This window comes from Hibiscus syriacus, unplaced genomic scaffold (genome assembly GCF_006381635.1).
Source record: "Hibiscus syriacus cultivar Baekdansim isolate YM2019G1 unplaced genomic scaffold, ASM638163v2 tig00110578_pilon, whole genome shotgun sequence".
Classification (NCBI taxonomy): Eukaryota; Viridiplantae; Streptophyta; class Magnoliopsida; order Malvales; family Malvaceae; genus Hibiscus; species Hibiscus syriacus.
In genome coordinates, this window is record NW_024062789.1 from 692,466 (window position 1) to 811,232 (window position 118,767).

General features: G+C 34.1%; 6 protein-coding genes, 1 long non-coding RNA gene and 1 other non-coding gene across 9 annotated transcripts; 3 read left to right on the forward strand and 5 right to left on the reverse strand.

Annotated features, from left to right (window-relative positions):
- The first annotated feature begins 11,653 nt into the window (after positions 1-11,653).
- Positions 11,654-15,519, forward strand: LOC120133330 (hexokinase-1-like). Its single transcript, XM_039149934.1, has 9 exons — positions 11,654-11,925; positions 12,446-12,596; positions 12,682-12,864; positions 13,090-13,164; positions 13,311-13,466; positions 13,636-13,734; positions 13,833-13,963; positions 14,589-14,670; positions 14,858-15,519. The coding sequence occupies exons 1-9, from the start codon at positions 11,654-11,656 to the stop codon at positions 15,203-15,205; spliced, it is 1,497 nt and encodes a 498-aa protein (XP_039005865.1). The 3' UTR covers positions 15,206-15,519.
- A 137-nt stretch (positions 15,520-15,656) lies between these two features.
- Positions 15,657-16,349, reverse strand: LOC120133332 (transcription repressor OFP17-like). Its single transcript, XM_039149937.1, has one exon. It carries the CDS (start codon positions 16,283-16,285, stop codon positions 15,749-15,751), a length of 537 nt encoding a protein of 178 aa, XP_039005868.1. The 5' UTR covers positions 16,286-16,349; the 3' UTR covers positions 15,657-15,748.
- A 2,287-nt stretch (positions 16,350-18,636) lies between these two features.
- On the reverse strand, positions 18,637-20,798 carry LOC120133331 (auxin-responsive protein IAA18-like). Of its 2 annotated transcripts, none has more exons than XM_039149935.1 (5): positions 20,278-20,798; positions 19,531-19,790; positions 19,304-19,451; positions 19,119-19,183; positions 18,637-18,746 (listed from the first exon to the last, which is right to left on the reverse strand). In XM_039149935.1, the coding sequence occupies exons 1-5, from the start codon at positions 20,781-20,783 to the stop codon at positions 18,652-18,654; spliced, it is 1,074 nt and encodes a 357-aa protein (XP_039005866.1). In that variant the 5' UTR covers positions 20,784-20,798; the 3' UTR covers positions 18,637-18,651. The 2 variants fall into 2 exon arrangements, with proteins under 2 accessions (XP_039005866.1, XP_039005867.1); XM_039149936.1 differs by lacking the exon at positions 18,637-18,746 and adding an exon at positions 18,973-19,044.
- An 18,179-nt stretch (positions 20,799-38,977) lies between these two features.
- LOC120133328 (transcription factor MYBS3-like) lies at positions 38,978-43,226 on the reverse strand. Its single transcript, XM_039149933.1, has 3 exons — positions 42,820-43,226; positions 40,410-40,621; positions 38,978-39,822 (listed from the first exon to the last, which is right to left on the reverse strand). Exons 1-3 carry the CDS (start codon positions 43,142-43,144, stop codon positions 39,295-39,297), a joined length of 1,065 nt encoding a protein of 354 aa, XP_039005864.1. The 5' UTR covers positions 43,145-43,226; the 3' UTR covers positions 38,978-39,294.
- Positions 40,542-56,638, forward strand: LOC120133329. Its single transcript, XR_005517086.1, has 3 exons — positions 40,542-40,719; positions 47,617-47,621; positions 56,626-56,638. It is a non-coding gene; the product is annotated as an uncharacterized LOC120133329 (long non-coding RNA).
- A 7,298-nt stretch (positions 56,639-63,936) lies between these two features.
- Positions 63,937-71,584, reverse strand: LOC120133283 (ABC transporter G family member 35-like). The gene is made up of 22 exons (XM_039149889.1): positions 71,487-71,584; positions 70,798-71,194; positions 70,341-70,550; positions 70,172-70,256; positions 69,888-70,047; positions 69,726-69,802; positions 69,555-69,608; positions 69,054-69,144; positions 68,392-68,693; positions 67,668-68,266; positions 67,415-67,575; positions 67,217-67,326; positions 66,940-67,093; positions 66,681-66,836; positions 66,415-66,587; positions 65,976-66,308; positions 65,507-65,881; positions 65,271-65,404; positions 64,959-65,186; positions 64,682-64,853; positions 64,325-64,579; positions 63,937-64,231 (listed from the first exon to the last, which is right to left on the reverse strand). Exons 2-22 carry the CDS (start codon positions 71,178-71,180, stop codon positions 63,959-63,961), a joined length of 4,485 nt encoding a protein of 1,494 aa, XP_039005820.1. The 5' UTR covers positions 71,181-71,194; positions 71,487-71,584; the 3' UTR covers positions 63,937-63,958.
- A 24,233-nt stretch (positions 71,585-95,817) lies between these two features.
- Positions 95,818-95,890, forward strand: TRNAK-UUU. Its single transcript has one exon. It is a non-coding gene; the product is annotated as a tRNA-Lys (tRNA).
- Positions 95,891-101,780: 5,890 nt separating this feature from the next.
- Positions 101,781-102,404, reverse strand: LOC120133269. The gene has a single exon (XM_039149884.1). The coding sequence runs from the start codon at positions 102,402-102,404 to the stop codon at positions 101,781-101,783; it is 624 nt and encodes a 207-aa protein (XP_039005815.1).
- Positions 102,405-118,767: the final 16,363 nt, after the last annotated feature.

A 118,767-nucleotide genomic window follows, 5' to 3' on the forward strand; every position in this document is an offset into this window, starting at 1 on the left:
ACCATTTTACTGAAGACGGTGCATGCAGAAAAATCCTATACGGGATTAATACGGGATTTTGTAAATATTACGAATTTTCAATATTTTTATTGATTATTTGTAATATAACTTAATATATGATGATGCGTTATCTTTTAGGATTAGATTTATTATTTTATTAGGAATTAAGGTTGGGTTAAAATATTATCTTTAGTTATTATTATTTTATTAGGAATTAGAGTTAAGACATGTTTAGTTTATTATTATTTTATTCATTAGTTATTTAGGACCTTTAGAACTCAGCCCCTATATAAAGGAGGCTTCATTCTACTTTGTAAATCAGATTTCTTTGATCAATAATACAACGAGAGTTTGTTTTTGCAAGTGCTGATTGCCTTGTGCCTTCGAAGCTTCTTCTCATGGAGTTCTTTCAAGTTCTTGTGAGGGAGATTAATCTTCACACTCCAATTTGCCTTTTCATCGCGACTAGGAGGGTTGGTTAGAGCCATATTATCGTGTTTGCCTTTTCATTGCGACTAGGAGGGCTCGATAGGACATTATCCATCGATTTTACACATCCATCCATCCACGCCATCAATCATCTTTACCGTTCACTTTCATAAGGGAGATCTTTGATTTCTTGGTTATTTTTCTCTAATTTTAATTCCTTTATCTTTTGTTTATCTTATTTTAATCTTGTTTCTTTTCTTGTTTCTTTTCTTGTTTTCAGCACCAAAAGAAACCCTAAAGAACCCTAGCTATTGCTGCCACCTGCCTCATTCATTCCTTATTGTTCTTCATCGAGTCTAGAGCTTTTCTAGGTTTGATTCTTCAACAAGAGCAATATTCATCAATCCGCCACCGCTTCCCTATTAATTGGTATCATATTTGGGCCGATTCTTGGAAAGAAACAAGCAATCTTGCTTGTTCTTGCACACAAAACCGTCAAGGTACCCCAACGGAGCTAGTTCACAAAAGATTCAGCGTTTCAGGTTCTTTTTATTTAATTTTAATTTAGATTTAAATCCTTCTTGTTAGTTTGCTATTTTTTTTTTTCAAAAAAACAAAACAAAAAACAAAAAAAAGGCAAAAAAACAAAAACAAAATCCAAAATTTCAAAAAATTGAAAACGAAGGTATTTAGGGATGATTTTATCCATATATCATATTCATTCTAAGATTAATCCCCAATCCAAATTTCACCCCAATCGGAGTTCACTGGAGCCTTCAAATACATCATTCAAGTTTTATTAGCAGATTCGGTCTAGAATATTGTCGAATTTCTTGAAAATTATACAGTAGGAATTTTGTGGTGAAAATTTCCAGATTGAAACTTCATATAATGGACATCATTCACACAAAATATCAGAATTTGTGGAGATCAAGAACAACTTCGAAAAAAGTGATCAAGATCGGGCTTACTTGCCTCTCGTTGTGTTACTTTCTTGGAGTGACTTGTGAGGTTTCTTGCTTTGTTGAATTTTTTTTCTTTTATTTTTATTTTACTTTAAAATTTTCTTTCGAGTGTTATGATTTCAGGATGTGTGACAATAACAACAAGACACTTACGGCTATCTTAGCCGCACTTGCACGACTCACGACTCAAGTTGAAAGATTTGATGAACTTACCAATACCGTGAGAGAACGACAAGAACCACAACTGGATCTACCAAACCAGAATCCAAGACTAAACAATGCTGAACTTTTGGTACCCAGGCGAGAACAACCACGTTTCCAAGCACTCAAACTCTTTGCAAAACCAAAGTTCATGATCCCGTCTTTCAAAGGAGACAACGATCCGGACATGTACATCGATTGGGAAGGAAAAGTTGATCTCATATTCGCATACCATGACTACCCCCAAGCTAAACAAGTTCCCCTCATCACCATGCAATTCGAAGGATATGCTTGAACTTGGTGGATGCAAACAAGGAAAAAGATCCAGAATTTCCAAATTCCAACAATCACTTCTTGGACCGACCTCAAACAAACCATGAGGAAGCGATTCCTACCAACACATTATACACGAGAAGTTAAACTACGACTACACCGACTTCGACAAGGTAGAAGTTCAGTTGAAGACTACTACAAAGAGATGCAGTCCTTACTCAATAGGGCTAACATAACCGAAAAAGAAGAGGTCACCGTGTCAAGATTCATCGTCGGCTTGAACTCAAACATCACTGATCTTCTTGACCTCCATGGGTACGAAAACCTTGAAGATACACTAAAGAAAGCAATGACAATCGAAGTACAAATCCAAAGGAGATTCCGAGAACATTACCAAGGTACTTCATCCTCTTACCAAGGTAATCCTTCAAATCATTCCTCGTCTTCTGCTCCATCTTCTCTTAAAAAGCTAAGAGATGACAAACCTAACAAGAAGAAAGAACGACCAGCAAAGAATGACACACTTCCAGCCCCTAAAGATCAAATGATAATTTGTGATGAGGTAGGGAAAGCAAAAAAAGAAAAAGCTGAGAAAGAGGCAAAAGAAAAAGAGGTCACTAGTTACAAAAGCCAAAAGAATAATGACCCATGGGAGGTGAGTGAACCTAATTGTGAGAAGAAAAGAGTGACTCAAAATCTACGTGTGAGCACAAAAGAATTAAGAGAGAACCTTCTTTACAAACAACCTTTCATCCTTGTTCTCTTTAGAGAATCAATTGTTTCGATTTCTAACATTAACAAGGATTTGCCTAGTGTGTTTTCATCTTTGTTACAAGATTTTCGAGAAGTGTTAGGTGATCCACCTGACGGATTACCACTGGAAAAAGGAAAACAACACCAAACCAATCTAATTCAAGGTTCCATCATACCTCGTCAAACATACAATCTCGAAGAAACCAAAGAGTTAGATTTGTTACAAAAAGGATACATCCATGAAAGCCTTAGTCGTAACGTCATCTTAATGACGAAACATGACTTGAACAACTCCACATGCTTTATAGTTCGTGCACAGGGAATCCATGTAAATGATGAGAAAGTAAAAGCAACACGAGACTGGCCCACACCATCTTCCATCGCCAAGAGTTTTCGAATAGTGCTAGGTGACCCTCCTGACTGGTTACCAACTGAAAGCCCTAATCACTATGTCATATTAATGAAGAGTCACGATTTACGAGAGTCCAAAGGTAAGTATTTTATTACTCATTTTAATGACATTGTAACGTACTTCTTCTCCTTCTTACAAGGTAAGGCTCGTGAAGTTGTCATCCATACTAAACACAACTCCTTTAAGTGCGTAACATACCGAGGTAAGCAAAACATAGTAGACGATACACTACCACGAAGGTATACTCTTACCTATCAAACTCATATTACTATTCCGAGAATTAAACATATCAAAGATGTATATCACGATAACTCGGATATTTCTGATATTTCTACCTATACTTTTAAAAGTGCTTTTAATACGCTTTATCTTGTATATGAGTTTCCTTGCCAACTAAATAGGTTCTACAGTCCACAAATATCCTCATGGGAATAATTAATTCATGAACCACACTTAGAAGACTTAAGGGATTACTTTAACAAACCAGTTGACATGGTTTTTAAACACTCATTCTCACCACACACGAATAAAACCATGGAGAAATTATCTGAAATAATCATACAGAAAGCCAACAGTGGCCGGCGCCATGTTGAATTTCAACCAAAACATCATATTGCAAGACTTGTATGGAAAAGAGGATTTCAAGACTACAAGAAATCAGTTCCTACAAAGAAGAAACCTCGACTAAAACACATAAAGACACATCACATTGATCCTGGTAAATGTTTCACAAGTTTTTCTTTCAACACATCTAAATCTCTTTCTTTTGGATTTTCATATTCGAGGACGAATCCTTTTGAGGAGTGGGGGAATGATACATGCACCAGAGTCTATAATACATGCTTCTTTGGACTAATTTTTCTACTCGAACCTATTAGAAGAACAAAGTCTCGAAGATTCAAAGCATATCTATTCGGTAAGCATAATGTGAATGAATTATTAAACTATTCTAATTTTGCTCCCTTTAATGTTTCAGATTCGAGGTCAAATCTTTTTGAAGAAAGGGAGGATGATACATGCATCTCAAGGCTCACATCAAAGGAAGAAGTAATAACACTTCCAAATGATCCACTCGTCCAAGCTTTGGAAAAGAAGATCAGAACAGTAGCATACTTGAGACGACTTTTTGAATGGGATCCTGATCTTATTTGGTCAACATATCTTCTTGAGATACAACCTTCTGTCTCTTATCTTTCCAACGGTTCTTGAATCGTATCAATCCGATATCGGGAAATCAAGATATGGCCATTTTACTGAAGACAGTGCATGCAGAAAAATCCTATACGGGATTAATACGGGATTTTGTAAATATTACGAATTTTCAATATTTTTATTGATTATTTGTAATATAACTTAATATATGATGATGCATTATCTTTTAGGATTAGATTTATTATTTTATTAGGAATTAAGGTTGGGTTAAAATATTATCTTTAGTTATTATTATTTTATTAGGAATTAGAGTTAAGACATGTTTAGTTTATTATTATTTTATTCATTAGTTATTTAGGACCTTTAGAACTCAACCCCTATATAAAGGAGGCTTCATTCTACTTTGTAAATCAGATTTCTTTGATCAATAATACAACGAGAGTTTGTTTTTGCAAGTGCTGATTGCCTTGTGCCTTCGAAGCTTCTTCTCCTGGAGTTCTTTCAAGTTCTTGTGAGGGAGATTAATCTTCACACTCCAATTTGCCTTTTCATCGCGACTAGGAGGGTTGGTTAGAGCCATATTATCGTGTTTGCCTTTTCATTGCGACTAGGAGGGCTCGATAGGACATTATCCATCGATTTTCCACATCCATCCATCCACGCCATCAATCATCTTTACCGTTCAAATTCATAAGGGAGATCTTTGATTTCTTGGTTATTTTTCTCTAATTTTAATTCCTTTATCTTTTGTTTATCTTATTTTAATCTTGTTTCTTTTCTTGTTTCCAGCACCAAAAGAAACCTTAAAGAACCATAGCTATTGCCGCCACCTTCCTCATTCATTCCTTATTGTTCTTCATCGAGTCTAGAGCTTTTCTAGGTTTGATTCTTCAACAAGAGCAACGTTCATCAATCCGCCACCGCTTCCCTATCATTGAGAGAAAGTATCGACATATTGTCGAGCTTGCATTGGTTCTTCTAGCACAGGTTGTTATGCCTTTACAATATTTGTAACATCCCAATCTATGGGTTAGTGACTAAATTGTAAAATTTCAGAACTTGGTAACTAAAGTAGAAGAATGGAATAGTTTAATGATTTATTTGGAAATATTACCTGAAAGAGGTAAGTAATTATTAGATGAAGTGAAGGGCAAAAAGGGTCTTTTGTAAGAGATAATTAAATTAAAGAAAGGTTATATATTAACCACATGGAAGGGAAGAGAAATCTACAAGCTTCTAGAGTTCTCTTTCTCTTCTTCTTCCTTTATGCGTGAGAACCCAAAACAAATGTGAGTTTCTGGTTAGTTAGTTTCTTGTTAAATTTATTATGGGTTTATGATTATTAGATGATAACTAAGTTTAAGAAAGCTTAAGTTTTCTTAAAATCAAAAGATGAAGAAATTAGAAGAGATTAAAGATTGTGAGTTTTTGAATGAAATTTTGTTATAGAGTTAATAATTAGAATTGGAAGTTGGATTTGACTTGTCATCAATCTAAATAAGGAATAGGAAGTGTTAGGATGAGATTTAGAACATGTTGATATTTGCGTATGATTCTTGAATGTCATATAAAGGATATGATTTGGAGGTTAGAGAAGTGATTATTGAGTAAGAATGAGTGTAAATATGTGTGTGTATGAAAGTTAGGAATATTAAACGAGGGGAAAGATAAAGAGTTGAGATGAAAAGAGAGTGAATTTCGTGCTTGAAATAGAATTTCTGGGTTGTGTGCATCGATGCATCTCCAATGTGTATCGACGCACTCTCAAATAAATGAACATCGAATGCAATTAGTGCATCGATGCATAAGGAGTGCATCGATGCACCTGCTTAAAATACAAACATCGAATGGGATTTATGCACCGATGCATAGATAGTACATCGATGCACCCGTCAAGGGATGCATCGATACATATCTTCATTAAGAGATGAAATTAGCCCTTCTTTTAGCCTAAGAAGTTATAGTTTAGAATATATCAATTAGTATACTGATAAGTATCAATGTATTACTATATATATATAGAAGGAAAGCTTGTTCCGAAATAATCGAAGGATTATGATTGATTCAAAGCAAACAAGGCTAAGGTGAGTGCATATGATTATAGTATAATGATTATATGGAAATTAGACTTACGATGAGTCTATTTCTATGTTCTGATTTTATGAATGCATGAAAATAAGTATAGTTGGTAGCTGTTATTATGTGAATATGTATTGTTATGTTCTTTTCTATGTGATATGATTTATGTGATGATGTGACTCTGTGATATAAGTTATATGATCATAAACTTGGTAAATAATAATGACTTATGTAATAACAAGAGAAAGTGTTATAAGTTATGTGGTATAGATATAAATGATTATATAAACATGTAATATAAGTTATGTGATGAGGATCTATGTTTTTATATGTCTATGAGAAGTATGTGCTATGTGACGTATATATGAGCTATGTGATCCTATGAGAATATGAAAAGAGATATGTGAACATATGAATTATATGAAAAGTGATATAAATTACCTGAAAAGAAGCTATATATCTACATGTATATGTGAAAGAAGCTATGAGCTTATATGAACATGTGATATGAAAGTGTATATATGGAATGATATAAGTGAAAATGCCATGTTATGTGTATTGAGAGCTAGAGGTATAGTTGGCATGCCAAGATTCGAGGGTCTACGCGGTCCTTCGGGACATAGTGGTCCTTCAGGACATATGTGTTATATGTAGTCCTTTGAGACATCTACGTGGTCCTTCGGGAAAAATTCTACGCGCCCCTAGTGGGAATTATACGAGCTGTGGTGACAGCATAGTGCACAACCTCAATAGACTCACATATCTATAGTTCTCACATGTGTATATGGGCTAATAAGAGATGATATTGAATACAATGTATGGGATATGTATGTTTTGGGATATGAACTATATGACAGGATATCTGTGTGTTAGTGATTATTGTATATGTTATAAGATGTATGATATGAACATAATAAATCATATGAACAAGAGAATATAAATATAAATGATAATAAAATTATAATGATAGGAATGAATATAATTATATGCATGTATGGATTTGATGGATGAATAGATATATGTTTGGGTATGCTACGGTAGCAGTAATTGTTCATGCATGATTACAAGTTATAGTTTACATTATATGTTTATTTGTCTCACTAAGTCATAGACTTAGCGTGTAAGTGATTTACACGTAGGTTTCGAGAAGAGTAAAGAGCAATGTGAAGCAAGACAGGTCAGTTCTCCTTACCGAATGTCATATCAGAAAAGAGGTGAATAATATGTCTTTTTGTATATAAAGTTCTAGTTGACATGTATTCAAAAGAATATATTGTATAAGCTCTTAATAGTTTTGTAAACGTTTTGAATAAGTTATATGTAGATGAATAAGTGAATTATGCATGCTCTGATTGGTTTTTACAATAATGTAAATGTATTTGATGTAAGATAGTCATTTATATGTTATAAAAGTTTTAAATCACTCCTTATTTTATACAAGTAAATGTTTTGAAAAGTCAATGTGACACCTCAGACTCGTATTCTGGTCTGATACGGGTTGGGGGTGTTACAATATTGGTACTATGCTGCTGTTAGTGCAGTGTATCTAATTAATCGGCTTCCAAAACATGTTCTGAATGGGGTGTCTCCACTCGAGAAGTTGTGGGGAAGGAAACCAGATTATAGATTCATGAGAATCTTTGGTTGCAAGTGTTTTCCACACCTGCGAGCTTTTCAACAACATAAGATGGAGTTTAGGTCTAAGCCATGCAAGTTTATCGGTTACAGTCCCCAACACAAGGGCTACATGTGCCTAGCCGAGAATGGAAAAATTTATATATCTCGGCATATTGTATTTGATGAATCAGTGTTTCCTTTTGCAGGTGGTACAACATCTCGCATAACACCAAAAGTTATTGCTTCAAAATCTGGTGCCATTGAGATCATTACTGATGTTGGGAAATTAAGTGCTACAAGTAATATTGAGCCACGTGACGTTGAAACTGAAGTAACAGGAGGTGTTCCTCTCAATATAGAAGAATGCTCGGACGTCGTTGAGTGTGGGAAGTCATGTTGCTACTACCAGTGATGCTGCTGTGGAAAGTTACGAGGCAGCAAACATGAGTGAGCACGGTGGGCAATCTAGCAGTGAAGATAATGATGAGCTTAGTAGACACAGTCATGACCAACTTGGGGGACAAAGTGGTGGTGAACCCAGTGCACAAAGTCCCGAGGAACTTAGTGGGCAAGGTGCTGAAGGGACAGTAGTAAGTTATCATACCATGATGACCAGAAGTAAGCATGGAATTTACAAACCTAAAGTATACTCGGCTGCTTATGCTACTATGGAGCCTGCTAATGTTCATGAAGCTCTTCAATCACCCCATTGGAAGAACGTTGTGTATGTTGAGCTTGAAGCTTTGCAAAAGAATGGCACTTGGTCTCTCGTGCCCCTGCCTGAAGGATGATCAGCAGTAGGGTGTAAGTGGCTCTTTAAACTGAAGAAGAACCCTGATAGCTCTATCGATCTGTATAAGGCTCGTATTGTAGCCAAAGGGTATTCTCAATTTCCATGTCACGATTTTACTAAGACATTCAGTCCAGTGGTTAAATTTACCACGGTGAATGTCGTTTTGGCTCTAGCAGTGACCAAGGGGTGGCAACTACGGCAAATTGATGTAAACAATGCCTTCCTACATGAAGAATTAAGTGAGGATGTATATATGCAGCAGCAGCCTGTGTTTGAACAAAGAACTGCTGATGGTATTTCACTAGTATGCAAGCTCCAAAAAGCGTTGTATGGCCTGAGACAGGTACCTCGGAGTTGGCACAATAAGTTAAAGCAGTGCTTAGTCAGTATTGGATTCAAGGAATCCAAAGCAGACACTTCTTTGTTTGTTAAATGTGTTCATGGTAGTTATGTATACATGTTTGTTTACGTAGATGATATAATAATTACAGGAGAATCAAACGAGCATATTGAAGAGATTGTAAAGCTTTTGGGAGCAGATTTTGCACTAAAAGATCTTGGAGAACTAAACTACTTTCTTGGGATTGAGGTTCATCGTGTTGGTGAAACTTTGATCCTTAGTCAGCGTAAGTTCATCATGGAGCTGCTAATGAAGACCAACATGCATAATACAGGAGCTGCCTCTACGCCTATACTAGTTACATCGAGGCTTACACAAGATGATGCTGGGGATTTGATGGCTGATGCATATGAGTATCGCAGCATAGTGGGAGCACTTTTGTATGCCTTTCACACACGCCCTGATATCTCGTTTAGTGTTAACAAGGTGGCACAATATATGCATACACCTAGGCATGGCCATTTAGTAGCAATCAAGTGTATTTTATGATATTTGGTTGGCACACTTAATCATGGCTTAGTTATAACACCGTCTGTGGTAGGGCTGCATGTTGTGGCCTTTGCAGATGCAAATTGGGCTGGCAATACAAATGATCGAAAGTCTGTTTGAGGTAATTGTGTTTTTGTTGGCGAAAACTTGGTCATGTGGAGCTCTAAGAAACATAAGGTTGTCTCTAGGTTAACCATGGAGGCTGAGTATAGGAGTGTAGCCGATGTTACTGTTGAAACAACTTGGATAAGTGCCCTGCTCACATATATGGGGATTGTTCAGTCCAAAACATCGGTCATATGGTATGATAATAATAGTTCAGTGGCTGTTACTGCGAATCCAGTCTATCATGCTAAGACTAAGCATGTTGAGCTAGATGTTCATTTTGTTAGAGATAAGGTTGCTGCTCAACAAATTGTGGTCAATTATGTTCCAGCCAGTCATCAAGTAGAAGATGTTCTGACTAAGCCATTGTCTACAACACAGTTTGAAGTGTTTCAAGCAAAGGTTTGTGTTCAATCGTTTCTTGGCGGAGAAGATAAAAGTAGGGAGAATATTGAGTGTAGTTGAGCTGCTGGAGTATATGTGCAGCTGTAGTATGATGATGTGTAAGCAGTTATAGTTTGTTATAACTGATGATTGTTAGTTGTTAACTAAGTAGTTAGATGGTTGTAAGTGAGTATTATATAAGTGTTGTAAGAGCTATGAATAGAAGAGCAGAGCAATAATATTTTCTTGATATTCATGTTATTGATTACTTAACAGACAGTACCTTTGGCATCCACTCGTTCTCACTACCACCTACGGAGATAATTCCCTTACTGCAGGAGGATAACTGTAATGCTCCAAGACTTGAGCAATAGGTTCTAGTTTATGTTTTACTCTTACACAAATCAACACATTATAAGAAAACATTTTAATATATAATCCATTTTAGCACCAAACATTTCGTAACAAAAAGAGTATTCATTTTAGAATATAGTGAAGTTGTTGTTTGCAGAGTGAGTGATGAGAAGTTAGAAAAGAATCGGGACTAGTGAGATGAGAGGCAGAGCTTTAAGAAAGAAACAAGCTTAGTTTTTTAAGTCTTTAATTTCTATTTTTATTTTTATTATTATTTTAAATAATCTTAATTCTAAAATGATCATAATATAACACATGTTCAAATTTTTATATTAATTTTATGAAGAAAATAAGAGAAAAAATTGAAAAGCCAATAAAAAATACATAAGATAAATTGATTGAATATTTTTCTGAAGGACCAAATTAAAAGTTATTTATAGTTCATGAAATAAAATATGTATTAAACCAAAAATGTATGATGTCATATTGATTCAATGAGAAACCAAAATGCATAGTGATATATAGTTTTGGTAATTATCGTAGAATTATAATTCTTAAAATAATTAGTTATAGTACGAATTAAGTGGTCTTAAGCGATTTATTATTATCGCTTAAGTTTTTGAGTTCGAGTACTATGTATGTAGGAGTATGAGTATTCATTATCAAATGGTTAACTTTAAACAGATTTTACCTCGTATTTATCTATATTTATATAAAAAAAGACATTATAAAATATATTTAAATTTAAAATCAAAATAAATTTAAAAACAAAACAAATAAACTCGAGAAGGATATATACATTTTTTTGTAATCACGTCAAATAAACAAAGTACTAAAAGCAAAGTCATAGGAAGATAGTTTAGTGTGTGATTGGCAGTTAAGCTCACATGAACCGATTGTTGTTCAAGCTACTTAATATAAATTAAATGTTATTAACCAAAACAAACCCCAAGGATTTACATCAGTTTCCCAAATTTTTTGGCACCTGAAACTCAAAGAGTCCCTCTCTCCAACCCAAACCAAAAACCTTTGCTTTTTGTTTACTCTTAATCTGGTTTTATTTTATGCACAGAATTACAATCTAGATTCAACCACCATTCACTGATTTGAATCACACAACCCCAAATTCCCATTTGTTTTTAAATCTCCAAATAAAGGCTTCTTTTTATTTTTGCTTCATCTTTTCTTCTTTTTCCTTTTTAAATTATATATATATATAAAAAGACCTTTATTTTTGCGGTGGGAAAATGGGGAAGGTGGCAGTTAGGGTGGCAGTGGTGTGTGGGATAGCGGTGGTAGCGGCTGCGGCGGTAGTCATTCATCGGAAAGTGAAGAAGTCAGGGATGTGGGTGAAAGCAATGGAGATATTGAAAGAGTTTGAAGAAAAGTGTGGGACTCCGATTCCGAGGCTGAGACAAGTGGCTGATGCCATGATTGTGGAGATGCATGCTGGCCTTGCCTCTGAAGGTGGCAGCAAACTCAAGATGCTCATCAGCTATGTTGACAATTTGCCTACTGGGTATTTCGTTTGCTTTTGCTTATGCATTTACTTGATCTGTTTGGTAACTTTTGTTTGGATTTTATTACTAGAGATCAATGCTTAGCCTTATATTGTTAATATATGCATCTATGTTTATATGCCAAACCAAACTTGTCTATTTTCTGAGATTGTTTATGTTATTGGATCAAGGTCATAGTTTCTACATACGTGCTCATCAAAAAATCTATGTTCCATCTGATCCACTCGTAGATTTTTCTCTTTATGGTTTGGGGTGGATAAGTGACATGTTGATATGCTTTTTTGCATGCTTTTCTTTATTGATTCTCGTATGTTTGGATGGTTCATTGGGGGTTTGCCTTGAATAGATTGTAATATTAGGGACGAGAAGGGGTTATTTTATGCATTGGACCTTAATGGAATTACATGGCTGGGGCCAATGAGTGACTTGTTCATAAACTTTTGCATACCTTTTTTTATTGATTCTGATATGTTTTGAGTCATTCATTAGAGATTTTAGCTTATACAATTGTAATATTAGAGATGAGAAGGGATTATTCTATGCATTGGACCTTGGTGGAACTAACTTCCGTGTGATACGAGTTCAATTGGGAGGGAAACGTAAAGGCATTGTTAATCAACAGTTTGAGGAGGTGTCAATTCCTCCGAGTTTAATGACAGGGACTTCAGATGTAAGAGCTTCTGCTTTTCAAGGAACAACTGGAAACTGGTTGAGGAATAAGGTCTGCATTTTCTGACTGTTGATGTTGATTTCAGGCATTATTTGACTATATTGCAGCAGCACTTGCAAAATTCATAGCTCAAGAAGGCCCCGAGTTTAAACTAAATCCTGGTAGGCAGAGGGAGCTTGGTTTTACCTTCTCCTTCCCTGTGATGCAGTCATCCATTGCTTCTGGAACCCTTCTTAAGTGGACAAAAGGCTTCTCTATAGATGACGCAGTAAGTACTCATTTCTCAGCTTTTTTTTCATGCTTGCAGTAATCGTTCTTATATTTTGAGGGATGTAGACATTTCCCCAATAAATTTGCCCCATATATACCACTTGAATGAACATTACTGCCTTTTGGTTTCCTTAATATAATTGATTAATGCAACTTCTCATTACATTTGCTTTCTATACTCATCTTATGCCTTTTTACTGTTTTTGGCTGCTTAATTTAACAGGTTCACCAAGATGTTGTAGCAGAATTGTCCAAAGCCTTGGAAAGACAGGGCCTTGACATGCGTATTGCGGCATTGGTAGGTTTATGTTGTAGGATTTCTTTTTCAATGGCTGTGTGACCTTTATGTACTTTAATTTGAGATATGAACTTGATATAGAATACATTTCTTGCTTTTCCTATTCTTTTCCGTAGTGTCTTACAGCAAAACCATTTTAACACCAGGTTAATGACACTGTTGGAACACTGGCCGGGGGAAGGCATCACAACAATAATGTTGTTGCTGCTGTGATCCTTGGTACGGGATCAAATGCGGCATATGTGGAACGAGTACATGCCATACCAAAGTGGCATGGTCTACTACCCAAATCGGGAGAGATGGTTAGCTGTTTTCTTATTGCCATTAGTAACATTCCTATCGCTTTGAAATTGTTTTTTCTTTCTTTTTGTCACAATTAATGTCAAAGAGGATATCCATGTAAGTTTGAAATAAAACTGTTTAATTAGGTGTAGGATGAATACTAAAGTTGCTGATGATATTTGGCTGAAGGTTATAAATATGGAGTGGGGTAACTTTAGGTCGTCGCATCTTCCATTAACAGAGTATGACCATGAACTAGATGCAGAAAGTTTAAATCCTGGCGAACAGGTAATTACTCAATTTTTTTGCTTTTTAGGTCCTTTAGATTTTTCCTTATTTTTTAATCTAATATTTTTTTTATCTTATATTATTTTAATTTATCCCAGATTTATGAGAAGGTAATATCTGGTATGTATTTGGGAGAGATTGTTCGCAGAGTTTTGTGTAGGATGGCTGAGGAAGCTGCATTTTTTGGTGACACTGTTCCACCAAAACTTAAAAAGCCATTTGTATTGGGGTATAATTTCCTTAGGCTGTTTACTGGTGTGTCTACCTTTTTTTCTTTTTAATTTTTCTTTGCTTGGGATTTTTGTTGTCTTATTTCAGGTCATTTTTCATCTGTACTTTCACCTTTTTTGAAATTTGGTTAAACAATTTTCCCTACGATGCTGTAAAGATACTCGTGATTTTCATTCCACTATGTTTGCAATGAGAAAACCGGTATCAAACATTCCATTTGTCCTGCCAATAACTAGAAAAGGTCATTCTAATAGGAACTTAATTTGAATGAATAATTTGTATTCTGAAGTGACTGAAGAACCATTAAGTTTTAATTCAGTATATTTGAGGTTTTGAGCACATCATCAAATGAAGGTGTATTCCTTTGTTAGAGACGACAAATTTTTTGCTGATTCTGTGCTTTATTTCTTTGAGTTCATGTATTACCCAAATTACATTTCCTTTGTAAGGAATTTTTTTTCAATTCAGCAGCTTCGGATTACATTGCATGGAATGAAGCACATTCACTTGTTCCTATTATATTTTAGAAACTCATCAGATATTTATGCCTTTTTATATGCTTAAAGGTGTGCCTTTTGCATCATATTAAAGAGTGCCGATGTTTGAGCTTTGTTGACATGCAGGACACCTGTCATGTCAGCAATGCATCGGGACACTTCCCCTGACCTCAAAATGGTGGCCAGTAATTTGAAAGATGTTCTTGAGGTATACTTTAACCTTGTGAAAATTCTGTAGATGTTATTGTTTACCAGCAAAACTGTCATTTTGCTTCTTCCTTTTTATCCTTTGTCCATGTCCTTCGTATCTCGATAGAACTTCTCTGGTAATCTGATTCTCTTCATGGACTTGTGGTCTTTTGCAAACCTTGTTTACATCATTCTTTGTATTTCAGATATCAAATACTTCCCTGAAGATGAGAAAGGTAATTGTTGAACTTTGCAACATTGTTGCCACACGTGGTGCACGTCTTTCGGCTGCTGGGGTACTAGGGATTCTGAAGAAAATGGGGAGAGACACAATCAAGGATAGAGAGAAACAGAAAACAGTGATAGCTATGGATGGTGGACTATACGAGCACTATTCGGAATACCGCAACTGCTTGGAGAACACTCTAAATGAATTGCTCGGAGAAGAGGTGGCTCAAACCATTACGATTGAGCATTCAAACGATGGTTCTGGCATCGGAGCTGCTCTTCTTGCTGCTTCCCATTCACAGTATCTTGAAATATATGAGTCCTGAGAGCAGTAAGGAGCTGGTTCTGCCATTCTTCTAAAGTTACTTGTGGAAATCAAGGCGGTTCTATCCACAATTTCTCTGGTAGTCGAGGGCATTAAATAATTCCTTGCAGTTGCAGATTACTCAATGAGGCGGATTAAATGTATAAATGCAGGACTTGGAAGCGCGAAATCGTCAGTTTGGCTTGTGAATTGATTCTATTTACCATTTTTGTTTTATTCTGGTACTCGACACTGCTTGCTGTTACTGTTAGGCCTGAAAATAATTGTTCTCGAAACTGAATTCAAACAAGTATATTCAGCTGCAACCATTTCTGCTACATTTTGTTTAGTGATAATAAAATACGGTTCGGTGCCTGCAAACATCTTCCTACACATTGCCTACTATAAAATCCGCTCAAAATAAACTTGACAAATGTGTTTTGCACTCTATATGTTCTCTTGCTCAAGTTTATTACATAAAGAATAGCAATTTGTTGAGAGGAAGGTGGTCAGTTACGTAAACATGTATAGGAGAAATTAAAAGTAAAGGAAGAGTTGCTAATGATTAGGGAGTATCAGCAATGTCATCACCGTCATCTTCGTTTCCGGAGAACAAATCGGTGCAAAGCTCCCCATAGAATCGAGAAACCAAATCTATGAACACAGGGCTGGTCAAGTTCTTCCAACAATATAGCAGCTCCTCCACATCCATCAAATCACTTACTTTCCCTTCCTCAACAATCATCTCAACTAAATAATTCTCGAAACTCCTACATGCATCTTCCACGTCAGATGATGCCCTCTTCCTGGAACCTCCTCCGACTTTGGTATAGCTAGCAGGTGTAAGCGGCGACGAGAAGAGCAACCTATCCCTGTCGCATCCGGCTGCCTCCGAAATGCTTCGAAGCTCTGCAAGTTTATCCATCTTCCTCCGCGGCCTTAGAAACCGGAAGATGGATCGTAAACCTGTTTTAGGGGCTTTTCTAAGCCTAAACCTAAGAGGTCGTATAAATACTGGCCTTTTGAGCTTGAACTTGAAGTTTGGGACAAGTTTTTTGCATGGGTTTAAAAACTTGGATTTGAAGGGAATTAATGCTTTCATTTTCGGTTATACACAATGATTGCTATAAACCAAAAGCAAAGAGAGTGCTTACTTTTGAAGGAACGCTGCAGGAATGGAATATGGAAGGTTTGATAAGACATCCTCATGCTGCTCTTCTTCTTCCTTCCCCTGCTTTTATTGTGTTCTATGTATGGTGTGGTGGTTGTCACGTTTTGCTGTTATTTTTAATTCTCAAAGTGGAACTCCATCAACTATTTGATTTTTGGGTAAAGTACACTTGGGGTCATTGAACTATGATCAAATGATTATTTTGAGTATTGAACTTTCAAAAAGTACAAAATAATCATTGAACTTATCAAACCGTTACAAAATGGTTATAAATTTCAATGAATTGTTATAACACGATCATTAAATTTATCAAACTTTTACAGTTTTTATAACATCGTAGAGACCAATTTGCAACTATTTAATGAAATTAATGACTATTTTATAATTTTTAAAAGTTCAATGACTAAAATGTTCATTTAAGCATTATCCAATAACTTTTTTTGTATAATTTACCCTTATATATATTCTGCGGAAATTAAAAATTAGCACAATGATTATTGTACCTTAGAAAACAGCAAAATATTCATTTTCGTAATAGTTGGAAATTTATTAATTTTATAAGTAAGGCACTTAAATAAATGATGTGGTATTTAATTAAATATATGATATGATATATTTATTTAATTCGTTGCTTATTAAAAAATAGTTGGAAATGTCAAATCACGTGTTATCAACTCCATAGATGATGGTTGGGTTAGAGCTTATGCCATTAAAGAGGTTGCTTTTAAAATCCTTTGGAACAAAAGGTTCGTTGAGTTAGAGTCCAAAAAGGATCTTGTTGTTGAGGTATGGATACTATTTACTATCTCGAAGATTGCAAGTATTAGGGACGTGTAATCTCAACTTAAAAGAAAGAGTGATAAGATGTCGTGGTATAAATTGATTTGATTTTTTATGCGGTTTCCAGCCAATCCTTAATAGAAGCAAAACTCACATCAAAAGGTCGGTGATCAAGTTGAGAGAGATGAAGAATTTCTCTAGCCTTGGGGCAGTCCTTCAGTGCGAGAAAAATCGTCTCTTGCTCTGTGTTACACATGGGACGCGTTCCATCACCAATCCCCACTCTAGCAAGCTTTGCACCAACCGGGAGAGCAGCGTGGCAAACCTTCCAACCGAAAATTTTAACCTTAGGGAGGGTTCTGGCTTTAGCAATCAAATTCCAGTTTGTGGAGGTGTCTCTGTCCTCCTGAAGCTCCTTAAGAAGCCAAATAGACTCTCTACTGAGGATCGACTACTTAGAAATGGTTCGTGTGTTGTGCGGAGTTGCAGCGGAATTAGGGAATCATTTATTCTTTGAGTGCACATTTCCGACTGGAATTTGAAAACACATTTTGAACCTTTGTAGATTAAACCTCGCGGTACTTTCATGAGAAGGAGAATTGGAGTAGGCTATCGCCTATCTAAAGGGTAAATTTCTCCTTGTTCTCTTGCTCAAATTAGCATATAATGTTTTTATCTATTATATTTAGGAAGAAAACTAATGGGAAGTTTGATGTTTTGAGCTCTATAAAGGAGATTGTTACATGTATAAAAGAAAGTTTGACATGATAAATAGTATAAATTTTATGCTTTGCGTAGGATTTACTTGATTGATTATCATTTTCTTTGAGATACTCTAGTTCTTTTCTAGCAGTTTACTTCAATTAATCTTTAAATATAATATCTACGTTTTATATATAAAAAAAAACCCCTCCAATTAATAGCAATCTCGAGTATGATTATTGACACTTAATTTCCCTTTCTTTTTGGTATTAAATAAACTGAGTTGATACTTAATTTCCTTTGTTAGGTATTAACCTTACGTGACATGCTAAAACACAACACAAAATTTCACTAAAAATATACGATTATAACATTCACATTTCTATTTGCTATCAACGGAAGTTCATAGTTGTTGAAAATATTTTAAATATAAAACTTTGGACGTACTAAAATAGATATAAAAATACATCAATTTACTATAATGACAAATTTATATCACCTATACTTTTGACATTTTGCAAGAGAGGAAAGATATTTCTTTTACAACGCAAACTGGTCGGGGTTAGTTGAATGTTTTGCTACACAGCAAGGAAAATTATATTAAAAATTAGTATTTAAAAGACATGTCCGTCCATTGTCTTGGTCAAAGAAGCACACGTGTTAATGACCGACCAAACCAAGTATTAAGGGCAAAGCGCCGCGACATGTGGCTGCGACCCCGCACGTGCATTTGACCCATTCTTACGATCCTACAGGTGACGACTCTCTTCTAATGGAATTATATTAGGTTACAAGTCCTAATTTTGGGCCCAAAGTTAGGCAGCTCCTAATGATAATGACCCTTCAACCTTGTTTTTGTTTTGAAAAATATATTTTGTCCTCGATGTTTGATTAAGCTCGACTTTGATAACTAAAAACAAGCAAACAATGCATGAACCAAGGTGTCAATTATAAGTGTTGGACAGGTTTGGCTGTTGATGAAACAATGGTGACAGAATCATGGGACCAAACCAAAAGTGACGTAATGAGCTTTGGGGTGGGTCCTTTTGAACAGAAAAAGAGCTAAAGGATAGTGGCATTGATGTAGCAATAAGAGAAAATTACATAGAAAACTAGTGATATATACAGTGCGTGCAAGGCCTTACAGGGAAACAAAATGTCAAAACATTAGAACATAATTCAAAGCCTCATCTTCAAGCTGCTTCCCACTGTGAAGAACAAGCACCACCGTCAATGAGAGCAGCGGCAAAGAAAATAAACAAAAAAGAAAATCAACACTCACGGCTAAGGGCAGAAAGCTCCGAGCTCTTCAGCACGCGCAGCCTCTGCACCGTTGACACAAACATGCTGCAAAAGCAAAAGCAAAACCAATTCAGCTTCAGCACAACATCTATAACATACACACATACATCAACTGTTAAGACATTAAAAGATTCTATCATTCTAATGCTTTGACAAGATGCTTACTGCCACGGGACATCCCCAACAAGCATCCTGTCTCCTTCGTTATCCTCGTAAACAAGTGTATATTCCCCACTTCCATCCAATAAACCCGTGATTGCTTTCTCCTCCTCCACCTTCTTCACTTTTCCACCACCACAGGAATCTCTTTGAGCTACACACAAACACATGGCATTAACTATATTACAATAAGCTATAGAGTTCTATATATTATTCATTGAGAATTTATCTACCCGCAAGGAGGCCTCTGAATAGTTCATCAACAGCTGCAGACAGTTTGTCGTAGCTGTCATAAGCTTTGAGATCGACTTTCCTTCCTATGGGAACTCCATCCATGTTGATTTTCACAAATTTGGCATTCGGTTCAGCAGCTTTTTTCTCATTAGCAGCCTTGTGTGGTGGTTCAGCAACTGGTTTTGAAGAGATGCTGCTTGCAAGATTTTTCCTAAAGGAGCGAATTGGAGGCCAACCCACTACTGGACCAGGAGCAGTTCTGTTTTTCCATTACCATAATAGCCATAGAATTAGAACCCCCCCCCCCCAAAAAAAAAAAGTTATCACTTCCGAGGCTAAAATAGATCAATATAAATAGATAAGATGGGAAACTTGTACATCTAAAATGACAGTAATGCATTTACTACCAAAATATGTTAAGAGGCATCCTGAATGGCCAGATCAATAACAGTAAATGATGTTTTGAAAAATCTGAAAACAGCTGAAGAAAAGTAAAATTATGCACTAAAACAACAAAAATAAACATGTACATGTATGAAAAGATTAAGAAAAAAAAAATAACAAAGCATGCATGGACTACAAAACATCAATAAGCTAATCTCGTGACTTGTCAGTGAATATCCTCTGTCAAGAGTTTTTTTTTAAATATAAGTAAGCACATATATTAAAGATATATATATATATATATATATATAGAGAGAGAGAGAGAGAGAGAGAGAGAGAGATGTAATAAAAGGCTGGAGAACCTTTTCTGAGAAGTGTTGGGAGAACCAGCTGCATTTTCAGTAGGTGAAAATGGTTTTTTCTCTGCATTCTGAATGTTTACCACTTTAGTGCAGGGTTGTGATGATTCCTTTGCCATAACAGGCGAGCTCTGTCGGGGTGTTGATGGTAACGGGAGAAATAGAGGGTTTGTCAGCTGTTGATGGTGGTTTTTGGTCCATGATGGGGACAAAACTGACCCAACCGGGTGGTGGTGGTGGTTGTGGTCCTCTGGAGATGGAAACTTATGTGCTTGTTTTCTGTTCATTGAAGACAAGTACCCGAGTGAGATCACATGCTCATCTCTTTCCCTGTTTTTTTTGGTGGACCAGTTATTTTCGTCACCTGGGGGACCAAGCCTCAGTTCCAGCTTCTTCTCTTCTGATGAAAGACGAGTTTCATCATCTTTTCTCTTCAAATGCCACTCTCTTTCTTGAGGTATCAAGTGGAGAAGTTGAGGACATGTTTCCCCATTCTTTGAGCTCTCCATCACAACAAACAAAGATATCACCTTTCTCTTAAGAGCAATAACTAGCAAACTGGAAAAAAACAGATGTGTTAAAGATTTAGAAGCTAAAGAGAAAGAAAAAAATACTGGAACAAATGTAAAGAACATAACTACTAATGAAAATCCAGACAGAAACTAACCTTCAAACTTAAACCGAGTCACTCGACCAAATTTCAGAACAATAAAGACAATCAATCTAGAAAACTTCGGATTAGCAACGTACGGAAAGAAGCAACTCTGAAGATCTTAGCTAACAACGCAAGAACTGTCCCGCTTCTTAAAACAAACACCTTTAAAAAATGAAGGAAAAAGAAAACCTTTGGAAATGGAAAACCCTTCAACAGAAAGGAACCCCGAAAGAAGAGTGTTTTAAGCAATACAGACAGCAAGAGGGGTGGGTTCTTATCTTTAGTTTTTCCCTTGTTTTGTTTTTGGCACGCTTAAGTGGGTTCGTGTTGCTGTCTTTTTCTCTGTTCTTTATAGGAGTCGATAATAGTAAGGTGACTTGTATAGGTAAGGTAGATAAGGGAGGGGAGCATAAAAAGAGATGAATAAAACCAGCAAGAGATTCCCTTTTTTTACTGAAGAACCCCATGTTGGAAATAAAACGCTCACACAAACAACTTTTATTGAAACTCAAACAAATATTACAAGAGTACTCTCACTCGAAAACAAGAACTACAACTCACTCTTATAAGACTTTGCTTCTTCACTCACTTAGAAGCTCTTAATTTTTCTTTATGCTTAAAACTAAAATGGGAAGGGGTATTTATACTACTCAAGAACAATCCTACACCACACAAATAAACTAATTTAAACCATTACAAATTCAACAAATATCTAACTCTCACCTAACTAAATTGATGTAAGCAATGACATCATTAATTAAATGATGTAAGCAATGACATCTTTAATTAAATGATGTAAGTAATGACATCAATTTAGTTTGGGTTTGGGTTTAGGCTCCCATAATGGATCAAGTTTATGATCCAACACCCTCCCTTAAACTTGATCTCGTGACCCCTAGTAGGTTCCTTAATCTTAAGAAGTCTTCGCTGGTCAGTGGCTTGGTAAAAATATCAGCAACTTGATCTTGTGACTTCACATATTCAACTTCCACATCTTTTCTTGCAACACACTCCCTTATATAGTGGTAGCGAATATCAATGTGCTTGCTTCGATCATGGAATACTGGATTCTTCGCTAAGGCAATGGCTGACTTGTTGTCGACACAAACCTTGGTAGGCTCTTCTTGTATCAAACCAATCTCCTTCAATAGATTTCTAAGCCAAATTGCATGACAAACACATGAGGTAGCAGCAACATATTCCGCTTCACAAGTGGATAATGTGACAATCGGTTGTTTCTTTGACATCCATGTGAATGCAATATCTCCCATGAAAAATACGAATCCAGTAGTGCTCCTTCGATTATCTATGTCTCCACCCCAATCACTGTCGCTATATCCAACAAGCTTGTAATCATTAGAAACTGAATAGAACAAGCCAAAGTCAATTGTACCTTTCAGATAGCGAAGAATTCTCTTTGCGGCTTTAAAATGGGTGGTTGTTGGGGATTCCATATAGCGACTAACCAATCCAACTGCGTGAAGAATATCGGGTCTCGTGCAAGTTAGATAGCGTAGACTTCCTACCAAACTTTTGAAGAATGTTGGATCTACACTTTCGCCTTCTTCATGTTTGGTCATCTTGATCCCGTATTCTGCCGGTGTGCTTATTGGCTTACAGTTCTCCATCTTGAACTTCTTCAGTATCTCCTTTGCATAGCTTTCCTGTGAAATGAAAATTCCATCATTTTGTTGCTTAACTTCAATGCCAAGGTAGTACGCCATGAGCCCCATGTCTGTCATCTCGAATTCTTTCATCATCACATCCTTGAATTCATTAAACATGCTTGGGTTGCTTCCAGTGAAGATCAAATCGTCCACGTAGAGGCACACGATCAAAATATCTTCATCTTTGATCTTGATATATAGAGCATGCTCGTAGGGACATTTGTTGAAGCCATTCTCTTGGAAGTACTTGTCGATTCGGCTATTCCATGCCCTTGGTGCTTGTTTTAGCCCGTAAAGAGCCTTCTTCAACTTCAACACCTTGTCTTCATGCCCTTTGACTTCATAGCCTGATGGTTGCTGAATGTAAAGTTCCTCTTCAAGAACTCCATTTAGGAAGGCAGACTTTACATCCATCTGTTGTATCTTCCACTTGTTTTGAGCTGCCAAAGAAATGATTAGTCTGATAGTCTCCAATCGAGCAACAGGAGCAAATACCTCATCATAGTCAATTCCAGCCTTTTGACTATAGCCTTTAGCAACTAGCCTCGCCTTGTGCCTTTCAATCTCTCCTTTGGCGTTTTGCTTTGTTTTGTACACCCATTTGACACCTATCGCCTTATGTCCCTTGGGAAGTGAGGTAAGTTCCCATGTGTCATTCTTCTCGATGGCCTTGATTTCTTCGTCCATCGCATCTCTCCATTTCTTTTCTTGTACCGCTTCTTGAAAGCTCACTGGTTCACAATCGGCAAACAGACAAAATAATGTAAGATTATCTTGTCGTTCAGTTACCTCATAGAGATCTCTAAGGCTTCTTGTTCGTTGCACAACTCTTTCACTTTGACTCCCACTTGACGATGATGAAGGTGATGAGTCTCCTTGAGTGGTTGATGTTGGTGAAGTGGGTGGAGTTGCAAGCTCTTGTTGAGATTCATCTAGTTGCTCCCTCATTGTCTGCTCATCTTCTTCAAACTGAGGAAAGAAATTGAAGTCATCTGTATGGGAGTTAAAATCCCATTCTCCTTCTTCGTTGAAGACCACATCTCGACTAATCACAAACTTCTTATTGTCTGGATTGTACAACTTGTAGCCCTTCGAATTAGCATCATATCCGATGAAGATAAAACTCTCGCTTTTATCATCAAGCTTCGTTCTTCTCTCGTCTGGTACGTGAACATGGGCTATACTTCCAAAGGTTCTCAAGTGGGAAATGCCAGGCTTTCTTCCACTCCATGCCTCTTGCGGTGTCTTTCCCCATACACTTCTTGTTGGAGATCGATTTGACAAGTAGACTGCACACGATACTGCTTCCGCCCAAAATTCTTTGGGTAGTTTCTTGCTTTTGAGCATGCTTCGTGCCATGTCTAGGATTGTTCTATTCTTTCTTTCTGCCACACCATTTTGCTGGGGGGATCTAGGAACTGTCATTGGTCGACGAATTCCATTTGCTTCACAGAACTCTTGAAACTCCCTGGAAGTAAATTCTCCACCTCGATCGGATCTCATGGCTTTGATCTTTCTACCGCTTTCTCTCTCCACTGCTGCTTTGAACTTCTTGAATACTTCAAAAACTTCTGACTTCTGTTTCAAGAAATATACCCAGGTTTTTCTTGAAAAATCATCAATGAAGAGAAGAAAATAGTTATTGTTACCGAGAGAACTTGGCTTGATCGGTCCACACACATCGGTATGGATGAGCTCAAGTGGCTTCTTAGCTCTTGTCTCTGACTCCTTTGGAAAGCTTTTCCTGAATTGTTTCCCGACTAGACACCCTTCACAGAGTTGGTCAGGTTGGTTGATGTGAGGTAGTCCTTTCACCATCTCCTTCTTAGATAATAGCTCTAGACCTCCAAAATTGAGATGCCCAAATCGAAGATGCCAAAGCCATGATGCATCTTTGTAGCAAGCTTTCAGGCACTTTGCAACATCATTTGTATATTGATCAAGAACATTCTATTCTTTGACATCGGCACTTTAGCAATGAAGTTATTCTTATCATCTTTTATAGAAAGATTATAATTATTCATATGAATATCATAACCTTTCTCTACCAGTTGCCCTAAACTTAAAATGTTACTTTTCATATTGGGCACATAGTAGACATTTGAAATAAATTGATGTCTCCCATCTTTCAAACGGATAAGAATGTTACCTCTCCCTTTCACTGCTATTGTGGAATCATCTCCAAATGAAACATTTCCACTTACTGACTCGTCTAGCTCCACAAACATGTCTTTCCTTCCACACATGTGATTGCTTGCACCACTGTCAAGATACCAGGATTTTGCTTGGCCACCATCAGTTTCCTTTCGTGCTAGAAGAAGAGTTTCTTTGCCATCTGTCTTTTCCTCCACGTAATTGGCCTTCTCCTCAATTTTGTTGTTGGGAGCTCTACATTCTGAAGCATAATGCCCAAATTTTTGACAATTATAACATCGAATTTGAGATTTGTCATACTTTGAGTTTGGATTAATTCTTCCACGGCCTCGTGTTGAGCTTTCTCCTTTCTCATAGTTGTTGTTGGAATTGTTATTGTTGTAATTCCAGCCTCGTCCACGACCTCGACTTCCACCTCGTCCATGGCCTCTACCTCTGCCTTGGCCACGTTGGTTTCTATCATTGCGTTGGCTCTCATGCATATCCTTGAGTTGCAGCTTGAGGAGTTGTTCAGTAAACTCATGCTTCTTTTTATGCTTCTCTTCGTATGCTTGCAATGATCCTTGGAGCTGTTCGATCTTCATTTCTTCCAAGTCTTTAGTTTCTTCAATCGTCACGACGATGTGCTCAAATTTGGGATCCAACGAACGGAGTATCTTCTCTATTATCCTCACATCGTCTAACTTTTCACCATTTCTTTTTAATTGATTAGAAACAGCTACTACTCTTGAGAAATAATCTGAAATAGACTCAGATGCTTTCATGTTTAAGGATTCGAATTCACCTCTTAATGTTTGGAGACGAACCTTCTTCACTTGCTCGGATCCTTTGTAAGAGGTTTGCAGCTTCTCCCACGCTTCCTTGCTAGAGCTTGCACTTGAAATCTTTTCAAAACCATCATCATCTAATGCTTGATAGATGAGGTAGAGAGCCTTCTTGTCTCTCTTTCTTGAATCCTTCAAAGTTGTCTTTTGATCTGGTGTAAGAGTAGCAAAAACATCATCATCCGCAGGCTCATTATAGCCTTTCTCTATGATATCCCACACATCTTGTGATCCAAGAAGTGCCTTCATTTTGATACTCCAATTGTCGTAGTTGTTGTTGTTGAGTGTCGGAACTTGGAATGGTGCCATACCATTTGCCATATCTCTCAATATAATGAGATTTTGTAAAATCCGATTGCACGGATGAATCCGGAACGATGAAAAAAAAAAAAAACTTTGGAGGGACTTGGACACCTCGGTCAAGGGCTCCAACTCGGCTGAATCGGCTCAACTCGGTGAGTCAACTCGATTTTCTGGCAGCAGTCTTCCGGCGGTGCGTGGCGGTGCGTCAGAACTCAGATTGAGAAAATTCTGGCGGCGGCGTATTCCTCTCGTCGAGACCTTCGATCTTTCCAACTCTCTCTGATGCCACTTTGTTGGAAATAAAACGCTCACACAAACAACTTTTATTGAAACTCAAACAAATATTACAAGAGTACTCTCACTCGAAAACAAGAACTACAACTCACTCTTATAAGACTTTGCTTCTTCACTCACTTAGAAGCTCTTAATTTTTCTTTATGCTTAAAACTAAAATGGGAAGGGGTATTTATACTACTCAAGAACAATCCTACACCACACAAATAAACTAATTTAAACCATTACAAATTCAACAAATATCTAACTCTCACCTAACTAAATTGATGTAAGCAATGACATCATTAATTAAATGATGTAAGCAATGACATCTTTAATTAAATGATGTAAGTAATGACATCAATTTAGTTTGGGTTTGGGTTTAGGCTCCCATAATGGATCAAGTTTATGATCCAACACCCCAAACATGAAACAGGGAAACAGGAATAAGAACAACTCACGCAACGAAACCCACATCCCTCCACGAGCCTGCTACTTCAACATCACTTTTCAAAATTTGTGCCGAAATCAAAACCCACTCTATAAAACGTTAGGTTGCTCTGCTCAGGAAGCAAAAGCAGTGACTAGAGACCAAAATAAAAACAAAGCGTGCTGTTGCTGACCTGCTCAAAGACACTCCTTTTAACTCTTCCTTTCCTCTTCTGTCTCTCTACGTTTAACCAACATCTTTTCTATAAGGATAAATTACCTATTTGGTCACTCAACTATTAAATCCTAAAAATTTACCCAAAATTTTAGATATGCTAATTTGGTGTTTATTTATATTAAACTTCATTTTCCTTGATTTAGTTGCAAAACACTTCTTTGATGCTTTGTTTGGAGGAGTAGAGGGCCTTATATCAAAGTTTTAGTAATAGATATGCAAAAGAAAATAGCCTTAATTATGCTGAATTGATTAAAAAGAGAGGTTTTTTCTTTTGTCGATCGAAATAAACACAATGAGTTGCTTTTTAGAAGGCCAAGAAAATGATATTGATGGATGGGATGGGATTTTCTGATGCGGTTTTATTAACTTTTTGTATCTATTTTCTTAGGAAAACAAAATTAAGAAAGAAAGAAAGAGGTGTAGTATATTAAGTTAAAGAAAGTTATGTAAATAATTTAAGTTGAAAATACATTAAACATGTAACATACAAACTATTATCTTCTGGAAACTATAATCAGCATGCAGATACATAGGATGATCCTGCCCAGTTCTAACATGAAAACGTGTTCCATTATTACATCAATGGATGAATTGAAGATCATATATTTATTGGTTAAATTTTGTTGCTGTTTACGTTGAGATTTGTGTTGGACACTAACAGACACAATTCTTTGATTTAAATCTTTCTTGAAGGGAGCACTCTTTTGTTTGTTGCTTGCAATGTTCCATTTTTCGTTCTTCCCAATAAAAACATATATTATATTGATTGAATGATGTCATGGTTCCTAAGGTTAATGAATTATACTGTCAATTTATTAAAACAATATTTTTATTAAAATATTATCCAAATAACATCCTTTTTACTAAATATAATTATTTTTAGTAAAAACGCATTTTCTAGAAACGTTTTTTTTGAAAGGCACGTTTTGAAGTGTGTATTTTTTTTGTACACGGCATGTTATAAGGGATGAATGTACATTCTTACGCTAGAATATGAATTTTTAAAATTTTAAAAGGTAATATTTTTTAAAATTTTAAAAGGTAATATTTTTTAAAATTTTAAAGGGATAAGAATATATTTTTAATAAAAAATATATAAAAAAATTTAAAATATATAATAATTATGATTATTCTCACCCACTCTCCTTTCAACCCATCCCTGTAAGTCATCTCAATGGTTTTTTTTATGCCAACATCATCTATAATCGAGATGGAAAAAATGAAAAATATTTGGTTAAAATTGTACGAATTTTATTAAAAAAAACGTGTGATATGTGTCTTATAGAATTTGACAAGACCACAATGACGACAACGATGACATGTGTGTATAGGTTTTTTCTTCAATCACTCAATAAGTCTATATTTAAAAAAAATTGTATTTAAACACTTTAAAAAACTCATATATAAACGATATGATATTCTAAAATATAATGGGGGAAGAAGGGCTTATACAGTAGAGAAATACACTGGAATTGGATTAAAATTTTGTTTTTATCTGAATCTTGATTTTCTGTAATGTTTTTCTTTTTTTAACATCTACTGGAGATGGCGACCTCTCTTGTAAAATATCTCATTAATTTAACGTTGGTAGACATTTAGTATTAACCTTGGCATACAACCCTTAGTTTATCACTAAAAAAATTAGCAGGTGAAATCTTGTTGAGTTAATCGATTGACGGAATTGGCCAAGAGGGGGTGAATTGGCAATTAAAAATTTGGTGGAAACTTTTGCAGAAAATTGAAAGTAATTGCACAGCGATTTAGAGTGGTTCGACTTTCTCAATCAAAGTCTACGTCCACTACCTTAGCTATCCACACTAAGGATTTTCCTTCACTAATTTGTTCTTTCTTTTGAGGCCAAAGAGATAACCTTACAACACCCTCAAGAATATACCCCAATTCTTGAGAACACTCTTTCCCAAAGAGAAGATTACAAATTTGCAAACTTACAAGGAAAACCTCTCAAGGTAAGATGTTTGCACAATTCTAGAACAAGAAAAGAACACTCACAAATAATTACAAATGAGCACAAATGGTGTTCTTTGAAAGCAAAATGAATATTGAAAGGAAAATTGGCTTGATTTGCACAAACTTGGTGTTTGATGCTTTCTCTCTTGTTTCTCTATAATTTCTTGTTGATCAAGGGCTTCAGAACTTGTTTAAATACACCTTGAATCACTTCTGAACGTTGGGGATGATTAGTGAAGATCATATAGCCGTTTTAGTGTGAAAACAATTAATAAAACAGCTTGGAGCGTGGGGGGAATCGGTTCCGTAAGTGTAAAATTTAAATATTTCGACCGTTATACAAGGGGGAATCGGTACCCCTGGGGGGGAATCGGTTCCCTCCGAGCATACTGGAATTCTCGGAGCCAAACCATTCAGGGGGAATCGGTACCCCCTATGGGGGGAATCGGTTCCCTCTTAGCAATCTGGAATTTTTGGCTTTGAAATGTTTCGAAATACTTTGTAAAATTATTTTGAAATTGTTTTAAGATTAAAACTTAATTTTACACTTTGAGTAAGGATTAAAAATGATCTTTGAAAGATTTGGAGTAATGTTCTGATATTCGAATAATTCTATCGAATATACTTAGAAAATCATTTGGAAAATCTTAAAATTCATTTAACTTAATTTGTTATATCGAAATATCAAAATGTTTTCACCAATCTCCCCCTTTTTGATATAACAAAATATTTTAGTAATTTTAAGATTTTGAAATCAAGTTTTGAAATTACTCCCCCTTACTTTAACACTTCTCCCATTTAAAAACACTTTAACACTTCTCCCCCTTTTTGTTAAATCAAAAAGACATTTTAAAGAATTTAAACAAGGTTTTGAAATCATTTAGCCAATTGATTATATATAATATAAGCTGCTAAGATCACAAGCAAGAGAAACGTTAGCCATTAGTTTCATAATCAATATTCATAATTAATGTGAAATGGCAAAATTGGTCATATATCTAATCATGAAGTAAATGATGCAATAATGAATAAATTTAATCACACCAAATAGATAATTTCTAACCATTCATGAATCCAAACAAATTCAAAGTCAATCAATCCACAAATTCAAACATTCCAAAATATTCAAAATGTTAAAACAACAAGTTTGGAGTTCAAAGCAAAACATTGAATCACATATCCGGATCAGGAGGAGGAAAACGAGCTCGCATAGCGGCCATTTCGTTAGTGAGGTCATTAATACGTGCGTTGGTTGCTTCATTATTTGCACGCATTTCCCGAAGAATTTCTAATTGTTGAGCTCCCATTGTGGATAAATGGGACTCTATAGAAGTAAAGCGCGAATCCATAGTAGCGTATCGAAAATCGAATGTCTCCATAAAGGATTGGAAATATGGAGGCATTGGATGCGTTTGTTGTGCTTGCTCTTCGGGCTGCTCCTCGGGCTGCTCAGGCTCATCTTCGGCTTCATCGATATCTCGCATTAATTGCTCAAGCTCGAGATCTTTGTCAGCTTCGGGTGAAGCTTGTGAAGAACTAGCTCCCGGAGTATTTGCAGAATATCGAACCCATTCACCGGTTTCCTTATCTTTAATCCATCCCGCTCTCGTTAAGGAAAGAATGTTAATTTGTTTCTTAAGGGGAAAAACGACATCTAGACCGACTCTAAGCCCAGCTTTGAAAAACAGATTACTTAAAATGCAACCGTAAACAAGAGATGAACAGAGTTTTTTGTTAGGAACAAGATTTACGGTTTTAACAATTTCAGCAAAAATAAACTGAGGTAGGTTGATTTTAATATTATTTTCGAAACAATGTAACCACCAAAGATCTAAGGCTCTAAGAGTAGAATAACGACCTCCGGATGGTCGAAACCACCAAGAAATCATTAGATGAAGAAAACGTTCATGAAGGTCTAGGACACTTCCACTATCCCTTCTTTTATAACGAGATCCTAAAACCTATTTTTCATTTGAAATCCCATCATTATCTAATCCGAATGTATTGGCTATGTAAGCCGAGTCAATATATAAGAATTGTCCTAGAAGGTAGGAACGAATTCCTATGGTTTCGGTTTCAGTTTGGTTTTTAACACAAACGGCATTAGAATAGAAAATACGAACAAGTTGATGGTAAACGATGGGTTCAAGGTCAAAGAGTTTATCAAATTTCCACTCTTGTAAAATATGAAGATATTTAAAATTGATAGCTAACATAGCTTGACGAGAAGGAATACGTTCTTCCCGGATTTTGTAAGAGACGAAATATTGATAATACCAAAAACGATGATTTCTAGGACAGGATGATTGAAACACAAATTTTGGATAGTCAAATTAGGATCAATAGGATTAGGATTAGAAATTGGAATAGGTGGAGGATTTGGAGGTGGATTTGGTTGACGGTGTGAACGACCAGATGAAGACCTAACACGTTTAGGATTGGACATGGTTTAGGAAATCGGAATAGAATTGATAACCTGCAATTTAGAAAACACATGTATGCAATTCAATCAATCCCACAACTCAATTGAGTCCTCAATATTTCAAGGTTCTCTAAATCAATCCTAATGGGCAAAGTTTTTGAAAAACTTTTGAAAAATATGGTTTTGAGAAATAATATATGTATAGTTTTCATAATAACAACATAATTTAATCAAAACACAATAATTTGAAAATTAATTTTTTTTTATTTCGAAAATTTAGAAAATTTTGAAAAAATCTTGTGCTTTTGATGAAATTAGTTGTAATATCTAGTTTCTAATTACTAACTAATCAATGCCCGATCAAAAATTCAACCTAGAACTAATTAAAACTAGTTATATGTTCATAAATTGATAAAAAGAAGTTTTTGGAAAAATACCTTGAATGATTTCGGATTTGAGTGAGATTAGATGAAGTTTGCACGTTTTTTATGATTCCAACAGGTTTAGAGGATGATATTTGAAGTGAATTCCGATTAAAAACGTTGATTTGAGGCAAAGTGGAGATATGGAGAGCGTAGAGAGGAGAAACGGCGTAAGAGAAGAGAAGAGAGTTTTAGGCCAAAACCAAGGGTTCTGCCCGATAAAACCAGAACCCCAGGGGGGGTATCGATTCCCCTTCAAAGGGGGAATCGGTTCCTTCAAGGGGGGATCGATTCCCTCTGCACCAAAATGCTAAAATCCGATTTTAAACACCCAAAATGCTAAATTAATTTCCTCTAGTGGTATTGGCAACTCATATATTGAAAATTAATCATGTTCAAACAATTCAATTAATCTTTAAACGATATTTGAACATAAAATTAATTTTTTATCAAGAATCATAAACTCCCCCTAACTAATAGCAATGAATGCAATCAAAAATTACTATTATAAGCATTTTTCATTTATTATTAAAAGTGCTAAAATTATTTTAAACACTCAGTGAAGATAGATTGGTCAAACCTAATTCTCTCATAAGTGTCCAAAATAGTTCATTGTCTAAAGGTTTTGTAAAGATATCCGCTAATTGGTGCAAAGTATCAACAAATTCTAGAACTACATCTTCCTTAGTGACATGGTCTCTAATGAAGTGATGTCTTATTTCAATGTGCTTAGTTCTAGAGTGTTGGATGGGATTTTTAGTGAGACAAATAGCACTAGTATTGTCACACTTGATAGGAATGGTACTTACTTCAATTCCATAATCAAAAAGTTGTTGTTTCATCCATAAAACTTGTGCACAGCAACTACCAGCTGAAATGTATTCGGCTTCAGTGGTAGATAATGCAACACAATTTTGTTTCTTTGAAAACCAAGAAATTAGCATATTTCCAAGGAATTGGCAAGTACCGGAGGTGCTTTTCCTATCTAATTTGCATCCTCCATAATCCGCATCAGAAAAAGCATGCAAGCTAAAGCTAGAGTCTCTAGGATACCAAAGTCCTAGACTAGGAGTGTCTTTAAGGTATCTAAAGATTCTCTTAACAGCTAGTAAATGTGATTCCTTAGGACATGATTGAAATCTAGCACATAAGCAAACACTAAACATAATATCCGGTCTACTTGCAGTTAGATAAAGTAGAGATCCAATCATTGACCTATATAATTTGACATCTACACATTTACCTCATTCATCTAAGTCAAGCTTTGTTGAAGAGCTCATTGGAGTGTCATGAGGTTTCCCATTTTCCAGTCCAAACTTCTTGAGCATATCTTTTCATTGCTTGATTTGGAGTCCCAAGAAAAATGAGAGCTCCCCCATCATGCTCATCTCAAACTCACTTTGAATTAGCTTAGAAAATTCTTGGCAAAGAACATCATTAGTAGAACCAAATATTATATCATCAACAGAAATTTGAACTACTAATAAATCTTTACCTTTATGCTTCAAAAACAATGTAGTGTCAACATTCCCTTTTGAAAAACCTTTTTCAACTAAAAAATTTGACAATCTTTCATACCAAGCTCTAGGAGCTTGCTTTAAACAATAAAGAGCTTTTGTCAATTTTAAAACATGATCCGGAAAATTTGAATTTTCAAAACCTGGAGGTTGTTCCACATACACTTCTTCTTTTATAAAACCATTTAAAAATGCACTTTTAACATCCATTTGATATAATTTAAATTCATTGAAACATGTAAATGCTAATAACATTCTAATTGCTTTCATCCTAGCTACGAGAGCGTATGTTTCATCATAGTCTATGCCCTCTTCTTGAGTATACCCTTGAGCAACAAGTCTAGCCTTGTTTCTCACTATATTACCACTCTCATCAAGCTTATTCCTAAATACCCATCTAGTACCTACAGTAGATTTATTACTAGGCCTTTCAACTAATGTCCATACTTTACTTCTCTCAAATTGATTTAACTCTTCTTGCATAGTCATAATCCAATGTTCATCATTTAATGCTTCTTTAATATTCTTAGGCTCTATGCATGAGATAAATGCAACATAATTACAAATATTTCTAAGAGAAGATCGAGTTATTACCCCTTTTGATGGATCACCTATAATCTCATCATCCTTGAAATAGTTGTACTCTCTTGGATAAGATACTTCCCTTTCTTTAATGGTTGGATTCTCAAGAGGATCATGAGTTTCCTCATTTTTCGTTTCTTCCTTTGATGATGGTTCTCCAACGTCATGTCTAACGTCATTTGTATTTATAACACCTACATCATCATTCACACAAGAATCCATCCTCGGAAGGGGATTATCATCGAAAACAACATGTATAGACTCTTCTACAACTAAAGTTCTTTTATTAAATACACGATAGGCTTTAGAATTTAAGAAATAACCCAGAAAAATTCCTTCATCACTTTTAGCATCAAATTTGCCAAGGTTTTCTTTACCGTTGTTTAAAACAAAATATTTACATCCAAAAGGATGAAAATAACTAATGTTAGGCTTTTTATTTTTGAAAATTTCATATGGAGTTTTCTTTAAAATTGGCCTAATCATTACTCGATTTACAACATAACAAGTGGTATTTGTGGCTTCCGCCCAAAAATATTTTGGCAAATTATTTTCACAAAGCATGGTTCTAGCCATTTCTTCTAAAGTTCGATTTTTCCTCTCAACAACTCCATTTTGTTGAGGGGTTCTAGGTGCTGAAAAATTATGGCTAATACCATTAGAGTTATAAAATTCAGTAAATCCAAGATTTTCAAATTCAGTTCCATGATCACTCCTAACACTAGTTATAGAGTAACCTTTTTCATTTTGGATTACTTTTGAAAACGTGATGAATTGTTCTAATGCTTCATCTTTAGTACTTAAAAATAGAACCCAAGTATATCTAGAATAGTCATCTACCAAGACAAATGCATATTGTTTTCCACCCAAGCTAGTAGTTCTAGTTGGCCCAAAAAGATCTAAATGGATCAATTGTAAAACTCTACTAGTTGATACATCATTAATGGATTTAAAAGAAACTCACTTTTGTTTTCCTTTAGCACAAGCATCACAGATTTTATCATTATCAAATTTAAGCTTAGGCAACCCTCTTACTAGGTCTCCTTGAATTAACCGTTGCAAAACACTCATACTAGCATGTCCTAGTCTCCTATGCCATAACCAACTATCATGTTCATCCTTAGCAACTAGGCATAAATTAGTCATATCAAAAGAATTTAAATGCACCATGTATATGTTTCCTATTCTATGACCAACAAGCATAATCTGATTAGATGCAATGTCAATGACTTTACAACCATTAATTTCAAATAAGACATTGAATCCTTTATCGCATAGTTGAATAATACTCAATAGATTATGATTTAATTTATTCACATTTTAATTTGTATGGAAGATGTATACCTATTGTACCAATACCTTCAATGTGACCCTTTGAATTGTCTCCAAAAGTCACTTCTCCTCCATTTTTGGCGTTAAGCTCAATGAATCGGCTTTTGTCTCCGGTCATGTGTCTTGAGCATCCACTACCAAGGTACCATGAATTTGAATTTGTTTCCCGTGCCTTGTAGCAATGCTCCTTTCCCTACAAACATAGATTAATTTTTGATTTTTGGTACCCAAATTCTTTTGGGTCCATATTCATTAGTTTCCAAAATCCTAGTCCCCTTAGGTATCCATTTGTGTAGGATATTTTTATCTTTAGTAGTAATGAGTTCTTTAGGAACCCACATACTTCTAACGAGTTTTCCATTAGAGGTTCTTTGGGGACCTCTATGATTGTAGTTTCTAAAACTTTTTCTAACAAAGTTGGATTTTGAATTTCCACCTTTTTCAAAATGTTTTGTTCCAACTTTATCAAAAGAAGTTTTAAGATCATCAATTTTCTTTTGAAGATCATCATTGATCTTTGAAAATAAATTTTGCAAATCTAAATTTTTCTTTTCAAACTCTTCTAGTTTGATTTGCAAATCTTTGATTTTACTTTCAAGATCGTTGTTGGTTTTGGATATGAGTTTGTTTTCATTTTTCAATTTTGAAACATCATTTTTATATTTTAAAAATAATTTCTCATAATCCAAAGCCAACCCATTATATTCCTCTAATAACTCATCATAGGATAAATCATCAAAATCGGATGAGTTAGAGGTTACCTTATAATCTTCCCCAAATGCCATCAAGCACAAGTTAGCTACTTCTTGTTCCTCTTCATCAGAACTTTCTTCATCGCTCCATGTAGCCACATGAGCATTGTGCTTATTCTTTGAGTGGCCCTTTTTCTTCAATTGTGGGCAATCATATTTGACATGCCCTGGCTTTTTGCATTCGTAGCAAATGATTGGGTCCTTCTCTTTCGGTTTATTTTTTAGGCCTTCATTTCGTTTGAATTTTCTTCCTCGATAAGGTCTCATCATTTTTCTGAACCGTTTGGCAAACAATGCCATTTCCTCGTCATCGTCATCGTTATTCGAATCACTCTCATCTTTTGTGGATTTGAGAGCAACTCCAATGTTTTTCTTCTTCTCCTTTGGTGTCTCGTCAATTTTGTCGAGGTCCACCTCATCTTCGAGCATCATTTCATGAGTGAGGAGTAACCCAATTAGCTCTTCAAGAGTTAAGGATGTTAAGTCCTTAGACTCGATGATTGCCGTCTTCTTTGATTGCCACGATTTTGGGAGGGAGTAGACTAACTTCCTCACAAGCTTTTCATTTGAAATGATCTCTCCATATGATTTGAGACCATTGACAATCGTTGAAAATCTATCCTTCATAGCTTTGATATCTTCAATTGGTTTCATCCTAAAATTTTCATAGCTATGCGTTACAATACTAATTTTAGATTTCTTTATCTCATCGGTACCTTCATGAGTGACTTGAAGTTTGTCCCATATTTCTTTGGCGGTTGTACACGATGAAACTCTTCCGTATTCATCTGGTCCAAGAGCACAAAAAATGATATGGATGGCTTTGGAGTTGAGCTGGAACATTCTTGTCTCTCCTTCACTCCACAACCTTGGATGAGTGAGAGGTTTGATGTATCATTCTTCTACAGCATTCCATGCTCCCATGTCACTTGCTTGAATGAAGTACATCATTATATTCTTCCAATAAGCATAGTTAGCTCCATTAAAGAAAGGAGGCTTGTTGACGGGCATCGAGTCGAGACCATAGTCGAAGTTTGAAGCGGAGGCCATTGATGACTTTGATTATCGATATAACTCTTCCCGAATCGACTCAAGATGAGATAAAACCTTCAAATGAGTTAGGCTCTGATGCCAATTGTTGAGTTAATCGATTGACGGAATTGGCCAAGAGGGTATGAATTGGCAATTAAAAATTTGGTGGAAGCTTTTGCAGAAAATTGAAAGTAATTGCACAACGATTTAGAGTGGTTCGACTTTCTCAATCAAAGTCTACGTCTACTACCTTAGCTATCCACACTAAGGATTTTCCAACAAATTCACTAATTTGCTCTTTCTTTTGAGGCCAAAGAGATAACCTTACAACACCCTCAAGAATATACCCCAATTCTTGAGAACACTCTTTCCCAAAGAGAATATTACAAATTTGCAAACTTACAAGGAAAACCTCTCAAGGTAAGATGTTTGCACAATTCTAGAACAAGAAAAGAACACTCACAAATAATTACAAATGAGCACAAATGGTGTTCTTTGAAAGCAAAATGAATATTGAAAGGAAAATTGGCTTGATTTGCACAAACTTGGTGTTTGATGCTTTCTCTCTTGTTTCTCTATAATTTCTTGTTGATCAAGGGCTTCAGAACTTGTTTAAATACACCTTGAATCACTTCTGAACGTTGGGATGATTAGTGAAGATTATATAGCCGTTTTAGTGTGAAAACAATTAATAAAACAGCTTGGAGCGTGGGGGGAATCGGTACCCCCTATGGGGAATCGGTTTCCTAAGTGTAAAATTTAAATATTTCGACCGTTACACAAGGGGGGAATCGGTACCCCCTGGGGGGAATCGGTTCCCTCCGAGCATACTGGAATTCTCGGAGCCAAACCATTCAGGGGGGAATCGGTTCTCTCTGAGCAATATGGAATTTTTGGCTTTGAAATGGTTCGAAATACTTTGTAAAATTATTTTGAAATTGTTTTAAGATTAAAACTTAATTTTACACTTTGAGTAAGGATTAAAAATTATCTTTGAAAGATTTGGAGTAATGTTCTGATATTCGAATAATTCTATCGAATATACTTAGAAAATCATTTGGAAAATCTTAAAATTCATTTAACTTAATTTGTTATATCGAAATATCAAAATGTTTTCAACAAATCTGAAATAATTTGGTATTAGAATTAAATTAAAACTAATATTCAAATTTGGATGAAGAAGTAAATGAAATTATAAGATGACAAAAAGTAATGAAAATATAAATAATATTATAAATGATTGGTGGGCATTTATAAAATTCCAATAATGATTGAAGGAAGAACAGTGGTCATTAACATTTTCGAATGTGCCTCCACTTTCAATGTTTAAATATAATCTATTTCTTTCACGCCTAATGTTTGTATTAATTTTAATATAATTTTTATTTATACTATTTATTTTATTTATTATTAATTATTAATTGTAACATGTTTAGTTTACCATAATAATTATCCAACGTCTGTCACTAAATGTCATCTGAATCGCCTATTCAAGGACCAAGGTTGTATGTCTCACATGATTGAACTAAACTAGTGAATTCAGGTGAGAAGGATTATACTTTAGATTTTCAGAAAGGTTCCTACGTAGAGAAATGGATATCCTTACAAGCGCCCTCTATATATTGCAACACCAACCTTTGCTCCATTTTATTTTCATCATTTTTTAATTACTTCTTATAATATATTTAAATTATAAATTTTATCTCTACCCTCTTATTTTAGTATTTGTTAGTTTTTATTCTTTTAAATTAAAAAAAAAAAACACATTCCTTATTCAAACTATAACAATTGAATTTGTAGTCTAATTCTATCTTTAGTCCACCTATTGCATAGGTAAATTGTAGGTTTAATTCTTCATTTTTTAATTTAATCATTTTAAACCCTTATAACTTAATTATATTGATTCTATGTCAATTGAGTTAAAATTGACAAAATTATAACATCAAACTAAATATTCAACTTAAATAGAGTACGAGATTAAGGACATAATTTAACTTTACCTTCAGTTTTGGGGCGTTTAGGCAATTATGAGGAAAAAGATTGAAAATATACAAATTCAAACCCTTCCTCGATTAATAAAAAAAATGAAATCTAATGAAGAAAAGGTTAGCAATTGTTTGAGATGTTTAAAAATGTTAAACAGAAGCAAAAATTTCAAAGGAAAGAAGGGAGAAATAGGCCAGAACAATAGTGTGTAAAAGTAAAACCTAAGTACCTAATATACAAGGGACTTGATGATATAAGACCGAAAGCATTCACTACCATTACCCTTTTGATTATTAGCACTATTGCTTGTATACGGTTAGTATGAATAAACATTTCCCATAAATAATCTTAACCCATAATGTAAACACCCAGAAATTTCTTACTACCCTCAAAAATAATAATCATATGGTAATGCAAATTTAAGATTTTTAAGCAAAACAAGATAGAATCATTGGCTTGCATTTTCAGACAGCTTGAATAGCACCGGTTTTGTCCTTACTCAAGTCTGTGGCCACAACTGCTGCATTTGCATGAAACGCAGATTGTCTTGATGGTTCTCCTAGCAGTTGCAAGGATAACGGTGAAGGCTCTATATGCCCATTCGCAATCTCTCCTATACTAAGATGAGACATTCCGACTAGTTCGTCTACATTGACAGGTTCCTTTGGAAACAATGGGATTGGCTTCAGTACTTGATGTTTAGATGTCTCTATGCCGTTCCCTTCATCCGGAGGGGCTGGATTCGGTGGCCAAAATGCGTAAGGAACAGGTGTGTAAGGTGAGATGAAACCATTGACCATAGGTGCCAGTCCACTTGATACCATCATTGTTTCTTCGGTCACATTAACTGTTTCTTGTGCTGCAGTTTCTGTGTGTTCAAATTCAGAGCCGAGGGAGAGATGTAATGAAGGTGTTGAATTTGAATTATATGCTTCTTCTACATGAGATGGCAGTAAAACTTGTTCTTCCGGGACTGCAGGTGTATCTGTAGCCTGCAAAAGAATATGAAAGTTAATCAAACCAGAAGCGATGAGAGAAAATATTCTATTTAGTTTAGGAAATATAGAAGCCAGCTTATTAGCACAGATGGTACACCATGCAGCCAACCCGAATTTAATCTGAACAGAACAGCATGAACCCAGCTAACACAAAAACCAAAACAAAATGATACCAAATCTGACCTATGGCCAAATTAGGTTGCTCTCTGTTAGCAAAACAAATGCGGCTAATGTTAATCAGAAGCTACACAGCACCCAAACTCAAGTTTGAACAAAAGGCAACAACTCAATGCCCAAACCCACAACCAATTCTTCGCCTAGATTACATATGCTGTTGATCTCTTCTGTTGTAGAGATGATTTTATTTTCCCATGCACATTTGTTAAATTCCTTCAGTGATGGACAATGGACGAAGATATTCTCCTTAGCACTACAAAATTATTCTCTTGCATTAATCATGTGGTTGTGTGCAGAAAATACTATGTTACAAGCCAAATATCATGTGCATGATAGGCTGTGTTGCTATTTTTAGGAAATGAAACACACACACACACTTATACATATAAAGAAGCAAAACAAACCATATCACTTGGAACCATGTCGAAAAGGCTTGAACGTCTCTTTCTTCGAGTAACATTACTCTGACGGATGAAATACTTCTGGGCATGACTTGCTACCTGAGTTGGTGTTCTTGATACAACAAAGTTTCGAGCTATCCCCCGCCAGTCCCCTTTCCCTAGTTTTTGGAGGCCAATTAGAAAGAGTCGATGTTCCTCTTCAGTCCATGGAACACCTGAAGCAACCAAAAATCACAGCTAAGAATCAATAATTTCGTTGTCATATTTCCATCCCACTAGTGAAAGAGAGAAGTGACAAACCATTCCAAGTCCTGTTTTATCTCATTGGTGACTCGAAAGGTTTTATTTTTAATTCAGAGAAAAGAAACGGTTGACTCAAAATTTTAAGGTACAAATGGTCAACTACCCGTTGATGTTCAACAAGCAACTATACAATATTTTAGGCTGCTTGGAAATTCATTCCTTGCCCTCAAAACCAATAATTCATATAACTAAAATAAGCACTTAAAAGAAATGCAAACTAGTTACCCAAATATTTGTACTGTAGGAGGCATGTGACTTAGATGCCTCAACAGCCACGACATAAGGAAATGTGATGGAATAACCTTAAACTACAGAGCACATCAATTGTTGCTGCAATTGAAATTCAACGCAAATCTAAACATATATTTGTACAAAGTACAAACTGGAGTGCAGTTAAGCTTCTACACAATATCCTCTTGCAAAGACTAGACCCCAGTCTGCTTCACAAGTTTCAGCAGAATTCACTGCTCTAAGTTCATAGGCAGGGATGGACTGAGGGGACCGCCCCCTGAAAATGTAAAACACTCATATAATTTAAGAATTTTTTATTGATAAGCTGTTTTCGCCCCCCGAACATAAAATCTTGCGTTTGCCCCTATTCATAGGATTAAGCTAATTCCCCAAAATAAGGAGGTAAGGTACAGTTGAAGCCTCTCTTCCAAGCCAAAACCATATTCTCCTAAATTACTTATCAAGAAGCCTATTTATAGATCATTCAAACAACTCATGCCTAAAGTTAACAACAATCAACTTATCCAACGCATGCCGCAGCATGTAGTCTCCTTACTAAGTTAACAAGAACAGGATATATAATCATTAATCTAAGGTTTAAAGTATGGAACAAAACAAACAAAAAAGAAAGACAGCTAAAGTTGAAAACGGATCCAAGTTCTCACCCAAAAACTACTTTCTTTCCCCAGTTTTCACAATTCTAACAGGAACCTTACTATTAAGGGAAACTGAAATTAGCAACTATAAACCATCACAACATTAGTTCAGAACAATATCATTCTAAGCGGTCTAGTCTAAAATTAAGGCTCTAAGAACAGCAGTTAGTGACCCGGCACTATGCAGTTTCTACACACACTTGCCAGGACTGCTGTTATACGCAGTTGCTCATGACATGCAATGTAAATAAGACACTTAGGACATTAGTGGAGATCATAAACACAAACAAGCCTTAAAACCATAAAGCACAGTAGACGGATTAGCTTTTCATCCAGGTTCAGACGTGGTGAAGTAAAAGACAAATTCAATTATTACAAAGCATCTAACTATCTAAGTATCCCTTATTCACGTGGTCCCCAGAAGGCCAAACTACTCAAAACACGAACATAAAACGCATGTAAAAAACTAGGCAAGACTATTGGGAAACAGGGAAAACAATAGTACCAGAACTAAACGAGCTCGGTAGTTAGGGGATTACGCGGAGGTATTGGGTTCGAATAATTCTTTGAACATATATTATCTTGTATTCACCGTAGTTATAAAAAAAACCTAAAATATGAGCCAATATCTTTTCTGCAACTTTTTTAGCTTAATATAAATGCTGGATTCTTGATCCAAAAAATATATATACAAGCTGGACTATTTATTCATTCTTTGTTCATGGATTTTAAAAAGTATTAAACATAACATGCTAAAAGTATTTGTGCAGCGTGCATTCTACTTTTTAATATCATTTTATAAGAAGTTTGAGGGAAAAAATAAAAGACCATTTTGTAGTACTACTGAACTCCAAAATGTTCTCCAAAACCACAAAATAAAACGGCGATTTTGAAAGCAAAATTTTCTTATACAATTTTCATTAAAAATGAGAATTGTAAAAGAAAAAATTCTTACATATACAGAAAGTTAAAAGACTAAAAAGAGTATAGGATTAAATAACCATTTTTCATTTAATTTGGAAATAAATAAATAAAGCTAAATCTTAAAAAAATAATAACGTTGATCATTAACATACTTCAAGTTCTCTCTCACTAAACAACTAGAATAGAAACTTTATCCAAAATCCAAATAAACAAACTTAAAATACCTCCAACCAAAAAGAGAGAGAGAGAGAACAAGTAAACAAAAACAAGCTCAAAACACGGCGTTCTAGAATAATCACCTTTCTTTCTCTCACCGCGAGGATTAGCAGAAGTGTGTGCGGTGGGCTCATCAGATAGGTACCCGTCATGGTCGTGGTTCGAGTCACGGATGTGATCCGATGAAGGGGAGCCCGGATTAGGCGAAGCGGCAGCTGATGAGGAGCTATGGTAGTGCGCTGATGACAAATTTCCCATACTGGCACTCTTCTTGATTATCGAACCGTCCGTCAAACGGACGCCGAACAGTTTCACTCCTCCGCAGCCAACTCCGCCACTTCCACCGCGCGTGTGACACGTGCGGGAGTTGTGGCCGTTGTTGCTACAATGCGAGCATCGCCGAGTCATGACTCACGCGAGCCAAACCAAATAGCAAAGAACTAGTCGAAATTGATCTATTAATCAGTAAAAATGAAAAATAAAATAGATACAGATTAATAAAAACTTGTAAAAAAAAGGTTAAGAGAGGAAGCGTGTGTTTAGAGAGAGAGCGAGAGGAGGAGGAGGAGGAGGAGGGAAGGTTGCATGGAATGAAGTGAGATTATGGAGGGAGGAGTTTAAAGTGGGGGAAGAAAGGAAAAGAAATGGAGGGTAATATGGGGATTTTGATATATCGGTCATAGTTTCAGGGTTAGAGGATCACGGCGCATCGTTCATTGGAGAAAAGTAGAATGACGGTGTCACCCCCTCAGTGGAAAATAACGTCTTGGTTGGTTTTCTTTTTTCGGGTCTTCGTGTTTGAACGTGTTCCGGATTTTTCGATTTGTTTCCCATTAGATTAAATTCTTTTACTTGGAAAATAATTAATTATGCAGGTACCAAATCTCCTATTTTTGCATTTTTCTACGAGTTCAACAGTAAGTGAATAATATTAACCTTTCCTCTTGAGTTTATATTGATTTTACCATCGAATATTTTAGTTGTAGTATTAAATTATAATTATACTGTTAAATTATTATTTGGTAATAACGTGTGACAACGAAAAATATAATTATTTTATTTTTCAAAATGTTTAAAACAAGTCATTTTGTTAGGAGTAATTATGAGAGAAAAAACTTCACTTTATTAGTGGCAACGAGAAAAAAAAATTAGAATGCATTTCTAGAGGTTCGAAGCTACGATCTTTAAAATTAAAGATTGATACTTGCGAATTTAAAATTTATCTGAATTTGACAGTTATTGACCTGATCTAATCTTATAAGATATTTTTTCTTCAAAATTCATATTTAATATAGATCATAAAAATAAATAGTCGAAATCAAAATCGAGATTGATATGGGTTTGACTTTAAATAAAACTTTCTCAATGCCTGATACAACATATATATATATATATATATATAAAAGATAAGATTTGTTTACAATATAAAAAATGTATAGTTTTACATCTTTTTAAGACTATCGAGTTAATGAAAATAAACAATTGAGATTGATAGTAGAATACCAGAAGATATTTACATAAAAATTTCATAGTTTATTTTTACTAATCTAATGATCCTAAAAATATAAAAAAAGTACACTAATTATATATTTTAAACTTTCTATATAAATATAAAATAATTTGAGAGGGAAGGATTCCATTTTGACGAATACTTGAGCAAATATCTGTTTTTACTTGCACATTTTAATCTTAAAATATAAGCAATAGTTATGATAAGTATGTAACAATAACTAATAGTTATCTACCTTATCATGATCCATATGAAGATACTAATTTTTTTACCCATTTTATTTATTTATTTATTATTATTATTATTATTATAATTATTATATATATTATTATTATTATTAAAAAATAATTACAAGCCCAAATCTCAGGCCCAACCAAAACTGGCCCAGACCCAAAAGGAAACCCTAAACATTTGGGGTTTCAGCTAGGGTTTTTAAACCTTAGCTCCAGTCGCCGCCTCAAGCATCCAGAAGCCACAACCGCCGCTCATTGCCGACACTCCACTGCCAGGTGACCCAACCAGATGCTGCCGACGGTCTACTCTGCCACGATGCCTCAACAAAAGGCTCCAGAAGACCCAACTACCCCTCCACATGTCGAGCTCTACGGTGAGTCACCACCATAGCTATGGTGACTCACCTAAGCAACCTCATTGGGACCGGTCTAAAGCCATCACCGGTGGTGGCTATAAAAGTCACCGGATCCTGCAAAACAAAAAAAAAACAGAATAGAAACAAGATACAAAAAAACTACCAACGATCCCAGTCAACAACAACGCAGCAACAAAAAGAAAGAGAGAAGAGAGGAAAGAAACTTACTCTGTCATCGGAGAACCCCAACTGTCGCCGGAAACAACAAAAACCGAAGGTACTTTTGTAGATTTACTCCGATTGGGAGTTTTTTAAGGAAAAAGAACACCGAAAACGGTTTTAGATCGTCCCGATCTATATTTTGGTGTATTTTTGTAATTTTCGGCCACCATTAACGGTGGCCGGCAGCGGTGGTCGGAGCCCGGCAGCGGTGGCTGACCGGGATGGCTTTCTCTCATTTTAGAGAGAAGCCAGAGAGAACTCTGGCTCTCTCTCTGTTTGAGAGATAAGAGAAAAGAAGAAATGAGAGGCTGGCCCTACGGGCCAGCCGGTTTCGGGTATTAATACCCTCTCCCAAACGATGCCGTTTTGGGGGAGGGTATTTCTGTAATTTCATAAAGGGTAAACCCCGTCCGCAGTGTTCCAAATTTGTATACCTTGCAATTTAGTCACTGAAAGCAATTTTTGATTATTTTAATTTAGTCTTCTAATTTTATTTTATTTTAATTTAGTCCTTATCAGTATATATATATATATATATATATATATATATATATATATATATATAGGTAAATATCAAATTTAGTCCCTCATAGTTTATTAATTATTATTTTAATCTCGTATTATTAATATAGGTTAAATCACCCTATTAGCACTCAAGTTTTATAATATTTCGAATTAGGACTCTAGTTTTATAATTTTACATTTTAATCATTAATTTTTATTTTTGACTATGATTTTTTTTAATACTATATTTTTATTTCCTTTTATTTTAATCATTATTTGGAATATTATTTTATTATTATTATTATTATTTTTAAATATTATTTCATTATTATTATTTTTATTATATATATATATATATATATATATATATATATATATATAATATTTGTTTATTTGTTAAAATCCTATATTTCATAAATCACTTTTAATAATCATATTTTAATATATATTTATTTTTAAGAAAAGGACTGTCTTAAAGCACCTAGAAGTCCGTTTTCTGATATTTTTACTAAATATCCTATTTTATAATTAATTATTTATTAATATCAAAGAAAAGAGCTGTCTTAAGGCACCTAGAAGTCATTTTCTGATATTTCTAAATAAATAAATATTTTATTTATAAATATATATAAAATTAATATTTTTTCATAATTATAATTTTGAAATAATAGGATTATAAATTAAATATATCTTTGAATTCTTAAATTTCTAATAATAGAGACAATATATAATTAAAAAGTACCAATTTTGGGCGTTGTAGGGGGTGCTAATCCTTCCCTAAACGTAACCGACCACGGATCCTTTTTTATTATTAAAAAGAATGAATTTTTGGTTAAAACGCATATCAGCTTATCTTTTAATCGATGTTTTGTTAAAAACTCTTTTAAAGGATGATTTTTAGGTATTTGACCTGCCTGATCCAAAAGGCCGATGGCGACTCCCAAATTATTTAAAAAAAACCATTTATTCACATCACTTTTCCCGCCAAGTAAAAAAAAATTCGTGCCCGGACGAAAACCGGTTACGACAGCTTGGCGACTCTGCTGGGGACCGTCAAACTTAAAAATTAATTATAAATTGTCTCTATTAATTAGAAATTAAAAATTTATTTATTTAATTTTTAATTCTTTTCTTTCAAATTTTTTATTACTTATTATTTTTATATTATTAATATTTTTTTCAGGTATTAATTATTTTATTTATCTGTTAGAGGTTTGAACATTTCTCCTCACACACAACACTTGTATTGCATAACATAAAGCTTTCTAATCAAGCTTGTCCTTTTTTAAGTGGGAGTGAAAGCGACGTCTTCGTGAGAATTTATTCTCCGTGTCAGACCTAGCAAGTAGCTTTCGGGGTTCATATGCTCTATATCTTCGTGAGAATTTATTCTCCGTGTCAGGCATAGAGAAATGTATCCCCTCGAATTGAACTCGATCCACTTTAGTCTGTGATGGACTAGGATAGAGGGTTAGCAGTCCAAGGGGGTACTAACAAGGACAATTCGGGTACCTTTACTCCTAGAAATGAAACCCTGCATATAATAAACTCTAGCACTTCACCTGATCTAAGAAGTACTGAAACCCTGTCCATAGGTGTACACAAAGAAGAAATAAGCTCTAGCTTTTAATTTATTTAATTTATTATCTTTCTCTCTGAATAAATGCCTACGAATTAGTAATCATGTTATTAGGTTAATTTTTCCAAACAAAGCATGGAACTAGAAAGCATGAGGTTAGGATATATTATATACCATGATAGGTAGAATATTTTCTTTTCATTAATTGGTACTTACCAATTTATTTATTTCCTTTCTCATTTTTATTTTTCATACATTTTGTTTTGTTTTAACTTGTTTATATTGATTTCTTTTGTTTTGTGCCTGCATTACATGATCATGACATAACCAAAAGGTGTTGACTTGAAAGACTGTTCATCAAATTGGAAAGAAATCGTAAATGAACAAAAAGTTTTATGATCAAACAAAATATGATGCGGCCAAAGAAAGACATCCTGAAGAAACTACAAGGATGGAAGCAAGCAATGCACACAGAGATCCTGTTATATTAATACCAAAAGTACTCCACAAAGATTCTGCCAGATTGATACCAAAAACAGTCTATGGTAAGAGCATCAGTCAGGGCATTCAGAGTGGAGGAGGTTTTTATGAAGTTCAAACATGTTATTTGAAGGACTTGAACGACCAAAACAAGAAATTGAGCACAGAAATGAAAACCATGCATGAAGATTTTCAGAAGATCAGTCGAGCCTTTCAAAATGCTGGCCTAGGAAGCACCCCAGAAGAGTGGATCACAGGGGTCACCAAGCTGAAAAAGAACTGCAACTTATATGAAGATCTTGTTCAAGAACTTCTTGGATAGAAAGGTTCTCTTACAAGGGAAAATAAGCAACTCCAATAATTGATACAGAAGATGAAAGAGAATGTCATGGAAGAAGTTGCAGTCCAGAAAAGCAATATGACCCAAAAGCTGATAGACCAACCTGATTTTACAAGGAAATGAAGCGGACTGATAATTCAACTATTGAGCATAAATGAAATTAACTTGGCTTTAAAGAAGTTAGGACTGAAAGATGTCCCATATATGTAAAGTTTTATTTGATATACTAAAACTTTTGTGTTCAATGAAATCTGTTCTAAAATGATCACTCTTGAGTAACACCTTTGCATACATGCATTTATATTTTGCATCTGTACATTTTTACGTTTGTATTTACATTTACATTTTTAAACTTACATCATGTATTAAAACATATTTAATTAAATAATAATGTTTATTTATTTTCAATATCAAAGAAAAAGGGCAGTCTTAATATAACTGGATGTCCTATTCTGGTATTTTAAATAATATACATTTTTACATTTGCATATTTACATTTGCATCTTTGCATTTGTATTTTTATGTTTGCTTTTGTATTGCACAATTTGTATTCTTATTATTACATTCACATATTTACGTTTGCATTTGGCATCTTTGCATTTTTATGTCATAATACATTAAAACATTCATTCATTAAAATAAGGATTTCAAACGAAGTGATCTTGGTTTTTCATTGAAGCAAGAATGCTCAGCACGACACAAGAAAAATGTCTAAAGAAACTGAGGATAGGCTAGCCAAATTTGAGATAGAGCAGAAAGAAAAATAAGAGGAATTGAGGAGCAAGTTGGCACAAATTGAAGCTAATATCACAAATTCTCATATCAATCTACTGAACAATATGAAATAAATGATTGAGAAGCACCAGACCGCTGGAAAGAGTCTTGTTGAAAACCCCATAAATTCTTTGGGTGTTATACATGTTCATATTCCTGAGTTCACCTCTGTACCCCAGGAAATTCAATCACCGATTTACTTCGCTGTTAAGAACTCACCATATCAAGCTGGAGCATCATTCCCCACTGATTGTCCTACTACTTCTGAGTTGAAACCTGATGAATTTTGTATTAGTAATGAGGTCCTTGACCTAAACAAATCAGTTGAGAAGGAAAAATTCACTCAACGACTGGAAAATATAGAAGAGGTGATAAAATCTATAGAGACAGTTGAGTCATTTTATGGGTTTGATGCCAAAGAACTAAGTTTGGTCCCTGGCCTGGTTATTCCATCAAAGTTCAAGGTTCCAGATTTTGAGAAGTATAATGGGACCACATGCCATTCATATCATATCACTATGTATTGTCGTCGTATGACTGGCTATGTAGAGAATGAAAAATTGTTGATCCACTGTTTCCAAGACAGTTTATCTGGGTCTGCATCCAGATGGTATAATCAGCTAAAACGTACTCAAATAAGTTCTTGGAGGGATTTAGCTCAAGCTTTTTTGGGTCAATACAAGCACATGACTGATATGGCCCCTGATCGAACAATGTTGCAAAGCATGAATATGAAGTGCAATGAAAGCTTTCGACAATATTCACAACAATGGAAAGACGTTGCTTCTCAAGTACATCCACCATTGACTGAAAAAGAGTTCACTACTTTGTTCATCAGCACATTAAAATTTCCTTATGTTAATCACATGATAGGGGTTGCCCCTAATAATTTCTCTGACATCATCATAAGTGGAGAAATCATCGAAATGGCTATCAAGAATGGCAAGATAAGAGGCTCTGACAATACTAAAGTCAAGAAAGAAGCTGGGGTTAATACAGTGAGGTCTTATTCAGTTAAACATGGTGCCAAACCTTATAGAGTGATCAAGAAAAAAAATGTGCAAGGATTTCAATTTCCTCCCTTCCACTGTTCGAGTGAAAAATTGCATCCAAAAATGCTCTCAGCCAGATCAATTACTCCATAACTTGATCAATCACAGTGGCCTCCAAATGAGAATTGGACTTATAAGGAAGTTCCTTGGATAAATCAGACTGGAATTCCAAATTGTTCAGCTAAGGTTCCTGGTAATCTTAAGGGAAATTTCCAAGACCCTTTAGAGCAAGCAATTCAAAAATGCAAGATAAAAGAAGGGGTTAAGGTTCAATGTTCAGAAACCGTTGTTGCAACAGAAACTAATGTAACCAAATCCTACGAAGAATATCGGGCACAAGAAAATGGGAAAAGAAATCAAAAGGCTCCCATGGATGTAATTCGAGATTGGCCTATAGGTCTACAAAAGAATGAGGCAGATATAACTCAGAAGACACCTCATATACATGTATCAGATTTTCTGAAAACCAGTAAGGCAAAGGACAACTTAAGAAATCTGGTTAATATTACCCCAGTTATAGCTGAAATGAGCATTCAGAACCCCCTCGATAACATGAGAGCATTCATTCGTTCAGAACGATCAAAGAAAGTGATAGCCTCGCGAGCGAGAAAAACTCTGAAGGTGTTTCAAGAATCTATCTCAGACCCCCTCATTTGGTTAAAGGTCAATACATTACACCAAGATTGGTAAAGGTGTCACCAAAGCCTTATGCCCATTGCTATGATCAAAATAGCTTTTGTAATTTTCACTTGGGAGTATTTGGACATTCAACAGGGAATTATTGGTCACTGTTAAAGGAAATAGAGACGCTCATCGACAAAGGAGTCTTGACACAAGAAATGATCAAGAAATGGGGGGCAAATAAGGATAAAAATCCTGGGCCAAGTACACACCCAACATTAGAGGAGTAATGATACATAAACAAGTGGAAGTGTTATCTACCACTGTAGTACTTTCTATTTTCAGCATCTTGTTTGAATATGTTTTTGTTCTTTTCTCCACCTTTTGTACAATAAATAAATATGTGTCTTTTATGGTTATGAACAATGAGTCAAATTTTAATCTTGAGATTATTGAGTATCAAGTAGATTAAATATTCTTTTAATTTTTCAAGAGTTATAGATCTATTGGCAAGTGGTAAAATTATATCTTCAATATCCCATATCCAATGCCAATTACTCGACCCTTACCAAAACCAAATCCTGACACTATATTTATCTGAGACTCTGAAGTAATGTCTCCACTTGTTTTTGAGACATCAACTCTAGATGTTTACCTTTTCGGGTAGAGTTAATTGATGATATTACCTTCCACTATATACATGACTTTAAGAGTCACACATTTATCCTTCCAAACACAAAACCATCATAAACCAAAAAACCTCAAAAGAACCAAACTTCCAATTATCCGTGAATTTTACTGCAATAAGAGACAAGATGAGGCATCATGGACCAACTCATTGATGATAATTTCGAGTGATTAGGGCATACTCAAAGAAGAAGGAGAAAGTGATTGATTGAAATAAATATATCATGCATTAACTACATTTTTCATGTAAGTAAAATTAATCTTGAATATTCATCCCCCTGGAGATACCTCTTTTTACAAAGGTTTCAGTGTATGAGATAATGAACGACATTGTTTCATTTATCCTTTAATATATATATATATATATATCCTTTGTTGTCCCCACTTGAGCCTGAATGATTTTTCTTCTGATTCAACCCTAACCAAGGATCACCCTCCATATTAGGGGGCAAGGTGAAGGATATTTGCTCACAAGAATAAAGATTGTCAATACATTTTTATTACGAAGACAAGTTTCCATGAAGTCATGAAAGTTTTGAACTACAAAGTATGTCAAATACAGAGTGCTTGAAGATCAATCCAATCAAGAATAATGGAAAACCTCCAAAATGCAAAAGGAAAAGGAGGTGCTCAAAACAATTGAAGTATTATACTCATCCATCAAAGAAAAAAAAAATTGAATCAAGATGGATGACTTATTGAGCCTCAAGTTACAAGGTTGATCAAGTACAAACAAGAAGAGCAAGAAATGCTGGAGATATGAGAAAATGGAAATTAATCCAAAATTTGACAGTCTAGAGGGATCCAGATGATGGAAAAATCCCCAGCAAGGCAGATCCAAGTCAAACAAAACAAGATTGATGGCATCAGAATGAATTGATCCTTGGTTTGATTACCCATAAACACTTATTTGGGCCTTTTTATCCCTTTCTTTCATAACCATAAGCCATGGCCTACGTTACGTACCTGAAAAGTCCATTTTAATCATACATGGATTTCTAAGTAAAAGAGAATATTTTCAGAATTCATTCCGCCTCTCAAGATTGATTTTTATTTACAAAAATTGGTTTTTAAAATCTTTAATGCATGATATGAAAAATGATAAAAGGAGGGTTCAAGATATAAATTTTTAAATAACATCTTTGAAACCAAAGGAGGATTCGAGTTGAAAACCTGAAAAGGCGGCTCGAATATTGAATGGTGCAACAACGACATAAGAGACGATTTTAAGCTCTTAAAAAAAAGCACTGCATCATCCCAAAGACGTTCCTGAGATTTTGGAAACGAGAAGCATCTTTGCAAGATGAGCATAACAACCTTTTCTTCAAGTTAGCGGAAGCCGAAGCGACATACTGAACCAACTTGAAAGAACCTATTTTACCAAAATCAACCTACACCTCAAATCAGTCAATAATTTTGACACTTGCCATAGAACTATGATTTTTGAATAATTTAAAAGTGTAGTTGATTTATTTAATATTCATTAAACTCATTGTTTATGATTCGATTATATTGTGAACCTGAAAGGGGTAATACTTTGCAAAATTCTTTCATTCTTCAATAAAGAAAGGAGAAAAAAACATTTTCAAACAGGACAGTCTCAAATGAGAAAGGTCCTTGAAGCAATTGTTGCTTATTCTACCTCTGTTGTAGAAAAAGAATGAACGAGGCCAGAATAATGAAGCACTTCACATTTTTAAAGGTAAGAGGTCCAAGAAGCCAGAAAGTCTGGAGAATTGATCTTGTGACACTCTCCTATGACATTATTAGTAGCTCAGCAAGAAATATTATCGTTTATCGCATGCTGAGGGCGATAAACATCACCAGACAGATTATTTTCCCCAACCATCAATCCACGTTCTCTAGAAAATTACATCATAGAGCCATGAACAAGTCACTACCTGCACTCTGGTTATACTGTGATGTTGACTCAAGTCTTGATACATCATTGCTACTTCTTTCATGCCAATCATTTTCTTTGTCAAGATGATATCCATTATGCCCTTCAGAAGATTGCTGAATTTGAGATTGAGAACTTATGGCACATAATAAGACATTGAAACAGATTCTACATTTGTATGCCTTTCATATTGGGTAACATTGGTTACATGATTACAAAAGATGAGATAACCAGTTTTACTATCAGCCAAACCTTTCCATGATTTGAAAAGAGTGGGATATATTGGAGCAGCTGAAGAGACAGTTGTCGTAGCAGTCATTGCAAGAAAATGCACCAACAAAAATCATCTAGTTTATCTTGATGATGTTTATTTCTTCCAGTAAGATTGTTACGCTGGATGCCACTGACAACAAGGTCAAATTCGACAAAACTACTCATAAATTGCTCAAACTGATCATCATTCAGTTCTTGCACATCTGTTTTCAAAAGTATACCAAGACAGTAAAAGGCAACTTCTGCATCATTGATCCCAGAGAAAAGAGACAGGACATTGATACCACCATGGAACATGTCTCTATACAGATCCTCATGTATGGTTTTTAGGGAAACCTAGAAGCATTTCCACCTCATCGGGTTCAAGTGGAACAATTTTATTCCTTCCAAACCATACCAGATTCCATTTTCAGCACTCATCAAGAACATATTTCTGGATACTCGAAGATGGCTCATCATCATAAGCTTCAAGAGCCTTAAAGATCCTTTCTGTCAATTTGGCACTTCCTGTACATGTTTGTAAACAGTTCAACTTTATCCCAGGAAGGTCACCAGTTTGTTGTCAAGAGAAAAGCATCCTGTATGGTGCATGGAGAAAGCATAAGAAGAGGAAATCTGTTCTCAATTGGCAGATTATGAATATAGCTCCTTTTCCGTACAGTAGCACAAAAATACTTTGAATCTACAAATTTCGGCTCTACATCGAATAAGTTCTGTGATATTCCAGTCCAAATATTAACTAGAGCAAGTGCCACGTTCTCATAGTAGAAATAAGGAGACCCAATAGCATCTTCTGGAAGTGTTCTTTGAGCTATCTGATCTGGTTCGGTAAGAACCTCAAAACTAATCATTGGATTTGAAAGATGAACATGATCATCTTCATTAAGAAGCTTCTTTTCAAGCTTCCCCTGCTTCTTCTTTTTTAAGAAAATCATAGCCCAAGTTTCGCCTTTTCCTGTAATTGGGATCATTGCATAATGGCTTCCTATCTTCTACCGGAAGAAGTGTGTCAGTAGCCTTAGCCAGTTGATCAGCACATATAAAATCTGTCAACGCTGCAATTGATGAATTCAGACCACATCTCTCCATGGCTATTGAAGCCTCAACCTCTGAATATCCCATTTTCGTCAAGTATAACAATTTATTCTCCTCATCAGAATCAGAATTCAGGATTTCCTCGGTATTAGAAGAACTATCAATATCTGTGAAATCATCCTAAAAGATCGCTTCATAATCAGATGAATTGTTATCAGAATCAACATGTTGCATGGGTGTGGATTTTTGAAGAGCATGTACCACTGTATATGTAGTCTTGCTATTGCATCAGATTACTGTTTGCAGAAATTGGTTTCTTTCCCACAGAAAAGTATATTTCAGAGATGGCCTTCACTGAAAGATGATAAGACACTATGTCAGCCTGGAACGGATTACCAAGCTATTTTTACTTCACTGTCTGACTAAATCCCTCCAGATACACAAAATGGTCACCTCATTCAGAATACACATATTTCAAACAGAATGATTGAGTACTTCTTAAGTTTGTGACAACATGAAGAGAATTTCTCCAGTTACTTGACAATACTAATGTTTAGTGACACCAGAATGAGTGTATTCAAGATAAACATATTTGGGGCACGAATAAAGCTACAAGTACCTACAACAGTTCATTGTCAAAATTGAACCTCGTGGGGATCATGACATTTCAGTCAAACAGACATTGAGAGTGAATCAGACAGATCTAGAGGGACATCTTGAGGGCCCATTTCAACCAGAAATAGAATATTGGGGCATTTTGAAGGCTCACAACAATATGAATATGTGGGCATTCTTGGAGGCTCATCTCAACAAGAAGTAATGTTGAGCACACTTTTAACATCTGTATCAACAAATATTGGGGCATTTTAAAGGTTCATTCAGACAGATCCATGTGGGGCATTTTGAAGGCTCAGATTAACAAGAAGCAAATATTGGGGCATGCTGAAAGCCCATTTCAATCAGAATTAGGACTGTTGATGCATTTTTTTAACGTTTCGTATCAGCAATGTTGGGACATGCTGAAGGCCCATATCATCATGTGTTAAAAATCATTGATTTGAGAAAATATTTCCAATGAGACAGAAAGATATTAAGAATGAAAAGGGTAAAACAGTGACAGTCAAGCTATCTATACATTATTGCTTCGTTCATCAGGCAGTTACATTATGATCATGTTGTTGAACAAATATCTACTCAGCAAGTATGGTTTCAAGTACCCAATCTTCTTAACCATGTATCACATGACAACGTGTTTTTTGTTAAGCTATATCATGGTTGCATGAATAAAGATGGTCCCCAAGCAGACCATTCGATCTAGGATTCAGTTCCTCAAAATCTCAGCTTTGAGTTTTGTATTCCGTGTATCGGTGATGATTAGAAATATTTCTTTGAGATTCCTGTCAGTTAGTTTCAACCATACTGTTGAGGTTACAAAGCTGTTTTTCACACCAGTTTTGTTTACTTGATGACATTAAAGAGAGAAGCTCATATATATTGCTCTTTCCCGATGATACTGGGGTTATCATTGCCAGCCAGGCTGAACTGAATTTTTATCTATTTTGGGTTTTATCATGTGCGTTTCATCCCCAGCAGCAAGAATTCTATGGATATCTTTCCATACATGGCTCTTATAGTGGATGTGTTTCTAATTCCTACAACGCTCATTATAGAAGAAAACGTGATTAGTATCACACTTGCTTTTGCCCGAGATGATATCAAGATCAATTAATGTCTCCTATTCAATTCGACACCAGTACATTTTGTGAATTTGACCAACTTTTTGGTCATACCAGTATTTCACTTGTATTCCCATTGAGTTTTGTTCTCAAGTGGTCTTGTGACATCATACAAAAATTTTGAACACCATGCAAAGAGCTTCATTAAAGCAATTCGAGCAGAAGCCACATGAGATGATGAATGTATTGACAAATGTTTTACGAACCAGTCATTCTGATGTTGAACCAATGTTGTGATCAGATGGTTTCCATTTATTGGTCCAAGATGAAGTTTGTCTTCTTCAACCTCAAGGATAGAAGTGAGATATGATGAAGATTTCTTTCCACAAAAGGAGAGCTAAAATTTTAAACAACAAGAAACTAATGGCACCAACTAAGGTTGAATGACAGGTTGTTGTTAAACATCTCGACATGATATGGTCCAAGTTGCCGTATTCGAAATTGGATTAGATGTGGAGACATGAAAGGAATTAGGATAAAACCTACTTGTGATATGTTTCAAGAGTCAAATCAGAACAGACTCTACTCTCTTAATTAATCCCTACTGAGTCAGGCATACCTACATATACACTCTTTAAAGATGATAGATTCTCTTTTTAAAGATGACAGATTCTCTTTTCAAAGATGAAAGCTTTATCAGATTTCTGCACAACTCCAAGCAAATAAAGTTGGTTTTATCCAAGACAAAATGGGGCATCAAGGTCATAATTCTGACTACGACAAGAGTTCCACAAATGAAACATTTCTTCTGAGACTTTCATGAAGCAAAGAAGACATAAAGATACAAGTTGATCAGATGGTTCTTCAGAAATGCAAGCTTGATATCATAAGTTGCTACACTGATATCCAGAGGTGACCCTGGCAATAAATGATGAAGTGGAGGAAAACCGAGTTCACCATTTTGAATTCAAATGAAGATTGCATCAACATTCATGCATCATATTTAGACATTTGCAAAATAGGAGCATTTTCATTCATTTTATCCATGTTGAATATTTGACAGGAATTTCAAAGATTTTAGCAAAGTTCAAATCCATCATTCAATGGATCAACATTTCCAGAAGAGTTCATAATGAGAAGAACTCATCTGAAGAAGGAAGAAGAAGTTCATAATGAGAAGAACTTGTTCAACTTTTCGCTTGAATTCATCATTCGATAGATCAACATTACCAGGTCGAGTTCATAATGAGAAGAACTCATCTGAAGAAAGAAGAAGAAGTTCATAATGAGAAGAACTTGTTCAACTTTTCGCTTGAATTCATTATTCGATGGATCAACATTACCAGGGCGAGTTCATAATAAGAAGAACTCATCTGAAGAAGTTCATAATAAGAAGAACTTGTTCAACTTTTCGCTTGACTTCATCATTCGATGGATCAGCATTACCAGGGAAGTTCATAATGAGAAGAACTTATCTGAAAAAGGAAGAAGAAGTTCATAATGAGAAGAGTTTGTTCAACCTTTTGTTTAAATTCATCATTTGATAGATCAACATTGCCAGGTAGAGTTCATAATGAGAAGAACTCGTCATCTAAAGAAGGAGAAAGAAATTCATAATAAGAAGAATTTGTTCAACCTTTTGCTCAAATCCATCACTTAATGAATCAGCTTTTCCAGAGAAAGTTCATAATGAGAAGAACTCATCTGAAGAAGGAAGAAGAAGTTCATAATGAGAAGAATTTGTTCAACCTTTTGCTTGAATTTATCATTCGATGGATCAGCATTGCCAGAAGGTTCATAATGAGAAGAACTTATCTGAAGAGGAAGAAGAAGTTCACAATGAGAAGAGCTTGTTCAACCTTTTTGCTTGATTCTATCACAGAAAAAGATAGATCAACATTAGCATTTCCAGGTAGAGTTCATAATGAGAAGAACTCATCTGAAGAAGGAAGAAGAAGTTCATAATGAGAAGAACTTGTTCAACTTTTTGTTTAAATTCATCATTCGATGGATTATCATTTCAAAAGGAAGTTCATAATGAGAAGAACTTATCTGAAAAAGGAAGAAAAAGTTCATAATGAGAAGAGCTTGTTCAACCTTTTGTTTAAATTCATCATTTGATAGATCAACATTGCCAGGTAGAGTTCATAATGAGAAGAACTCGTCATCTGAAGAAGGAGGAAGAAATTCATAATAAGAAGAATTTGTTCAACCTTTTGCTCAAATCCATCACTTGATGAATCAGCTTTTCCAGAGAAAATTCATAATGAGAAGAACTCATCTGAAGAAGGAAGAAGAAGTTCATAATGAGAAGAATTTGTTCAACCTTTTGTTTGAATTCATCATTTGATGGATCAGCATTGCCAGGTAGAGTTCATAATGAGAAGAACTCATCTGAAGAAAGAATAAGAAGTTCATAATGAGAAGAACTCATCTGAAGAAAGAAGAAGAAGTTCATAATGAGAAGAGCTTGTTCGACCTTTTGTATAACTATATCAAAAGAAGGAGATATATCATCATCAGCATTTCCAGAAGGAGTTCACAATGAGAAGAACTCATCTGAAGAAGAAGAAGTTCACAATAAGAAGAGCTTGTTCAACCTTTGCTAGATTACATCACAGAATGAGATAAATTGTCATCCCGAGTGGAAAAGTTCATAATTAGAAGAACTAATCCCAAAGAAGAAATTATTCAACATTGCCATCATAATCAAGTGAAGTCAAATGGATAAAAAATTTTATTATCTTTTCGTCTTTGCCCTATTCTTGTTAACATAAGAATGAGCAAAGAGGGGCAGCTGACGATACTAATTTTTTTACCCATTTTATTTATTTATTATTATTATTATTATTATTATAATTATTATTATTATAATTATTATATATATTATTATTATTATTAAAAAATAATTACAAGCCCAAATCCCAGGCCCAACCAGAACCGACCCAGACTCAAAAGGAAACCCTAAACATTTAGGGTTTCAACTAGGGTTTCTAAACCCTAGCTCCAGCCGTCGCCTCAAGCTTCCAGAAGCCACAGCCGCCGCTCATTGCCGACACTCCACTGCCAGGTGACCCAACCAGATGCTGCCGACGGTCTACTCTACCACGATGCCTCAACAGAAGGCTCCAGAAGACCCAACTACCCCTCCACATGTCGAGCTCTACGGTGAGTCACCACCATAGCTATGGTGACTCACCTAAGCAACCTCATTAGGACCGGTCTAAAGCCATCACCGGTGGTGGCTATAAAAGCCACTGGATCCTGCAAAACAAAAAAACAGACAGAGGACAGAGAGAAAAAAAAAACAGAACAGAAACAAGATACAAAAAAAACTACCAACGATCCCAGTCAACAACAACGCAGCAACAAAAAAAAAGAGAGAAGAGAGGAAAGAAACTTACTCTGTCATCGGAGAACCCCAACCGTCGCCGAAAACAACGAAAACCGAAGGTACTTTTGTAGTTGCTTCGATTGGAAGCTTTTTAAGGAAAAAGAACACCGGAAACAGTTTTAGATCGTCCCGATCTATATTTTGGTGTATTTTTGTAATTTCCGGCCACCATTAACGGTGGCCGGCAGCGGTGGTCGGAGCCCGGCAGCGGTGGCTGACCGGGACGGCTTTCTCTCATTTTATGTTTGAGAGAGAAGAGAAAGGAAGAAATGAGAGGCTGGCTAATACCCTCTCCCAAACGACGCCGTTTTGGGGGAGGGTATTTCTGTAATTTTATAAAGGGTAAACCCCGTCTGCAGTATTCCAAATTTGTATACCTTGTAATTTAGTCACTGAAAGCAATTTTTGATTATTTTAATTTAGTCTTCTAATTTTATTTTATTTTAATTTAGTCCTTATCAGTATATATATATTTAGGTAAATATCAAATTTAGTCCCTCATAGTTTATTAATTATTATTTTAATCCCGTATTATTATATAGGTTAAATCACACTATTAGCACTCAAGTTTTATAATATTTCGAATTAGGACTCTAGTTTTATAATTTTACATTTTAATCATTAATTTTTATTTTTGACTATGATTTTTTTTAATACTATATTTTTATTTCCTTTTATTTTAATCATTATTTGCAATATTATTTTATTATTATTATTGTTTTTAATTATTATTTCATTATTATTATTATTATTATTTATATATATATATATATAATAAATAATATTTGTTTATTTGTTAAAATCCTATATTTCATAAATCACTTTTAATAATCATATTTTAATATATATTTATTTTTAAGAAAAGGACTGTCTTAAAGCACCTAGAAGTCCGTTTTCTGATATTTTTACTAAATATCCTATTTTATAATTAATTATTTATTAATATCAAAGAAAAGAGCTGTCTTAAGGCACCTAGAAGTCATTTTCTGATATTTCTAAATAAATAAATATTTTATTTATAAATATATATAAATTAATATTTTTTGATAATTATAATTTGAAATAATAGGATTATAAATTAAATATATCATTGAATTCTTAAATTTCTAATAATAGAGACAATATATAATTAAAAAGTACCAATTTTGGGCGTTGTAGGGGTGCTAATCATTCCCTAAACGTAACCGACCACGGATCCTTTTTTTATTATTAAAAATAATGAATTTTTGGTTAAAACGCGGATCAGTTTATCTTTTAATCTATGTTTTGTTAAAAACTCTTTTAAAGGATGATTTTTAGGTATTCGACCTACCTGATCCAAAAGGCCGATGGCGACTCCCAAATTATTAAAAAAAAAATCATTTATTCACATCACTTTTCTCGCCAAGTAAAAAAAATTCGTGCCCGGACGAAAATCGATTACGACACCATCAATATACGATTTTTTGTTCTTAAACAATAAATAGGATAAGCTTGACTCTCACAAAATCTTATCGTTATGGAATGAAACATATTTGCATGTCCTTTTTTGAGTATACGTCGAAGGATATAGATTAACATGAACAAAATATAATAACGTTATTATTAAAAGAATAAATTTAATTTATTGAAATTACAAAATATAATTTATACATGTTTATTTATTTAAAAATATTTTATTATTTTTGTCATGAACTAAATTATTTTAGTGATTAAAATTGATGGATATTATCTCAAAAGGTTTCAAATTCTAGTTAGAAATTGCAAAAAATGTTTGATCTTTCATTATCAAATAATTGAGAATTTTCCTATCTTATAATCACATTAATTTAATAAAAAAATATTTTATTTTTTGTACTTATTTGAAAACAAATTATATTTTGTATATAGATTTTTCAGTAAATGAGTGGTCAAATATAATTCTAATAAAGTCATACATATACATTCACCTAATCATAAGAGAACCTTATCTTAGGGGAAAACATTAAAAATAAAAAACGCATCGACATGAAACGACACTTGATTGCAGCTTTGACATATGACCCAATGGACTAAAAAATTCGATACTTTTTTTTCGTCGGAGAGAAAAGGGCTATTGTCGGTATTTTAACTTTATACTTACAAGATTAACCAATGGTCATATTCATTTTAAATATATAATAACTTTATGATCTCAATTGTAAAATCATAAAATCTATTGTGGATTTTAGGGTAAATTATACATTTAGTACTTAAACTATTAGTTTTAGTCCGTTTTAATATTTAAACTTTCAATTTTTTAAAACCACACCTAAAATTTACTTATTGTTTCATTTTAATACTCCATCGTTAAAAACTTAACGTGTTTTTAATACATAAAGTATCAATTTTGATCCATTTTAGTATCTAAATTTTTTATTTTGTTAAAACTTAAGTACAATTTAGGTACTAAACGTGTTTTGGTACATACACTTCCATTTTTTTTCTCAAAACTTTATGGCATGTACTAAAATGAAATAAAAACTAAACTTTATGTATAGTTTTGAAAAAAATTAAAAGTTTATGTACTAAAACGGATCAAAACTGATAGTTTAGATACTAAATACGTAGTTTAGCCTAGATTTTATTATATTTAAATTATTATATTCATATTGTATTAGCAAAAGAATATGAATAAGGAAGATGAACTAAGAACCTTTGAAGAGAAGGACTACTTTAAAATCTAGAGATTAAATAATGTCCATGGGTATTATATTAATATGATTGGGTGTGAACATGGACTTTACAAAAGAGAAGTCATTTGCATTAGTGAACTTTTGCATGTGGTGGTGTTGGACTTGATTTTGTCCCTTTCCTCTTTCCAGTGGAATTTGATTAACTTTTAAAAAAACACACACTTTTAAGCCAATCAAGTGGCCTATAGTTTTAAATTTATCACTTTCGGTACATGTTTTGTGTAGGTATTACGACAATGTTATCGAATTCAAAGATTAATTTAGTGATTTAGTAAATTTACATTTTAATCTCATAAATTATAGCTTTTATATTCGTGAACGACGGTTTTTATTGTAAAAAATATTGATGTATAATCAACATATTTGGTATTTTCCTCAAATTTGTGTGTCTGTTTTTCCAAGAAAAATCTCAAAGTGATAACTAGACTATAATACAAGAGATAATAAGGTATTAAACTTATATAAAATAATAATGCTTTATAATTAAATAAATTTTAAATAAATAACACATTATTTATTTATTTTATTGATATGAGTGATTACAAAGAACTATTTATTGAAACGGCTATCAATCATTTGTCAATGAACATTCGAGCACTCATGTAGATAATATGCTTGAAACTGAACTTTTAAAAAAATAATAATCTCTTTAATACTGAAGTCATTTAATCAGTTAATTGATATGAAGTCGTTTAATCAGTTAATTGATATGACACCATTTATTTTAAATATGAAATAAAAAATTAACTTTATCAGTACTGTTTATCTTCCCTTAAAATGCTTACATCTATCGTGAAAAAAAAAATCAAAAGTAAGATGGTAGTAAAAGGAAACTCCTATGAGACGTGTACATCACAGCTTCAATGTCGAAGTAACCTCACATTAGATACATTTGTTTTGAACGCTCACCACATATTTCCCTACAAGGAAAATTCCAAGAAAGATACACGAAATATCATCAAAAGTTAAAGAAAATGATTATTTTATTAGGAAACATAAGAATTAAATAATAGAGTAGCAAAAACATTATTATATGAACGTGAACCACAAAATATTTGAAAGGTGAGTAGACAGATCAAATCAACAATTTTTTAGGCCATAGTTAATCACCCAGGAATTTGGACTTATGCGTATAAATGATTTGAGTTTCGATGTATCTAATTATGCTAATCTTTTATTTTATAGATGCTACAAACTAATTTATATAATCAGATTGAAATTCGAATATATAGATTTATAATGAGGAAATGGATTTTCCCATAAGCTTGAAATTGATTTGTCCCGACTCGGCTAGACTCTTTGGACCACTTTGTGCTAAAGCCAAGCTTTTTAGGTGGCTGCAACCGCCACCCTCGTGATTACTCAGATTCCAGGAATATGGGATTACGTACACATTCAACTTTGTCCATACGTTTAAAATCTGAGATATTAATACTTTATAATATATATGTTAATTTTTATTTTAAAATTAAATTAAATTATTTAACTGATTGAAACTGTTAATTTTTTTTGCTGGTATTATGTTTAATTATCTTCCATTTCGTTATTAACCAAAGCTTCATCGAAAAATATATGGCGATGAGAGCTGCCACCTGTTAGTAAAAATGCGCGTGTGACTTCGTATGCGAGCCATGTTGTTGAAGGCTCACCGCCTACTTACCCAGCATACGGTATTGACACTCCCAAATTTCTCCTCGTCTCAAATTCTTCAATTACGTAACAACAATTTTGTTCATTCCTTATTTGACTTTATTTTCTTCTAATTAATGCGAGCTAATGTTGCAGATGCATGAATTGAGCTTACAACGACGATATGATTGGTTCCCTTGAGGTTGTTTATATTTACAAGGTCACTCCCATTTTGCTTGAGGAAGAATTTCCTTCATAAATCCCTTATCTGGTTTGGAAATTGAGTGTCTTTATGCAGTAGGCAAACATGAAGGCGAAGAACGCTGCAAAGCCAACCAAAACTGCAGCAATTGGTCCCATGAAGTCCGAATCGTAGCCGTATTGATCTTTGATATACCATTTAATGGTAGGGTCAGGCTTGATGCCAGGTGCTTTAATGGTGTCTTCGATATCTCCGTACTGTGACACAATCAGTCCGTAAACCGTCCATGCAACAGGGCAGATCCAGTAATACCATACCCACCACTTGGGAATTCTCTGTAAATTCAAGAAAGGAACTGATATCAGCTTTTATTGTGAGTATGATTTTTTATAAAAAAAACTGATTTCTTGTGAAAGAAGTAAACCTACCGGTCTTGGAATAAAAAAGCCAGAGAAAAGATTAAAGAGTGCATAGAAAGCTGCGGCGAAAATAGATGCTATTTGATGGTTTGGTGTGATGGAAACAGTCATCATTCCATAGAATGTGAAGTAAAGGAAGGAGAAGAAGTTGATGAAGAAGAACCAAAAGAACTTTGCTGCCGTCCATTGAAAGCTCACCATAGCATACACAATAAGTGTATAGTATGTTGTTTGAACAAAAATGTAAGGAATCTCACAAAACACCTGCATGCCATATAATTTAGGTTTAGTCTTCTATCAGTTCATGTAGTTCAATCATTTGAACTTATTTAAAGAGACTGGTGAAATTAATGGCCTTTCCCTCACCTGTGCAAGGGCATAAGGTAATGCAGAGTACATTCCGGCTGCTCTTTCACGATAAAACACTGTCCTTTCAATGGCTACGACTGGTTGAACTGTTGAGCAGTTATTGATTCCAACAAACAAGACCGCGGCATACATTGCCCCAATTATCATTGTAAGATCAGCTGTGGATTCCCTGAACAATTGAACAAAGAGCACAGAGAATGTAAGCAGTCTGTAAGTATTTTGTCAAAAAAGATTAAGAAAGCTGAGCATTATAAACATGAAAATAGGTACAGACCTTTTAGTGCCGATCCGCCAGAAAATAGTACCAACCATGAGTGCAGAGACCAAAGTGAAGAAGTATCTGACAAGGTTATAATCTGGACTTCTCCAATAAGTCCACCATTGCTTCCAAAGGCATGATTTGAATTGGCCCCATGTCGATTGCGAGTACTGAGTGGTGAAATAGAGGTCTTTTGCTTCTGGGGGTGGTGTGCTCAACTCATTTACCAACGCCTTGTTTCTCCTGTTCACAGATGCATAAATTAGCTCAGCATAAAAGAAAGGTATAACGATTGAAATAGGGTCACTATTGCTTGTCTCTACTTACTGATACAAAGATGACGACTTATAGTACTCAGCAAAGTCCATTCCGAGCCGAACTTCAGCAGCTACGGAGCTCACTTCTAGCATCCATGTAGCCGGGTTGTACTTGTCCATAATTTTGGGGATTTCAGGAATGGACTGCAATGGTGAGTAAGAGATGAATGAGGAGTCAGAGGAGACCACCTTTTTCATATTTAATTTAGTGTTTTAGATATTGAAGATCCTACTATAGTTACATACCTCAAAATATTCAATGATCTTATGAGAGTTTCGGCCTAGTGGTCCGGAGTAAATCACCTGACCTCCTCTTTTCATCAGTAGCAACTCATCAAACGCTTCAAAGATATCAATACTAGGCTGATGAATAGTGCAGACAACTGTTCTTCCAGTGTCCACAGTGTTTCTGACAGTCCTCATGACAATGGCTGCCGCTCTCGCATCGAGGCCAGATGTTGGTTCATCCATGAAAATAATTGAGGGATTAGCAACAAGCTCTACTGCAATTGTCAACCTCTTTCTTTGCTCAGTTGACAACCCTGTGACTCCTGGCAGCCCTACTATGGCATCCTTGAGATTGTCTAGCTCTACCAGTTCCATCACTTCATCCACAAAAATCTAAAAGATAACAGCGAATATTGTTTACAGACTAAATTAAACAACTAATGCCATACTTTATTTCACTAAAAATTACAGAATTGAGACTTCTTACCATCTTTTCCTCTTTGGTGACATCTTTGGGAAGCCTTAGGAAAGCCGAGTAAATCAAGGATTCTCTGACTGTAACCTGGGGCGAGTGAATATCATTTTGTTCACAGTATCCAGAAATTCTAGCAAAGGTTTCTTGTATCTTGAGGTATCCGGAAATTCTAATATCACCCTCGATATATCCACCGGTCTTTCTTCCCGCTAAAACATCCATCAACGTTGTCTTTCCTGCACCACTGACTCCCATCAATGCAGTCAAGACTCCAGGCCTGAATGCACCAGTTACTCCTCGAAGTAGTTGTAACCTGTCTTCTGCAACACCTTGTGCCTTCATTTCCTGTTAAATAACTGAACTTTAGACCATGCTCAACGGTAACAATTATAAGGTTTATGTATTTATTTTGCTTTTGATTTGGATGATAAGAGTGGAAAAGGGAACTTACTGGCGGCATATCAACATAGTAATTGACAGTGTCGAAGGACATTGCTAGAGGAGTGAAGGGAAGAACCATTCCTCTCTTGGGAGCAACACCATTGGCTGCATCAATCGAAGAATCCTTCCTGCTGATTCCTTTGGGATTGGTCCGACTGCTCAATCTTCTGATTGCCATTTCTCCTAAAAGATTTTATTTGATATGATTAGCAGAAATTGGTTACCAAGTTAAGAGGGAAACAAGATCAACATAGTTCATTTTGTTATGTTTCTTACTTGAATTGGTTGCATCTGCAGAAGACAGAGATCGACAGAACGAATCTTTGTTTGATTTTGGTCTCCTTAACCTTGGTTCACCCTTAGAACCCTCATTGTTAGCCTCCAGCTCTTCGGCAGTTTCTTCTGAAATTACAGCCTGTGGCTTCCCAAAGGCTATCATGCCAACCAAGAAAATGTACAAGATTAACTACCTAAAGGAAAAACACAGATGTGCAACATAATGGACACATTAATCTAACCGAATGTTAAAACTTACGGTTTAGGTACATGAGGGCGAAGGTGAAGAGAACATTGAACAGCACTGCGAACCCTAAAAGAGCAGCTGCACCAATCCAATACCAGTTTTTATTATTGGGAACATCAAAATTCCTGAGCACTTGTATCCCCAAGCTCGTAACGTTGTCCGAAGCCTGCATTATGGACAAAAATTCCGCTTGTAACTTGATTTCTTTCAAATGAAAATATACATGCATTTTTTTAGTTGTTTTTAACTAATTGATATCTTTTGTCTGTAGGAAAATTGAATAAGATACCTTTTTGTTCATCCACCTTGGAGCAAATAGTTCATTCACAGTAAAGGCATTGTAACCGTAAGTCAAAGGTGAAACCCAGTAAGCCCACTCCCACCAGTTTGGGATTTCACCTGCCCAAAGAAAACCACTCCATATTAGTGCTTTTTTTTTAAGTTAATGTACCTCAAAAAGAAACTTAAGATATTTACGAATGCAGACCTTTCGGAATGATGAAGCCTCCGAGCAAGAACACAAGGAGAAGAGTGAGAGCCCCACCAGTGTTAGCTATGATCATTGTTCTGCATATTCCAGAAGTAAGTCTAAAGAGCCCAGCTGCCATTTGTTGTACTAAAAACACCAACAGGAATGTCTTGAAAAACCTGTCAATAGGTTTAAGGGGTTAGTAAATTAATAGTAATTTGAGTTACTATTTGACTTGTTTCTCAAGGAAGAAAAAGCACATTCAATTTACCTGCTGGCCTCAGGTGCAAATCCCGTAGTGTAATATGTTACGACCATCCAAACAGTGGATTCTAGAATAGATATTGGAACCCGGAGTAGGAACGTTGGCAGAGTGAAAGTCCAGACAGGGTGGAATAGAAGGTCTCTTTGCTTGTAGAACACTGGAAGCCTACTGATCATCATGGACAGCTCGGAGAAACCATTGAACATGTTGATGATCATTCCGAACAGAAGTGCACCGACATAGATTGCCGCATCTTGCTCGTTCCTAGTGCGTAATTCAGTCCTCAAAAACACTGTGGAAGTAATGATTGCCATGACGGTAATCTGGACCGTCTTGAAAACATAAACAAAGGAATTCCTCTTGATCAATAACCACTCTTTGTCCCAACAGGCCCTAAGAAGTTCCATTTTGGAGACCGAGTATTTTTTGAAGGCCAATGCCGCTCTGTGGCCTCTTGACTTGTCGAAAGGCACGGAGATCTCGTTCTCTAACCTCACTCCAACATGGAAATGCTTGAACCTGTTTGCAAACTCAGTTACTGTAATGTATCTGTAGGGTTTACTCCTATCTGCCCAATATTGCTCTTGATCCTTCTTTGAGGTAACCTGTCACAATTTCACTACCTTGTCAGCTTACGTTGCGCCGTTTTTTCGTTTTGACTAAACTAAAACCTAATTTACTATTACCAAGTAAGTTAAAATGTGAACTGAAAATAGTGTTTTAGTTCTACCTCTTGCAAGAAGTCAGCTGTGCCTTTCCTTTCAGGACATTTGAAGCCACAACTCTCGAAGAACTCGACAACATGCTCACGTGGACCTTGGTAGACAATTTGGCCCTCTGATAAAAGAATGATATCATCAAAGAGATCGAAGGTCTCGGGAGCCGGTTGGAGCAAGGACATCAAGATTGTGGCCTCTGTTAGGTGCACAATCTGCTGCAAACACTTAACTATCTGGTATGTCGTGGAACTGTCAAGGCCCGTTGATATTTCGTCCATGAAAAGCGTCTTGGTAGGTCCAACAATCATCTCCCCTATAGTTCATCAAATTCATTACGTTATTATCATTTGTCAATGAGAAAGTAATGACAAAATTAAGATAAAATTATATACGTTTGCGTGTAGGAAGGGTTGGTGGGAGATCAACTTTGTGATATGGTCAAATGAATGTGAACATCTTGCATTTGGCTTAGTTTTTCAATCTTGAAATCCTTGGGGGAAATTAGTAAGGTGGGTTTTCTCTTTTCAATGTTTCCCACGTGTCTTTTTAGTGGAAGCAAATGATTTGTAATTGCTTTATTAGATGTGATAAGCATGAGAAAACTGATGGATTAAGAACAAAGCAAATCGATACTAATAATTACAGAAGGTTTATGGGACCAAAAATAATGAACCTGTTGTTACTCTCTTTTTTTGACCTCCAGAAATGCCCCTCTGCATCTCATCTCCAACAATGGTATCCTTGCATATGTCTAACCCCAAAATCTGATCAATTCAACAACATACGAAAACCTTACGTTAGCAAAAGGTCATTTATCTATCATTTCCATGGTTAATGACTCTACTTTCAACTAGCATGTAATTGGAAGAAGAAAGGTGGCTGGGGGCTAGGTCCCACATTATCCACCGACTGTATGTCATTGGCGACCATGAGTCAAAAGATGGTAGGTGAGGGTACATTTCTGACAAAATGAAATTCTAAAATATTCCATGATCGAAGACCTTTGTTGATTTAGTTGAACTACAATTTAGTAACACATTTTTTTAAAGACAGGAATAGAAAGTCAAAATACATTTGTTTTTTTATATAAAAAAATGAATGATTTTTCTGAGAAAAAAGATGGTAGATGTTGAAATTCATGCATAATAAATATGATTTTTTTTAATTAACTTACTTTGAGAGTGTAATCTGTCAAAAGGCTGCTTACAACTCCTTCCATTGCAGTTGCCTGAAGAATAAGATCCACATGCATGTTATGTTATGTTATGTCTGAGAACTATTGTGAATCTAACACACAAATATTTTGCTGCCTTTGTAATACTGTGGAATTCATGATTCTGTTTACCTTCATGTAAAGGTCTACATCAGCTTCTGGGAAAATTCCTGCATCTTTTTCCCTTCTAGCAAGCTCACTTAAGAGATCTATAATAAACAAAACACTTACAAGTTTGAGTAATTCATCAATAAATTTGATAGTGCTCAAATTTTGGTTTGTTTTTCTTTTTACCATATCGAGTGCCAACACCCTGGCATCTTGCTGAGAAATCTAAGGTTTCTTTCACTGTCATTTCTCCGACATGAACATCATTCTGGCTGATATATGCAGATGTCTTTTTAGGAACAAATTCATTCAGATTATATCCATTATATGTTACTTCTCCTTTAACCTGCGTTTCTCCCCCCAAGAAAAACAAAAATCAGCTACTTTTTCTTTGACAGTCAATGTTAATCTTAAAGACTTGTGAGAAAAATTACTAGGATAAAAGTTGAAAAAGATTGATTGTAACTGACCCTTAAGCTTGGATCCAACTTGCCCGCCAATGCCAGCAAAAGGGTTGTTTTCCCAGAAGAAGGTGGACCTAGTAAGAGTGTCATCCTAAAACCAAAAATAAATAATTGGTATTATCATGTAGAATAAATATAATATCACTATATCAACTATAAGGTGTTAAAACTATACCTTGATGGTTTAACAATTCCGGAGGCATCTTTAAGAATAGTGAGATTAGTTGTCTTGGCAAGTCTGATTCCGACCATTCCGAGAACCGACTCGAAGATGTTTCTAGCAGCGTTTGGAAGAGAAGGAAGAGCCCTGCTGCCGATGTAGCAGTCGGCTTCTATGGTCAAGTGCTCGAACCTAACTTCTACCGTAGGAAGTCGAATCCCGACCCTGTCATGATTGTAATAGAGTGAACATATTACAATTCATATGGTTCAACACAACCGACTACTTTGGCAGACTAATGTATGCATATACACATTGGTTAAGTTGATGAAACGAGAAATTTGTCAATGAAATTAGGTTAAGTCGATGCCTAATCAGAAAATAAGAAAGGAAACCCAACATAATAGTAAGTAATGACAATTGAGAAAGAGTTTTTATTAGGAAGAAAGGTTTAGAACAAAGCCAAACTTACTTATCAATCCTGTTTCTAAACTTCCTCAAGAACCTCTCATTGTCTTCCTCGGCAACCTTGAAAAGCATGTCGATGAACTTCTGCCTGTCATTCATGTCAAGCTTCGTAACATCGACTGCTCTATGTTCCACCCTGTTCCCTACAATCTCATGGTCCACAAACGATTGCATGATGCTGGTTCTGAGCCGATCATATGTCGGTAGCTTCTCGATGGCGGCCCATTTTAGAGCTTCTTCATCTTCATCGACTTGGCTACTCCTTCTGGAATGCTTGGAACCTGAGAATACATCTTCCATGCTCCAGCTACTCCTGCTTAGGCTCCTCCCTATGCCGCTATGCCCAGTTCTTTTGCTGGGATTCCTTGCTCTCTCGATACCATCCATATCTTCTGTAATCCCTGGATTCACATGTGAAAAATTCATGTTAATTTGTTTGATTAATTCATATGAAAAATTAAAAAGCCTAAAGACAACCACTTTTTACGTTAGTTAAAACGAGGCTTTCAATGCTTTGTAAGCAAAAACAACATCTGAACGTCAAAAAGAAATACCACCGGTTATGCTGAAAAAAACAAAACAGAGGAAGCCATTCACAAGGATTTTCTTTTCTGTTTTCTCAGCAAACAAACAAAGAAAAAGAAATCCAATGAATTGCAAGAAAAGAACTCACTGTGAAAAAGCAAAAACAACTTTGATTTTCGAGAGAAAGAAAAGAAGCTAGAGTTTTGGTGTTATTTGTAGTTTATGAAATTGAGAATCTGACTGCACTTTTTGGCTCACTTTGTTTCTCCTTCTCTCTGTCACCTTGTCTGGGTGTAAGTTGCAGAGATTAAAGAAGATGGCACAAGTGAAGGATAGCGCTTATATATATATATATATGCAATGCAATTGTGTGACAGACTGCTCTGTGCTCATATTTTCCAAAAGTATTTATTTTTGACCTGAGATGAATAGTGATTAAATATGATAGGCCGTGATCCAATATGCAAGAAATACACAGGTCGGTCGATTAACGGATTGGGAAGTCATAGTTACGGGTGTTGGTCGATTAATGCAATTGTAGAGCACTTAATCGAAAGAAAAAATTAAACAAAAAAATCTCAAATATAAACTACCTTTGTACGTATAAAGTATATCAGTGTAGGGAAATTATGGCAAAGTGAAGGCTACCAAAAACGCCCAAGAGGATTAAGGAAATATAATCCCTGGATTATGTTTCCCAGATCTTCTTTCTAAGTTTCCATAAATGGTTTAGACTTTAATACGTACTTCGTTTTTTTATATAAACAATGCTAATGCCTAAGAAGTACGTACACTCCAATTATTTTGTTGTTAAATTAACATTCACTTTTTAACAATCTATAGAGTAAGCGGTTAAAAATGCTCAATTAACATCTCTCACCATTCTTAAATTGTGGATTCAATGCTCATTAATAGTAAAAATTCTTTTTTTCCCCTTCCTCTAGGTAAAAGTTGTTAAAAAAATTAACGTTATATAAATGAGTAATTCTTTTTTATAGTATAAGGTAATTATAATCTTAAAAGGTAGGTACAGTGCAATGATTTCCATTGACATTGAATTGTGGTAGGAGAGATTAGGAGTGGAATTGTTAAAATTATTGAAACCACAAGATATTCACGGCAGTTCTCACCCTATAAGCAAAATGATGTTTGAAACAAACTTAACCTACTCCACTGACTTGTTCTCCCTTCTAAAATCCCAACCCAAAACAAAATCTTACGACCTTTTTTATCTGTGGCAAAGAAAGATAGCTTTGCCCATGTATATATATATATGTATGGCAATCGAATAATTTGGATTATATTCGATTTAGGTTTGAATCGAGTCAAATCATATATCATTTAAATTAATTTGAGTTGAAGGTATGTAGGGTTGAATCAAAAAATAGTTAATAATAAAAATAAATTGTTCGTTTATTTAAACTCAATCATCGAGTTTAAATCAAGTAGATGTTTGGTTTCGATCAGGCTTGGGTAAATAAATTTTGAATTACTTTTAGTTTGAGATGCTCTTGGTTCGAATAACTTTAGATCTAAAGTTCAATAAATTAACATGAGTATTCAAATTAGGATCAATTTTATCAGGTTTATATGTATTATACGTTTAAAGATTAAAAAACATATTATTATTATCTGAATTTTAAATTTTTTATTTTAAAATAATTTTACGAAATGATTGATTAAATTTTAGGATTAAGCACACAAATGGTTTTCGACTATAAGATATTGTTTTGTTATGTCCTTCAACTATTAAAAGTACAAAATGATCATTTAACTATAAGGTGTTACTTTGTTGAGTCCCTCGACTATTAAAAGATATAAAATTGTCACATGACTATTCATATGTCCCAAACTCATCTTTTTCCATTAAAAAATTAACGATAGTTTGACCTGGACATTAACCTGCTGAATGAGATATGTTAAAATCTTATCTTAGAATCTCAAACAACTATCATATATCTCAGACAACATGTTAACGTCTAGCTCATAAAACCGTCAAATTTTTATCGAAAAATGATGAGTTTTGAATATATAAATAATTAGATGGTCATTTGTAACTTCTATTAGTCAATAGACTCAAGAAGATTTGTCATATAGTCAGATTACCATTTTATAACTTTTAATAATCGATAGATCCAACGAAGTAACTATTTATAGACGAATGACCATTTTGTAAACTTTACCCTAGATTTTAAATTCATCACACTTACTCTTTACCATGATGTGCATTAAGACTAGCAGAGTTACGGGGCAAAAATGCCAGAATAATGCATGTGGGGAATATTTTTTCCCCAACTAATGCCCTTTGCCTATTATTTCCCCAAATGGGGTGAAATATACAGCGCTCAATGTGGTTCTTTGGATATCTCGGCGTTTTTAGGGTTAATTTTTCCATGATTGCTTTCTCGGCGTCTTTCGGGTTATGAAACTATGGGAATGCTCGGCGTCTTCAAGCAATTGGCCTGTGGGATATCTCGGCGTCTTCTGCATGCTACAAGGAATGCCAAGGTGGATCTCTCGGCGTCTTCAAGCAATTGGCCTGTGGGATATCTCGGCGTCTTCTGCATGCTACAAGGAATGCCAAGGTGGATCTCTCGGCGTCTTCACCTGTCGTCTGGCGGAATCTCTGCATTACTCTCTGAATCGTGCATGCATTCTGGGGGCTGAACGTCTTCATCTCTGCATGCATGCAGAGTTGATTTAACAGTTGAATATAATAATAGGAGTGCTCGGCGTCTTTAGTTAATAGGGTTACAGGGGCGTTCGATTTCCCGGCGTCTTAAGCTATACATGGAGAATATTTGGTTGCAGGTGGTCGTGATATCTCGGCGTCTTCTTCTTCCGAGATTCGTTCTGCATGCGCCTGTCTTCTTTGTGTCCGAAGCGTGAGATTCGTCTGAAGCGTGAGACTAATAATTTACTCGAAGTCTTCAATTACTTGTTATAAAATAGGGGTGGGTATTGTATTTCATTGCATGCAGTTGGTTTTAACTTACAAAAGCAAGTGAGGGATTTTTTTTTGCATTAGATTCAATTGAAGCTGCTGCTTGAAGTGATATTGGAGATTTTTGTTGGTTCGGTAATTTTTCGAGCTTTGGTTTAACGTCGTTCAAAAACACGTAAGTTCTTTCTCGTTTCCCATGCGAACTCTATTTTTTTCGTGTTGAAAGAATGCTCATATATGTTAGGAGAATGATACATTTAAATTTTGTTCATGAGACCATAGTAATGTAATTTAGAGTACTAATGATAATTTAAAATTAGAAAATGTAAGTTTGATGATTAGGTATACAGAAAATTTAAGTTTGAGTATTATTGTTAATTTAAATTTTCGTGTAATTTTTAGTTGTATTTTTATATAATAATTATTAGAATTTTTATTTTGATTTAGTGGGAAAAAAATTCTCATTATGTAATCCTGATATTTTTACCGTAATAATAATGTATTTAAGTATTATTTTTATAAAACAATTGTTAACATAATTTATATTTATTATTTATAGTTTTGTAAATAATTAATTTTCATTACATTATTAATGTAATTTATTCTGAATATCTATATTTTTACGTGTAGAGAAATGAGCAACAAATTTTTCACGATTGTCCATTTCAATGGACATATGATGGAAAATGAGGTCGGAGTTATTTTTCAGTCTGAAACACCTATAAATATGATGTTTAAAAGGGACATCACATTTGCAGAGATCAAGGAGAGGATAGAAAGAAAAATACGTGCTAAAGTTGATGGTTTGAGGTACAGATTTATGGTATGTCCCAATCCGGTCAGGTATGCTGCAGTACCACTTGAAGAAGACGATGATATTATAACTATGGTTGAATTACATGACTCAACAAATATTCCAATTATTGAGTTATTTGTTGAGTTGTGTAATATATCTAATGTGCCTGGGTCATCAATAAATGCGGTTGAAACTTCATCTCAAATGGGTTTCGAGAGTCATTTCGATAACCCAACATATAGGTCGATGAACAGCTTTGTGGCGATGTTGGAAAGCGCAAATGAAGTTGGTGGAACATCTGGAGCCGCAGAGTATGATGCTGAAAACCGCTGGGAAGAAATACTTGAAGATTCCAGTGAAGATGAAGAAACTGAGGAACCTCTTTTGGCTGAGGATGATGCCATGTTCCATGGTGATGAAGCTGATATCCGTGTGCTCATGCAGTCGCTGCATGTATACATACTGGAATCAATTCATACACTTATGTTGATGAGTGCTTTCACCTACAGAGGATATTAAATATATACAACCATGAGTTCAGACCGATCCCAAATGAATCTTATTGGGACAATCGCGATCATGATGAATGGTTGCCAAATCCACTACTTCGTAGAAGTCCAACGGGTCGACCGGAATCTACTCGTATTCATACCAGTATGGATATACATATTAGAGAGAAAGGCCAACCGAAGAGGTGTGGATTATGTAGAGGTGAAGGGCATTCAAAAAGAAATTGTCCAAACCTTCCACAGTATAGACCTCAGCAGTAATCTTATTATTTTATAAATTTTTATATTATATGCGATTCAATTACTCGAGTACATATTTAATAATAACTATTTAAATTTAATTATTTAACTATAATGATTTAATGATTTAACTTTAATGATTTAATAATAATTACTTTAATGATTTAACTTTAATGATTTAATAATAATTACTTTAATGATTTAATGATTTAATGATTTAATAATAATTATTTTAATGATTTAATGATTTAATAATAATTACTTTAATGATTTAATGATTTAATGATTTAATAATAATTACTTTAATGATTTAATGATTTAATGATTTAATGATTTAATGATTTAATAATAATTACTTTAATGATTTAATGATTTAATAATAATTACTTTAATGATTTAATGATTTAATGATTTAATGATTTAATGATTTAATAATAATTACTTTAATGATTTAATGATTTAATGATTTAATAATAATTACTTTAATGATTTAATGATTTAATGATTTAATGATTTAATAATAATTACTTTAATGATTTAACTTTAATGATTTAATAATAATTACTTTAATGATTTAATGATTTAATGATTTAATAATAATTATTTTAATGATTTAATGATTTAATGATTTAATGATTTAATAATAATTACTTTAATGATTTAATTTTAATAATTTAATAATAATTACTTAAATGATTTAATGATTTAATAATAATTACTTTAATGATTTAATGATTTAATGATTTAATAATAATTACTTTAATGATTTAATGATTTAATGATTTAATAATAATTACTTTAATGATTTAATGATTTAATGATTTAATGATTTAATGATTTAATAATTTACTTTAATGATTTAACTTTAATGATTTAATAATAATTACTTTAATGATTTAATGATTTAATGATTTAATAATAATTATTTTAATGATTTAATGATTTAATGATTTAATGATTTAATGATTTAATAATAATTACTTTAATGATTTAATTTTAATAATTTAATAATAATTACTTAATTTTAATGATTTAATTTTAATGATTTAATAATAATTACTTGACTTTAATGATTTATATTTACTGATATAATAATAGTAAATATATTCGATTCAATTACTTTAATTTGATACAAATAATTAAAATAAGGATTACAACTCTTGTCGGTGTCGGGGTGTTGTTGAGTAATAATGTCGAGGCCCACGTCGGTTTCGTTGTTGTCGTTGCACTTGTTCAGGAGTTTGTTCAGCATAACCAACCTGCTCATTCATCGAGGGCATAGGTTCTGGTGTTGTAAATACATGCCCACCACCACTATGCTCTCCCATCTGAGGACAAACACTCGTACTTGTGATCATAGATGTCATCTGATCAAAATCATTTGTTGCCCCAAACATAGGAGGGAACATGAGTGATTGATGAGGAACATGCTGAGGAGTGTAGGGCGTAACACCAGAATCACCAACCATTTGACTAAATGATCTTGTGTGATCAAAAGATTCTGGTGGGATATATCCATTGTCTCTTGTTCTGCTCCACGGTGAGAAGAACTCCCACTCCCACTCCCAGTCCTTCTTGGTTTCTCGGGTTTACCGAATTTTTTGGTATACTCTATAAATTGTCGCCTTTCTCTGATCGTTGTCAAGAACGGCTTTCCATGTTCCCAAAAATAATTCAGGTAATCCGAACTCTTGAAGTCAAAGTCATCTGGTTGTATGGGAGTGAGCGTTGGCAAGTATGAACCCCTGTTGTTCCAATGATTGATATGGTTAGCATGCCTCACCGACCAATCCTCACCGACCCTACCCCGCCCATCTAATCGATGGAGAGCATCATGATTCTCTGGAATGACTGGAATATGTTGGTGGAAGCCGAACTGCCTCAACACTCTATCGGCAAATTGGAACTCCACAAACATGAAATGGATCAATGGTGTAACAGCACACCAATATTCACAACCCTCTCAGACATGTTGCGGTACGCACGACATAATTTCTTGATCATGGTACGGCCTCCAAATAAACTATAAAATAAAATTATATAGTTATTATTTAATTAAATAATTATAAAAATCAACAAATTAATAAATAACAATATTATAATATAAACATAATAAAAATAAATTCACTTATTAATTTTATATACCTCAACTTTGCATTTGATGTCAATCTTAAACCTAAACTCTTTCACGTTGTTGTGCGCCAACCCCGTTCTTTCTATTTTATGCCTCCATCTGTATACCAATCAAAATAAAATTTTGTAATTATTTTTCATTTACAAAATATTTTTTATTTAATTAAAGATAAAATATTTTAAATCAATAAAATTACCTTCCGGCAAGAGGAAAGTCAACTGCAGTTCGGCTAATCGGTGTTAACCATGGAATTCTGTACCACGCCCACAATTGTAATAACATCGTGCATCCGCCGATTTCAGTCGTGTACGCATCATTAACAATTAATGATGCCTTGCACATCTCGCGATACAAGAATGCCAATATTGCTGATCCCCAACTATATTGACGGGTCATAAAGAAGTTCTCCAAAAACGGAAGATATTGTATATGGACAAGATTACTGGATTTATCTGGCATCAAGATTCCGCCGATCAAACGTAATATATATGCTCGAGTTGCATATATAATGTCTCGCTCACTACATTGTGGATCGAGCTTAAACTCATTTGCCAACCAGGATAATCTCAGCCGTGACCCTTTTGCTACATCTTTGTCTGGTACCTTCCCAAGGTAACGCTCACATATTGCAAACATGTCAAGATCTGTATTTCCAACCACTGCCATTCCATTTGTAGGAACCCCTAGTTGTAAAGCCACATCCTCCAAAGTGATCGTACATTCACCACATGGAAGATGAAAAGTATGAGTTTCTAGTCTCCACCTTTCAATTAATGCACTTATCAAACCGGGGATCAACCGAAATTCTCTTACAAAAGCAACATCATAAAAACCCACTGTTTTCAAATTATCAACAATACGTTGATCTGGCATCTCACAGTTGATAAGTCGAGGACGAAGGACTCGTTGTTCGTCATCCTGCAATTTAGTAGTCATTGTAATTAGAATTAATACACCGTTCTCAAATAAAAAAATAAGTCGATCATATTACCAGTTCTCCCAAATTACTCGAAATGTGTCGACCATCTAGCCTCAAAAGAACATTTTCTTCGGCCATGTTTCAACAAATCTAGACAAAAAAAATTAAATATTACACTCAATTATTACATTGTTTTATTCAAATAATCAATTGCATGTTATCTACTTTAATAAAAAATAAACATCAAATATAAAATGATCCCTAATTACTATTTGCTTCTCAACATTTTCAAACTTTGCAATTTAATCACTAAATTTATAAATTCTTTCAAATTTAACCAATTAAGCATATTAATACTAAATTCAAGCATAGTATACCAACTTTTTATAATTTACTCTAATTTCTTAAATTCCTCAAATTTTGCAAAACGATCCCTAATTACTATTTGGTTCTCAACATTTTCAAAGTTAGCAATTTAATCCATAAATTTTAAATTCTTTCTAATTTAACCAATTAAGCATACTAATACTAAATTCCAGCATAGTATAGCAACTTTTAATAATTTACTCTTATTCCTTAAATTCCTTAAATTTTACAAAATGGTCCCTAAAACTTTACAATGTTCCAAAATGGTCCCAACCTTATTTCAAATTATGTAACAACATATAAATTATTATTTCATAGTGTAACAACATATAATCACAAAATTAATAAACTTATGAAACTAAAATTATGAGATCAATATGAAACCCTAAACCTTTAAAACAAGAATCAAATGAGATATAAGGCTTGAGTTTAAATTACCTCAGGCTATGCTTTGTGATCTTACTGCTGATCAATCTCCCTCTCAAGCTCTCACTGCTTCTGTAATTGTGAATTGCCTCAGCCCCAAACTCTCACATTGCCTCAGCCTCAGCCCGAGCATCTCTTATAAACACATTCGTAACTCATCCATATTTATTTGTTAAGAAGACGCCGAGCTATCCAGCTTTCCATGCAAAGACGCCGAGAAATCCTTACCTAAATGTAAAGAAGACGCCGAGAAATCCAACAGTTGCATGCCCCCCACATGCAGACGTGCAGGACCCCCACATGCAGACGTGCAGCCTTGCAGGACCCAGGACCCGTGATTTCTCCTTGCAGAACCCGTGCTCTCTCCTTGCAGAACCCGTGATTCCCATCAGACGACAGGTGAAGACGCCGAGAGATCCACCTTGGCATTCCTTGTAGCATGCAGAAGACGCCGAGATATCCCACAGGCCAATTGCTTGAAGACGCCGAGCATTCCCATAGTTTCATAACCCGAAAGACGCCGAGAAAGCAATCATGGAAAAATTAACCCTAAAAACGCCGAGATATCCAAAGAACCACATTGAGCACTGTATATTTCACCCCATTTGGGGAAATAATAGGCAAAGGGCATTAGTTGGCGTCTTTCGGGTTATGAAACTATGGGAATGCTCGGCGTCTTCAAGCAATTGGCCTGTGGGATATCTCGGCGTCTTCTGCATGCTACAAGGAATGCCAAGGTGGATCTCTCGGCGTCTTCACCTGTCGTCTGATGGGAATCACGGGTTCTGCAAGGAGAGAGCACGGGTTCTGCAAGGAGAAATCACGGGTCCTGGGTCCTGCAAGGCTGCACGTCTGCATGTGGGGGTCCTGCACGTCTGCATGTGGGGGGCATGCACGTCTGCATGTGGGGGGCATGCAACTGTTGGATTTCTCGGCGTCTTCTTTACATTTAGGTAAGGATTTCTCGGCGTCTTTGCATGGAAAGCTGGATAGCTCGGCGTCTTCTTAACAAATAAATATGGATGAGTTACGAATGTGTTTATAAGAGATGCTCGGGCTGAGGCTGAGGCAATGTGAGAGTTTGGGGCTGAGGCAATTCACAATTACAGAAGCAGTGAGAGCTTGAGAGGGAGATTGATCAACAGTAAGATCACAAAGCATAGCCTGAGGTAATTTAAACTCAAGCCTTATATCTCATTTGATTCTTGTTTTAAAGGTTTAGGGTTTCATATTGATCTCATAATTATAGTTTCATAAGTTTATTAATTTTGTGATTATATGTTGTTACACTATGAAATAATAATTTATATGTTGTTACATAATTTGAAATAAGGTTGGGACCATTTTGGAACATTGTAAAGTTTTAGGGACCATTTTGTAAAATTTAAGGAATTTAAGGAATAAGAGTAAATTATTAAAAGTTGCTATACTATGCTGGAATTTAGTATTAGTATGCTTAATTGGTTAAATTAGAAAGAATTTAAAATTTATGGATTAAATTGCTAACTTTGAAAATGTTGAGAACCAAATAGTAATTAGGGATCGTTTTGCAAAATTTGAGGAATTTAAGAAATTAGAGTAAATTATAAAAAGTTGGTATACTATGCTTGAATTTAGTATTAATATGCTTAATTGGTTAAATTTGAAAGAATTTATAAATTTAGTGATTAAATTGCAAAGTTTGAAAATGTTGAGAAGCAAATAGTAATTAGGGATCATTTTATATTTGATGTTTATTTTTTATTAAAGTAGATAACATGCAATTGATTATTTGAATAAAACAATGTAATAATTGAGTGTAATATTTAATTTTTTTTTGTCTAGATTTGTTGAAACATGGCCGAAGAAAATGTTCTTTTGAGGCTAGATGGTCGACACATTTCGAGTAATTTGGGAGAACTGGTAATATGATCGACTTATTTTTTTTATTTGAGAACGGTGTATTAATTCTAATTACAATGACTACTAAATTGCAGGATGACGAACAACGAGTCCTTCGTCCTCGACTTATCAACTGTGAGATGCCAGATCAACGTATTGTTGATAATTTGAAAACAGTGGGTTTTTATGATGTTGCTTTTGTAAGAGAATTTCGGTTGATCCCCGGTTTGATAAGTGCATTAATTGAAAGGTGGAGACCAGAAACTCATACTTTTCATCTTCCATGTGGTGAATGTACGATCACTTTGGAGGATGTGGCTTTACAACTAGGGGTTCCTACAAATGGAATGACAGTGGTTGGAAATACAGATCTTGACATGTTTGCAATATGTGAGCGTTACCTTGGGAAGGTACCAGACAAAGATGTAGCAAAAGGGTCACGGCTGAGATTATCCTGGTTGGCAAATGAGTTTAAGCTCGATCCACAATGTAGTGAGCGAGACATTATATATGCAACTCGAGCATATATTACGTTTGATCGGCGGAATCTTGATGCCAGATAAATCCAGTAATCTTGTCCATATACAATATCTTCCGTTTTTGGAGAACTTCTTTATGACCCGTCAATATAGTTGGGGATCAGCAATATTGGCATTCTTGTATCGCGAGATGTGCAAGGCATCATTAATTGTTAATGATGCGTACACGACTGAAATCGGCGGATGCACGATGTTATTACAATCGTGGGCGTGGTACAGAATTCCATGGTTAACACCGATTAGCCGAACTGCAGTTGACTTTCCTCTTGCCGGAAGGTAATTTTATTGATTTAAAATATTTTATCTTTAATTAAATGAAAAATATTTTGTAAATGAAAAATAATTACAAAATTTTATTTTGATTGGTATACAGATGGAGGCATAAAATAGAAAGAACGGGGTTGGCGCACAACAACGTGAAAGAGTTTAGGTTTAAGATTGACATCAAATGCAAAGTTGAGGTATATATAAAATTAATAAGTGAATTTATTTTTATTATGTTTATATTATAATATTGTTATTTATTAATTTGTTGATTTTTATAATTATTTAATTAAATAATAACTATATAATTTTATTTTATAGTTTATTTGGAGGTCGTACCATGATCAAGAAATTATGTCGTGCGTACCACAACATGTCTGGGAGGGTTGTGAATATTGGTGTGCTGTTACACCATTGATCCATTTCATGTTTGTGGAGTTCCAATTTGCCGATAGAGTGTTGAGGCAGTTCGGCTTCCACCAACATATTCCAGTCATTCCAGAGAATCATGATGCTCTCCATCGATTAGATGGGCGGGGTAGGGTCGGTGAGGATTGGTCGGTGAGGCATGCTAACCATATCAATCATTGGAACAACAGGGGTTCATACTTGCCAACGCTCACTCCCATACAACCAGATGACTTTGACTTCAAGAGTTCGGATTACCTGAATTATTTTTGGGAACATGGAAAGCCGTTCTTGACAACGATCAGAGAAAGGCGACAATTTATAGAGTATACCAAAAAATTCGGTAAACCCGAGAAACCAAGAAGGACTGGGAGTGGGAGTGGGAGTGGGAGTTCTTCTCACCGTGGAGCAGAACAAGAGACAATGGATAATATCCCACCAGAATCTTTTGATCACACAAGATCATTTAGTCAAATGGTTGGTGATTCTGGTGTTACGCCCTACACTCCTCAGCATGTTCCTCATCAATCACTCATGTTCCCTCCTATGTTTGGGGCAACAAATGATTTTGATCAGATGACATCTATGATCACAAGTACGAGTGTTTGTCCTCAGATGGGAGAGCATAGTGGTGGTGGGCATGTATTTACAACACCAGAACCTATGCCCTCGATGAATGAGCAGGTTGGTTATGCTGAACAAACTCCTGAACAAGTGCAACGACAACAACGAAACCGACGTGGGCCTCGACATTATTACTCAACAACACCCCGACACCGACAAGAGTTGTAATCCTTATTTTAATTATTTGTATCAAATTAAAGTAATTGAATCGAATATATTTACTATTATTATATCAGTAAATATAAATCATTAAAGTCAAGTAATTATTATTAAATCATTAAAATTAAATCATTAAAATTAAGTAATTATTATTAAATTATTAAAATTAAATCATTAAAATAATTATTATTAAATCATTAAATCATTAAATCATTAAATCATTAAATCATTAAAATAATTATTATTAAATCATTAAATCATTAAAGTAATTATTATTAAATCATTAAATTTAAATCATTAAAGTAATTATTATTAAATCATTAAATCATTAAATCATTAAATCATTAAATCATTAAAGTAATTATTATTAAATCATTAAATCATTAAATCATTAAAGTAATTATTATTAAATCATTAAATCATTAAATCATTAAAGTAATTATTATTAAATCATTAAATCATTTAAGTAATTATTATTAAATTATTAAAATTAAATCATTAAAGTAATTATTATTAAATCATTAAATCATTAAAATAATTATTATTAAATCATTAAATCATTAAAGTAATTATTATTAAATCATTAAAGTTAAATCATTAAAGTAATTATTATTAAATCATTAAATAATTAAATCATTAAATCATTAAATCATTAAATAATTAAAGTAATTATTATTAAATCATTAAATCATTAAAGTAATTATTATTAAATCATTAAATCATTAAATCATTAAATCATTAAATCATTAAATCATTAAATCATTAAATCATTAAAGTAATTATTATTAAATCATTAAATCATTAAAGTAATTATTATTAAATCATTAAATCATTAAAATAATTATTATTAAATCATTAAATCATTAAATCATTAAAGTAATTATTATTAAATCATTAAAGTTAAATCATTAAAGTAATTATTATTAAATCATTAAAGTTAAATCATTAAATCATTATAGTTAAATAATTAAATTTAAATAATTATTATTAAATATGTACTCGAGTAATTGAATCGCATATAATATAAAAATTTATAAAATAATAAGATTACTGCTGAGGTCTATACTGTGGAAGGTTTGGACAATTTCTTTTTGAATGCCCTTCACCTCTACATAATCCACACCTCTTCGGTTGGCCTTTCTCTCTAATATGTATATCCATACTGGTATGAATACGAGTAGATTCTGGTCGACCCGTTGGACTTCTACGAAGTAGTGGATTTGGCAACCATTCATCATGATCGCGATTGTCCCAATAAGATTCATTTGGGATCGGTCTGAACTCATGGTTGTATATATTTAATATCCTCTGTAGGTGAAAGCACTCATCAACATAAGTGTATGAATTGATTCCAGTATGCATACATGCAGCGACTGCATGAGCACACGGATATCAGCTTCATCACCATGGAACATGGCATCATCCTCAGCCAAAAGAGGTTCCTCAGTTTCTTCATCTTCACTGGAATCTTCAAGTATTTCTTCCCAGCGGTTTTCAGCATCATACTTTGCGGCTCCAGATGTTCCACCAACTTCATTTGCGCTTTCCAACATCGCCACAAAGCTGTTCATCGACCTATATGTTGGGTTATCGAAATGACTCTCGAAACCCATTTGAGATGAAGTTTCAACCGCATTTATTGATGACCCAGGCACATTAGATATATTACACAACTCAACAAATAACTCAATAATTGGAATATTTGTTGAGTCATGTAATTCAACCATAGTTATAATATCATCGTCTTCTTCAAGTGGTACTGCAGCATACCTGACCGGATTGGGACATACCATAAATCTGTACCTCAAACCATCAACTTTAGCACGTATTTTTCTTTCTATCCTCTCCTTGATCTCTGCAAATGTGATGTCCCTTTTAAACATCATATTTATAGGTGTTTCAGACTGAAAAATAACTCCGACCTCATTTTCCATCATATGTCCATTGTAATGGACAATCGTGAAAAATTTGTTGCTCATTTCTCTACACGTAAAAATATAGATATTCAGAATAAATTACATTAATAATGTAATGAAAATTAATTATTTACAAAACTATAAATAATAAATATAAATTATGTTAACAATTGTTTTATAAAAATAATACTTAAATACATTATTATTACGGTAAAAATATCAGGATTACATAATGAGAATTTTTTTCCCACTAAATCAAAATAAAAATTCTAATAATTATTATATAAAAATACAACTAAAAATTACACGAAAATTTAAATTAACAATAATACTCAAACTTAAATTTTCTGTATACCTAATCATCAAACTTACATTTTCTAATTTTAAATTATCATTAGTACTCTAAATTACATTACTATGGTCTCATGAACAAAATTTAAATGTATCATTCTCCTAACATATATGAGCATTCTTTCAACACGAAAAAAACAGAGTTCGCATGGGAAACGAGAAAGAACTTACGTGTTTTTGAACGATGTTAAACCAAAGCTCGAAAAATTACTGAACCAACAAAAATCTCCAATATCACTTCAAGCAGCAGCTTCAATTGAATCTAATGCAAAAAAAAAAAAAATCCCTCACTTGCTTCTGTAAGTTAAAACCAACTGCATGCAATGAAATACAATACCCACCCCTATTTTATAACAAGTAATTGAAGACTTCGAGTAAATTATTAGTCTCACGCTTCAGACGAATCTCACGCTTCGGACACAAAGAAGACAGGCGCATGCAGAACGAATCTCGGAAGAAGAAGACGCCGAGATATCACGACCACCTGCAACCAAATATTCTCCATGTATAGCTTAAGACGCCGGGAAATCGAACGCCCCTGTAACCCTATTAACTAAAGACGCCGAGCACTCCTATTATTATATTCAACTGTTAAATCAACTCTGCATGCATGCAGAGATGAAGACGTTCAGCCCCCAGAATGCATGCACGATTCAGAGAGTAATGCAGAGATTCCGCCAGACGACAGGTGAAGACGCCGAGAGATCCACCTTGGCATTCCTTGTAGCATGCAGAAGACGCCGAGATATCCCACAGGCCAATTGCTTGAAGACGCCGAGAGATCCACCTTGGCATTCCTTGTAGCATGCAGAAGACGCCGAGATATCCCACAGGCCAATTGCTTGAAGACGCCGAGCATTCCCATAGTTTCATAACCCAAAAGACGCCGAGAAAGCAATCATGGAAAAATTAACCCTAAAAACGCCGAGATATCCAAAGAACCACATTGAGCACTGTATATTTCACCCCATTTGGGGAAATAATAGGCAAAGGGCATTAGTTGGGGAAAAAAATATTCCCCACATGCATTATTCTGGCATTTTTGCCCACATTTGTGTAAGCTTTTTTATCCCTATCTTTATGTTGTCATTATAAGTATTTAAATTTATAATGAACTTTTATATAGGTAAATTTTCCGTACAGATGTGATATTCTAACAATTAAATATATTGTAATCACAAAAATATTTAATAATGTTATCATTTTGGTAATTAGAATTTAATAATCACTACAATCTCTAATTCTAATTATCAACGACCCCTATGTTTACAAGTCAGTAGTAGTCAAAATAAGATATTAGATCATCCCAATTGTTTGACAGCAACCCGCCCTCCGAAGCAACACCTGGAAATTTAAGGGTAAAGTACACAAATAGTCTCTAGGTTATTAAAAGTCACAAAATGGTCAGTCGATTATTCATATGTTTCAAACTCGTATTTTTCATTAAAAAATTGGTGATCTTCTGAGCATGATATTTCTTTGTTGATGGGGATATGATAAAATTTGATCTTATAATTGTTTGAGTAGTATTTTGTGGATCAAGTCTCCGCTTACATTATATCGTCGAACTAGTACTTGAAACATTATGCAATCCAACCAGTGCTCGAAAGGAATGACAGTGCAATAGACATCATTAAAATATTATTTTATCATATGTCAGCCAGTAGGTTAAAATTTATTTCAGACAACCGTCAATTTTTGGCAGAAAATGATGAGGTTGAACATATGATAGTTGGGTGATCATTTTGTAATTTTTAATAATCAAATGACTCAGTAGAATAATGCTCTATAGTTGAAGGGTCATTTTGTAGTTTTTAATAATCGAATGACTCAACTAAGTAATATCCTATTGACATTTTGTGTATTTTATCCAAATGTTAAATAATCTTTTATTGGGTGAATCCTTGATACTTCATTAGGTGGTTAACCAAGTTAATGACTTGCAAATTAATTTATGATTATTTTAATAATTATTGTGATTAAATTTAAGTCCAAAATTCGAAAAAGAAGTCCAAAACTCGAAAAAATTCAGAGGTGAGTGGTGAATTTGTGGTCGGCATTGGGACCGGTTATTTTTACTTTATTTTCTTTAGAAAGTTGTTTTGTGTGTGTATATGACGAGATATATAAAAAGAACGAAAAGAACAATGAGTTTTGGATGTTGAAAGTCAAAATTTTCAACTGGGTTGGTTCAATTTTTCAACTGGGTTGGTTCCGAGAACGTTGACATCCTAATGATGTTTTTTTGTTAAATTATATTATATGTCCTTAAATTATGATACTCATTTTAAATTGGCTTAAAGATTTTAACATTCTATCATCCTTAAACTATGCTTTCATTTTAAATTAGCCCCAAACTTTTGAACACACCAAATTTATTCTCCAAACTATAACCCTCATTCTTTAAATATTCTAATTTCAACTTTGAAGTTTTGAATGATTTAGGGGGACATTATTGCCATGTACAAAAGTTTGGGGACTAATTTAGAATAAGGGTCATAGTTTGAGGGTGAATTTGAAATATTCAAAAGTTTAGGATCAATTTAGAATGAGAGTCATAGTTTAGGAATGAAATTAAAATGTTCGAAAATTTAGGGACTAGTTTGATGATGTATGCTGCAATTAACTCTTTGTTAAATAATATAGAGTGATTATATGATAATGTATGTTATTATTCTTTTTTAATTATTGATATCGTATAAACACCATATAGATACAATTGTTGAAACCTAAGACTTCTATGAAAAATGACTCTCCTTAACTACTAAGGTTGCTTGATGGATTCTATTCTCAGTGGCGGAACAAACATTTTAGTTTGGAGGAGTCAATTATCGAAAGTAATTTTAATAATAATTTTATCTATTAAATATCATATTTATATGTGATTTTATTAAATAAATGTAGATCTATTAGGGTTTTTTTTTTATAAATTATCGACTAAGATTTTCTTGGAAGAAAAATAAAATGAAATTATAGTAGTAAAATTTGACAATAAAATTGTAGATGAAACACCTAAAATATTGAGAAAATTAATAGAAATTTACCCTTGTTTGTAGAACAAAGTAAGAGCCTAAAAGTGTTTAAAATATTATGTGAGATCGTTGAATTTTTTTAATTTTCATCTATTTAAATCTTGAAGAAAAATCAAATTTTGGTATCTAATTTTTCTTATTTTATTTTGTGTGCTCCACCCTTGATGCTGAATTGTGGGGTATCTATGAAGGCTTGAAGCTGGCTTGGGACCTAAAGGTAAATGCAATAATAGTCGGACAGTAAGGAAGCTCTCTCGGCGGTTGGTTGGGGGCAGACCTCGGGTGACAATTCTCCGTTGGTGGCTCATATTCGTGAGCTAGTTGCACGGTGTTAGAATTTTGACATGGTTTACACCCCTCGTGACTGCAACCAGGTGGCAGATGGGTTGGCTAAATTTACTTGGTCACTGCCTTTCGGCCTCCACTCTTTTCATGTTCCTTCTTACATGATCGGTGATCTACTTCAGAAGGATTACCTCGCTTCTCTGACTACTGTTAATTAGGCGATTGGCTTTGGCTGCTTTCATTTTTATTTAAAAAAATATTTTTTAGTTTTAAGCTATAAGAAATAAAAAAAATTAATAAACAAATTTAGATACATATATTTATGATTTTTATGTATTACAATTCAAATTGTATATATAAATTTAATTTAATTTATAAACATACAAGTATGTATATATATATTAATAAGAGATTTTAACAATTTTAAGAGAACAAAACATTTTTTTCCTAAATATTTTAAGTGAGATAAATAAATTTTTTAAAATTTTGAAAGGTCTTATAATAATTTCCTCAATTTTTGATGGGGCTATGGCCCCTTCTAGTCCCGTGTTGTTTCATCTCTGTCTATTCTAACAGTATTACCCTCTGTTGTTGTTGTTTTGCACAAAATAATTATTAATTAATATTTAGTTAATTAATGATTTAATTTGCAGTAAACATTACGACAACGAAAAATTCACTAATTTTTTTTTTGATAAAATAAACCATTTGATCATTTATAATTATTGAATTTCGAGATTTGAATTTTTTTTATCATAGTGGGAAAAGGATCTTAACTAGGATCAAAATTGTTAGGTTGAATAATTGAGAAATTGAGAAATTGCAAATTCATTGTTTGTTAGGTAAAAGCAATATTTATAGTATGAACATGAAATTATGGCATCGAGAAGTGGCAACTACATCTCACTCCCTTGATATAGCTAATGTTTTAGGTTGCGAAGAATCATCGAAATGGATGGCATCATACACTCGTCATCAACAAATTTCATTGCATCAGCATCATTTTTAGAAACGATCGTAAAATTTTATGTTAGGGACGAACTTTTAAAAATTTTAAAAATGAACAAACTTATAAATTTTTTATAATTTTAAGAGATAAAACCATATTATCAATTGGAAATATAAAAAAAATCTAAAATATATACTAATTAAAATAATTTCAGAAGTGATCATCGCATCCGTCCTCTTTCGTACTATCCTGACCACATTATTACAACTGATTCAATCAGATCATTAGCTTGACTTTAACCGCAGCTGCTGATTGTGGTTCACAGGACTAAAAAAGAAAACGATACGCTGGGCAGATTTGCTGTCATGAAAACTGTAGACACTCATTTTCGCCCGGAGTTATTTTGTTATATATATATATATATATATATATGTATGTATGTATGTATGTATATAGTAATATAGTTTGTGAAAATGTTTTTGACAAAATATAATATATAATTTTCAGAAAATGATTTTCGAAAATTTATATATTATATAGTTTTTGAAAATATTTTTAAAATATAATATATAGTTTTGAAAACATTTATATATTGTATAGTTTTTAAAACATTTTGAAAACTTATATAGTATATAGTTTTTAAAACATTTTTAAAATATAATATATAGTTTTAAAAATATTTTTTGAGAAATTATATAATATATAGTTTTAAAAACATTTTTTGAGAAATTATATAATATATAGTTTTAAAAACATTTTTTGAAAACTTATATAATATTTTTAAAATATTTTGAAAACTATATAACATATAGTTTTGAAAACTTTTTTAAAATATAATATATAGTTTAAAAAAATATTTTGAAATATATATATTATATAAATTATATTTAGTATATTATTATTATTATTATTATTTTATTTATTTATTTTATTTTATTTCATTTTATTTTTCTTTTCTAGGTCCAATGTCTTGGTCCGGTTCAAAGTGGTCCAGCAAAAGTCTAATAGTCCACAGAACGAGTCTGAATCAGCCCAACAAGGAAACTAGGGTTTCCATCATCCCAGTCAGGCGCCGCAGGAGGGGAACAAGAAGATCGAGAGCCAGTCAAGGGATGTCACAACGACGCGAGATTTTCGACCGGGGAAATTGGGACTGATCCATCCCGAAATCCCCGGTCAACGGCAAGCACGTTACCATGATAATCGGAGATAGCAAACGGCCGGTGGTGGGTATAAATACCCCACCACCACAGTGACCAGGGGAACGGTATCGACGACGAGTAAACCCACCATCGAACATCACAAAAGCCATCGTAGAGCCACAAAACAAAAAACCTCACGAGAACCATCACAGACCGAGAACCAAGAACCTAACAACAGTATCACACAGAAAAACACAACCATCATCACCAAAACAACTCAAAAACAGTCTACACAGAAACATCAACACAGTGCCAAGAAAACAACATAGCACCAACAACCAAAGGCCGAAGCCCCACAACAAACTAAGTAAAAAACCAAAACAAAAACGAGGATATCGTCTAGAGAGAGGAGCGCGCCGGGAAGTCGAGAAAACTCATCGGAAAAGGTATAAGCCGAAGCTTTGAGGTAGATCTACGTCGGAGGGGGATTTTATTGAGTGTTTAGGTTTCGATTTTGGCTTGGGGGCGTTGAGGCGGCGGCAATCAGTGGCCGGGGTTCGCCCGGGTAGCTTGGTCGAGAGTATTCTCTCGTTTGGGAGAGATGAAGGCTTTGAGAAAATGTGAGAATGAAAAGGGAAAGAAGGTTTTTGGGTATTTATATACCAGGGGTCTCTTGGTAATAAGAAAAAAGTTTAATTCTCTTCGTAGTCCCCCAACGTTCGAATCGCATTTCATTTTAGTCACTATATGCAATTTGGCCACTGTATTTTCAATTTATTCAACCCGGTCCCTTTTTATATTTTACATTTTTGTGCAATTTGACCACCTAAATTATTATTTTATTATTATTATGTTTTCATTATATTTAGTATTATTTATTTTACTTCATTTTGTTTCCATTTTATTACCTTTATAATATTTTTTCTTTTAGATTTTCTTTTAATGTTTCTTCATCATTTTCTTTTATTTATTTTCTTTTTTATTTTATTTCTTTAATTTATTTTTTATTTTATATATTTATTTATTTTATTTCTTTTTTTTATTTGATTCATTTTTATATATTTATTATTATTATTATATATTTTTCATTTTATGTTTGTTCCTTTTTATTTATTTATTTATGTTTCTATCTAACATTGTTTTCTGACCCTTTTTTAGTAGTGATCTCAATCGATTAAAGATAAGTAATTTGAATCGAATGTTTTAAATTTCAATTTTAATTTTCGCAATTAAAGACAATTGAAAAATTAATTGGTACCGAAAGGGCGGTTCAAGGGTGCTAATCCTTCCTTGACCGTAACCGACTCCCGAACCCGACATGTTTCTAGTACAACGCATATCATGTAAGATGGTGTCCGACTCACCTAAATTCGTTTAAAAGTGGTCGGTGACGACTCCAACTCAATTATTTTATGTCGAAGTCCAATTCGATGCCCAACCGAAAGACGTTTCCGACATAAACGGAATAGGAAAAGAAAGGAAACCTACCGCATGCATGCATTTATATATTTACACGACTTTGATAATGAAATTCTTGGACATCATTTGAAATCAACCGCTTAAACCACTGGGACCTAACGTTCTTATTATCAAAAAAGATACTATGCTCATTTGTCACTTTCTGCAATGAAAAAGCAAGAGGCAGGAGAAAACCCACCTTGGTGGTAACAGTTGTTATTAATAATTACCTAATATTAGAATTGAGATTCGATTCACACAATGGGTTCTCAACCAATATATATCATTTGAATTTCTATGTAATTTATTTACTATTTAAACATCTAAATTTTTAATAATTTCAAAGTTATTTTTTCAATAACTTGTATTGAACGTATTCTAACTGTCGATCATATCATGTATATTTTTATCGTATCAATCTTTTATTTTTAGAATAAATAAGTTCATATCATCTTTAAGTCGAAGAGTATCAATATCACATTGACATTTTTTTTAAAACAAGCAACCCTAAAATTGAGCCCCAGCATCTTTTCTTTTCCTTTCCAAATAGTTAAGGTGTTTAACTATTTATCAAAGAACATTAAGTTCAAGATTCAGTCCTTCAAAATCATATTGTACATATAGTTACAATTTCAATGATATTGTCATCTCGGAACCCCCCCCCGGCTTTCTGTTCTCGGTGGCCTTTTTATCAAACATTTAAAAAATGTTACTCATTACTACTGGGAAGGTTCCATGTCAAAAAGAAAACCGAATAAGTATGAGAAACTTGTCATTAGAACCTGCCCTAAACACAGTAACCTAATAATCGAGAAACTTAAAAGAGATTGAAAATAAAGTGGCATAGAAGGTAAACATGTGAATTTTATATATGGTTCACCTTTACATGCGTGCTAGGAAATGCTCGTGTCTCACATGCAGGCCGATTCCTTGGCACACTAAAAACAAAAGCCCACGATCCCACCGTCGATGGATTCCTTCCATTAGGAATAAAGAAAGTCACATTACTACTAAGGAGCCCCCATTCGTAGCCCCTGCTATGGCGCTGACATAGTAGTTATTCTCCCACTGCTTCATTATCCATTCCTTCAGACACGGCAAAGCAATCAAATTAATCACTGCTAGAATCGAAATTCAGAAGCAGTTTTAAATACTAGATTATATAATATACCCCATTTAATATAAAAAATAAAAATATAATCATAATGTTAATTGCATTTTTTGTCCAATTACAATGTTGTAAGATTCTTTAACTCTATGTTATTTATTTTTAAGCCATCCTGCAGATTAAGCAAAACAAATCCTTTTCAAAGTCTCGTGACTAGCAAATTAGAAACTTCAAAATAGAATGTAGAGTTAAAGCTTTATTCTAATAAATTTTGAAAACTAAAATTTTCAATGGCCCGTCTAGCTCAGTCGGTAGAGTGCAAGGCTCTTAACTCGACTCGAAAAATTTTTAAGTTCAAATCGAGTTGTAAAATATAACTCGACTAACTCAAAATTTTTAGTAATTAGTATATTAATTTTCAAGTTTGAGTCAAAGTTTGTGTCAAGTCCCTCGACTTTGTATGATATATGTAAACTACATATGAGAAAATACAAAAAAATATAGATATGTATTGTATATGATTATAAAATATCATTTAAATTGAAATCAAATGATGTCATAGTATTGTAAATATTTACAATTAAATTTAAATAAAAACTTGAAAATTTAACTCGACTCAACTAGAAAAATTTCAAGTCAATTTCGATTTATAAAATATTACTCGTCAACTAGAATAACTTGAAATTTTTTTGCTCGACTTAATTCGATTCTATTGAATGCTCATCCTACATGCATGCATGGTCATTATTTACTGGTCCCCTCGAATTCGATGCATCAAAATGGTATAGGGATTTTCCCCTTAAATATTCCGTTTGCCCACTTAAATCTTAAAAGTTTGGGTGTCCCGATATTATTACCTAAACTTTAATTTGGTACTCAAAATTTAAAATATCTGATTTCATTTTATATTGATTCTTAAATTTTAAAATATTTTATATTAATTTTGAAATTATCAATATTATTTAATTTTGATTTTTATATTAATGTGTAGTGTCGTTCATTTGATTAATTAAATAATTAACTTTTTATAAGGACTTAAAAATTAAATTTCTGACCTTTTAAAAAATTATCAAACATACAAAAACAAAATGTTTTTATAAGTTTCTTTGTGACTTCAATTTTTAGGACTTTCAAAAATAAATTAAAACTTTTAGAAGGTCACAAGTTCAATTTTAATACATTTAAAACCCACGAAAATTAATGACACGTTAAAGTAATAATAAAAATAAAATGATACTGGTATAAAATATTTTAAAATTTTAAACGAAGTTATAATTTAAATATTGAGATATAATGTTCAAAATTTAGGATCTAATTTATATTGATGATCATAGTTTGAGAACATCTACTTAATTAACTGATATACTAATATACACTTAGGCATGGTAATTTTTTTATATCTAAAACCTATCCATTAAATAATTCTTTGAAAACATAATGTTTAATTACAATTTTCTGTCTATTAATTCTGAACTTGATGCATGTTGTCGTCTTACATCAGCCATCGTTGGAGCCGAGAAAAAAAAGAGATTAAAAAACTGCATAAAAGAACTTAACAGAACAGTTTGGGTGGCCGCCAGAAAGAAAAGAAAAGAATGAATGAAACGTAAACGGACAAAAGAGCATGGGGGTGGTTGTCACAGCCATGGTGCTATTGCTTAGACCAGCAGGGATGTGTCGGATGCCCGCCCCGTTGTCGATTCTGGCACACCTCAAAGACCAAACAAGAGGAGAAGAAAAAGCCAAGAGGCATACTAGATTCATCACTGAGAAGAGGAGAGCTAACAACCTACTCACCAGAGGAAAAAATCATTGTTGTCAAATGGGGAAAGCGGTTGGTCATCGCGGGGGCAACAACAAACCTCGTGAGTGTAGTTTAAAACTGTAAGAAAGGTGTATGCATACATATTTGAGAGGGTTTAATCTTATATGATGCAACAAGTCTCTGACAATATACTTAGTATTGTTGAAATTGAAGCAACGTTAGTTGGTTTGGACCACGGCCAATTACAAGAACATTAATGATTTTGATTTCACCTTAAGCCATCAGCCTGTCTAGCTCAGTCGGTAGAGCGTAAGGTTTTTAACCTTGTGGTTGTGGGTTCGAGCCCCATAGTGAGCGTTTTGTTTTTGCGCATATGGTGTTATGGGTCGTCGTTTTTTCTTTTGAGCTCAATGATCAATATTTGCGGTACCTTGGAACCCGATGCAAGAGATCGGTGTATGGACTTGCCCCCCAAATCAAATCCATGTAATATGGAGTGAGAGGCGTTAAACTACAAAAACATTAGGGTAAACTACAAAAACATTAGGGTAAACTACAAGTTTAGTACCTTAACTATCATTTTTGTTCTGTTTTTGTCACCCAAGTATTTGTTTTTCAAAATCATATCTAATGTTTAGTTTTAGTTTCATTTTGACCACCCTTCATTAAACAATTAACAATGATATTGATGTGTTTCCATAAGGTAATGACATCATCATTGAAAAAAAAAACATCGTGTTAGAAGTTATGTTATTTTTTTAATAGTGAGTGACAAAAATGAAATCAAAACGTAACATTAGATATGATTTAAAAAAACAGTTTACCAAAACGAAACAAAGTAACAATTGAGATACTAAATGTGTAGTTTATCCAAAATAATATCCACTCTTTCATTTCATTAGTCCTCTCTTAGATCCTAAAAGTTCGAAACTTTTATACTAATATAAGCTTCGGGATGATTCAAATTTTTCAACGTTTATACGAGATGGGTTGAGATCCTGTCATTGTATTCTTATCCCATTAATTTTTTATACACTAATCATAATGTGTTCGTGTTTAAATATGTAGAAACTCATGCTTAAGAAAGGTGATAAATTTTGTATGATTATGGATCATATACTAGTCGACATAGATTAAATATATAATATATAAGTCAGAGAATATTAAAGTAAAATAAAATAAGATTTTTTTTATATTTTATCATAAATTGTTAAAAGTATATATGCAAAAAAGTATTTAAAGCGACACCAACATTAAATAAATTACATAAAATATAACGTGTTTCGATTCTATCTGTTTCTAAAGACGAGAGAATGAAATAAATTCACTATAAACATAGAAATATCATAAAAAGAAAATCTTTCAATCTCAAAAACTCGTTAAACTATTAAAACTTTTCCAGCATCCGCACTAAAACCTCGATGTATGATGCATGATGTAAAAGAAAAAAAAAACACTTTAGTGTGCGGCAGAAACTTATTTTTGTATGTTTTGGATAAGATTGCGAAATGGATAAGAGAAAAAACAGTTGAAATGCATTGGCATGATAGGATCAACTATTTGATCCTAAGGAGGAAACAGAACAAAGTGATGCTCGTCCATCAAACTCGTTCTTTATTTCCCCTTAAAACCAAAGGTATATCCCTTACACCACATATACTATTTCGATATTTCATAAATTGAAATGGAAAAAGTGTGGTGGATAAGGATTTAAAGTTTATTATTTTTTTATATAACTAAAAAATGGAGACAAAATAAATAGAGTTTGAAGAACCTACAGCTCTTCTTTTCTTGACCAGTGAGAAAATATTATAATTTCTAAAGAGAATAAAAGAAACTAAAGTTGATGATAATTTGCGGGGTAGACCACAAATTTGTTTGTTCTTATGTGTGTGGTATTTATTCTGATTTCGAATTATGTATGTGTGGATGGCCAAAGTTCCCATATAATGCTACAGGGAATTTTTAATTCCCAAACTAAAGTGTTCATCCGATTAATTCTTCAAATAGGATATTTTCTACAGTAAATTTGGGATCTCTCGGCGTCTTCAGGGTTAATCAGATTTTTGGATTGTTTATTGGGATCTCTAGGCGTCTTTAGTGGAATCCATGAAAAAATTTGGCTTTTGTACACAAATATCACCTTAACATAAATTAATTACTTGTTAAGCACTGTTTAAGAATATTTTACGGATCTAGCAAATTTTTAAATACTTTCTATAAATTTAATCATATTTTGTATTAATTATTTTATTATTTTATTTAATTATTTTATTTTTTTACAGTTATAAAAAGGAAGTGATCATTGAATAATTATATTCGTATTTCTCGACTTTTAAATTTTTCTCTCGGCTGTAAATACGCTCTCAACCTGTAAACATTCACATCAATCCTCTAAACTAGAAGAATGTCGTCGCTTCAGCATAGATATCCACGTGTTGAGAACGTATTTATAGCCGAGAGAAAAGTTTAAAAGCCGAGAAATTCGAATATAATTATTCAAGGACCACTTTCCATTTTATAACTACAAAAAAAATAAAATAATTAAATAATTAAATAATACAATAATTAAATAAAATATTAAAAAAATATGATTAATTTTATAGAAAGTATTTAAAAATTTGCTTGATCTGTAAAATATTCTTAAACAATGCCTAACAAGTAATTAATTTATGTTAAGGTGATATTTGTGTAAAAAGGCCAAATTTTTCATGGATTTCAACTAAAGACGCCTAGAGATCCAAGCAAGAGTAAAAAAAATCTAGTTCACCCTGAAGACGCCGAGAAATCGTAAATCTACCGTAGAAAACACAAACAATCCAACACCCTGAAGACGCCGGGAGATCCTACCAAAAAATCTGGTTAACCCTGAAGACGCCGAGAGATCCCAAATTTACTGTAGAAAACACCCTATTTGAAGAATTAATCTGATGAGCACTTTAGTTTGGGAATTAAAAATTCCTTGTAGCATTATATGAGAACTTTTGCCATGTGTGGATTGTGTTCGAAAACGTTCTAATTAGATTCGTTTGATTTGTTTTATGTATTAATTAATTATGAATATCAATATTTGATTTATTGATTGATCGGTTTAGATTGAATATTGTAAAAGAGTATTATAAGGCCGACCCCCAATCCAATTTATTTTTATTCACAATGTCATATTCAAACAAACACATGTCCTTGCTGAAATAGTATAGTATCACATTCCACTAGACCAACTAATTATTAATTATATTTATTGCAATTTTAATGTACCATCTTCAAATTATATAATTAATTAGTTTATATTCATGTGTGTTTCACATATATAAATTAAAATATATTAAAAATTAATATTTATATTTGAACTTTTAATTATTATTTTTAGTAATAAAATTATAAATATGGTTTTTAAAAAATTAAGTGTAATTTTTCGGAGAAATTGAGATACATAAGTGTTAATTTAAGTTACTAAAAATTCAAAAAGACAAATATATTAAACATTAAAAACAAAATATATGAAAATTTAGTTATTTTTCAAAGACAACATATTCAAAATTATAAAACAATATTGATATCCCAAATTTTAGACCATGAAAGTTTTCTCTCTCTTCATTTTAATTCAAGTACAATGATAATATACGTTAACTGCACGGATCAAGTTACCTAAGTAATTAAGAGATTTATTGTTATCTTTTAAGGTTTTGAGTTCGAGCATCACATATGTCAATTTTCATTATCAAAAAGATTAAAAGTCTTTGAACAAATATTATCTTATCATCACCCCAAAATTTATAAAAAAAAATAGTATTCATTAACTTGATTATTATATATTCATATTAATAGATATTCACATCCTTCTCCAACTTAAGCATTAAGGATTCTCGTTTTCTTAGACATTCATGATTTTCAACGACTCTTAAATTTCTTGGGTTTGAAAAAAGGTTACTTATTCTAAGGCAAATTGGGATCCCATTTTGTTTCTTGTTTTTTTATTAAGCATTCCACTTTATTAACGACTACTTTAAAATCATTATAAAATCCAGCACTAAGCAAACTCTTCTAATTTTTCCAATGAATTAAAGACCGATTGAATGATATTTGGTATACAATTTATCCAAATTATTGCAATTTTGACAACATTTTATCTATTTTCAGTTATAGTACTTTTTATAACAAATTTTATCTTTTTGAATGATTTTTACCTTAAATTGAGTTCCATTAGAATTTTCCATCGCGAAGACTAGTATATAACCCGGAAAAGGGTGGGATGATGTGTGGAGTCAAATAATGGAGCAGTGGCAGCCTTTCGCCCCCCACCATCCCATTCTTTTTCCTTTTGGGGGTCATTTTCGTGATTTAGCTTTTTTCCAAGACTTAAAATTTAACAAAATTGGGCCACAATTATCTCATTACAGAGTTTAATTTTATCCTAAAATAACCTAAAATGTATTATAATATATGATTTTAATCAATTTTTTTTGGATTTGCCAAAATGACCAACTTTAGAGAAAAATAACTTCGACTATCGCAATGCGAACTTGGACTATCGCAATGCGAACTTGAACTATCGCAATGCGAACTTGGACTATCGCAATGCGAATTTGGACTATCGCAATGCGAATATGTAAATCGCAATGCGATAGTCGAAGTTCGCATTGTGATAGTCCAAATTCGCATTGCGATAGTCCAAGTTCGCGTTGCGATTTATTCCAAATTCGTTGCAATAGTCCAAAATCGCAACGACTGGTGGTATTGCATTTGTTTCTTAAGAATTTTCTCTAAAAATATAGTATTCGTGCGGACGTGTCGAAGACAGGTATTACCACTACCACGACGACAACCACGACCACGACCACGACCACGACCACGACCACGACCCGACCCGACCCGAGACGAGACGGACGGCGGCGGCGGCACGCAAGAGTCCCCCTTATTCTCTATCACTCAACAAGGAAGTGGAAAAGCCAAGCCTTAAATACCATTCTCAATAGTGTTTCCAATACAATGTGATTATTCATGAAACAATTAACAATCATACACCTTAAAACAACTAAATCAGCAACCAATTGCATTAGTATTATACGATTAAATATGTCATAATTAAAAGTCAATCTACAATCAATCGCGATTATTACAATTTTAAGCAAAACATTCAAAAATAATATCACTATTTAAGGCTCAATCCCACATAGTATTGGGAACAAGTGTTAGAATTGATATATTAGGTTGAAAAAAATCGTTTTTATTTTTATAGTATATTTATATTTTATAATTAAGTTCATATAAATTAAATTTATCAAATTAAATAAATAATTTAATTCTTGAATAAATTTAATTAGATTCGTCAATAAAACTTACTAATTTACTTATGTGTCAACAATAAAACTAACCACGTGAATTTTTTTTTATCCTAACCTACATAGTTGTATTATATACTTATAATATCATATTATATATTCTCTTCATCTCATTATTTTTTTCTTATTTTAACTAAGCATGTAATAAGCAAATAAGTTTGACCAACTGTTAAGTTATATAAAATGATAAAATTATCCTCAAAAATTAATTGATAGATTTAATAGATTTATTTTTATACGTGTAAAAGAATGAGACAAATTAAGATTAAAAAAATATAAACATTCTTCCTAATTGATTTATTTAATAAGATATTTTGAATAAAATAATTTTAAAATTTAAAATGGACAAATTTAAACCTAGAAAGTAGTAAACTTTCACTAAAGATTTTGCTTCGTTTTGGAAACTTATTAGGTAGATTTGGAGCGTGAAGGTGCAATAATTGAACTTCAATCTATTAGGTTGAAACTAATTTTGTTAATGGCATATTACCTAAAACTTTTGGCCTTTAATAAGAGTTTGAGAGGGCAGCCATCTTGTTGGATATCTACGAGTTCTGTAACCGTCGCTGCAAATATTGTCGGGAAAAGTTGTCATTTTACATACTAATCACGTCCAAAAGTAAAGTGGAGTTAATTACCCCAACTTCATCAATTTTGTGTGTCAGCTTCATAGCGAATTCAAGTGAAAATAGTATTAAATAATTGAAAACTTCATTATTATGTCAGAAATTTCGTTGGGAAAGCTTTAGGTTTCGTCGGTAATAGTGATTTTCACGTAAAATTTCTTTTTATTTGTTGACATCAACTACAGAATTAAAATAAAATCCCCAAAAATTAATCACCCCCATATAAAATCCTATCAGGAAAATTATCAGAAAACAACATTGCAGAAGATGAAGCCCCCTTTATAACTCAGCCATTCTATTATTTTGCAGCTTCAAATCCTTGTAAAATTTGTTGATGAAATCCTCGGCAGCCTTGTCCACGTAGCCATTGTCTTCATCCACATCCCTTAAAGGAAAAGGAGAGTCTGTTATTCTGAGTTGCCTTGCCAACGGAGTTTGTCCAAACCCTGGTAACATGGGAGAAGCGGCGACCACGTTTTTGTTGAGCATCTCCAAGGCAACCTTAACGGCGTTTATGGTGGCCACGTTGTCGTCGTCGAGGGTGGGAGGCGCGTGGGTGCAGGCGAAGAAATGCTGGTAGTAGTTGTTGCTCTTCTTCTTGGTGGCGAGGTTAAAAGGGAAGATGTACTTCGGGGTGTTGCTGCAACTGAACTCGTACTCACCGGCTGCTGCTGGCGCCTCCGCCGTGAAGGATGTTGAAACCTGGCGGTTGTCGTTGTTGTGGTGATGGTGGAACATGAAGCTGCCGATGGCTTTGGCGCCGGCGATCTTGCCCCGTTTAAGCTTCATGTTGAGATCAACCATGAGTTTTCTCTTGGACAAAATTCCTTTCCTCATCATGAATAGAATTGCTTTTACAATGCTCCATACTCTTTTGGCCGTCACTGCTGTATTTTGTTCCATTTTCTCTCGCCTCTGCTTTTAGTATTTCACTCTTAATTTATTTTTCTCTCTTTGTTAAATGAGAGAGAAAGAGAGAGAAGAGGAAATTAGATGTTTGAATTTGAGGGAGAAGAGGTATATAAAGGGTAAAGGAGCGGGGAAGACGAAAGGAGAGAAAACAAAATGCTTAAACGTGAATTGCAATTTCATTTATCTGATGCTAGTGGAATTTTTAACCCACGCTCGTTTTTTATAAGTTAAAAATTATTATTTTAATTTTTTTTATTAATATGAGGTATATATAAAATAATATATGTTTAAAGATAGTTTTAAACTATTTGATATTACAATGCTAATACTTCTAAGTGTTCAAAAATTATTATTATAATCTTAAATCTTACCTAATGACTTTTTCATTTCATGCACTGCTATTTTACAAATGTATCTCTTTGTATGGAAAGAGATTCTTTTATATTACTGTAAAATAATGTAGTTTTTATAGACTTCCGTAATTCCTTGTTTGAATAATATTTTAATAATTTTAATGTTAATTTTTTTCTGTTAACATAAATTATTCATATCATTTTAAATAAATTTAACCATTAATTTATTAAAATATTAATCATATAAAAATTGTGAAATTATTTAAAACTAATAAATCTACCCCATATATATACCATCGATTTAAAAAGATTCCATCGTTTTATATATAAATAGATTACCAACAATATTTTTTTATATAAATAGATTTGATGCAAATAGAATCACTAATTTTATTAAAATGGGAATATATTTAGAATTACAATAAAGTTTATAAAACGACCTATAATTAGAATTCTTCCTTATAACAATTTGACACAATAAATTAATCACTTAAAATCATATAGAGATCATACAAGGAAAATGTTAAAACACATAAAAAGATACTTGAACAAAAGATATATATAAAACAAATTTAACTGCATTGATAAACGAACCATAACAGAAGATTAAGCTACTAAAAGATCATTACAACCAAAAAGCATAATCGAGTGTCATGAGAAAACTATTTACGAATATAAACCAAGTATCTAAGTTCAATCTAAGAGTCCAAATTAGAGAAGATCAACATAATAACAAATAAGTGTCATATTTATCAGTTGAGACGGCATCAAATCTAACATTGAATAAATTAAACGTAAGAAACAATCAAATGATCGAAAAATGTGTCATGAAGACATGAAAAAATGTCTTTATTTCAAATTTTATCTTTTTTGGATTTTTTTTTTAAAAACAAATCCTAAATTTGTGACGAGCCGTTGCAGGTAGGGTTGTAAATGAGACAAGACAGATCGCGAGGTACTCGAGATCGACTCGGTCAAGGCTCGATAAATACTCGGATCGAATGGACTCGAATCGAGCTCGAGATCAACTCGAATTCTTAATGAGCCGAAACGAGCTACTTGATACTCGACTCGAAAAGCTCGTGAGCAACTCGAAAATATAATATATTAAGATTGTTGATTTTTTAAAAAAAAATTATAGTAAGCTTTCATGTATTTAAGGTTCAGGTTCGAGTTTAAGTTTGAGGCTTTAATCTAGTTAAGTTTAAGAATTTTTTTATTTCGAGCCTTTTCTAGCTGCTCACGAGCTTCAATTCAGGATTTCGAGTTCGAGTCGAGCTTAAAAATTTTAATCTCACGAGTTTTCGAGTCGAGTCGAGTCGAGCTGGATTTCAGAATTTTCGAGTTGAGTCGAGCTCAGCGATACTCGAACTCGACTCGGCTCGTTTACACCCCTATAGTTGCAGGTAACCATCTTAATTGTTGGACACGTGATTATAATTTTTATAATACATTACAAATTTAGTCACAATAACATTTCTTAGTTCCACTTTCAAAATTAAAAATATTATATCATTAATATATTAAATAATAATTTTATTTATCTATTTATATGTTTGTAAAGATGTAGCGTGGTAAAAAAACATTTCTATTGCAAACGTCGTCTTAATTATCTATAATCTACTGCATGCACAATGTATTTGCGATATATATTTTTTAAAATTATTTGGATGGTTAGAATATAATATCTATTTAGGATTTTTTTTAATTATTGACAATAATATATTTTCTGTAGATATATTTACTCGAACTTAAAATCTCAAAAAAATAACAAAACTCCTTTTAACCGTGGAAATCGCTCGAGTTATCACGTCAAATTATTAAAATGTATTATAAACTTTGACTGTAATGTAGTGTTATTGAATTTTAACAGCTGGATGGGACTTTCATCACACCAAATAGTTTCACTAATTCCATTGAATTGAAGCAAATATACTTTGTAAAGGAAAATACTTAAACCACAAAAACTAATCCAAACATCATCCATGCACATTGGCATCCTTTGGTTATATGTTGTAGTATTAGTTTTAAAAAAGATAGTGTATACAAATGCTTTATATATTGCATGAATTATAACACTGGTCTTGACGTCGATGTTGGTCTTGACTGTTTGTATTCATTGCCTCTCATTTATTTTTTTATATTGCACATTTATTTATTTTATTTTTTAATTTCAATAGTTCTATCTTGATGATACATTTTTTTTACCTTTTACTTAAAAAAAATCTAGATGCATTTAATCTACGTTATTATCAAAATTTGAGTTATAATTTTATATAATTTCTTTAAAAAAATCGTGATTACAATCAATGTTCAGTAAAGGGCATACATGTTGTACACGTTTTACCAAATGGTATTACTTTATATTTGCCCGAATAAACAAACAATGAGTTGAAAAGCACTTGCATCTCAAAAGAAAGCCAAATTTGAAGCAAGGTATGGACTGGCTGCTTTTGTTCCATATATATCCCCCAGCTTTATGCATATATAAAAGAGAAAATCGCCTCAGTGACCAAAAAAAAGTTATAATATACGATTTTAATTAACTTTTTTTGGATTTGCCAAAATGACCAACAAAATCGCAACGCGAAATAAAAATCGCAACGCGATCCCCAGAATCGCAAATCAGTTTCCAAAATCGCAACGCGATTCTTGAAAATCGCAATGCGATAGTCAAATTCGCATTGCGATTTTCCAAAATCGCAACGCGAATATGAAAATCGCAACGCGAACACATAAATCGCAACGTGTATCCGTAAATCGCAACGCGTATGGGTAAATCGCAACGCGTTTCCGTATATCGCAACGCGTATCCGTAAATCGCAACGATAATCCGTAAATCGCAACGAGAATCTGTAAATCGCAACGATAATCCGTAAATCGCAACGAGAATCTGTAAATCACAACACTGAAATTTTGGGTATATAACACTGAAATCATAAACTAAATCCCTAAATCGCAACTCATTCCATCTCCATCTATCACTCTCTCCGGCGACATCTGTTCCTATATCCAACGACATCCTTCCCAATCCGGCAACAGGTTTTAGTTTCGCAGCTCGTCTGTTTAGTAAATTAATTTACAACCATGAAATCATCTAATGTTGATCATGTTTGGATAGATTTGTGTTTTGGAGGGTCATGGGATAATGTTCATGGTGTTTTACAATATATGCCTTTACCCATGAATCTTCAACTAAAATTGTCTTTACAAAAGTTAACTTATGAAACTCTAATGCTACGTGTTTCAAATAAATTGAATTTAGAGCCCCTAAGTGGATTTCGGCTATCTTATCAGAGAAATGGTAAAGTTTATTTGTTAACCGACAATGAAGATGTTGAACGATTCATTGCTTACATTAGGGTTTCACAAGATGATGTTACATTGTATGTTGTTGAACCTAGAAGTAGTATTGTTGGGTCAGTAGCGGGTAGTAATCAACTAAGTTTTTCTCAAAACCCACAACCTTTCTCTAATCCAAATCCCAATCAACTTTCAGCACCAAATTCCGGTTTTCGTATTGACCAGTTAGACGATGATGAGCCAACAGAAAAAATTGTGAGTACTAGTCAGTATTCGAAATTTGGTCTTGGTCAATATCCGGACTTTGATATTGGTCAATACACGGATTTTGATGATGTTTCAGAAGAAGAAACAGACCATGCGTGTAATGATATTGATATTGGTCAATACCCGAATTTTGATGATGAAACAGCCGTTGCCGAAGAATGTAATATTGATGATAATGAGGAGGAAGTTACGACTGTGAATGAACATGTTGAACATCCATTCTGTAATTCATATAATCCTGAAGAAGAAAAAGAAGAAGAAAAAGTCCCCGAAGAAAAGAAAATGCCACGGGCGTATAACTGGAATATGCCAGAATTACTTCAGATACCGGAAGAAGAGTTGATAAAGAAAGCAGTTGATTGTTACACAAAAGTTATTCGTATCAAGAAAGATGATTGTTTTGATACAAAGGAAGACTTGAAGATAGCTTTATATACGAAATGTGTGGAAGATGGCTATCAACTAAAAGTTAACAAATCAAGCAAAGATCGTTTCGAAACAAGGTGTATGATTGACAAAAACTGTACGTGGCGTATGATTGCAAAGAGAATAAAAGATTGCAAAATGTTTCAAGTTAGGACTTTTATTGATAAACATACATGTTCAAGAACCCAAGTTTTTCCTCACCATAGACAGGCAAACAAAAAGGTGTTGGGTGGTTTTCTGGCTGAGTTAATGTTTTGAATGGCAGGGTATATCGGGGACATGAAATTATGACTGACATGAATGCTCGGTTCAAGATTAGTATATCATATTCTCAAGCTTGGAGAGCCAAATGTTATTCCTTGGAATTGTTGAGGGGGTCGCCAGAAGCATCGTTTGCCCAACTGCCGGCTTATTGTCACAATTTAAAGCTGAAAAATCCTGGGTCGGTAACTCATATCAAAACAGATAGAGATGGACGCTTTGAGTTGCTGTTTATCGCCATTGGTGCTACGGTTAGTAAATCAATATAATTTTGTTGACTCATTTTTGTTAGTTACATGCATTTCACATTTAAATGATTATATTTCTTGTGTATATTATTTTGTAGATTCGTTCGTTTATTACTTGCATGCGCCCAGTTATTATAGTTGACGGAGCACATTTGAAAGGTCGATACCTTGGAGTAAACTTATTAGCAGTAGCCATGGATGCTAACAATGGGATATTGCCAATAGCTTACGGGGTTGGCAAATCTGAAACCTCTGATTCATGGACATGGTTTATGGAGCATCTTAGGGATTGCATAGGTCCTATTAGCAATCTGACAATCATATCCGATAGGGCAAACTCAATTGACAACGCTGTTAGAAGGTGTTTCCCAGATGCTTTTCATGGACTTTGTGGTGTTCATTTGTATAGAAATCTAAAATCAAGGTCTGCTGGTATAAAAAAGCACAAATGGACATACTGGAAGGCTGTAAAAGCTTATCGGGAAGTGGATTTCAATAAGCATATAAATTGTTTAAGACGTGTTTTGCCTCAGTGTGCTCACACTAGAAGTCGTCATTCCCGGAAATTACCCATTACTATGTTAATGGAGTTTTTTCGAGCCTCTATTCAACAGTGGTACTACAAGAAAAGAAACCATGCAGGTATTATTTCTTTGAATTCGTAACTTATCATATTTATATATTTTACTAAGTATTGTTTATTTAAATTTACAAGAACATTGGAACATCGTGTTACACCATGGACTGAAAAAAAGATAACGAAACGTGTTGTGAAGTCAACGTCATGGAGAGTTGAACCATGTTCAAACACTTTGTTTCAAGTACTGGATAATAACTTAAATGGGCTAGTCGATCTAAATGCAAAGACGTGTAGTTGTATGAAATGGCAAACATCTGGTTATCCGTGTGGCCATGTTATAAAAGTTGCTCTTCATTTAAACCAAGATGATTCAAGCGCATACGCTATGGATTGCTACACTACAGAAGTTTATCGACAGACTTATGCCGAGATTGTCTACCCTATTCCACATCCTTCTGAGTGGGACATACCAGATGACTTACAAACAGTTTTGCCACCAGCCATGGACAGAAGGCTACCTGGCCGACCAAAAAGTCACGATCGTATACCGTCTAAGGGTGAAGAGAAGAAGAGATCGACATGTAGTCGGTGCAAGGAAAGTGGTCATACAAGGTTGACATGTGGATCACCAGTGCCATCAAAATCATCTTTTCCTCTACCAAAATATGGATCCTCATCAAAATCCAAAGCTCATATGGTGTCAAGCAAAAGGCAATCATCTTTAAAATCCCAATCACAATTGGCTTCACCTTTTGGGACTGTTAACTTAGGTGATTTTTAAATGCAAACGTTGTATTATGTGGATTTTGTGTGAACTTTTAACATTTTCAGTTGAATTAATGACTCAGGCCAACCATTTTGACTTAACCAACTCTTGTTATTCAGTTGTTATCACTATTAGGCATGCATTTGACTATCGCAACACGGAAATTACAATCGCAACGCGAAATGAAAATCCCAACATGAAAATCGCAATGCGAAATGAAAATCGCAACGAGAGAATCGCAATGCGAAATGAAAATCGCAATGCGAAATGAAAATCGCAACGAGAGAATCGCAATGCGAAATGAAAATCGCAATGCGGAAATGAAAATCGCAACGAGAGAATCGCAATGCGAAATGAAAATCGCAATGCGAAATGAAAATCGCAACGAGAGAATCGCAATGCGAAATTATAAACGCATTGCGGTTCTCTCGTTGCGATTTTCATTTCCGCATTGCGATTTTCATTTCGCATTGCGATTCTCTCGTTGCGATTTCATTTCGCATTGCGATTTTCATTTCGCATTGCGATAGTCATTTTTGCCTTCAACATAATGCAGATTGAAATCAACAAAATCAACCATTACATTTCAATCAATTAAACAAGCACAAATAAGAATTATGTTCGCATCAATTACACAAATCAACTTTTACAAATCATCTTTTACAAATCAATTAAACAATCAAAAAATAAGCAATAATTCTTATTTCCGATCATCTACTATTGAATCAACTTTTACAAATCAATTAAACAATCAAAAAACAATCAATTAAACTATTGAATCAACTTTTGCAGCTCGACATCATTTTCACGCAGTTCACTTCTGAGATTAACCTGCAGAAACCAAACATTTGTTCAAACAACACTTTCTACACATCTAAAACCTACAAACAGCAAATTATTGAATTCTAGGTACTTAACCAAACATTTTCAAACCAAAAGTATATAAACTTACCAATTGTTTATGGACATTTTTATAACGCGGATGCAGGTAGGCAGCGTCTCGTATATATCGATTTAGCCATATAATGCCGAAACCACAAGCCTACTGCAGCTTTATCTCTATCGGTGGGAGGTAGATACTAGATGCTTCCCGTCGTCAAACGCTCCAACGCCAAGCATACGAGAGGACCACAATCTCCTCTGGCTCCGCTCGTTTGTTGTGGCGCGGTCTCGTCTCTAATAACTGTAATATTGAGCTTCTTTGGCTTCTTGTTTCCAGAACGAGTCCAATAATTGATCGCATCCAAGAATTTAGCCAAATGAGAGCTCCATCCCTTAATAACATCTCTTAAATCAGCCAATGATATGTAATTTATCATGCTGTCATACACTATTGTCTTAAGGGATGGTAGCTGAAGCTCGACGAGAATCCAATGTTTACGTTCCAAAACAGGGATAAACACCTGCAATCATAAGTAATTGTTAAATTCATTTGCGCACTTATTTCATAAAACCTTTAAACTCAATCTAAAATAAATACTAACCTTATCGACCTCCCACCATGCAGGATAAAGTTTAGCTTGTCCATTGCCCAAATCAAATGATTCATCTCGTGCATTCTTCAAGTGAACGGCGTGAAAAGACGTCGGCATAATTGTATATCGTATATTTTTATTTTTCTTAAGTTTTCTTATTATTAGAAGACGTGTCACCCACGCATCGATATGCTGTTTTACAAAAAAAGACATATATTAGTGACTTACATAAATTTAAAAAAAAAATTAATCATATTGAAATATAAGAAAAATATAATACTTACCCCCCCATCGAAATAGCCATTGTCTTCGACCCCTAATAATACGCCCCACCAAGACCGATCAAGCAACAAATAGATATCATCGGTGAGCTTGCATATGTCAGTGAAACACCCCTGGCTCTGCTCATGTAGATAAAAATCAACAGCGGTCTTAGCCCAAAGGGTGTTATCCAGAATTGTGTCCGGTAGTTGTTCCCTCTCCTCTTCAGATACCGGTATGGTACTGGCCGGTAACTCATACGAGAGCCAACTTGAATCCATCATGTCCGGCACGTCAGAGGGTTTCTCAAGAAGCCTACATATGACGCCATGTGAATCGGGCTCTTGAATGGTGGGAGGGACCTCTTCAATGATGACAGTGGCCTCTTGAACGGTGGGAGGGGACTCTCGAGGAATGATAGGGGGGGCCTCTTCAACGATAGGAGTGGACTCTTGAGGGATGACAGGCGAGTCGGGCTTCTTCTTGCGGTGTCTTCGCACTATTGGGGTGTACGGAGACTTAATAGCACGTGCACGCTGTCTGATGCGTGAACTCCGTCGTGCAAGCATAACCCGACGTAAAGCATCCACTCTATCGGGCCGCTAAATAATTAAATACAAAAATCAGTAAATAAACAGACATGATATTTAAACAGTGAAAACAAAGACAAATATGTTTCAAACTTGCATTGTATTCACCCAAGTCATTATTCTATCATAGTTCACAAAATGCATCAGATAACAAAGAAAAATATGTTTCAAACTAATACCCTGAAGTTAGTATTTGTCTTTTTTTTTGTCTATTGGTTGAAGTAATGCAATCCATTCAAGTTTCAATTTGCAGAAGAAGAAATAGTTTACTTTCGCAACACGAAACTTAAAATCGCAACGCGAAACCAAAATCGCAGCGCGAAATGAAAATCGCAACGACAGAATCGCAATGCGAAATGAAAATCGCAACGAAAGAATCGCAACGCGAAATGAAAATCGCAATGCGATTTTGGTTTCGCGTTGCGATCTTGTCGTTGCGATTTTGGTTTCGCGTTGCGATTCTGTCGTTGCGATTTTCATTTCGCGTTGCGATTTTGGTTTCGCGTTGCGATTTTAAGTTTCGTGTTGCGAAAGTAAACTATTTCTTCTTCTGCAAATTGAAACTTGAATGGATTGCATTACTTCAACCAAAAGACAAAACAAAGACAAATACTATTTCACAGTGTTAAAGAATACACAGTTTAGCAGAATTGGCAGCAACCGAACAAATTTACTTTCAACCAAAAGACAAAACAAAGACAAATACTATTTCACAGTGTTAAAGAATACACAGTTTAGCAGAATTGGCAGCAACCGAACAAATTTACTTTCAACCAAAAGACAAAACAAAGACAAATACTATTTCACAGTGTTAAAGAATACACAGTTTAGCAGAATTGGCAGCAACCGAACAAATTTACTTTCAACCAAAAGACAAAACAAAGACAAATACTATTTCACAGTGTTAAAGAATACACAGTTTAGCAGAATTGGCAGCAACCGAACAAATTTACTTTCAACCAAAAGACAAAACAAAGACAAATACTATTTCACAGTGTTAAAGAATACACAGTTTAGCAGAATTGGCAGCAACCGAACAAATTTACTTTCAACCAAAAGACAAAACAAAGACAAATACTATTTCACAGTGTTAAAGAATACACAGTTTAGCAGAATTGGCAGCAACCGAATAAATTTACTAAGCAATCTAAGTGAAATGGCTAATCTAAGTGAAATTACGAGTAAATTTATCATTAAGTTAAATATGGAAAATCTTAAACTTACCTCGTTGCGTAGAGTATGAACCTCATTCTGCAACGATACTATCATCTCACGTAGAGCGGCAACCTCACCACGTAAAGTTGACACCTCCACACGCCATGCACCATCGTTATCGCGTAGAGTACCGATCTCCTCACGCAAGGCATTGACCTCATCACGTAACTCCCTTGACTCATCCCGTTGAGGTGGAGAACAGGGAGATAGGAGTCGTGGCATCTTTGCCGGTCGCCTATCATGAGGTGATGGTGGAGAAGAGGCTCGATGATGTGACGGGATAGGTGATGGCTCTCGTTCTAGAGGTGTATAGTCGGGTCGATCGGGTGATGGCTCTAGGTGAGGTGATGGCTCTCGAATTGGAGGAAGTGGATGCTGCTCATCATCCGTGCCATCAAAAAAACTCTGACTAGCTTGCCACCAATCAGTGGCAAGCTCTTCCTCCGTGGGTGTCAGTCTTTGTAATGGAATGTTGGCCTCCTAAAATATAAAAACTCAAACAAAGTTAAACGTCTACTATTAATAACTTGTTTATATATTATATGAAAGTATTTGTGTTAACTTACATTATTTATTGTCGCATATGGTATTAAGTCTTCCCAATCCAACAGAGTTTTCCTCTTCCAGGAAATAGCCCTGGGAATATCATTTGACGTTTTTATTGCATATGTACGCATGCTGGGGAAAGCCTCGAATATCCAAATCTACAAACAATATAATAACAAAATTAGTAATTGTTAAATAATTAATTATAATTTTAGAAACATTATATAGAAATTCTTACCTTAAAGGCCCAAACAAAGCCTGACAAAGTGTATTTGGACCCATCGCCCCGCAAACTTTTGCGGTCATCAAAGGCAGACGACAACTTAGTCCAGGTAGCTTTCCATATATACGAACCCCACGGAAACAGATTCCATGCATTCAGGTCCTCTACCAATATTATTAGCTCCCGATGAATAGGTTGTCTGGCCTCTCTGCCTAAAAAGCCGGCATACACAAGTAGTAGAAGGCATACTCGGACAACATCGACGTCATCCATCCGAGTGAAACCAGCTTTCTTATTAAACAATTTCTTCAGGTCGTCGACATGTAGGTTCGGCTTCTCCATTGACTCATCCGGAAAAACCCGGGATAACCATGATGGGCGGGCGATATGACGAGTGTACCGGCCTACATCATCGTGTCCGAATCGTAGACCAGTGATTAAGCAGAACTCCTTCCGCCCAAAGCAAGTATACGCTGGTGGAAAATGAAACCATATCTCTTCCTCACCACGTTGTATACTGTCGGGTAGATTTGATGTCATGGTCTGAAGCCACAAATGGGTCAAATTAGCATCTCCACCCAGATGATGTACTCTCAGCCATGGCCCGAAGCAGGTTTCCTCAAACAATTGTCTTTGAGCAGGTGAAAGCTTCGAAGCAATTGTAGTGGCCAGGCTGACTTTATTTCTCAAGGTCAATTGAGCCGAAAAAAATTTCTACAAAAACAATAAACATACCAAGTTAGATATACCAAAAACTACACTGTGAAGATATACCAAAAACAATAAACATAAAAAGTAGTAGTTTATTCTTGAAACTAAAATTTGCAACACTGTTTTGTCTTTTGGTTGAAATGAAAATCGCAACGAGAGAATAGCAACGCGAAATGAAAATCGCAACGAGAGAATCGTAACGCGAAATGAAATCTAAGTGAAATGGTTAATCTATTATTGAAATGACCAGTAAACTTATCATCAGTTTCAATATGAAAAACCTACAATAATGCAAACATTTCAAAATAAAAATAATTAAAAAAACTAACCCTCGGAGGTTGATTTTCCATTTCTGAATATTGTGAGGGATTTTTGACCGTGAATGGTTGTGAGGGATTTCGCCGGAGATGGGGACGGAAATCTTCGGAGATGGGGACGGATTTCTTCGCCGTAGAGAGTGAGAGATGGAGATGGGACTGAGTTGTGATTTTAGGTTTTAGGTTATGAGTTGCGATTACGGGATTTTGTCTTAATATTCGTTTTTGTAATTTGAAAATAAAATACGCGTAGCGATTATAATGGCGCTTTAAATATCGCGTTGCGATTTACGGATACGCGTTGCGATTTTATGTATTATCGTTGCGATTTATCGATACGCGTTGCGATATACGGATACGCATTGCGATTTACCCATACGCGTTGCGATTTACGGATACACGTTGCGATTTACGGATACGCATTGCGATTTATGTGTTCGCGTTGCGATTTTCATATTCGCGTTGCGATTTTGGAAAATCGCAATGCGAATTTGACTATCGCATTGCGATTTTCAAGAATCGCGTTGCGATTTTGGAAACTGATTTGCGATTCTGGGGATCGCGTTGCGATTTTTATTTCGCGTTGCGATTTTGTTGGTCATTTTGGCAAATCCAAAAAAAGTTGGTTAAAATCGTATATTATAACTTTTTTTTGGTCACTGAGGTGATTTTCTCAATATAAAATTTCAACTTCAGGTTAACTAAGCAATGAATCAAAAAGCATGAAGGGTATTTTAGTCAAAAGGATTATCAAAATCCGACGCTCTCCTTGGGAGATTCAACCATCCCAATGACTTTCAACGCACGGAGTTTCCTTAGGCTGTAAACAAAGGCAAAGCAGTGGCCTTTAACAAAGCAGGGTCTCTCTTTTTGACAAAAATAAAATAAAATAGGAAAAAAAATTGGGTTAAACAATTCAGTTTCAATGTGAGTTCCATTATTGGTTTTGTTTGTATTATAAATTGAAGGTTTTGAAAGGAAAAACGTGGATGAATTCAACCATCTTTATTTCTTCCTGTATCAACTAGAACGTACAATATTGTAAGGCTGTTCGTCCTGTTTCAATTATTCAGTATTTTACAACTCTTAAAGCTCACTCTGCACTATTTTTCTTTTTCTTTTTTGGGTTTCAAATATTATAAATTAACCACATTTTAGCTGTATTTTTTTGTGCATTCATCTATCTAGAAATAGACCTGGTACATTTGACATGTATATGATTATTCAAATAGATTTATCTGATATGAGACTATATAGATCAGAAAGAATAATCTAAAACTCGAATCGAACTGAAACTAATCTAAATTTTAGTTGGACCGAAAGCAACTCAAACCAAAAGCAACCTGAACAAAAAGCAACCCGAACCAAAAGTAATCTGAATCGAAAGCAACCCGTATTTAGTTTACACATATCCAATCCGAACGAAATTTCAACCCAATTTTAACTCGATAATTGAATCTAAGTGAATGGATAATTTATTTATTCATTTATTATTATTATTATTATTATTATTATTATTATTATTATTATTATCTCTTTTTAGCATTGATAAATAGTAAAAATGTTGTATGTTTTGTTCTCATTTTATATTTTATTATTAGTTAACCACCATTTCTAGTGATAGTTTAATGATTCAATATAATCTTTTCTTGGTTAAAAGATCATCTCTATATCTGATGCAATAACTTCTAACTCTGAATTTCGTCTGTGTATACATATTCACATAAAATTATTGATTTTAAAGATTTATTGATTCGATTAATTTAAACTAAAACTTTTAGCTTTGAATTTGGAATGTGACAATATATATATATATATATATATATATTCACATAAAATTCTTGAATTATAACTAATAAAAAGTAGCACCAAAAGTTATCGAGACAAAGAGCGACAACGATTGATCCGAATTGAGAACGCCCCGAATTAACTTGAAAATCTAATGGTTGACACAAATCGAATAGGAGCCAAAATGACCATTACAATAAACATTGGAGGCTATTTTTGGTATTACGCCATTATATTAGTACATGGGCTTTTGAATAATTTTTATTTTTATTATTAGAATTTGTATCTTAATTTTTTAAAATTAAAAATCTCAATATTAATGTTCTAGAATTAATCTAAAATCATATTATAAAATATTTATCCCTAAACCTAAATCAAAACATATTAACATAAATCCAAACAAAATTAATGTACCTATTATTATCCAAATCTAAACTAAAATAATTGTAAAAAGTTTCGAATCCTAAAAAAAAGCCAAATACAATTTTTAGAAATTAAAAGCCAACCCAAAATATAACTTAAAGATAATAATTTGTCTTAAAATATTAATATTTTAATAACATTTAATGTCTAGTAATATAATAAATGGTGATACCAATGATCACTTAATTATGAAATTTTTTAATTTGAGCACTTATATTTTATTTTATTTTTCAATCCAATCATTCTTAACTATTTAAATTATATCAATCAAGCCATCATCGTTAATATGTGACGGAGGAGTTGGCATGATAGTTAATGAAATTGATATAATTACATATTTAATTCTTATTATTATAGATTCTATCAATTTGATCTTAATTTTTCTTAATTTAATAAATTTCATCTTCTAATCAGATGATGACACATGTCACTAGTGACATTTTTTATACTCGAACCTAGGGGAATATGGAACACCTAAGCTACCGCTCATAAAAACAAATCTAATTGTTAGTTTTAGAATTAAATATACTTTTTTTTTGGTGGAAAGTATGATTTCATTAACGAGAAAACCATACATCAAAATATTAACATATGCCTCAAAAGCCTCCCTAAACCTAGTTGGAGTAAAAGAGTATGTGTACTAATAAAAAAACAACAATCAAAGATAAAACAAGCATAGCTTGAACAGCCAAACAAGAATTAACCATCGGCCATGACAACCAAGCTATTTTCATGCAAGATACTAGCTATAGAAGCTGGTGGGGACGAAGAAGAACGTGTTCCAAATTATCAAAGGATACAGACTTCGCCAATGCACCTGCCACTTTGTTTCCGCTACGCAAAACATGATGGACTTGAACACTCCAGTTACATCTCCCCAACTCATTCATATGTCACCCAAGTGAGTGTGTATAATTCACTCTAAGAATCCGCAGAGCATCCAAGCTATGGAGTTCAAGAATAATTTTACGATATCCCGCATCCATGCAAAATGAAGGCCAACATATGCCCCCCCTCAGAGTTCCGCATCAATCACAGAGCAAACTCCAATGAATTTTGAAAAACCGAATTTTCACGTACCGGAGTTATCGCGAGCTACACCACCATAACGAGCACAACCATCTTCCTTTCTCAGGCAGCATCATTATTTAGTTTTATCCACTGTGTAGGTGGAGGCACCCAATGAGAAGAACCACGAGGCATTGCGGGAGCACTAATCGAAACCTAGTTTCCTTCCTCACGAGCTTGGAGAGTCATCTGGACAAGTCGACAACTACGCTCAATCACTGTCCCATTCCCATCCATAGGCGTATCAAAGACCTTTGCATTGCGAGTAATCCAGAGATTCCAAAGAATTGCAGCAAATATAAGCTCCCAGTTGGTAGAGTTCTTAGCAAAGGCGGAGGGTCCATGCAAATTGGTCGCAATCCAGTCCGAAATATCGACGGCCAAGAACGACTCAAGTTTAGAATGCATAATCAATTCATTCCAAACCTGGATAGCAGCCAGACGCCTACGAAGAACGTGATCAATGCACAATAGCTAAATATAATTACTGCAAGATTTAAAATTAAAATAAATCTAAAGTTTTTAAAATTTTAAATTAAGAGTAATATTATTTTACATATAAGTATATTTTAAATTTAGTCAGATTTAAACTAAATTGATATCGAATGTACATCATTTCAGATTCATTTTTTTTTAATTTCAATTTTAAATTCAAATACTTATAAGAAGGTATTTGATTATCTCTAACATTGTAACTTGCAGATGCACAGTGGCTAATACTGACATAGTTTGCAAATGGCTTAGGGAAAGTAAGAAACACGATGCTCGACAAAAATGGTGGAGTTTGAATTCTAGAAACTTCATCAAGATAACCAAATGAGGGTGGCCGATCGATATGCCAAAACCCTAATAAAAACAGTTGTTTTCATGATAACTAATTTCGTGTCATTTCACTGTCATATTCACATGTGGCTGCTCATCTACAACCCTGCAAAGCTTTCGACCTTCAAAACCCATTCTACCAAAACTCCATTCAAACCCACAAGTCTAAAGGTATAACTAATTTCAAAAACTCCTTTGCAAGATAAATGTGAATTACTTTATCATGTTACTTTAATTTTTCTTAACAAAAAACAAACTTCAACAACATTTCTTTATCTCTTAGCGTCTTTGTCGCTCGTGTGGATATTAATGAGAAAGAAGCATATTCGAAATTGATTATTTCTCAAATTATTATCATATTTAAACTTTCAGCGTTTTATATTATATAGTAATAGTTTATGTTATATTCATTGCACCCTCACCCCTTATTTTAGCTTACTTCTCTCGTGAAGCTCTCGGGTTATCCCCAAATGGTAGAGGTCGTTGGACTAAAAGATGCATATACGGGTAGCTACGGTTTTCTTTTTCTTTCTTCAACAAACTAAAAGGACATAAACAATTCATATTAAATGCATCATGATGATCCCGACTCAACTGCCCCAAATGGAACAGTAGTGGTGAAGATGAACACTGGAAAAAAATATATATACAAACTTTTCCATGACACGACAGTGATGGATCCTCTCTCTAGGTTAAGGAAAACAGTTAGCT

What these genes read in the sequence shown, in the direction of transcription:
- LOC120133330 (XM_039149934.1), top strand. Translation starts at nt 11,654, where the DNA reads ATGGGGAAGGTGGCAGTTAGGGTGGCAGTGGTGTGTGGGATAGCGGTG. An exon ending in TAATGACAGGGACTTCAGAT is followed by an intron (nt 12,597 to 12,681) that starts GTAAGAGCTTCT and finishes TGTTGATTTCAG; the next exon opens with GCATTATTTGACTATATTGC. An exon ending in GCTTCTCTATAGATGACGCA is followed by an intron (nt 12,865 to 13,089) that starts GTAAGTACTCAT and finishes TTAATTTAACAG; the next exon opens with GTTCACCAAGATGTTGTAGC.
- LOC120133332 (XM_039149937.1), bottom strand. Translation starts at nt 16,285, where the DNA reads ATGAAAGCATTAATTCCCTTCAAATCCAAGTTTTTAAACCCATGCAAA.
- LOC120133331 (XM_039149935.1), bottom strand. Translation starts at nt 20,783, where the DNA reads ATGGAGAGCTCAAAGAATGGGGAAACATGTCCTCAACTTCTCCACTTG. An exon ending in CCCAACACTTCTCAGAAAAG is followed by an intron (nt 19,791 to 20,277) that starts GTTCTCCAGCCT and finishes ATGGAAAAACAG; the next exon opens with AACTGCTCCTGGTCCAGTAG. An exon ending in GTTGGGGATGTCCCGTGGCA is followed by an intron (nt 19,184 to 19,303) that starts GTAAGCATCTTG and finishes TTGCTTTTGCAG; the next exon opens with CATGTTTGTGTCAACGGTGC.
- LOC120133328 (XM_039149933.1), bottom strand. Translation starts at nt 43,144, where the DNA reads ATGACTCGGCGATGCTCGCATTGTAGCAACAACGGCCACAACTCCCGC. An exon ending in TCGCGGTGAGAGAAAGAAAG is followed by an intron (nt 40,622 to 42,819) that starts GTGATTATTCTA and finishes TGGTTGCTTCAG; the next exon opens with GTGTTCCATGGACTGAAGAG. An exon ending in ACATGGTTCCAAGTGATATG is followed by an intron (nt 39,823 to 40,409) that starts GTTTGTTTTGCT and finishes ATTCTTTTGCAG; the next exon opens with GCTACAGATACACCTGCAGT.
- LOC120133283 (XM_039149889.1), bottom strand. Translation starts at nt 71,180, where the DNA reads ATGGATGGTATCGAGAGAGCAAGGAATCCCAGCAAAAGAACTGGGCAT. An exon ending in GGAATTGTTAAACCATCAAG is followed by an intron (nt 70,257 to 70,340) that starts GTATAGTTTTAA and finishes TTTTGGTTTTAG; the next exon opens with GATGACACTCTTACTAGGTC. An exon ending in AAAAAAGAGAGTAACAACAG is followed by an intron (nt 68,694 to 69,053) that starts GTTCATTATTTT and finishes GATGAACTATAG; the next exon opens with GGGAGATGATTGTTGGACCT.
- LOC120133269 (XM_039149884.1), bottom strand. Translation starts at nt 102,404, where the DNA reads ATGGAACAAAATACAGCAGTGACGGCCAAAAGAGTATGGAGCATTGTA.